This window comes from Podarcis cretensis (assembly GCF_951804945.1).
Source record: "Podarcis cretensis genome assembly, chromosome: 18".
NCBI classification, from domain to species: domain Eukaryota; kingdom Metazoa; phylum Chordata; class Lepidosauria; order Squamata; family Lacertidae; genus Podarcis; species Podarcis cretensis.
In genome coordinates this window covers 6,419,786-6,546,200 of record NC_137188.1, presented here as the reverse complement: position 1 = coordinate 6,546,200, position 126,415 = coordinate 6,419,786, and the positions used below count along the sequence as shown (strand labels likewise).

The 126,415-nt window shown below is 46.3% G+C and overlaps 7 protein-coding genes, 2 long non-coding RNA genes and 2 pseudogenes across 23 annotated transcripts in view; 6 read left to right on the top strand and 5 right to left on the bottom strand.

The window, feature by feature from the left end:
* Window positions 1–5,867, top strand: part of LOC307207172 (uncharacterized protein) — a 17,425-nt gene extending 11,558 nt beyond the window's left edge. The window contains exons 4-6 of the mRNA XM_079960937.1: window positions 1,018–1,199; window positions 3,051–3,109; window positions 5,451–5,867. Of these exons, the coding sequence (XP_079817063.1) occupies window positions 1,018–1,199; window positions 3,051–3,109; window positions 5,451–5,646 (437 nt within the window). The 3' untranslated portion in view covers window positions 5,647–5,867. The remainder of the gene's footprint in view (window positions 1–1,017; window positions 1,200–3,050; window positions 3,110–5,450) is intronic.
* Window positions 5,719–7,064, top strand: LOC307207352 (protein mago nashi homolog pseudogene; annotated as a pseudogene). The gene is made up of 2 exons: window positions 5,719–5,731; window positions 6,612–7,064. The product of its transcript is annotated as a protein mago nashi homolog pseudogene (transcript).
* A 4,278-nt stretch (window positions 7,065–11,342) lies between these two features.
* LOC307207351 (bone morphogenetic protein 4-like) lies at window positions 11,343–22,563 on the top strand (the record flags this gene model as incomplete). The annotated part of the gene is made up of 5 exons (XM_079961119.1): window positions 11,343–11,595; window positions 17,370–17,512; window positions 19,484–19,606; window positions 19,913–20,111; window positions 22,116–22,563. 5 exons carry the CDS (start codon window positions 11,343–11,345, stop codon window positions 22,520–22,522), a joined length of 1,125 nt encoding a protein of 374 aa, XP_079817245.1. The 3' UTR covers window positions 22,523–22,563.
* Window positions 22,564–32,288: 9,725 nt separating this feature from the next.
* On the bottom strand, window positions 32,289–36,471 carry LOC307207024 (potassium voltage-gated channel subfamily V member 2-like). Its single transcript, XM_079960672.1, has 2 exons — window positions 35,102–36,471; window positions 32,289–32,925 (listed from the first exon to the last, which is right to left on the bottom strand). The coding sequence occupies exons 1-2, from the start codon at window positions 36,350–36,352 to the stop codon at window positions 32,395–32,397; spliced, it is 1,782 nt and encodes a 593-aa protein (XP_079816798.1). The 5' UTR covers window positions 36,353–36,471; the 3' UTR covers window positions 32,289–32,394.
* A 3,504-nt stretch (window positions 36,472–39,975) lies between these two features.
* CD320 (CD320 molecule) lies at window positions 39,976–53,409 on the bottom strand. 2 transcript variants are annotated; one of them, XM_079960982.1, is made up of 5 exons: window positions 53,137–53,399; window positions 46,374–46,808; window positions 43,369–43,428; window positions 41,519–41,661; window positions 39,976–40,831 (listed from the first exon to the last, which is right to left on the bottom strand). In XM_079960982.1, the coding sequence occupies exons 1-4, from the start codon at window positions 53,189–53,191 to the stop codon at window positions 41,537–41,539; spliced, it is 675 nt and encodes a 224-aa protein (XP_079817108.1). In that variant the 5' UTR covers window positions 53,192–53,399; the 3' UTR covers window positions 39,976–40,831; window positions 41,519–41,536. The 2 variants fall into 2 exon arrangements, with proteins under 2 accessions (XP_079817108.1, XP_079817109.1); XM_079960983.1 differs by lacking the exon at window positions 43,369–43,428 and having other exon boundaries at window positions 53,137–53,409.
* A 4,868-nt stretch (window positions 53,410–58,277) lies between these two features.
* LOC307207131 (vomeronasal type-2 receptor 26-like) lies at window positions 58,278–121,284 on the top strand. 12 transcript variants are annotated; one of them, XR_013834571.1, is made up of 4 exons: window positions 69,749–69,847; window positions 71,272–71,394; window positions 80,686–80,833; window positions 120,047–121,268. XR_013834571.1 is itself a non-coding variant. In XM_079960887.1 (2 exons), the coding sequence occupies exons 1-2, from the start codon at window positions 87,658–87,660 to the stop codon at window positions 89,181–89,183; spliced, it is 975 nt and encodes a 324-aa protein (XP_079817013.1). In that variant the 5' UTR covers window positions 87,542–87,657; the 3' UTR covers window positions 89,184–89,368. The 12 variants fall into 12 exon arrangements, 1 of the variants encoding a protein (XP_079817013.1); XR_013834574.1 differs by lacking the exons at window positions 80,686–80,833; window positions 120,047–121,268 and adding exons at window positions 84,753–84,933; window positions 85,407–85,536; XR_013834568.1 differs by lacking the exons at window positions 69,749–69,847; window positions 71,272–71,394 and adding an exon at window positions 62,116–62,715 and having other exon boundaries at window positions 120,047–121,284.
* LOC307206980 (vomeronasal type-2 receptor 26-like) lies at window positions 62,385–71,276 on the bottom strand. Its single transcript, XM_079960545.1, has 5 exons — window positions 70,833–71,276; window positions 69,731–70,540; window positions 68,784–69,011; window positions 63,970–64,096; window positions 62,385–63,679 (listed from the first exon to the last, which is right to left on the bottom strand). Exons 1-5 carry the CDS (start codon window positions 71,166–71,168, stop codon window positions 62,781–62,783), a joined length of 2,400 nt encoding a protein of 799 aa, XP_079816671.1. The 5' UTR covers window positions 71,169–71,276; the 3' UTR covers window positions 62,385–62,780.
* Window positions 79,457–85,930, bottom strand: LOC307207266 (vomeronasal type-2 receptor 26-like; annotated as a pseudogene). Its single transcript, XR_013843964.1, has 4 exons — window positions 84,817–85,930; window positions 82,091–82,318; window positions 80,714–80,840; window positions 79,457–80,421 (listed from the first exon to the last, which is right to left on the bottom strand). The product of XR_013843964.1 is annotated as a vomeronasal type-2 receptor 26-like (transcript).
* On the bottom strand, window positions 87,747–98,002 carry LOC307207282. Its single transcript, XR_013834604.1, has 3 exons — window positions 97,744–98,002; window positions 96,094–97,192; window positions 87,747–87,761 (listed from the first exon to the last, which is right to left on the bottom strand). It is a non-coding gene; the product is annotated as an uncharacterized lncRNA (long non-coding RNA).
* Window positions 97,137–104,551, top strand: LOC307207260 (vomeronasal type-2 receptor 26-like; the record flags this gene model as incomplete). The annotated part of the gene is made up of 6 exons (XM_079961079.1): window positions 97,137–97,363; window positions 98,000–98,291; window positions 98,584–99,396; window positions 100,104–100,331; window positions 103,192–103,318; window positions 103,611–104,551. The coding sequence occupies 6 exons, from the start codon at window positions 97,137–97,139 to the stop codon at window positions 104,507–104,509; spliced, it is 2,586 nt and encodes an 861-aa protein (XP_079817205.1). The 3' UTR covers window positions 104,510–104,551.
* Window positions 121,285–122,892: 1,608 nt separating the features above from the next.
* LOC307207280 lies at window positions 122,893–123,949 on the top strand. The gene is made up of 2 exons (XR_013834602.1): window positions 122,893–122,984; window positions 123,506–123,949. It is a non-coding gene; the product is annotated as an uncharacterized lncRNA (long non-coding RNA).
* Window positions 123,950–126,415: the final 2,466 nt, after the last annotated feature.

Here is a 126,415-nt window from a genome sequence, read left to right as displayed (position 1 = left end):
ACAATAAAACATCAGTCACTAAAAGCTTCCCTAAACAGGGCTGCCTTCAGATGTCTTCTAAAAGTCAGATAGTTGTTTATTTCCTTGACATCTGCTGGGAGGGAGGTCCACAGGGCGGGTGCCACCACCGAGAAGGCCCTCTGCCTGGTTCCCTGTAACCTCACCTCTCACAGTGAGGGATGGAGGGGTGGAGATGGAGGTGATCCGGAAATGACAACTAATCCAAAATGCGGCAGCTAGACTGGTGAACGGGGGCGGCCGTGGAGACCATATAACACTGGTCCTGAAAGACCTACATTGGCTCCCAGTACGTTTCCGAGCACAATTCAGAGTGTTGGTGCTGACCTTTCAAGCCCTAAACAGCCCAGTATACCTGAAAGAGCATCTCCACCCCCATTGTTCAGCCCGGACACTGAGGTCCAGCTCCGAGGGCCTTCCGGCAGTTCCCTCACTGCGAGAAGCCAAGTTACAGGGAACCAGGCAGAGGGCCTTCTTGGTGGTGGCACCCACCCTGTGGAACGCCCTCCCACCAGATGTCAAAGAGAACAACAACTACCAGACTTTCAGAAGACATCTGAAGGCAGCCCGGTTTAGGGAAGCTTTTAAAGTTTGATGCATTACTGTACAGTGGTACCTCGGGTTAAGTACTTAATTCATTCCGGAGGTCCATTCTTAACCTGAAACTGTTCTTCACCTGAAGCACCACTTTAGCTAATGGGGCCTCCTGCTGCTGCTGCCACACCGCCGGAGCACGATTTCTGTTCTTATCCTGAAGCCAAGTTCTTAACCTGAAGCACTATTTCTGGGTTAGTGGAGTCTGTAACCTGAAGCGTATGTAACCTGAAGCATATGTAACCCGAGGTACCACTGTATTTTAATATTTTGTTGGAAGCCGCCCAGATGGGCGTGGCATAAATAATTAATTAATTATAATTATAATTATAATTATAATTATAATTATAATTATAATTATAATTATAATTATAATTATAATTTCCCTCTCGGATCTCTTTTCAGAGGGGCTTTTCTGCCTGCCAACGGATTTCGACTCTGTTCTGATGAAGACCCCAGACGGGCACACTGTGGTTCAGATCCTGGGGAGCTGCCGGCTGAGGGAGTCCTGTTACCGGGTCTCCCACATGGAATACTACTTTGAGGAGGTGCTCAACTCTGTGGGAGAAAAACTGGAGCTGATTAAGGTGCGAATGCTTCTTCTTCCTGCTTCCATTGCAAAGCCCATCCGCCCTGGCCAACCAACATGATAATGGAAAGCAAGTCTCCTCTTCTCTGGGCTAAGCCTATCCAACTCCATCAACCGTTCCTCATATGGCTTGCTTTCCGGACCCTTGATCATCTCGGTCACCAACCTCTGAACACGTTCCAGCTTGTCAATATCCTTCTTAAATTGTGGTGCCTAGAATTGGACACAGTATTCCAGGTGTGGCTTGACCAAGGCAAAAGAACAGCCCTTAAGATATTTGGAGATGGCTATCATATCTGTCATGGTCCGGTTCATGGGCGATCGAAGTCCCGGCTGGGGACGTCGGGACCAGGGGTAAGATGGCGGGGTAGGAGCAGGAACAGGGGTCCAGAAGCTAAGTTAGAAAGCCAAGAGTCCGAGGGTCAGAGAGCTGGGAGTCAAGAAGCCAAGGGTCCAAGGGTCAGGAAGCAAGGAGTCACGAAGTCAGGGTTGCGAGGATCAAGAAGCAAGGAGTCACAAAGTCAGGGGTCCGAGGATCAAGAAGCAAGGAGTCACAAAGTCAGGGGTCCGAGGATCAAGAAGCAAGGAGTCACAAAGTCAGGGGTCCGAGGATCAAGAAGCAAGGAGTCACAAAGTCAAGGGTCTGAGGACCTAGGAGCAAGGAGTCAAGGAGCCAAACGCAGCAAGGCAGAGAACGTGTTGCTGTGGCAAAGAGCCGAAGGGAAATGCTGACCTTATATCCCTTCCCGGCTCTTGCCACCAGGTGCTGTGAGTTACCAAGCGGCCTCACCTGTGCGGCTGCGCCTTGCCTCTCCAGAACAAGCTTAGGAAGGCCCCAATCCTGCAAAGTCCTACTGGTCACAGGGACTGGCTCCTGCAAGCACTCCTGACAATATCTCCTCTCAGTCTACTGTTTTCTAGGCTAAACATACCCAGATCCTTCAACCGTTCCTCATATGGCTTGCTTTCCAGACCCTTGATCATCTTGGTTGCCCTCCTCTGCACACCTTCCAACTTGTAAATATCCCTCTTAAACTGGACAGCCCAGAATAGAGCGGGATACTATTCCTTCCCTCAGTTTGGACGCCATGCTAGCCTAGAATTTCATTTGCCTTTTTTTCCTGCCGCATCTCACTGTTGGCTCACATTAAGCTCATGGTCGACTAAAACCCCTGGATCATTTCCGCACGTCTTGCTGTCAAGCCAGGTTCCCCCAGCCCCTCACATCCTATTATTGTGCCTCTGTTTATTTCTAAGGACCTTACATTTGTCCCTGTTGAAATTCATTTTGTTAGCCTGGGCCCAATCTCCCAATCCTTCTTTTTTAAAAGACATCTGAAAGCAGCCCTGTTGAGGGAAGTTTTAAATATTTAATGCTGTATTGTTTTTAACACTTGATTGGAAGCCATCCAGAGTGGCTGGGGAAACTCAGCCAGATGGGCGGGGTATAAATTATTATTATTATTATTATTATTATTATTATTATTATTATTATTATGTCAGCTTGTATCTGGATTTTATCTTCTGAGCTACCCCTCCCAGTTTCGTGTTATGCGCTCAGCTTTTAAGGACTCTCTTTTTCTGTGTGCTGTTTTCTGCAGCGATCAAACTCCGAAATAATAATTTCTCTGGGAATGATGTTTAGCAAAATGTGTCCTCCCCCCCCCCCCCGTGGTTTTCCTGTTGCAAAGACAAGCTGTGTTTTCCTTCTTCCATGGTGTGGGTGGGTGATCCTAGGTAGTGTATTTGTGAATGACACATATCCTTTTGAATTCCCACCACCCTGTCAAAGACAGTGGGAGACTGGCAAGTGATTTCCCCTTCTCCTTTTGTGTTTCAAATCTTCCAGGAAATTGATGTCGGAAGATGCTTAGGGCAATGTGACCCTCGAAGTCCCTGCCTGCTATGGTAAGCACAGCTGCCCCAAAGGTGTGAGCACAGGTGCTAGGTGCACATCCAAAAAAACACACATGACAATTGTATTTCTAAATGTAATGCCCACAAACTGCTCCAAGGGGAAGGTGTACAAGCACAGGAGATCACACACACACAATAGCAACACCTGAGAGCTGAATCCAAATAGATTGTTCCTGTTAATTTCTGTGGATTGGGCTCAGCGACAGACGGGGAGGGGGGGGGGAGGGAGGTTTCTAGAGGTGTAAAATGGATCATTCATTCAGTACACACCCACACACCCACCCCAATGCTGGGCTCATCCACACTTGCGCTGGCTGGGGATTATGAACTAGGGACCCCAACACTGGGAACCCCTCCAAACCTGTGCCAAAGGTTTATATATGATTATACGATACGATAATCTTTATTGTCGTTGTCCCATACAGAACAACGAAACTGGAAAATATCTACATCAGACATTCAAAAACCAACAAGCCTGCTATCCCAGCCTGGTTAGCCCCCTAAAAACTCTGATACCCAATAATTAAATACAATATACTCAAACAGAGACTACCTTACACTGCGTTTAAAACCAGAATCGCATTTGGACAGAAACTGTTTCTCAGGCGGCTAGTCCTAGTCTTTATAACCCTGTATCTTATTCCAGAAGGCAGAAGCTGAAAGAGATCATTATAAAGCACATAAAGTATATATAATTATAAAGTACATAATTAGATGTGCGCTAAACATGGTGAGACGTAAAGAAAAGAGAGAGGAAAAGAAAAAGAGAAACGGAACCCGTGTGGAAAGGAAAATAAAGGGGGGACGGACTCCCAAAACTGTATATACTTTGCAAGGTTTTAATTGTACCTCACCAGATCTTAACCTATTACAGTATTTGTAAGGATGAGTTCCAGATATCGTAGAATTATTTGTCCATGGCAACTCTTTGGTTATATGCAAGTTGTTCGTATGTTGTGAGTTGACAAAAGTCTTCAATCCAATTGAAGGGAGCTGCATTTTTTATTTTTCCAGTTCATCATTATCCGTCTTTTTGCTGTGGAAAGAGCACCCGTGCTTGCCCGGGATTATGAACTATGGCCCCCAACATTTAGGATCCCCCCTAAACCCGTGCCAAAGTTTTGCAGCCTTTTTGCAGCAAAACACACCCTCATATTTTTTTTTGGCAGTGTTCCGTAAGCCAAGTAATTGATACATGAAGCATAGGGTCCGTAGTTAACACCCCCCAAAATGCAGCAGTGTCCATATCACCTCAGACCTGTGTCAATGTTTTGCAGCGTGCTTTAGCACTGAATCGGAACAAGTGATAGGGTTTTCCATGGATTGCTGTTGAACACTGCTGAGGCTGCACAATTCTGAGAGAAAACCCTGTTGAATTCAGCGGGCCTTGTGAATATAAATTGCCATCATCCCTGCGCCCTATGCTAACAAGCTATGCTTCCTGGGATTCTTTGGGGGTACGATACTGCTTAAAAATGCACAGTGCAGAGTGGGGGCGCCACCACCAAGAAGGCCCTGTGCCTGGTTCCCTGTAACCTCACTTCTCGCAGGGAAGGAACTGCCAGAAGGCCCTTGGAGCTGGACCTCAGTGTCCAGGCTGGACAATGAGGGTGGAGATGCTCCTTCAGGTATAGTCATTTAAGGCTTTAAAGGTCAGCACCAACACTTTGAATTGTGCTCGGAAACGTACTGGGAGCCAATGTACAGCTCTTTCAGGACCAGTGCTATATGGTCTCGGCGGCCGCTCCCGGTCACCAGTCTAGCTGTCGCATTCTGGATTAGTTGTAGTTTCCGGTCACCTTCGAAGGCAGCCCCACGTAGAGCGCATGGCAGTAGTCCAAGCGGGAGATAACCAGAGCATGGACCACTTTGGTGAGACAGTCTGTGGGCAGGTAGGGTCTCAGCCTCTGTACCAGACAGAGCCAGCGAGTTGCACAGCAGGGATTGCAGTCTGGACTTGGTGTTTTGCACCAGTGGGAGCCTCTGGATCGGGCCCCATGTAGAGTTGTAGCCTTACAACACCTGGAAGGAGCCAGGCTGGTTTAACAGGACGCCCTAGCCTGAAGTTGGCTCTCATAGCCAACTGTGTGGTGTAGTGGTTAAGAGCGGTGGACTCGTAATCTGGTGAACTGGGTTCGCTTCCCCGCTCCTCCACATGCAGCTGCTGGGTGACCTTGGGCCAGTCACCCTTCTCTGAAGTCTCTCAGCCCCACTCACCTCACAGAGTGTTTGTTGTGGGGGAAGAAGGGAAAGGAGAATGTTAGCCGCTTTGAGACTCCTTAGGGTAGTGAAAAAGTGGGATATTAAATCCAAACTCTTCTTCTCAACACAGGAACCCTCAAAGCCAAGGCATGTGCATTGTCTGGCGCGAAGACATCTCCAGCTCCTGCATCCCTCACCAATACGAAACAAATACCTTCCGGAGCCGAAGAGGGGAGCTGCGCACCGTCTTTGCCATCCGAGCTTGCAAATGCGGGGTCTTAAAGGGTCTGGAACGGGCGCCCCCCGAAACACGAGGTTTAATTTAACAAGCCAAAGGGAGGAGGATTCCGCTTGCCAACGTCTCCCCCAGATGTAGTTTGTCAGGAGGTGGCGAATACATGAATAAATGGGGTTTTTTTGGGGGGGGGGGGGGAGTAGGTTTCAGTTATTTCAACCTTCAAGACTCAATAGTGCACCTGCTTATAAGCGGCTAGAATGATCATTGCACGTTTTGGGGAGAGGTTTAGATGGGGCCAAGTTTCCTGTTTGGGATATTGTCCTGCTGGGGAAACTAATAAGCTGGACCAAAGGAAAAAGGATGTTTTAGGACCTGTTTGGTCAACTTTATTTCCTCTCTAAGCAAGGAGGTACATGACCAAGGAAAACCCCCTCCCCTTGACCTATGATCAAATATGCCTGAAATAGTGACTCAGGGCATTTTAATACTTTAATAACGATCCTTTGGTATAACTGGCTCCATGTTTTGTACTCTTTAACCATTGTTGTTGTTGTTTAGTCGTTTAGTCGTGTCCGCCTCTTCGTGACCCCCTGGACCAGAGCACGCCAGGCACTCCTGTCTTCCACTGCCTCCCGCAGTTTGGTCAAACTCATGTTTGTAGCTTCGAGAACACTGTCCCACCATCTCGTCCTCTTTTGTCCCCTTCTCCTTCTGCCCTCCATCTTTCCCAACATCAGGGTCTTTTCCAGGGAGTCTTCTCTTCTCATGAGGTGGCCAAAGTCTTGGAGCCTCAGCTTCAGGATCTGTCCTTCCAGTGAGCACTCAGGGCTGATTTCCTTCAGAATGGAGAGGTTGGATCTTCTTGCAGTCCATGGGACTCTCAAGAGTCTCCTCCAGCACCAGAATTCAAAAGCATCCATTCTTTGGCGATCAGGCTTCTTTATGGTCCAGCTCTCACTTCCATACATCACTACTGGGAAAACCAGAGCTTTTACTATAATATGACTATATATGACTACAACAGACAAAGACAACAGGCAAAAGAATCCTAAGTACACAAAAGTGTGATGGAAGAGCTAAAGAGGATAATCGACGACAGTGAAATCACGAAAGAAGATGATGCCTTATGGTCGCATCCTGACAGAGTTGGCCAGCAGGAGCTTGAAATTGTAATTGGCGATGAACACATCTCTTTTACCGCATCAAAAATTGGTTCTCTTATTGATGTAAATCAGTCCAAGGACCCAGAAGGTATACAAGTGTTTTGCTATGTTGTCCAGGCCCTCAAGTATCTCGTCTTCAGTCTCATTGGATTACACTTCAAGATTAAGCCAATTTAAATTGTATGGATTTAAATTTGTACTGTCAAGTTTCTTTCGGCGGGGTCTCTTTCCATTCCTTATCTCTCATTGGTTTTATGTGTGTCAGATTTTTTTACAGAGTGAGTTTAATAAATGCTAAAAAGCCTTTTTTCCCTTTTAAAAACAAAAACATGCCAATGTTGCAAAGAGGGGTCATTTGATGATGTCGCAGCCGGGATACAGGACTGAACTCTGACTTAACTCAGAAGTGTTGAAAGTGTCCCATATTATTAGAGACAGGGTTACCATGCAATTAAAGCAGTTTCATGCCACTTCAAACGCACATGGCTTCCTCTCAGGAATGCTGGGAACTTTATGGTTTGTTACAAGGGCCGATGGTCATTTGACGATCCCTCTTTCTCTCCTAGAACTACAGTTCCCTGGGAAGAGCAATTGGTTGCAAAAACCACAACAGCTCAAGTGATAAAAGAGTGGCGCTGTGGGTTAAACCACAGAGCCTAGGGTTTGCCCATCAGAAGGTCGGCGGTTCGAATCCCCACAATGGGGTGAGCTCCCGTTGCTCAGTCCCAGCTCCTGCCAACCCAGCAGTTCAAAAGCATGTCAAAGTGCAAGTAGATAAATAGGTACTGCTCCGGCGGGAAGGTAAACGGCATTTCCGAGCGCTGCTCTGGTTCGCCAGAAGCGGCTTAGACATGCTGACCACATGACCCGGAAGCTGTACGCCAGCTGCCTCAGCCAATAAAGCGAGACGAGCGCCGCAACCCCAGAGTCGGTCACGACTGGACCTAATTGTCAGGTGTCCCTTTACCTTTACAGATGTGACCACAGAGTCTCTGCTTCCTTTTTGGGAGTAAAACATTGCTTCTGTTCTCATTCTTCCTTCCTCGTCATTCTCTGCACCTCTAGTCATAAAACCTCTGAGCACGCAGAGCCAGATATGGACACTACAATGTTCTCCATGAGAATAACATAAAATAATTATGAATTAGTTTGGAGGTGGTATTGAACACCAGTCAGATTAAATCAAATGAACAAGGAATGTTTGGTGTTATGTTGGGGGGGATGCCAGGAAACAGGGAATTATGTTCATATGTGGTGGGTGTGTAAATGTGTACATTTTTTCTGGCAAAGGGTGTTTAAGGAGATAACAGAAATCACTGGGTTAAAGCTGCCCAAAATTCCAGAGGTAGCGTTATTATCAATTTACGATGGGGTGGAAGGTCCGCAGGCTAAGAAGGAGTCACTCACAAATTTATTGACAGGTGCACAAATTATTATAGCCAGGAAGTGGAAGGGGCAAGCAGAATATAAAATGGAAGAATGATATAAAAAGGTGTGGGACACAGCTATTAATGATAAATTAACATGTGCCATTAAGGTAGGACGGGGAATATGCAGGAGAAAAGATTCTGAGGAGATATGGAAGGCATTTGTGGAATTTGTACTGTTAAAACGGAAAGGGGTCAAACCATCGCAAGAGGTGTTGAAATTTTGGGAGGTTGGATAGTTACAATGGAAAAGTCTCAGTGGTGGGGTGCACATTTTGATTCTTATTTATTTATGATGATTACTTTGTCAAAATGAAATAAAAAAATTTAAGAAAGAAAGAGAAAGAAACGGACGCTCCAGCAGGGAAGCCCTGTGGCTAAGCGGTACAATCCTCACTTTGCACAGGACCAGTCCACACCACAGTAAAAGCACATTTGCAACACTTGGAACAGCTGCAGTCCCCCCCGCCCCCGAAGAATCTTGGGAAATGTAGTTTACCCCTCCAAGCGCTGCTGTTCCAAGCACCCTCAACCAGACTACAGATTCTAAGAGAGTTATTTTAGATGCAGGCTGTATGGGATGTTAAGGGAGGGGCAGTACCTCTGGTGGGGGGCACACTTTGCTCCTTCTGGGATGGTTTATCCCCCCCCCCCCACTCTGCACCCAGTTCTAACCTGTGGCTCCTAGAAGCAAGAGCAGCCACACCCCGGAAACGGCTTTGACTGGCCAGCTGAACCAGGTGAGGGGAGCCGATGGGTCTCAAGCCCTCAGTGAGTTAGGGGCTTCTCCTGCATGCACAGACAGGCTCTGGCGGACAGAGCGGACGAGACCAAGCGTGGGTCCAAGCGTGGGTGCTGCAGAGGGAAGCGAGGCGCAGGTGGGGCTTGTCCACCTGGGAAGGGAGCCCATCTTCTTCTCGTTGTTGTTTAGTCGTGTCCGACTCTTCGTGACCCCCTGGACCAGAGCACGCCAGGCCCTCCTGTCTTCCACTGCCTCCCGCAGTTTGGTCAGACTCATGCTGGTAGCTTCGAGAACACTGTCCCACCATCTCGTCCTCTGCCGTCCCCTTCTCCTTGTGTTCTCCATCTTTGCCAACATCAGGGTCTTTTCCAGGGAGTCTTCTCTTCTCATGAGGTGGCCAAAGTCTTGGAGCCTCAGCTTCAGGATCTGTCCTTCCAGTGAGCACTCAGGGCTGATTTCCTTCCGAATGGAGAGGTTGGATCTTCTTGCAGTCCATGGGACTCTCAAGAGTCTCCTCCAGCACCAGAATTCAAAAGCATCCATTCTTCGGCGATCAGCCTTCTTTATGGTCCAGCTCTCACTTCCATACATCACTACTGGGAAAACCATAGCTTTAACCATACGGAGCCCATCTAGGAAAAGAAAAACTCTGATATGAAACCTCTGCTGTCTTGTGGTACATTTTTGGGAGATGAAAAGGCTCAGGAGTGCACCCTACACAAATCTGGAGCGGAGTCCCTAAGGCGGTTTGTATGACACCTTGTACCAGCAACTTCTGCAGCCAAGCTGGGGCCAAATGTCTTGCTCTGCTTTCCTTTGGTCCCCAACAGTGAGGCCGAGAAAGGGGGGTTCTTGTTGTTTGAGCACCCCAAGACCACCATGCACACTGCCTAGGCTTCCACCCCGGGGAGGCCACTGCTGTAAATGTATTTTAGATGCGCAGTTTGGATGCAGGGCTGGGATCAATTTCTGCCTGAAATGCTGGCGAGTCTCTGGACCTGGGTGGACACACAGCATCATTAGCCCTTGATTCTGGACCACAAGGACTAGGACGTCTGTGTGGCGAGGCTAGCTTCCTCTGCTCCTATAATAACGCAACAATTGTGGGAGTAATATTTTGCACATACAAAACTGTATTGCTCAGCCAAATGCAGGTTATAGGCAAAAAGCAGAAAAGGAAGAAAAGGAAAGCAGCGAGTGCACAATCTCAGAAGCATCTATATTTTTTTAAAAAATCCTTATAATACGTCAGGTGGTTCTTATCTCTTATCTCTGGGAGCGTCTCCACCCCCATCGTTCTGCCCGGACACTGAGGTCCAGCTCCGAGGGCTTTCTGGCGGTTCCCTCACTGCGAGAAGCAAAGCTACAGGGAACCAGGCACAGGGCCTTCTTGGTAGTGGCACCTGCCCTGTGGAACGCCCTCTCATCAGATGTCAAAGCGATAAACAACTACCTGACATTTAGAAGACATCTTAAGGCAGCCCTGTTCAGGGAAGTTTTTAATGTGTGATATTTTAGTGTATTTTTGGTCTCTGTGGAAGCCGCCCAGAGTGGCTGTGGAAACCCAGCCAGATGGGCGGGGTACAAATAAATTATTATTATTATTATTACTACTACTACTACTACTACTGTACTACTACTAAGCGTAAGGGTGGACTCCTGAGGTTTTCCTGAGTTGGGAGGTTTCCGCCGCAAACTCCGCTCCCTTGAGACATGGCTGGTTTGACCAAGCAAGACAGCAAATACCCGATTTTGTTGATGTTGCTGAGGGTGACAAGCAATTTTAAGTATCGATCCTTCAGCTTTTCATACAGCTTTACAGGATAAAGTAACAGTGTGTGGTGTTTTGATGGGATTGACAGCTGGGTTTCAAGCATACCCCTGTTTTCATTCTCTGTCCCTCTATGTGTCTCTGTGCATCTATATCCAAATGCATGACGTACGCTCTGTTTTGCGGGGAAATAAGGTTGCTTGGCTCCTCGTTTTTTTCTTGCTTGTGTATTAGCCTTCCCCCTCCTTCCTTCGTGCAGAAAGGCTGCCTTAATCCCTACCTTAATGGCCCCATTACACACCCGTTAGCCTCCCAGGGAGAGCAAACCCAGCCTTTGCCTACTGAATAAACTTTGGCAGCTGGTTTCCCTTCTGCTTCCTGCCAAGCCAGGTTCACCCTCCTCTTTTCTGGAAAGGGGTGTCAAAGGGAGAGAATCCACAACCCTCCCCAGAAAAGGCTTGTGTGTTCCTTCGCACCTTGTTAGCATCGCAATTAGCCCTTCCTGAGTGGCCCATTAGCAGGGGGGCCTAATCTATGGAGCTCATTGTGGGGCCAAGAAATGGGCAGCAGCCTTGGTTATAAGTGCAGCCTTGTAGGGGAGCCAGATGTAAGGAGAGGTTAGAGGGAGAGAAATCAGCTATGTTCCACCCCCAGCAACTGCTTCTGCTTCTCCTGGCATGGATGCCCACCTTGCCTTGCAGACCCTCGTCTCCTGCCCATCTGGAGGCGGGGGCCTCCGAGGGCACAAGAGCCCAGGCCCTCAAGAGGCTGCTGGAGGTCTTTGGCATTGGGGACCCCCCTCAATCTCCCCAGCACATCATCCGGCCTCCCCAATACATGGTGGACCTCTACAACACGGTGGCCGATGACGATGGAGTCACCAAAGACCCGGACATCTTGGAAGGCAATACAGTGCGCAGCTTTCTGGACAAAAGTAAGAGGGGGCATTGGCAAGAGGGGTGCCAGGGTCTCTGGGGCACAAGGCAGGCTTTCTTGGCGGGGTTTACAGGAGGGAGGTGATGGGCGGTTGTTGTTAGGGACCCCACCAAGGGCTGCAAACTGTCCCTCCCACCCAACCCCTAAAAGCAGTGCCTTTAGGATGGCTATCTAAAGCCCAGCGTGGGGAACCTTGCACCCTCTGGATGTCACCACCATCCGTGGGTCTGTTGGAGCTGATGGAAGCTGCAGCTGAGCAACATCTGGAAAAGCAAAGGTTCCCCACAGCTGGCCTAAAATCTGACACCTTTCCTTGTGATGAAGGCATTTGGCCTGTTTTATTTTATTTTATTTTATTTTTGCTTTTCAGGTTTATACATTCCATTAATTTTACAACCATTTTAACATTTCCAAACTCAACTCCCTCCCCCCTCTTTCTGCGGTTCCTTAAATTTATCTTTTCTGCATATCCAAATTAACTTAATTTGCCCATTTATTCATCTACTTTAAATATGTACTCTTATGAAACTGCAGGTTATTACAATAATCTTGCCAATGTCCTTATCTGTTTACAATTTATCTGTCAATATTCACTAACCAATTTCCATTCTTTTATAAAATTTTGTTGTCTTGATTTCTAATTCCTCCACTAAGTATTTCTGCTTCTTCCATAAGTTTTTGTATCCATTCTTCTTTTTCTGAAACTTCTGATTCTTTCCGTTTTTGGGTGAGTAACATTCTTGCCGCTGTAGTAGCATACATGAATAATTTTCTATATAGTTTAGGTAGTTCTGTCCCTGTTGGGTTTTGGGGTTTGATCTTCACACAAACCTCTACTTCAGTTTTTCTGAAGGACTCCAAAGCTTGCACACTGTTTTGTAAAAATTCAGCACAGGTGTGCAGATGGTGGTATTCTTATGCACAAAGCAGCACTGCCTTTCCTTGTTATTGTCAGTATCTTTATATTTTATCCAGATCAGGAAATGATTCCTTGGAGCCAGGATAGCTCACTTGGTTAGAGGGTGGCACTGATAAATGCCAAGATTGCAGATTTGATCCCCATATGGGAACGCTACATTTTCCTGCATCGCAAGGGACTTGGACCAGATCAGATCTTTCCAAACTTTTCACGTTGAGGACACGCTTTTTTAGATGTGCATCATTTTGCAGCACAGTAACCACAGTAAGGGACGCAGGTGGCGCTGTGGGTTAAAGCCTCAGCGCCTAGGGCTTGCCGATCGAAAGGTCGGCGGTTCGAATCCCTGCGGTGGGGTGCGCTCCCGCTGCTCGGTCCCAGCGCCTGCCAACCTAGCAGTTCGAAAGCACCTCCGGGTGCAAGTAGATAAATAGGGACCGCTTACCAGCGGGAAGGTAAACGGCGTTTCCGTGTGCGGCTCTGGCTCGCCAGAGCAGCGATGTCACGCTGGCCACGTGACCCGGAAGTGTCTCCGGACAGCGCTGGCCCCTGGCCTCTTGAGTGAGATGGGCGCACAACCCCAGAGTCTGTCAAGACTGGCCCGTACAGGCAGGGGTACCTTTACCTTTACCTTTAACTCAGTTTTACTAGTGAACCAGTGATTCACTTACAATTGCAAACATGCATTTTAGCTTGCAGAGGGGGAACTGTGAGTCAGTTGCAGCAAAAATAACAGCCTTCTGGCACATGTTATCTTTCCAAAATATTTCACATTTAACGCACCCTAAACGTATTGGGTTGTATCTACTCAGAGTCAACCTTTTAAAATTAATGGACCCAAGTAATTTGTATCTGTTAATTTCAGCAGGTCAGCTCTGACAGGGCTAACATCAGATGCAAGACATTTCCTCTTATTTTTAGGAGTGGGGGTGAGGTTAACGTCAAAATAAGTGTTGAAACTCACTCTTTTAAATGTCCACTTTCTGCACTCAAGTTATGTCCAGGTAACACAAAAAATAAACGTAGTTGTGTTGGCCCCATCAAATAAATTCCATATTGGGACATTTCTTTACCAGGTCATCAAAAAATGTTACATGACCAGCATGCAAGCTTTTGAGTCCCACAGAGCTCTTCCTCAGGCGAGGTGAAGAGTTCTGGAGAACATGAAAGCTTGCACACTATTCCTGTGTCAGCCTTTTCGTCAGCCTAATTTAGGAATTTTTATTTAATTTTAATTTTTTTTTACCAACAACCAAAACACAGTGAAACCCCCCCAGGCGGCTGATACATTGAGTATACATAATCAATAATAACATATTCAAATCAACCGTATGTACAATTCTACATACCTTAACACTTCTCCCTTCACAAGGTTTATTTAACTTTTAACATTTTAGTTGCCCCAAATTGTTCAAACCTGCCCAAATAATTCAATATCTTCTCAAACCAATCCTCCTCACTGACCTTAAACCATTTCATTTTATGTATCTTCTCAGTTAGATATTCTAAGATTATAATATTATTCAGTTTTTCCCTACATTGGTTCACCCCTAGCTCTTCTGCATTTTTCCAATTACTCACTATAACCTATCTGGCTGCAATTACCATCAAATTTACCCATTTACATTCTTCTTTTCTTTCTAACTCGGTGCTACCTCAGGCTAATAAGAACCATTAATTTAGATATTTCCACCTTCCTACCCACAATTCCCAATATTTCTATACCAATCTGTTCCCAGAATTCATTAACTAATGGACAATCCCACCAAAAATGACTAATTTAGGAATTGCCCTAACATGGAATTTTTTTTCCTCATGGGCCACTGCAAACCACCCTTTAACGTGGAATTTAGGAGGCAATGCATGGCTCTGTTAGGCGACCATGCATGTTTCTGTAGCACCTGGAAAGAAAGGAGATTTTCAACATTCAAGTGCTGGATTAAACCTACTCAATTTTCCTTGCAGAAATTTGGGCATATGCTGCTGCTGTGTGTGTGTGTGTTTTCTCCCCACAAGTGGCACTTTCTTTTTTTCTTTTTTCTTTAAATTAAATTTTATTAGTATTTTCCACACAACAACAACAACAACACGAAAGATATAAAAAAAAATACACAACACACAAAAATCAACATTCGAAAACTAAAAAAAGCAACAGCAACAACAACAAAACAACAACAAATCCATATCTTACAAGTTAATATTATAACCACTAAAACAACAACAAGACATTGACTTCCACCAATCCCACAGCACCTCCTTTATCTCTCATTGTGTCCTCCTGTTTTCCTGTTTTCTTTATCATCTCTATCCTAACATCTAGATATAAATCCTTCTTTCATATCCTTTCACTTCACAAGGTTATTCCAGACTTAGCCAGATTTCTGCCCTCGAACCTTGACTTTTGAGGTACCCATTTAGGCACTCCCATTCTTTTTCAACTTCACTTTTTGGTTTTTGTCTTATTACGTCTGTCAATTTGGCTAATTCTAAGTATTCAGAGAGCTTACATAGCCACTCTCCCCTAGTGGGTGACGGATTCCCTTTCCAGTACTTAGCCACCAGGATTCTTGCTGCAGACGTCGCGTATAAGAAAAAAATTCGTTTTGTCTTTTGGAATATTGTCATTTAAAATTCCTAAAAGGAATGCCTCTGGCCTTTTACTATATGATATTCTTAATATACTCTGGTTTCTCTTCAGATCGTATAAATCTTTCGTCTTTTTTCACAAGTGGCATTTTCAAGGCTTAAAGCAGGCTGGGTCCCAACCTCAAACACACAAAAGCACTGGCACAATGAACCCACCTGGCTTTTGTTGTTTGACCTGGGATCAGGACCCTCGATACACTTCCTTTGGGAAAATCCTTTCCGTCTTGACATTCACTAGGGCTAATTGGAGCAATCCTTCTTTCCGTGCCATCTGCAAAGCGTTAACCTGCGCTTCGGAATGGTGGGGGTTCAGGGGAGCTGAGTTCGAATCTCGACTGAGCCCTTGATGCATTTACCAGTTGCCCTTTATTCAGTTTCTCTCTCATAGAATCATAGAATCCTAGAGTTGGAAGAGACCACAAGGGCCATCGAGCCCAACCCCCTGCCAAGCACTCCTGACATATGGTTGTCAAGCCTCTGCTTAAAGACCTCCAAAGAAGGAGACTCCACCACACTCCTTGGCAGCAAATTCCACTGTCAAACAGCTCTTACTGTCAGGAAGTTCTTCCTAATGTTTAGGTGGAATCTTCTTTCTTGTAGTTTGGAGCCATTGCTCCGTGTCCGCTTCTCTGGAGCAGCAGAAAACAACCTTTCTCCCTCCTCTATGTGACATCCTTTTATATATTTGAACATGGCTATCATATCACCCCTTAACCTCCTCTTCTCCAGGCTAAACATGCCCAGCTCCCTTAGCCGTTCCTCATAAGGCATCATTTCCAGGCCTTTGACCATTTTGGTTGCCCTCCTCTGGACACGTTCCAGTTTGTCAGTGACCTTCTTGAACTGTGGTGCCCAGAACTGGACACAGTACTCCAGGTGAGGTCTGACCAGAGCAGAATACAGTGGCACTATTACTTCCCTTGATCTAGATGCTATACTCCTATTGATGCAGCCCAGAATTGCATTGGCTTTTTTAGCTGCCGCGTCACACTGTTGGCTCATGTCAAGTTTGTGGTCAACCAAGACTCCTAGATCCTTTTCACATGTACTGCTCTCAAGCCAGGTGTCCCCCATCTTGTATTTGTGCCTCTCATTTTTTTTGCCCAAGTGCAATACTTTACATTTCTCCCTGTTAAAATTCATCTTGTTTGTTTTCGCCCAGTTCTCTAATCTGTCAAGGTCGTTTTGAAGTGTGATCCTGTCCTCTGGGGTGTTAGCCACCCCTCCCAGCTTGGTGTCATCTGCAAATTTGATCAGGATGCCCTTGAGTCCATCATCCAAGTCGCTGATAAAGATGTTGAATAAGACCAGGCCCAAGACAGAACCCTGTGGCACCCCACTAGTCACTCTTCTCTCTCTCTCTCACCCACTGCTTCCCTTTTCTGGTTTTGAGCCCTGAAATCCTGCCTATGTGCTACACCGAGAGAAAGGTGGACTTCGCAGCTGAGCCGGGATCTGAACCCAGATCATCACGGCATCAGCAGGTTTGCGGGGTGACCTTAGCGGTTCCTGCTCAGCTAAGCCTCCGGTGGCTGCTATTTTATTTGCTGGAAAGCGCTGCAGAAAAAAAAGGGCTTTTCCAACATCTCTGTTTACCCCTGCTCTTTAGCACTGAATCTGAACAAATGGCAGTCGAGTGTGGATGAGCCTTGAGAGTGACAAAAGGACATTTTTCCCCCTCAAAAATTTTATTAGTTTTCACATTATAAACAAACAAACAAACACACAAAACAAACAAACAAACATCATAGCCTTATTGAAAATTACAGTTATTAACTTTGTTAAGTGACTTCCTCGCTTCCCCTTGGTTGAATTTCATTGCATGTCCTTTTAACGGTTTTCCAAATCCCAATTTTTATGACATTTAACTTAAACATTAACATCCTTAGATCTTCACCTTTTGGAATTAAACATATTAATTCATCACTTAACATAAATAAAATCCTAAGCCCATTAAGTATCTGCAAGCTGTTTCCAGTTAGTTTAACTTAGCAAATTTAACTAAATAATCCTTAAATTTATTCCACTCTTCCTGATACTCCTCCTCCTTCTGGTCGTGGACTCTTCCGGTTAGGTTGGCTAGCTCCGAAAAATCTATCATCTTCACCTGACATTCTTCTATTGTTGGTAATTCTTGGGTTTTCCACTTTTTAGCTAACAAAATACGACAAAAGGACATTTTTAATAACCTTCACTTCCTCCTTCTCCAGCTCACGGTGACCAGATGCGATTCCTCTTCATCCTGTCCAGCGTGGCAAAGAACGAGAGAGTCCTCACGGCTGAGCTACACCTCTTCAAGCTGCGGGCGAGGGCAGCCGATGGACCTCTTCCCAGAAGGCAGCACTTCTGCCAGGTAAATGGCCAAAGCCTTCCCCGAGAGCTCCGCTCTTTCCATGCCCAGAGGCACTCTTGACTTCTGAAGACCCAGTTGTCGGGAATCGCACTCCCCATAGAATTTGGGACAATAATGGTCAAGTCTTCCTTGTGCGCTGAACATTAGAAGTTTCCAAGTATCTAGTAAAACAAAAACCCTTCAAAATGTGCCCTCGTTAATTTTTGGCAGCGAACTTGGACAATATTCATGATTTTTCACAGTACCTTTGCGCTTGCTTAAAAGTTGTTTCCTATATTTTTACTCCTTGCTTCGTTTTCTGTTAATAGCTGAAGTTACTCGGCAGTCGAGCATAAACAGGAAACTTATTTCTGTTTTCCTGATTTACTGTTTCAGCACTTTCCGTCTTTAAATTCTGTTCTCTACAGTACCGCTGATATTCTTATTTGGTGTTTCGTTTTGGTTGAAGGACTTTTCTGGCAGAATTCAACATGGTACACTTAGCCCTTGAAATGAAAGGTCAAGTTGTCTGCTCTTTTAATAATCAACGCCTGTCAAGTGAGCAGATGCATTAATTGAAAAACATGGCGAAAACCAAAATTTTAAAATGTTTTTTTTTTTTAAAAAAAAAAAATCTCTTAGGCTGATTGGTTTGGCAGCCTAAGAGAAGTGGGGCTTTGGGTATCTATGGTCCAAAAAGCTTTGCAGAAAAATATTCCAGACATGTTTATTGATTATGATAAGGAGGAGTAGGCAGTCTGTTCTCCCATATAAAATAAAATAAAGTCTTCCTCGTGTGCAACGTATCACAGAATCATAGTTGGAAGGGACCATGCGGGTCATCTAGTCTGACCCCGCTGAAATGCAGGAAACTTTTGCCCAATGTGTGGGGCTCATGGCCCTGAGGCAGAGCCTCATGCTCTACTGAATGAGCTATCACCCACAGCCCTCCACTGCTTGCTTGTCTCCCCCCAAAAACCTGGTTTGAGTCTGGAAGCTTCCAACTGCAAGCAGTTGTTCCCTTACCTTTCTCGCCCTGATCTGGCCACAGTGATTCATGCGACGGTCACCTCCAGGCTTGATTATTGTAACTCGCTCTACGTGGGGCTGCCCTTGAAGCTGACCCAGAAACTCCAGCGGGTGCAGAATGCTGCAGCGAGACTCCTTACGGGGTTCTTGGCGCGGGATCACATTCATCCAGTGCATTACCAACTGCACTGGCTCCCGGTGGAGTACAGGGTCATGTTTAAGGTGCTGGTTTTGACCTTTAAAGCCCTATGCGGCATGGACCCACATACCTACAGGACCGCCTCTCTTGGTATACCCCATGGAGCACCTTAAGGTCCACAAATGACAACATTTTGGAGGTCCCAAGTCACAAGGAGGTTGGGTTGGTCTCAACTAGGGCCAGGGCCTTTTCAGTACTGGCCCCGACTTGGTGGAACGCTCTGTCACAAGAGATCAGGGCCCTGCGGGACTTGACATCTTTCCGCAGGGCCTGCAAGACAGAGCTGTTCTGCCTGGCCTTTGGTTTGGACTCCGTCTGACCCTTCTGTTTCCCTCCCCTTATGGTCTTGATCTATGGGCTACTTTTAAAATGCGGCTGCATTTTAACCTATATTTTAAATCGGTTCCCCTCCCCCTTACATTTTTACTGTGATTTTATAGGTGTTAGCCACCCTGAGCCCGGCTCTGACCGGGGAGGGCGGGGTATAAGTAAATTTTATTATTATTATTATTATTATTAAACAACTGTTGACATCCAAATCTTCTTTCCAAGCCCTGGGGGCTGCCGCCGCTGCCCCACAGAGCTTTGAAAGAAGTTGCAAATGATGTTTCCAGAGAGCATGTGCAGAATGCTTTTCCCCACTGCCGCACCTCGGGGTGGGATTTCCCGTGGGCTCGATTCGAAGGGACATTTACAAACTGGAGCACTCTGGGGTTGGTGTGAGCAAGACCTGGTTCCTTTGACTTACCTCTCCATCCTTTCAGGTGAGCATTTATCAGGTCCTTGACAAAGACAGCATGGATATCCCTGAAGGAAAGAAGCTACTGTCTGCTAAACTCCTTGCCCTGCAGGGAACGGGCTGGGAGGTCTTCGCCATCACGCAAGCGGTGAGTTTGTTTGTTTCTTTCTCTTTTTTTTTTACTGTTTTATTAAATTTGCTTAGTAACACAACATTATTATATGTATTCTATAAAACAAAGAATACAAGGGTTAGGGAGTGGTGCGACCGCATTGGGGGGTACTGTGTGCAGTTCTGGTCTCAAAAGTGGAGACTGTAGAGTTGGAAAAGAGTCCAGAAAAGGACAACCGAAATTATCTTCCCCTCTGCCACCGGGCGCGGCTTGGCTTCCTCTCTCTCGAGCCACACGGCTCTCTGCGTGCAAAACATTAACCGGTCTGACGTGACGTTGCAGGTCCGCTCCTGGATGGACGAGGAGAGCAGTAACCAGGGGCTGTTGGTCACTGTGCGGTCCCTCGGTGGAGCACCCCTAGACGATGGAGCCGTGCAGTTCGCGTCGGGCAGAGACCACCACGAGAGCAAAAGGCCCATGCTGGTTTTATTCACAGACGACGGGCGTCGAGGGGCCCTGTTGCCCAGCAACCCCTTCCTAGGTGAGTAAAGAAAGATGTGTTTTGTCTATCGGTGTGGCAGGATCAAAGACCTTGCTGTAATAAAAGGGGACATACAAGACTGTAGCATCTGTAGTGAACTTGGAATAATGCACCCCCCCCCAATTTTTTTTATTCATTTTATAACACAAATAAACAACACAAACAGAAAAACCAACAATACAAACACATTCTTGTCTTGTCCTTTCCCCCCTAAACATTGTTAGGTGGGCTTTCCCCAATCCCCCCATCTGATTTTCATTTTACCTCATCTTTAGCAGTTACATATATCGTAATTGCTAACCATTTTTTTGTTTATCGCACTTACTTTAAGCATAAAAATCTTCACATTTTATTCCTTACAGATAATACTATTTTAAAATACACTGTCTTCCACTTCTAACCCTACAGCCTATATCCCCTTCCAAAGCTATTCTAAGATTTAAATGTTAACATATTTTTTTTCAAATATTCCTTAAACTTCTTCCAATCTTCTTCCACCGTCTCTTCTCTCTGGTCTCGGGAGTCAGTTCAGCAAGTTCCATATAGTCCAAGGAATAATGGACTTTCATCGCCTAGTTTCCATCGTACGCTCATGTCCTCCACACCCCTTGACACTTGAAATATCCATTTTCAGGACACACCTTATTCCCGTGACTGTGATTTTTCAGCACCCTCCGAAGAGTGGCTCCGATGGTCAAGAAGGCAGTTTTCTGCATGTGTTGTAGAGATAAGGGAGGGGAAAGTGGGGTTCATCCACCTGGGAGGGTAGATCATCTGGAACAGCCTTTCTCAACCTGTGGGTCCCCAGATGTGGTTGGATTACAACTCCCATCATCCCTAGCTAGCAAGGCCAGAGGTCAGGGATGACGGGAGTTGTAGTCCAACAACATCTGGGGACCCACAGGTTGAGAACCGCTGATCTAGAAGGAAAAGTCCTAAATCTGTGCTGCAAGAAGGCTCAGTGTAAACCCTGGGCCTTCACAAATCCAGAGCAGAGTCCCTAAGACGGTTGTACAGCTCCTTCTGGCAATTTCTGCAGCCAAACTGGTGCCAAAAGTCTTGCTCTGCTTTCCTTTGGTCCACATCAGGGAGGCCGAAGGGAGGTCATTTTGATGTTTCACCTTCGGATGTGCACTCCATTGTCTCTCAAGACAACACTTTAAACTTTATTTTGCAATGTGGCACTTTTAAATGATTGCCCAGCAGCTCTGTGAGAGAGTGGCATCTAAATGTTTCCGGAAAGATAAGCAAACGTTGGTAATTTTCTCAACTGGCCGTTCATGGCTGTTCATGGAGGCACAGGTTAATTCTGGGTCCAGGGCAGCTGTCTCCCAGCTCCATCTGGTACGCCAGCTGAGACCCTCCCTGCCCGCAGACTGTCTCGCCAGAGTGGTGCATGCTCTGGTTATCTCCCGCTAGGGCTACTGCAATGCGCTCTACATGGGGCTACCTTTGAAGGTGACCCGGAAGCTACAATTAATCCAGAACGCAGTAGCTAGACTGGGGACTGGGGGCGGCCACTGAGACCACATAACACCAGTTTTGAAAGACCTACATTGGCTCCCAGGACGTTTCCGAGTACAATTCAAAGTGTCGGTGCTGACGTTTAAAGCCCTAAATGGCCTTGGCCTAGTATACCTGAAGGAGCGTCTCCATCCCCATTGTTCAGCCCAGACACTGAGGTCCAGCGCTGAGGGCCTTCTGGCAGTTCCCTCCCTGTGAAAAGGGAACCAGGCAGAGGGCCTTCTTGGTGGTGGCGCCCGCCCTGTGGAACGCCCTCCCATCAGATGTCAAGGAAATAAACAACTATCTGACTTTTAGAAGACATCTGAAGGCAGTCCTGTTTAGGGATGTTTTTAATGTTTGATGTTCTATTGTGCTTTTAATATTCTGTCGGGAGCCGCCCAGAGTGGCTGGGGAAACCCAGCCAGATGGGCGGGGTATGAATAAGAAATTATTGTTGTTATTATTACTACTACTCCGTTTTCGTTCTCTCCTGTTTAGAATTGTCCGATCAGAACGCGGCCCTTCCTGGACATCTGGCAGGCCCCAAATCCAACGGCACGCGGACCCCTCGCTCGGTGGACAACCAGCTGCCTTGCCAGAGGCTCCCGCTCTCGGTGGACTTTGAGGAAATCGGGTGGTCCGGCTGGATCATCTCCCCCCGGGGTTACAACGCCTACCATTGCAAAGGTTCCTGCCCCTTCCCGCTGGGGGAGAACATGAGGCCCACAAACCACGCCACCGTCCTCTCCATCATCAACGCCCTGAAGCTGAGCCAGGAAGTCAGCGGTCCCTGTTGCGTGCCGGACAAGCTGTTCTCCATCAACCTGCTATATTTCGACGACGACGAAAACGTGGTGCTCAAGCAGTACGACGACATGGTGGCGGGGAGCTGCGGCTGCCATTGAGCCACACGCCTCCGTCGTGTGGGAATGTTCAGGGAGGCAGGAGAGGATATGTTGTTTATTAATATCCTTCCTAACTTGGGCTAGCAGAGTTTTTGGGTTGTTGTTTAGTCGTTTAGTCGTGTCTGACTCTTCGTGACCTCCTGGACCAGAGCACGCCAGGCACTCCTGTCTTCCACTGTCTCCCGCAGTTGGGTCAAACTCAGGCTGGTAGCGTCGAGAATACTGTCCCACCATCTCGTCCTCTGTCGCCCCCTTCTCCTTGCGCCCTCCATCTTTCCCAACATCAGGGTCTTTTCCAGGGAGTCTTCTCTTCTCATGAGGTGGCCAAAGTCTTGGAGCCTCAGCTTCAGGATCTGTCCTTCCAGTGAGCACTCAGGGCTGATTTCCTTCCGAATGGAGAGGTTGGATCTTCTTGCAGTCCATGGGACTCTCAAGAGTCTCCTCCAGCACCAGAATTCAAAAGTATCCATTCTTCGGCGATCAGCCTTCTTTATGGTCCAGCTCTCACTTCCATACATCACTACTGGGAAAACCATAGCTTGAACTATACGGACCTTTGTTGGCAAGGTGATGTCTCTGTTTTTTAAGATGCTGTCTAGGTTTGTCATTGCTTTTCTCCCAAGGAGCAGGCGTCTTTTAATTTCGTGACTGCTGTCACAATCTGCAGTGATGATGGAGCCCAAGAAAGTAAAATCTCTCACTGCCTCCATTTCTTCCCCTTCTGTTTGTCAGGAGGTGATGGGACCAGTGGCCATGATCTTAGTTTTTTCCGATGCTGAGCTTCAGACCATATTTTGCGCTCTAGCAGAGTTTTACATTCGCCTTTTAAATGCACAGTGGATAGCTGGTTGCAGGCTTGTTTAAGCCTCTCAATACACTCATACCTCGGGTTACAGACACTTCAGACTGCGTTTTTTCAGATTACGGACTGCCGAAACCCGAAAGTACTGGAACGGGTTACTTCCGGCTTTTGGCAGCTGCGTATGCGCAGAAGCGCTAAATCGTGTTTTGTGCATGCGCTGAATTGCCAAATCGCAAACCGTGCATGCACAGATGTGCAGACACGGGTTGCGAACGCTGCGGGTTGTGAATGTGCATCCCGCACGGATCACGTTCACAACCTGAGCATCCATTATATTAGGTTCCTGGTAAGTTCCCTTATATCCCTCTTAAAAGAATAAACGCGCCACAATCTTGTGTAAAGTATACAAAAGAAGTTTACTCGCATCCTCAGTTCACAGTTGGATCCCTGAAGGCAGACTTAGTTACGTACATGTGGATCTACCCCATTGGGGTTTAATGCTGGCAGTCACTGGAGTTCTCACGAGGAAAGGAAGATGGAAAAGGAGGAATCAAAGAGAGGGGGTGTGCCTTGCCCTTTTGTTACCTGGGCAGGTAAAGCCACGCCCACCTCTAGTCACATGCAAAGGAAGTATGTCCCAGCCAGGAGGAAACAGGAAGTTCTTGACTGGCTGGACCAAACATTCCCCTGCACGGCCACTCTAGGAAAACAAGGAATGTCGTACTTGACTGCTCCTTATGTATCACATCCCTCATGTTGCTCAGCATGGGCGGTGTCTCACCATTGGTGGCCCCATTAGAAACGCCTGTTCTCCAGGCCTGATTTCGCCCCGTTGCCAACCCCTGCATGCAACCTCCATTCTCCCAGGCTTGTAGGGAAAGCCAGCATTCTGGAATTGAGGGTTGTGTATTCATAAACCTGCCATTGAATGGAATTTCCTTTTTTTGGGAGAGGTGAGGGAAAGCAAGGAAGGAGTGGGTGGGTATAAAGCAAAAAGAAGTTAGTTGGAAAACGTGGTCTCAGGCCAAAGGATCTTCTCAATACAGAATGTACTATACTGTAAATATCCAAAGTGTTAATATATAAATATATATGTTTGTGTGTGTGTATGTACAGATGTTGTTGTTTTCAGCTACGTCAGACTCAAAAGAGTAGACCAGCTGAAGCCAATGGAATTAAATGAGTCACACCCAGATGGGTCTGGGTCTAGAATCATAGAGCTGGAAGGGTCCCGTGGTCATCTAGTCTGACCCCGACACACGGGAATCTCTGCTAAAGAATCCTTGGCTGATGGCTAGCCAACCTCTGCTTGTTGACAACCGATGGAGGAGAGACCATCGTTTTCTGAGGGCCTACTCTGAGTAGGATTTAGTTGGATACAAATACTGGATGTTCCCTGTACAGAGACACTTGTAAATATTTGTAAAATATTTGTTATGGCTTTCATTATTATTTTGGCGTGTGCTGTGTTTCATGTGGTACTGTTTTCCTATTAAAGACCAAACCAGACTTTTTCTTCTTCCCTAAATAGTATTCTTGTCTTAAGTGGGGGTTGAGACAGGCGAGAAGGTGATTCACCAAGTTTTGTGAAACTGCAAAGGTAAATTAAGATCTAAATCCAAACTGAGGGGTAAGGTAAAGGTAAAGGGACCCCTGACCATTAGGTCCAGTCGTGACCGACTGGGGTTGCGGCGCTCATCTCGATTTATTGGCCGAGGGAGCTGGCGTACAGTTTGACTAAGCCGCTTCTGGCGAACCAGAACAGCGCACGGAAACGCCGTTTACCTTCCCGCTGGAGTGGTACCTATTTATCTACTTGCACTTGGTGCTTTCGAACTGCTAGGTTGGCAGGAGCAGGGACCGAGCAACGGGAGCTCACCCCGTCGTGGGGATTTGAACTGCCGACCTTCTGTTCAGCAAGTCCTAGGCTCTGTGGTTTAACCCACAGCGCCACCCGCGTCCCTAAACTGAGGGGTAGTGTATTGGCATTTCAACAGATGGTGTCCCGTGACTGATTTATGGTCAGCCCAGCCCTTTCGGTGAGCCCTATTTGCTCACTTAAATAAATTCAAACAGTGCAACAAACCAAAAAATACTAGAAACATAGAACTGTAAAGTTGGGTGGGGTCACCCCAGGTCATCTAGAATCATAGAATCATAGAGTTGGAAGAGACCACAAGGGCCATCGAGTCCAACCCCCTGCCAAGCAGGAAACACCATCAGAGCACTCCTGACATATGGTTGTCAAGCCTCTGCTTAAAGACCTCCAAAGAAGGAGACTCCACCACACTCCTTGGCAGCAAATTCCACTGTCGAACAGCTCTTACTGTCAGGAAGTTCTTCCTAATGTTTAGGTAGAATCTTCTTTCTTGTAGTTTGGAGCCATTGCTCCGTGTCCGCTTCTCTGGAGCAGCAGAAAACAACCTTTCTCCCTCCTCTATGTGACATCCTTTTATATATTTGAACATGGCTATCATATCACCCCTTAACCTCCTCTTCTCCAGGCTAAACATGCCCAGCTCCCTTAGCCGTTCCTCATAAGGCATCGTTTCCAGGCCTTTGACCATTTTGGTTGCCCTCCTCTGGACACGTTCCAGTTTGTCAGTGTCCTTCTTGAACTGTGGTGCCCAGAACTGGACACAGTACTCCAGGTGAGGTCTGACCAGAGCAGAATACAGTGGCACTATTACTTCCCTTGATCTAGATGCTATACTCCTATTGATGCAGCCCAGAATTGCATTGGCTTTTTTAGCTGCCGCGTCACACTCTTGGCTCATGTCAAGTTTGTGGTCAACCAAGACTCCTAGATCCTTTTCACATGTACTGCTCTCAAGCCAGGTGTCAACCATCTTGTATTTGTGCCTCTCATTTTTTAGTCCCCCTGCAATGCAGGAACCACAGCTAAAGAAACCCTGGCCGCCACCTTCTGAGAATGGCCAGAAAGTTCTGTGGAATCTCCTTTCTTGCAATTTGAACCCATTGCTTTGGGTCTGGTCCTCTGCAGCACAAGAGAACAAGCTTGCCCCCATCTTTCACGCAAAAGTCTTTTAGATATTAGAAGCTCTTTAGATATTAGAAGAGGGACGCGGGTGGCGCTGTGGGTTAAACCACAGAGTCTAGGACTTGCCGATCGGAAGGTCGGCGGTTCGAATCCCCGCGACGGGGTGAGCTCCTGTTGCTCAGTCCCTGCTCCTGCCAACCTAGCAGTTCAAAAGCACCTCAAAGTGCAAGTAGATAAATAGGTACCACTCCAGCGGGAAGGTAAACGGTGTTTCCATGCGCTGCTCTGGTTCGCCAGAAGTGGCTTAGTCCTGCTGTCCACATGACCCAGAAGCTGCTCCCTCGGCCAATAAAGTGAGATGAGCGCCGCAACCCCAGAGTCGGTCACGACTGGACCTAATGGTCAGGGGTCCCTTTACCTTTACCTAGATATTAGAAGATGGCTTTCTGTATCACCTCTTTTGTGATGTTTCCCATTTAGGCTATCATATTACTGCTGCTCAGAGGGGCTTTCAGTGCAATGAAAGCTGGACAGAAATCAAACCAGAACATTTGTGGGATTTCCACTTAAAAAATATTACGGGGCTTTATTATTATTATTATTATTTTAGTAACTTATTACCCATAGGTCTCCAAGCAGCTAGCGACACATTTTAAAAAATGAACACATTATACCATTAAAAGAATTCATTCCAAAAACTTTCCGTTAAGAAAAGCACCCATAGCAGCCACAGGAGAGCTGAAGAAGATTTTTACAACACAACCCCAGGCATGTCTACTCGGAAGTAAGTCCCTCTGGGTTCAGCAGGGCTTACTCCCATGTAAGCGCAGCTGCAATCATTTCAAGTGTATTGTTTTGGGAAACATTCTCCTGAAGAGGATCAACTCCATGCTTGCTTGCTTACTTGAAACCATTGAATTAAATGGGATTGCTTTCTGAGTAGACCTGCTTTAGGTAGCATTGCTCTAAGCATCTTAAATATAGCCAAAGCAGGGTTGATGTTGTCTTTGTAAACTGCTTTGTAGGGGCAGTGTAAAAATATTTTAAATAAAATAAAATATATAATAACGCAGGCAGATAAGCAGTGCTGTCAATCTTGCTCCACCCACACACAATGATTCTTTCTTCTTTAGCAAGAAGTTTCTGTATATGCACAGATTGCAAATGAAGCAAAGATTTTGCAGGCGCTATAAATAGTTGAAAATGGGATAGCATCATGAGCAGAAATTGCCATGGATGCAGGGGGGAAAAGGAAATCTGGAGGGACCCAATGTTCTGGCTTCTTATTCCACTCTTGGACTATAGCCCCTCAAAGACAGTACTGGGGAAGCTTCGCAGAACAAACTGAAGCAGAAAAAAGTGCAGTGTTCTTGTGACAAGACTACACTGCAGAATTCACCAGCAATAAGTGGTTCTGGTGGGCACAGAGTCCCAGCCAACAGTGCAATAAAGGTAAAGGTAAAGGGACCCCTGACCATTAGGTCCAGTCGTGGCCAACTCTGGGGTTGCGGCCCTCATCTCACTTTATTGGCCAAGGGAGCCGGCATACAGCTTCTGGGTCATGTGGCCAGCATGACTAAGCCGCTTCTGGCGAACCAGAGCAGCGCACGGAAACGCCGTTTACCTTCCCGCCGGAGTGGTACCTATTTATCTACTTGCACTTTGAGGTGCTTTCGAACTGCTAGGTTGGCAGGAGCTGGGACCGAGCAACAAGTGCTCACCCCGTCACGGGGTTTCGAACCGCTGACCTTCCAATCGGCAAGTCCTAGACTCTGTGGTTTAACCCACAGCACCACCCACATCCCTAACAGTGCAATAAGGTTTACCATATTTCAAACAGCGAGAATCCGGACAGAAAAGTTGTTGCACTTTGGCACTCCAACATGGGACTGCCATACGTTTGGATTTTCCCAGAAATTTGACCAATTTCCGCCAGGACGCTACTGCAGTATTCTGGATATATCCGGAAGATTCTGGGCGTATGACAACTTTAAATGAAACACTTGTCACACAACAATACAAGCTTAATTTAGAATAAATCTTTACGGCAGGAGCAGCAACAGAAAACAGTTAAAAAGAAGAGGGGAGGGAAAGGAGGGAAAAGGAACAATTTTAAGAGAGACATAAAAGATCCTGGAATTGAACCCAGAGGATGTGACTCCCCCCCCCCCCCGATTCTTCTCCTTCACCTGGGAATTAAAAGATCCTGGCAACCTCATCGTGGTCAGGCTCTCCGGCTCAGAAACCCTGACCTGTCGAGACATTTAATCATTAAATCCTAGATTAGCATGCTTGCTCCAGCTTGCTCCCTCTTTCAGCCGATGCAGACTTTAGCTTGCTGCTGCGAAAGTTCCAAAATGTTTGTATTATCGAGACCAATCACTTTCTAGTCTGTTTCAGTGGCTCTGTGGGATGCAGAAGGTGATCAGAGTTCCTTGCTGGTTTGCATTTAGCAGCGAGTCTAAGGTCGCACTGTGCGTATCGGGAAAAGTGCCATTTCCAGGAGTAACAATGTGCCTATTAAGTGACTAGGTGAAAGGGGGTCAGATGTGGGTTTTGGGGCTGGACGACCCCTGCAAGAGAGCATTGCCCAAGGGGTGAAATGCCACTATTTACATTTTAACTCCAGGGTTTCCCAAACTTGAGTCCCCAGCTTTTTGTGTGTGTACTACAATTCCCATCATGGGACGCGGGTGGCGCTGTGGGTTAAACCACAAGAGCCTAGGACTTGCCAATCAGAAGGTCAGCGGTTCGAATCCCCGTGACGGAGTGAGCTCCCGTTGCTCAGTCCCTGCTCCTGCCCACCTAGCAGTTCGAAAGCACGAATTGTAAGGTAAAGGTAAAGGGACCCCTGACCATTAGGTCCAGTCGTGGCCTACTCTGGGGTTGCGGCGCTCATCTCGCTTTATTGGCTGAAGGAGCCGGCGTACAGCTTCCGGGTCATGTGGCCAGCAGGACTAAGCCGCTTCTGGCGAACCAGAGCAGCGCACGGAAACGCCGTTTACCTTCCCGCCGGAGTGGTACCTATTTATCTACTTGCACTTTGACGTGGCAGGAGCAGGGACTGAGCAATGGGAGCTCACCCTGTCACGGGGATTCGAACCACCGACCTTCTGATCAGCAAGCCCTAGGCTCTGTGGTTTAACCCACAGCGCCACCCGCGTTCCTGCATTTTAAGTTAGAGCTTAATAATTATTTCACTATTAATATACTTCTTAATTGTATTTCACTATTAATATACTTCTTAAAAAAGGGATGCGGGTGGCGCTGTGGTCTAAACCACTGAGCCTAGGGCTTGCTGATCGGAAGGTTGGTGGTTTGAATCCCCGCGACGGGGTGAGCTCCCATGGCTCTGTCCCAGCTCCTACCCACCTAGCAGTTCGAAAGCATGTCAAAGTGCAAGTAGATAAATAGGTACCACTCTGGTTTTGCCAAAAGCAGTTTAGTCATGCTGGCCACATGACCCAGAAGCTGTCTGCAGACAAACGCCAGCTCCCTTGGCCAGTAAAGCGAGATGAGCGCCGCAACCCCAGAGTTGTCCGCGACTGGACCTAACAGTCTTGGGGTACCTTTACCTTTATGCTTCTTAATTGTATTTCAGTTCAACAATTACTTTGATAGATTACATATTTTCTTTTGTGCAAATGGCTTTAGATACCTATTAGGCCCACAAATTACCATATAGCATATATTCAACACACAAAAAAGTGAGAATTTGTTGTTGACAAAGGACAGCTGAACATATAAAGGGCCCCGTTGCCTTCAGTAGCTTAGGGCGACATCAAACCGAAATCTGGCCCTGAGCTCAGCCCATTCATTTTTCAATGAACTACAGGTCTCTGGGTCCGGCTGCCAACAGACAAACCATTCCTCCTTAGTTCCTTTTATCATCCAGCCACTTTGCTGTGGTTCAACCGCCATGGCTGACTTCCTCAGCGGAACAAGGCGTGCTGGCGATTTTTTGGATGACGACCCATGCACAAAATTTCCTGTGGCCTCTTTTTTTGGGGGTGGCTGTCTATAAGCATCTTGTGTCCGTTCTAAGTCCTGTTGGCAGAGACCCCATGCCAAGTGAAAGGTCTTTCATCCTTGATTTTATTTTTAGAAAGTTAAGAACCCACCCTAGACACCTCTCTTCTCCAGACCCGTTTACATATCCACCTTAAGTTGTTGCGATACTCTCTCTCAGCTTTATATCTAAGCTTCTACTCCCCAAGGACCTAAAAAAGTGAGAGTGGCTCAGGCAACATAATATGGAAAATTAGTACGTGCTCCCTCACTGTTTGTGATGGAATTATGCGTAACATATGGGTGCCTGCTGATGAGTTTGGAGGAATTATTTTCGGGTACCATGAGTGTATTTCATTGCAGAGGCAAAGCCAGGGCCACAAGCAAGCAAGCCCCTCATCTGCACTGCACATTTTAATTTTTAAATTTCTGATTTGTTTGCTTTTCTGATAAGCTTCCACATCAACAAAGCATAAATAAAAAAAGATGCAACAAAGAAAAACCTTTCAAAGATTTAACAAACAAAAAAATCAGAAAACATCCATTGACTTCCTGTCCTCTCTTTCCATGGTTCTTTTGTTTTGTTTTGTTTTTAAATAAGTTTTTATTAAGATTTTAAAGGTTACAGAAAAAAAAGGAAAAAAAAAAAACCAAGGAAGAAAAAAGATAAAAAAAAATACATATCATCAAAAAAAAGAAAAATAAGAAATAAGAAATAAAAAACAAGTCAAACCTTTAACTCACTTACTTACATTCACTTATTTCCTTGACTTCCTCACGCCTCCCATTTTTGTATTCTAATTCAATTAAATATTCCAGCAAATCCTTCCAACTTTGTTTTTATCCTAATAATTTATCTTAACATATTATAATTTTACCTTCTCTCTTTCACCAATTCATTTTTACTTAATCCTTTATATCCTTTCTGCTAAAACCACATAATTCCCCCCCCCCCAACATCTTTCTAACATTCCTTAATTTTACAATATTTCTGAAGATAAACTTTAAATTTCTTCCACTCTTCTTCCACCAACTCTTCTCCTTAGTCTCGGATTCTGCCAGTCATCTCAGCCAGTTCCATATAGTCCATCAGCTTCAGCTGCCATTCTTCCCGGGTGGGTAAATCTTGTATTTTCCAATACTTTGCGATGAGTATTCTTGCTTCTTTTGAACCCCTTTCTTCCTCGTGTTTTCTTAGTTCACCCCGTCTATCGCAACCGCTTTTATATACTTTATTTATTTCTTACCCTGCTGAAAATTTTACCATCCTGCTAGGTAAATTGTTTGCTTATAATACTTTCCCATATATTCTATAAATAGCACCCAGTCCTCTTTATATCTTTCATCATTTTGGTTTCTTATTCTAGAGGGCATCCCTGCGAACTCTGCATATTCTAACTGTTTAATATGCCAGTCTTCTTCGCTGGCACTTTATCTGTTTTCCATTTTTGCACTGATAATACGCGGCCGGCCGCTGTAGCATACAGAAACAAATTTCTCTCTTTATTGGAAACTTACGTTGTTAATAACCCCAGCAATAATGCTTCTGGGTTTTTAGCAAAATATTAAAACATTTTTAAAAATTCAGTATACAGTAAATCTTTTCCCAATAATTTTGAATTATTTGTGTTATTGGGTTTTTGTTTTTATTCTGATGGCATATGTTGTGATCTATTCTGTGAACCGCTCTGAGACCTCCGGGTATAGGGCAGTATATAAACTCAAAATATAAGAAGAAGAGTTTGGATTTGATATCCCGCTTTATCACTACCCTAAGGAGTCTCAAAGCGGCTAACATTCTCCTTTCCCTTCCTCCCCCACAACAAACACTCTGTGAGGTGAGTGGGGCTGAGAGACTTCAGAGAAGTGTGACTGGCCCAAGGGCACCCAGCAGGTGCAGGTGGAGGAGCAGGGAATCGAACCCTGTTCACCAGATTACGAGTCCACCGCTCTTAACCACTACACCACACTGGCTCTAATAATAATAAATAAATGTGGCCCTTTGCAAACGGAGCATACCCTCCTAAAAAGACCACAAAACCCTCTCTCCGCCTGCTTCTTCTACTGGCTCCCTCGCCTGGCTTGAGAGGGCGGCCGCGGCGATGGCTGAGGGGTGGGCCGCCCCGACGGCGGAGCGAGGTGGGTGTTGAGAGCCTCTGGGTGGGCATGGTGAGGCTGCGGTTGGGGAGCGAGGTGGTCTGAGCAGTGGATGGGAGAATGGAGCATTTGGGGGTGAGGGTGCCCCGGCTGGCGGGTGACGGGGTGCCCCTGATGGACGGGATGGTACCCGTGGCGGGCATGGGCCTGATGCGAAGCTTGCTGGCCAGGGATGATGTACTCAGCGCAGCAGCACTCGTTGAACTTCCTCCAGGCTCTGGCCCTGAGGTTGAGTTTCCGCGAGAGCTTGAGCGACAGGGTGGTCTCGTTCTCATGGGACTTCAGCTTGGCGTAGTAGTCGGAGAACTTGTTGTAGAGGATGGAGATGGGCATCCCGTTCAAGATGATGCCAAAGGAGATGCAGCCAAAGGCCACCATGCGCCCCAGAAATGTGTCCGGAACGGTGTCCCCATAGCCCACCGTAGAGAGGCTGACCTAGAGAGGAGGAAGAGAATGACACAGAACCGAAACAGGATTGGGCCTCGTTTGCAAGCAGTGAAGATGCCTGCCTGCCTTCTGGCTCATCGAGAGCATGCCAGAAAAGTCCCCAGATTTCTGCACTGCGAGATGGTACCCTTGGGGACGCAGGTGGTGCTGTCGGTTAAACCACAGCGCCTAGGACTTGCCAATCAGAAGGTCGGCGGTTCGAATCCCCGCAATGACGGGGTGAGCTCCCGTTGCTCGGTCCCTGCTCCTGCCAACCTAGCAGTTCGAAAGCACGTCAAAGTGCAAGTAGATAAATAGGTACCGCTCCGGCGGGAAGGTAAATGGTGTTTCCATGCGCTACTCTGGTTTGCCAGAAGCGGCTTAGTCCTGCTGGCCACAGGACCCAGAAGCTGTACGCCAGCTCCCTCGGCCAGTAAAGCGAGATGAGCGCCCCAACCCCAGAGTCGTTCGCGACTGGACCTAATGGTCAGGGGTCCCTTTACCTTTACCCTTGGGGATCCGTTCCAAGCCTGCAATTCTATGAGACAATGCACCCTAATCAGCTTGGCTTGTTCCCTGCCATCTCGTGCCCTAAGCACCCAGTGAGCTAAGCCTTTTTATGCCCACACCACTAGATAAAGGTAAAGGACCCCTGGGGTTGTGGCGCCCATCTGGCTTTCAGGCCAAGGGAGCCAGCAATTGTCCACAGATAGCTGTCCGGGTCATGTGGCTGGCATGACTAAACCGCTTCTGGCACAACGGGACACTGTGATGGAAACCAGAGCGCACAGAAACGCCATTTATCTTCCCGCCGCGCAGTGGTACCTATTTATCTACTTGCACTGGTGTGCTTTCGAACTGCTAGGTTGGCAGAAGCTGGGACAGAGCAATGGGAGCTCACCCTGTTTGTGGAGTCAAACTGCTGATCTTCTGATTGGCAAGCCCAACAGGCTCAGTGGTTTAGACCACAGCGCCACCTGCATCCCTAGCCATTTTTTGCTCAGCATTCCTTAAGCACCAAGCAGATCGCTGTGGTCTGCAGGAGGCAGGGGCATAGCATGCATTGCCCGTGCCCGGGGCAAGGCTGGGTGGGCTAATGGTCCGATTCCACACGATTAAATCAGGAGCAGGGGGAGCTGTGACGGGTGGGCAAGAGCTACTCATCCATCACCTGACTGACCCATGTCCAAGGTGACCCACAGGCTTAGGGTGTCAGGGACTGGTAGGATGCAGAGGAATGCTGGGAGGAACCAGCTGGGACCCAGCAAGGGAAGAAGTTTCAGAGCCCGGGGAGTGGGGGTAAGACAGCAATGCGTGGTCACAGAAGACTGTGAGAAGCTTTGGAAGCTGAAGGGGCAACAGGGCTTAGTGAGCTGGAAGAGTCTGTGACAGAGATAAGTGCAAAATCAGAGGCAGAAGCTGAAGCAGGGGAGGAGGGAGGCCAAGAAGTAGAGATGAGTCAACCTGGTGAAAAGACACAGGTCTCTCTCCCTCCTCCTTTGTGTCCCAGAACCAGCAGAGGGATGAAGTGAGAGGAGCAAAGACAGGTACGCAGGCACAGTCTCTGATTGCTTGGGGGGGGGAAACCCTGGAGAGGAGGAGACTGATGGCTGGGGGGGGGGGGGAGGCGGGGACCTTTAGCCTCTCCTTTAAATCAGAAGCAGTGAAGGTCCTGTGTGAGTTCCTGGAGGCGGTTGGAGGATGGATGGCGGCTAATAGATTGAGGTTGAATCCTGACAAGACAGAAGTACTATTTTTGGGGGACAGGGGGCGGGCAGGTGTGGGGGATTCCCTGGTCCTGAATGGGGTAACTGTGCCCCTGAAGGACCAGGTGCGCAGCCTGGGAATCATTTTGTCCATGGAGGCGCAGGTTAATTCTGTGTCCAGGGCGGCTGTCTACCAGCTCCATCTGGTACACAGGCTAAGACCCTACCTGCCTGTGGACTGTCTTGCCAGAGTGGCGCATACTCTAGTTATCTCCCGCTTGGACTACTGCAATGCGCTCTACATGGGGCTATCTTTGAAGCAGCACCCAGCAGGGTTAGACCCCGTTTCCCCCATCAGCTGACGCCACCCAGTGATTGGCAGCGGGGCGTAGTTTGGGGGAAACGGCCAAATCGGAACCCCCCGCAAAAATGGAGGTTCCCCCACCCGTGGAGCGGGTAACCAGAGGCACTGTACTCACCGCTGCCCACCACCAGGCGCTGGGAATGCTGGTGAAATTGGTGCCGGGGACGTCATGCTCCACGGAGTGCATCAGCGCCGAGAAGGTGAAGACGCCCATGGCGATAAAGAGGAGGAGGCAGCAGACCTGCTGGTAGCACTGGCGGATGGTGAAGCCGAAAGCCCGCAGGCCCGTGGAGTGGCGCGCCAGCTTGAGAATGCGGAAGATGCGCATGAGCTTAATGAGCTTGAGGACCTTCCCCAGCTTCCCGACGCTGCGCATCTTGTGCAACTCCTCGTGGTATTCCGTGTCTCCCTCGCCCAGGTTCTCGAAGAGGAGCTGGATGTAGAAAGGGAGGATGGAGACCAGGTCGATGGCGCTGAAGGCCGCCCGCAGGAACTGCTGGCAAGAGGAGGCGGAGATGAGTCTCATCAGGTACTCGAGGGTGAAGAAGATGGCGCAGACGGTCTCCACGCGCTCCATGCACTTCTTGCTGGTCTTGTGTTGCATCTCCTCCACCGTGCTGAGCGTCATACCCACGATGGAGACCAGCACGCAGACGCTGGACATGATGGCGATGATCTTGGCAGGGATGGAGGAGAACGGGTTCTCCACCAGGTTCCAGATGGCCTTCCGGAACGTGCCCAGGAACATGCCCTCAAAGTTCACCTCGCTCTCCAGCGGCTCCAGCTCCGCTTCCAGCTCCCGTTGGACCTTCAGGTATTCGGCCATCTCATCCTGCTTCTCCTCAAAGAGAATACGGCAGCACCTTTGGGCGTACTTCATGTGGACGCCCCAATACTCGATTTCCTCCACAAAGTTGGCCGGGCAGAGTTCCTGCATGATCCACATGACGCCACTGCGGTAGAAGTGGAAGACGTAGTGGAAGATGAGGGGGTCTCGGTCGAAGAAGTATTCGTTCCTCGGGACCGAGTAGTCGTCACAGAGCTGCAGCTTCTTCATGGGGTCGGTGGCGACGGCCAGCTGGCCGATCCTGGTGACGGGGTACCTGGCGGCCACTTTGCACGCGATCTGGAAGCATTTCCCGCCGACGTTGAGGTTCAGGAAGTAGCGGTTCCTCCGGGGAGGGATGCTCTGGCGTTCCTGGGCCCTGTCTGCTACGTTGTGCATCGACCCCCATTGCTTGACCAGCCTCTCCTGAGCGAAGGGGATGTAGACTTCCTCCTCTTCGGGAGTCAGGCAGCATTTCTTGTAGTCGCCGATTTTCAAGTTGGCCGAAAGGCTGGATCGCCTGTTTATGGGCTTCCTCATGGCTGTCGAGTGGTGCTTACAGATTGCGGTCTCCAGGCTGCTAGGAGAAGCCCAATTCCGGGGCTCCCTGGTCCTGCTCCCATTCAATGAGTGCTTGGGTCAAACGCCTCCTATCAGCTACTGTGTGTGCACAGTCTGGCTTAACCCCCTGAGCCTTCTCCAACCCCCCAGCTGCTTCTGCGACAGAGACGCTGGGTGTATCTGGAAGAAGCTATGCCCAAGCTTCTTAAAACGTTAATAAGCTTATGGGGTTAACCTTTCAAGTTAAGAAGCTATTTTTGGAAGCCGGGTCTTCCTTTGATTTATCAGACGTTCCCATCTCCCACGATGGGCACTCTATCCTTTAAGTGCTTTTGATCCTTGAAAAAACTTCCAGTACATAAAACCTGCCCCCCAACCTGTTGGACTTTAATGCCAGGTGTGGAGAACCTCTTGCTCTCTGCAAACTTTTTCAGCAGGGGGCCTGTCCACTGTCCCTCAGACCTTGTGCGGGGCCAGACTATATTTTGAAAAAAATAAATGAATGAATTCCTATGCCCCACAAATAACCCAGAGATGCATTTTAAATAAAAGCACATATTCTGCTCGTGTAAAAACACCAGGCAGGCGCCACAAATAACCCAGAGATGCATTTTAAATAAAAGGACACGTTCTACTCACGTAAAAACACGCGGATTCCCGGACCGTCCACAGGCTGGATTTAGAAGGTGATTGGGCTGGATCCGGCCCCCGGGCCTTGGTTTTTCTACCCATGCTCTAGATCAGCCTTTCTCAACCTGTGGGTCCCCAGATGTTGTTGAACTATGACTCCCCTCACCCCTAGCTAGCAAGGCCAGAGCTCAAAGATGATGGGAGTTGTAGTCCAACAACATCTTGGGGACCCACAGGTTGAGAACCGCTGCTCTAGAGGCAACTTATCCCTGGCCATCCGCCATGCTAGCTGGAGCTCACGGGAGTTGTATTTCAACAGCACAGAGGCTTCTGCTGCCTGCCATCAATCAATCAATCAATCAATCAATCAATCAATCAATCAATCAATACAGGAAGGGGCAGCAGTATGACAGCTCTCAGGTTTCAGGGTTCTGCCCAAGCAGTCACAATAGTTATGTGTGCGTGAACCAGCCCAAGCCACAAAAACTTTGGAGACCCTGATGTAAAATACGCAGGGATTTATGGTATGCAAAATGAACCACGGAACGAGAAGAAGGGAATAATAATAATAAATTATTATTATTATTATTATTATTATTATTAATTTATACCCCACCCATCTGGCTGAGTTTCCCCAGCCACTCTAGGCGGCTCCCAATCAAATGTTAACAACTGTACAGCATTAAATATTAAAAACTTCCCTGAACAGGGCTGCCTTCAGATGTCTTTTAAAGATAGGATAGCTGCTTATTTCCTTCACATCTGAAGGGCGGGTGCCACTACCGAGAAGGCCCTCTGCCTGGTTCCCTGTAACCTCACTTCTCGCAATGAGAGAACCGCCAGAAGGCCCTCAGCGCTGGATCTCAGTGTCCGGGCAGAATGATGGGGGTGGAGACGCTCTTTCAGGTATACTGGGCCGAGGCAGTTTACGGCTTTCAAGGTCAGCACCAACACTTTGAATTGTGCTCGGAAACGTACTGGGAGCCAATGCAGATCTCTCAGGACCAGTGTTATGTGGTCCCGGCGGCCACTCTCAGTCCCCAGTCTGGTTGCCGCATTCTGGATCAATTGCAGTTTCTGGGTCACCTTCAAAGGTAGCCCCACGTAGAGCGCATTGCAGTAGTCCAAGCGGGAGATAACCAGAGCATGCGCCACTCTGGCCAGACAGTCTGCGGGCAGATAGGGTCACATGGAGCTGGTAGACAGCTGCCCTGGACACAGAATTAACCTGCGCCTCCATGGACAGCTGTGAGTCCAAAATGACACCCAGGCTGCGCACCTGGTCCTTCAGGGGCACAGTTACCCCATTCAGGACCAGGGAATCCCCCACCCCCTGTCCCCCCAAAACAGTACTTCTGTCTTGTCAGGATTCATCTCAATCTGTTAGCCGCCATCCATCCTACAACCGCCTCCAGGCCTCACAGGGAAGTCATTGATTAATGTCTAAATGAATATTTTGATATGAATTATATCATCATATATGAGGTGAAGCTTAGAGGCTGGTCGAGGGGTTCCTGTTGCACTGCAGCAACAATCCATCCCTCATCTGTCTTAGTCTGCTCCCTCTTTTCAAGCAAAACTCCTCCCCTCATCATAGAAATAAGGGAAGAATTGCACGCTGAGGGGAAAGGTGTTTTGCATTATTTCCAAAATTACGCAGCAATCCCTCCCCCCACGCAATTCGGTCCTCACCTTATTATCATCAGACCCACATTTAAACAACAACTTTAAATTGCAGGGATTTAGTTTAGTTTTTGTAACCGTCAGCCCAATTAACGATAGCCCGATACTGGAAATCCTCACTGAAATCTGATTAAATAATATCTGGAATGTGGCATTCTCTCGGAACGCCTTAGTCGCCGCAGAAGGAACATCAGGGAGGGACACTTTTTTGGAGACTTGGTTTCCTTTCTTTTCCTTTATAAATGAGACGGAAGATAACTTGGATTCCACCTTCACAACACAAGAATCTCTGTGGATAGATCCCAGTCTCTCTTCTTCCTTCTTCTTCCCAGAACACCCTGCTAAAAACTCTGTTTTCCTGTCACCTTACACCCAGTTGGGACGCAGGTGGCGCTGTGGGTTAAAGCCTCAGCGCCTAGGACTTGCCGATCGAAAGGTCGGCGATTCAAATCCCTGCGGCGGGGTGCGCTCCCGCTGCTTGGTCCCAGCGCCTGCCAACCTAGCAGTTCAAAAGCACCTCCGGGTGCAAGTAGATAAATAGGGACCGCTTACCAGCGGGAAGGTAAACGGCGTTTCCGTGTGCGGCTCTGGCTCGCCAGAGCAGCGATGTCACGCTGGCCACGTGACCCGGAAGTGTCTCCGGACAGCGCTGGCCCCTGGCCTCTTAAGTGAGATGGGCGCACAACCCCAGAGTCTGTCAAGACTGGCCCGTACGGGCAGGGGTACCTTTACCTTTACCTTTACCTACACCCAGTTACCCTGACAGTGCCAGCACGTAGCCTGGCTAGAAGTTTGACCAAAACATCCTCAAAATGGATATTGTAGAATTGGAAAACACTGAGCAACATGATATTATATCTTTGTTTTGCTAAGTTGTTATGAAATTGTTAATGTTTTGCTCTGTTTTACGCAAAAAATAATAATATTGTCATTTCTTTGTTCTAAGCCATTTTGGGCATGATTTATTTGTGAGAAAGCAGCATACAATTAAACCGAATGATTGGGGGGGGGGAAGAATCTCTGTGGAGAGACTACCAGAAATAATAAATAATAATAATAATAATAATAATAATAATAATAATAATAATAATAATAATAATTTATTATTTATACCCCGCCCATCTGGCTGAGTTTCCCCAGCCACTGTATTCCTTGTGTACTTAATAATAAATCCCTGGGCAAGTTACTGCAGTTATACGTAGTTTAGCTCTTGTATTAAAGTGGAAAAAAAAAATGTATTGGCAAGGTGGGGAGAGAGAAATAAGAGAATAAAAGCCAAAACTCCCAAGTTATTTTTTCTCCAAAAAGTTTTGTTTTAATCTTTTACAAGTTTCCAGAGTTGATTCTGTGTCAAACGCTTAAGCAACGGAGTTGTTCCAGCTGGACATTTTAGAAGATCGTTTTGGGACATTTTAGGACAACCTATGGGGTTTTATCCCCAACAGCAAACTGGGCTCCCCCCTCTTTGGCCTGATTCTCACAAGAGACGGATGCAGCTATGGAGATTTGTGCAAGGGAAAACACTGTGCTTGCACGAGGCAAGGTGACTGGGATGATTAAAAAAACCGTTTTTGCCACACAAGGATGCTTGCTACGGGCAAAACTAGCATGGCAAAGGAATGTGCCATGGCGATTTTCTTCTGTTGCTTTTCACCACAATTGGTGGGAAAAGAGAAGCAGAGTGTACTGGGGGAAATGTAGGGAAAGGTTTTAGCCAAACGGCAAATTGCCCAGTATAGAGGAAAAACAACCTAAAACGGCAATTCAAATACACATTTGATGCAGTTTCCACCAAAGCCTACTGGATAATAATGCTGTTTTTATTAATGCGTGCCCCACATTTTCCAGTACCCTTTTGAGCCACTGTTCATAGCTGCAGTGGCTAAACTCAGCAGCTCTTTGCCATGGAAGATCAAGGAGCCAGAGAGCAGAAATAAATACGTTTTGAGATGACGAGGACCAGCGACAGGGAGGTCTCCCTTGAGAAAGCGATTGACCTTCTAACTCGGATGTGCACCTGAAGTTCTCGACTGAAGGCACCTGTTGAAAGGTGGCGGGAGCAGCAAGAGCAGCAACTAAAAGGTTGGCCGTTCTTCTCAGAGGATGTGTTGAATCAGACGCCACGCTTCTGAAGGCAGGCCAGCTCTGGAGATCATAAATGAAATTATTGGTAAGAGTCGGAATCCATGAAACACCAATCAATTGAGGGGAAATCTATCGTATTTTTTGCTCTATAGGACACACTTTCCCCCCTCCGAAAATGAAGGGGAAATGTGTGTGCGTCCTATGGAGTGAATGCAGGCTTTCACTGACCCCTCTCGCTCTCCAGGCTTCAGGCAGCTATCCGCAAGCCTTCGGAGCAGGAGTTCCCGCTGAGCTACGAAGGCTTGCGGATAGCAGCCTGTTCTGGGGGCTGGGGTCGGGAGAAGATCAGGCTTCCCCAGTCCCCAGCCCCGCAAGTCCCGGGAGCGACGGCGAGGTTGTGTGCAATCTCACTGCCGCTCCTGGACCTGTTTGGGGGGCTTTCCCCGGCCCAGCCCCGTGGCTATAAACAAAGCCGTGCGCAGCTTCTCCCAGCTGAAGAGGTTGTGCATGGCTAAAGAGGAAGCCAAGACAGCCAGCGGGATGGAAGAGTTGGAAGGCGCCACAAGGAATGCAAAAATCTGTTGCCTAACGTGGACTCAAACCTACAATCTGAGATTAAGAGTCTCATGCTCTACTGGCTGAGCTGGGAAGAGGGTTCTAGGAAGAAGCAGGTTTAATAAGGGCACTGGCCTGCAGGTGAAGATGGGGGGGGGGGGGAAATGAGTCAAATGCGTAACTCAGGTGTACCTCGAAGGAAGGAGTCTCTCAAGGCTGCTGTTTTGCAATCAGCTGCTCTGAACCATGATCCCACTTGAAGCTTGCCAGATGTCTCGCTTTCGCACGGCTCCAGGTAGAGGCAAAAACAGCAGCCACCACAACAGCCAGGAACGCTACGGAATGAAGGAGAGAGGGGGATAATAATAATAATTTATTATTTATACCCCACCCATCTGGGCGGCTTCCAATGGAATATTGAAATACAATAACCTATTAAACATTAAAAGCTTCCCTAAACAGGGCTGCCTTCAGACGTCTTCTAAAAATCTGGTAGTTGTTTTTCTCTTTGACATCTGGTGGGAGGGCGTTCCACAGGGCGGGTGCCACCACTGAGAAGGCCCTCTGCCTGGTTCCCTGTAACTTGGCTTCTCGTAGCGAGGGAACTGCCAGAAGGCCCTCAGCGCTGGACCTCAGCGTCCGGGCAGAACGATGGGGGTGGAGACGCTCCTTCAGGTATACTGGACCAAGGCCGTTTAGGGCTTTAAAGGTCAGCACCAACGATTTGAATTGTGCTCGGAAACGTGCTGGGAGCTTCAGCGCCAGGTGCAACTGCAGCAGTGGCCAACGACAGCTTTCCCCGGGTGGACCAACTGTCTCCCACCCCACCCCAGTTTTCTGTGTGTGGATGTGCACGGCATCAGTAAGGATGGGGCAAAGGAACCAGGTGTACCCCACTCCCTTTAACAGCTCCCCCCCCCACCAGAAAGGCAGCTGCATCACCATGGCCACGGTTTGGCTTGCTGTGCAGGAAAGATCATTGCGAATAAAATATTCAAATGGCTGTTCTCCCTGCCTGAAACAGGACACATGGTTTCCGCTCTGTGGGTGTGCATGCGGTACGTTTGCAAACGAGTGTCTGCATATGCAGGGTGCCAGCGATTTGGCCCCGAGAGGATTAGTCAATGATGGAGATGACAGAATATTTAGAATTAGCCAAATTGACAGATCTAATAAGAGAAAAACCAAAAAGCAAAGTGAAAAAGGAATGAGAGTGTCAAGCCAAGGTTCGAGGACAGAAATCTGGCTGAGTCTGGAATAACCTTGTGAAGTGAAAGGATAAGAAAGAGGGATTTATATCTGGATGCTAGGATAGAGATGATAAGGAAAACAGGAAGACACAATGAGAGGTAAAGGAGGTGCTGTGGGATTGGTGGAAATCAATGTTTGTTTTTCTTTTCAGTGTTTATCTTATTAACTTGTAAGATATGGATTATTATTATTTTTTGAATGTCGGTTTTTGTGTTTTGTTATTTTTTGTGTTGTTGTTATGTGGAAAATACTAATAAAATTTATAATTAAAAAATAATAATAATAAAAAATAAAATAAAAATGATGGAGATGACACCCACCCCGCCAAGTCAAAAATGGTTAGCCACCTTTGGGACAGAGCGGGCTGGGAAACCTACCGTATTTTTTCGTGTATAGGACTAGGTTTTTTTAACCAAAAAGTTAGGTTAAAAATAGGGGCTTGTTTTATACACGAGAAGCGCTGAGGGGTGTTTTCTTAATTTGGAGTCCCCCCAAAATAGGAGGGAGTCTTATACATGGGGGCGTCTTATACACGGAAAAATACGGTATTTGGCTCTGCAGGCCAAATATTGATCAGGATTGGTGAAAGTTGACAGGAGGGTGGGGCTGACGCTGCAGAGGTTCAATCCTGTTATTGGCTGCAGACAACAACCTGCAGGTGCGAGACTGGAATACGTGGTTTGGGGGAAATGGCCTGGTGGGCCACATCCGGCCGGCTTAGGTTTCAATAAGAAATGGCTCACTATTAAACACCAAGCAGATAGAAGAATGCTTTTGCCATTACGACTCACCGACGATGGAAAGAACCACCAAATCCGCAGGCATCGCATTTCCAGGGACAGGCACGCCATCTTAGAAAGGCAGGCAAGAAGGGGAAGAGGAAAAACACACCATATGCAGGTTAATTTTAAAAAAATAAGATTGAGTCTCATGTTGCAAGATGGGGTTTAAACGTGGGTTTCGAGACCCCAAAGAGGACCCTCCAACTTCTAAGCTTCTAATACAGTGGTACCTATTTATCTACTTGCACTTTGGCGTGCTTTTGAACTGCTAGGTTGGCAGGAGCAGGGACCGAGCAACGGGAGCTCACCCTGTTGCGGGATTTGAACCACCGACCTTCTGATCGGCAAGTCCTAGGCTCTGTGGTTTAACCCACAGTGCCACCCGCGTCCCCTTAACTATCTACCTGTTATGAAATAATAAATAATTTTGATCAAGCTAGAAAAACAATATATATATACATCTAGGTATTACCGAAATGTATACCTACCGTTTCACAAAAGGACTTTCAACTTTGTGCGCTCACTTACCAAAGATGCGCTGCGCCAGTGGTGGCGCTTGTCATTCACAACAGCGCCGTGCACGCAAAATTAACTCTTACATCAAAATATTATGTTACATATTGTAACTGCTATGCTATGCTTCATGTGGCAGTGGACACAGCGGCCCCTTTGACACATCTGATTTTCTCCTAAGTAGGTGCTAAACAATATTTATAAGTTTAAGTGTAATGATGTTGTATACTTAAGTATAAGTGTACAGTGGTACCTCGGGTTACATACGCTTCAGGTTACAGACTCCGCTAACCCAGAAATATTACCTCAGGTTAAGAACTTTGCTTCAGGATAAGAGCAGAAATCATGCTCCGGTGGCGCAGCGGCAGCAGGAGGCCCCATTAGCTAAAGTGGTGCTTCAGGTTAAGAACAGTTTCAGGTTAAGTGCGGACCTCCGGAATGAATTAAGTACTTAACCCGAGGTACCACTGTACAGTGGTGCCCCGCAAGACGAATGTCTCGCAAGATGGAAAACTCGCTAGACGAAAGAGTTTTCCGTTTTGGAGGTGCTTCGCAAAACGAATTTCCTATGGGCTTGCTTCGCAAGACGAAAATGTCTTGCGAGGTCCTGCAGGTTTTTTTCTCTTTTTTCCCCCTTTTTTCTAAACCGCTAAGCCGCTTATCTGCTAAGCCGCTAATAGCCGCTAATAGCGCTAATCCGCTAATCCGTCAATGGGCTTGCTTCGCAAGACGAAGAAACCGCTAGACGAAGAGAATCGCGGAACGGATTCTTTTCGTCTCGCGAGGCACCACTGTATTGTAAATAAATGAGCAAATAAAAAAGTTTGATTCTTCTTTCGTAAACAAGAGATAAGGCGTTAAGCGTTGTGTCTGACATAAACATAATAAAAGTTAATTTGGGGGCTAAACTAAAATTGGGGGCGCTGGGTGGATCTTTGCATCACGGCGGCGCATATGCTAAAGACAGCGCTGCCCACGCCCCTTTCCTTGAAACTCCAGGGAGAATTGTACCAGCAAAGAAGGTGTGGCGGTCATTCCCTTTTGGCAGAGGCAAGGCAGGGAGATAAATGGAAAGGGCTCCCGGGCAGCACAGGAGCACCACCACAGACAATAAAAGGTCTCATCAAAACTTGGCAGCGACAGCAGCAACAGCAATACCAGCATATTGCACCCAACACAAGCTGCAGTTTTATAGCACCTGTAAAACAAGGCTAAGCAGGGTCTGCAAGAGCATTTTGCAGCGTGGAGCGATTCGGGTTCAGGGTGCCGGCCAGCCACAACTTCTTCCAGGAGATTCCACTCCATTTCAAGCTTCGAAAAAAGCTGGTTTTGCATTGAAATCCATTTTCATATTTTAACTGTTTTAATGGGACGCGGGTGGCACGGTGGGTTAAACCACAGAGCCTAGGACTTGCCAATCAGAAGATCGGCGGTTCGAATCCCCACAATGACAGTGTGAGCTCCTGTTGCTCGGTCCCTGCTCCTGCCACATCAAAGTGCAAGTAGATAAATAGGTACCACTCCGGCGGGAAGGTAAGTGGTGTTTCCATGCACTGCTCTGGTTCGCCAGAAGCGGCTTAGTCCTTCTGGCCACATGACCCAGAAGCTGTACGCCGGCTCCCTCGGCCAATAAAGCAAGATGAGCGTTGCAATCCCAGAGTCGGCCACGACTGGACCTAATGGTCAGGGGTCCCTTTTTATGCTTTAATGCATTGCACCTTTTCCTTGGTTTTATGGTTCTATTTCTCTGCAAACCACTTTGCGGTTTATGGTTACAATCAAGCAGCGTACAGATTTTGTGAAATAAATAACACGCATAAATAAATTTCTGTGCAGGTGGGGAATAAAAGCCCTAGGAATCAAAAAGAAGTTGATGACACGTAGTGATAATAATCATTAGGAACTGTGAGCCTCAGAAATTCAGTGCATGGTCATGTACAGAGTGCACTGCCCTCACCAAACTTTACATTTAATAAGATGACTCCACAACACAATGGCGCTTCTTATTTAGGACACTTTTATGGTGCCAATACTAATATACAGTGGTAGCTTGGTACTCGAACGGCTTGGCTCCTGAACAAATCGGCTCCCGAACGCCGCAAACCCGGAAGTGAGTGTTCCAGTTTCCAAACGTTTTTTGGAAGCTGAACATCCGACACAGCTTCCGATTAAGAGCAGGAAGCTCCTGCAACCAATCAGAAGCCGCGCCTTGGTTTTCAAACGGTTTCAGGAGTTGAACGGACTCCTGGAACGGATTAAGTTCGAGAACCAAGGTACCACTGTACAGTGATATTTCCCCTACATTCCAAATACAGTAATTTGGGGTGGTGTTGGGGGAGTCAAGGACAACTTTCTATTTAAAAAACCCTTTTAACGTGAAGCAAGCAGAGGCAAAGGGGAGGAAGCAAAAGTATTCTGGGTCAGCTAAAGGAGGGGGTTACGGTAGAGATGGTTGCCAGGATACCTGTTTGCCCCCTAAAGCAGTCTGATGCACAACTTACCTGTCTGAGTGGCTGGTGGCGTTACCGAAACCGTTGGGAAGTCCAGAAGGCAGCCTCGTTCATCCCTCTCGTCCGGACAATCAGAATGGCCGTCACACACAAACGCCAGGGGGAAACACTCTGCCCCCGGTTCGCACTGAAACTCATCCTTCGGGCAGGCTGGCGAAGTCGTGTCTACCCGATGCCCGCAGGCGTCTAAGGATTCGTCGGAATTGTCTGGGCAATCGACGTGGCCGTCACAGATCCTCTCCAAGGGCAGGCAAGGGCCATCGCTGCCGCACCGCCTCCCGCGGGGTCCGCACGAGACGTTGGCGGCTCGACAGCCTCTCTCGTCGCTGCCGTCACTGCAGTCCCGCTTCTCGTCGCACCGCTGGCACAGCGGAACCTGCCCGCCGTCCTCGCACCAGAAACTCCCGAGGGTGCAAAGGAAACGTTCTGAATTGTGAAGGGAGAGACACACAAACAAACAAACACACAAGAGAGTCATTTGGGAGACCCAAAAGGATGGTCAAGAACATCGGAGCAACTCCAGCAGCTCAGCTATGAAAGAGGCAGGATTTAAAAAGGTAAAGGTCCATTAGGTCCAGTCGTGACCGACTCTGGGGTTGCGGCACTCATCTCGCTTTATTGGCCAAGGGAGCTGGCGTACAGCTTCCGGGTCATGTGGCCAGCAGGACTAAGCCGCTTCTGGCGAACCAGAGCAGTGCACGGAAACGCCGTTTACCTTCCTGCCGGAGCAGTACCCATTTATCTACTTGCACTTTGACGTGCTTTCGAACTGCTAGGTTGGCAGGAGCTGGGACTGAGCAATGGGAGCTCACCCTGTCGCGGGGATTCGAACTGCTGACCTTCTGATCGGCAAGCCCTAGGCTCTGTGGTTTAACCCACAGCACCACCCGCGTCCTTTAGGCAGGATTTACAAACACTCAAAAGCCTGCTTGAGATCACTTTATTTTTCTCAGCGCCTGCTAAGAACGTCCTTGTTTAGTTCAGCCGCTTAGAAAAGCTGGTGTGCATTTCAATCTGCTTCAGCTTTTTAAACTTCTTGTTATGTTTTAATATATTGTAAATCCTTTCCGTAACTGGACTGAGCTGGACCATAAAGAAGGCTGATCGCCGAAGAATTGATGCTTTTGAATTCTGGTGCTGGAGGAGACTCTTGAGAGTCCCATGGACTGCAAGAAGATCAAACCTCTCCATTCTGAAGGAAATCAGCCCTGAGTGCTCCCTGGAAGGACAGATCCTGGAGCTGAGGCTCCAAGACTTTGGCCACCTCATGAGAAGAGAAGACTCCCTGGAAAAGACCCTGATGTTGGGAAAGATGGAGGGCACAAGGAGAAGGGGACGACGGAGGACGAGATGGTGGGACAGTGTTCTTGAAGCTTTCAGCATGAGTTTGACCAAACTGCGGGAGGCAGTGGAAGACAGGAGGGCCTGGCGTGCTCTGGTCCAGGGGGTCACGAAGAGGCGGACACGACTAAACGACTCAACAACAACAACAACAAAATCCTTCCCGATCTTACATTTTTTGCAGTCCTTTAAAAAAAAACCCTATCAAGTGGCGTGAAAATTTTTGTGAATTAAATGAATAAATAAATGGGTAACACCAAGGTAATTTGAGGCGATTTACGACATATAAATGAACGTGCCTTGAAGCCGGCATAAAAGTGGGGGAAACACCCACACAAAGAAAAATAAAAAAGTAAAGGATGGCAATATTTCACCAAATCGAGGCGACAGATACCCAAAGGCCTGGTAAAAAAGAAATGTTTTGGCTTAAAGCCTCACTGGGGAGAGCGTTCCACAAATGGGGAGCCACCACTGAAAAGGCCCTGGGTCATGATAAAATAAAAGCACATAGAGGCTTTACTAATCATTTGGTGAGAAAGGCCCTATTCGAAGTTTGGGAAAGAAATAAAACAATAGTAACAGCCAAAGCACTCTGGTGACTATCGCCTATAGAGTCATCAACCATGCACAGAAATAATATGAAAGACAGTTGGCTAACAAATAGGGAACTCGTAGAACTGTTCTCATGTTGCCACTCTCTGGAACTCCTAATCACAGCTTATTTTTATGGGCGAAGAAAAAATATCACACGTTATTAGAACTGGACAAAAGTTTCAACCACAGTGGGGTGGGGGTGGTTTTTTTTCCTTTCTTTCTGGGTACAATTAGGATTATTTTTTCCCAGTGGCGTAGCGTGAGGGGTGCAGGGGGGGCCGGCCGCACCGGGCGCAACATCTGGGGGTTAGGGTTGGGGGCGCAAATCCATGGGTTACGGGGCGCAAATCCACGGGTTAGGGGGCGCAAATTACTTGCCTTGCCCCGGGTGCTGACAACCCACCCTACGCCACTGTTTTTTTCCAACGCCCATTGTTGGAATTTTCTTATCGAAACAGGATTTTAACAGAGGACTTTGGCTGCACATTTGTTCATAATAGGAGCAGCGGGGGGGGGGGTTTGGTTGAGCATAATAAAGGTTATATATTCAGTATCCCTAGGTGGGATTTTTATTGGAAATGGGTTTGAATAGAGGGCTTTAGCTGCGCAGAAATAAAAATAAGCTCTGAAATATCACAGGAATGAAGAAATAGCAAGGTTGTGGCTTAAGTGCCAAGTAGTTTTTTTTTTTTTTGGCAGGAAAAGAAATATCAGTAAATGATGCCAATGAACAGGGAAGGGTCAGGAGACCTAAAACAAGCAGTGGCCCACCCTTATCTATGTATGAATACACCGGGGGTTGGGATGGGGGTTGTCAGGTGGGCTGTACCCAGTAATCCCCAGTCAGAGTAGATTCCTGCATGGCAGGGGGTTGGACTAGATGTCCCTCGGGGTCCCTTCTAATTATTACAATTTCAGTTAAAATGGACCCGCTCTGAGCAGGTGTAACATAAGACCTAGCCTAAGGAGACGTAAGACCTGGGTTCAAATCTACACTCGGCTCCCCCCCCCCTTTCCCCCATTCTTCCTAACGTCTCAACAAATGAAACCGATTTGTAAAATAAAAATAAAAATGTGTAACGTGGAGAAAAAATACGAGAGAGAGACATTGCACATACCTTTTTAAATACATTTAAAAAAAAAAAAAATCCACACTTGGCCATGAAACTTGCTGAGTGACCTTGAGCCAAGTCACTCTTGCTAAGCCTAATCAGTCGTGCCAAAGAGCGGGGAGAAGAATCGTTTATTCGGCCTTGACCTCTCCCATGAGGGATAATTGCATTCATTAAATTAAAAAGACTGGCTGCAAGTTTGCTCAAACAGCATTTGAAGCACGCAGCTTCAACCCAAAGTCTCCCAGGATCTATAGCACCTCCGAAACGGGTGAACTACAATTCCCAGTACCTCGACAAAGGTGAACTACAGTTCCCAGGGTAATTTTTTTTTTGGGGGGGGGGGGGAAGCCATGTGCTATCAGATGTACGATGTGGATGTGCCCAATTACTGCCTGTATAGCTTGATGGTTAATGCTTAAGGATGCATCTAGCTTCAGTCCTACTATCGCTGAAATTAATGGAAAATATCAGCGTGTGCCTGTTTTCTTTGTCCATGGAGTTTTCTTGGCAGGGATACTGGAGTGGCTTCCCAGTTCCTGCTCCATGTGGATCACATTTGGTCAAAACTCTCCACTATGACCTGTCCATCTTGGGTGCCCTGCTCGGCATAGCTCATAGCTTCTCTGAGTTATTCAAGCCCCTTCGCCACGAAGGATAATATGGTCTGAAGCTCAACATTCAAAAAACCAAGATCATGGCTACTGGGCCCATCACCTCCTGGCAAATAGAAGGGGAAGAAATGAGGGCAGTGAGAGATTTTACTTTCTTGGGCTCCATGATCACAGCAGATGGTGACAGCAGTCACGAAATTAAAAGACGCCTCCTTCTTGGGAGAAAAGCAATGACAAACCTGGACAGCATCTTGAGAAGTAGAGACATCACCTTGCCGACAAAGGTCCGTATAGTTAAAGCTATGGTTTTCCCAGCAGTGATGTATGGAAGTGAGAGCTGGACCATAAAGAAGGCTGATCGCCGAAGAATGGATACTTTTGAATTCTGGTGCTGGAGGAGACTCTTGAGGGTCCCATGGACTGCAAGAAGATCAAACCTCTCCATTCTGAAGGAAATCAGCCCTGAGTGCTCACTGGAAGGACAGATCCTGAAGCTGAGGCTCCAATACTTTGGCCACCTCATGAGAAGAGAAGACTCCCTGGAGAAGACCCTGATGTTGGGAAAGATGGAGGGTGCAAGGGGACGCCAGAGGACGAGATGGTGGGACAGTGTTCTCGAAGCTTTCAGCATGAGTTTGACCAAACTGCGGGAGGCAGTGGAAGACAGGAGTGCCTGGCGTGCTCTGGTCCAGGGGGTCACGAAGAGTCGGACACGACTAAACAACAAATTCAAAAGACTGGCTGGAAGTTTCCTCAGACAAGATTTGAAGCATGCAGCTTCAACCCAGACTCCCAGGATCTATAGCATCTCTGAAACGGGTGAAGTACAATTCCCAGTACCTCAAACTACAGTTCCCAGGGTAATTTTTTTTTGGGGGGAAGCCATGTGCTATAAGATGTACGATGTGGATGTGCCCAATTACTGCCTGTATAGCTTAATGGTTAATGCCTTAGGGATGCATCTAGCTTCAGTTCTACTCTCGCTGAAATTAATGGAAAATACCGGCATGTGACCATTAAGTGCTCCTCTTGGTAGAACTTAAGTTGGCTAGGCCCATGAAGGTGGGAGTTCTGTCCTCCATTCATCCATGAAGCTGATTGGGGCGCATTTGGGCTTTACTAGCTTAAAGTTATTCAAAATGCTTTTGAATTCTGGTGCTGGAGGAGACTCTTGAGAGTCCCATGGACTGCAAGAAGATCAAGCCTATCCATTCTGAAGGAAATCAGCCCTGAGTGCTCACTGGAAGGACAGATCCTGAAGCTGAGGCTCCAAGACTTTGGCCACATCATGAAAAGAGAAGGCTCCCTGGAAAAGACCCAAAGGGGACGCGGGTGGCGCTGTGGGTAAAACCTCAGCGCCTAGGACTTGCCGATCGTATGGTCGGCGGTTCGAATCCCCGCGGCGGGGTGCACTCCCGTCGTTCGGTCCCAGCGCCTGCCAACCTAGCAGTTCGAAAGCATGTTAAAGTGCAAGTAGAAGAATAGGTACCACTCCAGCGGGAAGGTATATGGCGTTTCGATGTGCTGCGCTGGCTCGCCAGAAGCGGCTTAGTCATGCTGGCCACATGACCCGGAAGCTGTACGCCGGCTCCCTCGGCCAATAAAGCAAGATGAGCGCCACAACCCCAGAGTCGGCCACGACTGGACCTAATGGTCAGGGGTTCCTTTACCCTTTACCTAGTAGGCTGATCATAAATCACAGTGGGTGGCGCTGTGGGTAAAACCTCAGCGCCTAGGACTTGCCGATCGCATGGTCGGCGGTTCGAATCCCTGCGGCGGGGTGCGCTCCCGCTGCTCGGTCCCAGCGCCTGCCAACCTAGCAGTTCGAAAGCATGTTAAAGTGCAAGTAGAAGAATAGGTACCACTCCAGCGGGAAGGTAAATGGCGTTTCGATGTGCTGCGCTGGCTCGCCAGAAGCGGCTTAGTCATGCTGGCCACATGACCCGGAAGCTGTATGCCGGCTCCCTCGGCCAATAAAGCAAGATGACCGCCACAACCCCAGAGTCGGCCACAACTGGACCTAGTGGCCAGGGGTTCCTTTACCCTTTACCTAGTAGGCTGATCATAAATCACAGTGGGTGGCGCTGTGGGTAAAACCTCAGCGCCTAGGACTTGCCAATCGCATGGTCGGCGGTTCGAATCCCTGCGGCGGGGTGCGCTCCCGCTGCTCGGTCCCAGCGCCTGCCAACCTAGCAGTTCGAAAGCACCTCCGGGTGCAAGTAGATAAATAGGGACCGCTTACCAGCGGGAAGGTAAACGGCGTTTCCGTGTGCGGCTCTGGCTCGCCAGAGCAGCGATGTCACGCTGGCCACGTGACCCGGAAGTGTCTCCGGACAGCGCTGGCCCCTGGCCTCTTAAGTGAGATGGGCGCACAACCCCAGAGTCTGTCAAGACTGGCCCGTACGGGCAGGGGTACCTTTACCTTTACCTTTAGCTTAATAATAATAATAATAATAATAATAATTTATTTATATCCTGCCCTCCCCAGCCGAAGCCGGGCTCAGGGTGGCTAGTAACAATAAAATAATTAATAATAATAATAATAATAATTTATTTATATCCTGCCCTCCCCAGCCGAAGCCGGGCTCAGGGCGGCTAGTAACAATAAAATTAATAATAATAATAATAATAATAATAATAATAAGTGGCCAACCAGACAGGGTTGTTGTGAGGGGGTGGGAAACAAAAATGGGGCAAAAGCAGAAAAAGTTACCCCACCCATGGAGGTATAAACACATAACACGTGCCCCAAAATCCTAGCATTATAATTCCTGTGTATTAATAACAAACACGCTTTATTCTTGTTTATTTCTCTCCTCAGCCTGAAGGTGCAGGCCCCGTCTCCATGGCAACCCCAACGAGGCCCCGCCCACTTCCCCGCCGCAACCAATAAAAGGGCGGTGTCACAGGGGAGGGGCGGGCTCAAGCGAGCGTCCAATCGCCGCCTTTCCGAGAGCCGAGGAGCGCCTGGCCAATCGGCGCCGGCGGTGGAGGTGGGCGTGACCTGAGTGGAGCCCCCCCCCCACCACCACCACGTGCGCCGGCATTCCAGCCCAGAAAGGGGCTCCTCGCGCATGCGCGGGTGGTGCTCACCTGCGTCTATAGCGGCGGCTGTTAGGAGCAGCGAGAAGAGCAGCGCCCGCTCCATGCCGAGAGTGTCCTCTGCGTCTGCATTGGAGTCCGCCGGGGGGGGGAAAGAAATACCGCGTGGGGAGTGACGTCACCCAGGCGGGTCAGCTCGCCCCGCCTTCTCGCGCATGCGCACGGGGGCGGTGGACCCAGAGGGAGCGGCAAAAACTACATCTCCCGTCAGCCCCTTCGGGCATGGACAATGGCATGGGGAAATGGGAGTTGGCAGTGGAGCCGCTTCCGGGTTCATTGGCACGTGCTGTCGGATATTTATTTATTTGTTTTCGCATTCCATTTATTTTATTTTATTTTATTTTATTTTATTTTATTTTATTTTATTTTATTTTATTTTATTGCATGTATAGATTTGATCGAAATTTATATAAATTTATGATGAATCCCAAGCCGGAATTAAGATTGCCGGAAGAAATATCAACAGCCTCAGATATGCAGATGACACAACTTGGATGGCAGAAAGTGAGGAGGAATTAAAGAACCTTTTATTGAGGGTGAAAGAGGAGAGTGCAAAACATGGTCTGAAGCTCAACATCAAAAAAACGAAGATCATGGCCACTGGGCCCATCACCTCCTGGCAAATAGAAGGGGAAGAAATGGAGGCAGTGAGAGATTTTACTTTCTTGGGCTCCATGATCACTGCAGATGGTGACAGCAGTCACGAAATTAAAAGACGCCTGCTTCTTGGGAGAAGGGCAATGACAGGCCTAGACAGCATCTTGAGAAGTAGAGACATCACCTTGCCAACAAAGGTCCATATAGTTAAAGCTATGGTTTTCCCAGTAGTGATGTATGGAAGTGAGAGCTGGACCATAAAGAAGGCTGATCGCCAAAGAATTGATGCTTTTGAATTCTGGTGCTGGAGGAGACTCTTGAGAGTCCCATGGACTGCAAGAAGATCCAACCTCTCCATTCTGAAGGAAATCAGCCCTGAGTGCTCACTGGAAGGACAGATCCTGAAGCTGAGGCTCCAAGACTTTGGCCACCTCATGAGAAGAGAAGACTCCCTGGAAAAGACCCTGATGCTGGGAAAGATGGAGGGCACAAGGAGAAGGGGGCGACAGAGGACGAGATGGTTGGATAGTGTTTTCGAGGTTACCAGCATGAGTCTGACCAAGCTGCGGGGGGCAGTGGAGGACAGAAGTGCCTGGCGTGCTCTGGTCCAGGGGGTCACAAAGAGGCGGACACGACTAAACGACCAAACAACAAAATAAAAATATATAGAAATATAGAAATAGATTCCCTCCCCCTCTTTCTTTTTCCTTTCTCCTTCTGTCATGAGGCTGCATTTTAATCGTTTAAATGTTGTAGTGTTTTATTTTAATCTTGTTTTTAAGTTGTATTCATTCAACTCGTTTTTATTATTGGTTGTTTGCCGCCCTGAGCCTGACCTTGGCTGGGGAGGGCAGGGTATAAATAAAATTTATTATTATTATTATTATTATTAATTATTTGTTTGTTTTATTTATTTCACTAATTATTGCATTTATAACCGTACTTTTCCTGCAAGGAGCTCACGGCGGCGTGGATCAGGCATAGGCAAACTGTGGCCCTCCAGATGTTTTGGGACTACAATTCCCATCATCCCTGACCACTGGTCCTGTTAGCTAGGGATGATGGGAGTTGTAGTCCCAAACATCTGGAGGGCTGGAGTTTGCATATGCCTGGCGTGGATGGTTTATCTGCAAGCAGGTGAAGGAAAAGTGCAACCGGATGGTCGTCCTGCAGGTTTTGGGTTTTTAGATCACTCTCACGGCATTCCGAAATGGAACCAGGGGAAATATTGTTTTGTTTATTGGGTGTTGCATTCAACTTCAGACCCACTCAGAACCAGACTGACTGAAATGAATGGATATGACTCGACTTAAATGCCACTGGTTTCAGTTATTCCACTCCGGGACTGATTGAGTGAAAAAAACACTATGGAATAATCTTATGATCAAAGCCGCCTCTGTTTTTGTACTCAAGATCACTCTACCTGTTAAGTTAACCATTGTTTCCAACACAATAGCTGTATTATGATGTGAATTTCATAGGAAAAAATCCAATCTGACAGGAACAAAAGCAGTAAAAAAATAAAATACACACCCCAGAATACTTGGCTGAAGGTTACAAACCAGTCTCTGAAGCCCTGTAAATGATTACAAGAAATTCAGATTACGTTTATATGTCAAATAGGAGTGGCAGGTCCCAGTGAAACATGGCTTAATTGGTGGTATTAACAATCTTTCTTTTGTATTCTCTTTGTGGCAGGTCAGTTCCGTTGCAACATCTAATTCATTGTGTAGTCTCTTGAGAATGTATTTTATGTGAGGAACCCTTTAAATTAGACTTGGACTTAGACTTGGTACATTCCCCCCCCCCCTTTTTTTGTCATATTTTTTTCTTGTTGTTTAGCCGTTTAGTTGTGTCTGACTCTTCATGACCCCCTGGACCAGAGCACACCAGGCCTTCCTGTCTTCCACTGCCTCCTGCAGTGGGTCAAACTCATCCTCTGTCGTTCCCTTCTCCTTGTGCCCTCCATCTTTCCCAACATCAGGGTCTTCTCCAGGGAGTCTTCTCTTCTCGTGAGGTGGCCAAAGTCTTGGAGCCTCAGCTTCAGGATCTGTCCTTCCAGTGAGCACTCAGGGCTGATTTCCTTCAGAATGGAGAGGTTTGATATTGCAGTCCATGGGACTCTCAAGAGTCTCCTCCAGCACGAGAATTCAAAAGCATCCATTCTCCGGCCATCAGCCTTCTTTATAGTCCAGCTCTCACTTCCAAACAACTACCTGACATTCAGAAGAGATCTTAAGGCAGCCCTGTTCAGGGAAGTTTTTAACGTGTGATATTTTACTGTATTTTTGGTTTCTATGGAAGCCGCCCAGAGTGGCTGGGGAGGCCCAGCCAGATGGGCGGGGTATAAATAATAAATTATTATTAATATTATTATTACTACTGGGGAAACCATAGCTTTAACTATATGGACCTTTGTTGGCAAGGTGATGTCTCTGCTTTTGAAGATGCTGTCTAGGTTTGCCATCGCCTTTCTCCCAAATATTCAGGCGTCTTTTAATTTCATGACTGCTGTCACCATCTGCAGTGATCATGGAGCCCAAGAAAGTAAAATCTTTCACTGCCTCCATTTCTCCCCCTTCTATTTGCCAAGAGGTGATGGGACCAGTGGCCTTGATCTTTGTTTTTTGGATGTTGAGCTTCAGACCAATAGCTTAGGGGACTGAAAATCTGTGGCTCTGACCCCTCCCCATTTTAAAGGCCCCTTCCAGCTGAGGGGAGGGGGCGGCTTACTTCCTTGGCCTCCCCTCCCCCCCCCCGGGTTGAATTTGGTGGGGGGCCTGATGCCCTTGCTGGTCCATTGGGGGGCTTATAAATGTGACCCTCCCCCCATTCTGAAATCAGGGAGGTTGTAAGCGGAGAAAAGAATGGAGGACTTGAATGTTAGAAAAATGTGGGAATGAAGTTATATGGCTTTAGTACAAATGTTATAAGGAATTGAGTATAAATAGATTAATAGAGTATTAAAGGAAAAATAAGGTTAGAATATGTTAAGATAATTATAGGATGGAAAACAGGGAAGATGGAAAGGAATTGCTGAAACAATAGAAGTGGAATACAAAAAGGGAGGTGTGAGGAGGTCGTGGAAATAAGTGAATGAAAGATAAGATATTGAAATTGCTTGATGTGTTTCAAACTGTTTTTGTTTTGTTTTGTGAGTTTATTGTGTCAGTGTTATGTAGTGTTTTTGTATTGTATTGTATAGTTCTTTCTTTTTGTATTGTTCTTTTTTGTAGTGTTTAAATTGTTGGAAAAGTAATAAATATTATTTTTTAAAAAAGAGAAAAGAATGGAGGACGGACTTCGCCGGTGGCGCCCTGAATTTTGATCCTGTGTTTTGCTCGCCGACTCTTTGCACGTGTTGCAGACCTGCACGTCTGTAGATCAAACACGTGCAAGGTAGCGTATAGCGATCCCCTTCGTTTCCTCCTTTCCCCCATTCATAAAGTGCTTGACCAATCAACAAGCGCCCTTCCTGACAGCGCCCTCTTTCCTTTGGCGATCCGACGCGCGGGATCAGGAGAGGTTGCGAAACATCGCCCTCTAGCGACGACTGCGCTGGTACTGCAGCTGCCAAAGCAGGGAAGAGCGAAAGGGTTGCATTTGAGCGACCCTCGATTTAGTAGGAATCTTTAGAAATTCATAATAAATCATTCCAGGGACGGGTTTTGATCCTGCCAAGGTTGCTTATTCAGGGAAAAGGTGGCCATCCGAGGAGGGGCTTGGGGCTAAGCCTGGCATTGCCCTAATATCCAAAGCTTATGGTCACGTCCCCACCTGCCCTATTGCATAAGGGTTAAGCCCTCCATCCTGACTTTGGAGAGTCGGACACAAACCCATCCAGGAAACAATGTCCTCCTGGTCTCAGTGTACAGTGGTACTTCAGGTTACATACGCTTCAGGTTACAGACTCCGCTAACCCAGAAACAGTGCTTCAGGTTAAGAACTTTGCTTCAGGATAAGAACAGAAATCGGGCTTCGGTGAAGTGGCGGCAGCGGGAGGCCCCATTAGCTAAAGTGGTGCTTCAGGTTAAGAACAGACTCAGGTTAAGAATGGACCTCCAGAACGAATTACGTACTTAACCCGAGGTACCACTGTATTGGAATGCCTGGAAAGACAAAGGGGGGGGGGTACTTGACATGGTCTGGAAGGTCCGAGATGGCAGGTATTTCTCTTTATCTTACATTTTTGATTGACACGGCATCAGTTTTCACCCCAGTACCACACCTGTTCTATGCCATGTTCACGGCATGTGTGTGATGCTTCCAACAAGGTGTTGGGGGTAACCTGGAGAAACTTTTAAAAAGGAGGAGCCCCCATTGTTCGGGGCTTCTCTCTGCATCTTCTATGTTTTATTCGGGAGTCATTGTTATCAGAAAGTTTTTCTTGATGTTGGTTTGGAAGCTCCTTTCTTGTACCTTTACAATAATGTTCTAAATTTATATACATACAGTGGTACCTCGGGTTACAGACGCTTCAGGTTACAGACTCCACTAACCCAGAAATAGTACCTTGGGTTTAGAACGTTTCTTCAGGATGAGAACAGAAATCGTGCTCCGGCAGTGCAGCGGCAGCAGGAGGCCCCATTAGCTAAAGTGGTGCTTCAGGTTAAGAACAGTTTCAGGTTAAGAACGGACCTCCAGAACAAATTAAGTTCTTAACCCGAGGTACCACTGCATATATAAACCAATAGCAAAAGATTCAGATGACGTTAAAGAATGAGTTTATCAATCAGGTACCAATCAGAACAAAGTGAATGGTCATAAATAACGTCTCAACTGCGAAAAGAAGAATGGTTGGTGTAAACCCGAAACCAAGTTAATAATTGCATTTCAGTGGGTCTTCTGCTTTAGGTTTCATTCCAATCAAGGTGAAGACAACCCACACTACGCCACTGAAGAACACACACACACAAAAAGGGAACTTGTTAATTTAACATTTATTTCTATGAGGAGGAGTAATTCTGAGGGGTCAAACAAAGAAATAATAAAAAAAAGTGACAAAAAAGTTATTTTTATAATGACGAGTTTTGCGGCTCCCAGTTTTTTTTCCTTCGGAAACGGGTCCAAGTGGCTCTTTTTGTCGTAAATGTTGTCGACCCCTGCACTAGATTTAATGAACACTCATATCAGAGTGCCCTGTAAATGGATAGCCATAGTCTTTATATACTAACCTTTTATGCTCTTCCACATCCATTTAATGCTCTGAAACCCTTCTTTTAGCTTCTTTTAGACTTTTATATATACTTTGTGTTTTAATACTTTTTAGCTTTCCAAAACATTTTACAGATTGGAAATGACTGTACCCCACCCTACTGAATGCTGGTCTACCACCGTAATAAAGATTTGATTGATTGAAATGAAGTATCCTATAGTAATGCAGTGATTGGACACCAAAACAATATAATACAGGGTGATTCATAATGAAATATACAGTTTCCAGATCCTGTAAGACAGGCGCCGACACGGAAAACAGCTGCGAACCGTGAGGTAGATGTACTCATAAAGTGATGGAGGTGAGAGTGTGCGTGTCACGTGACTAGTCAGGCGAAATGGCTGTGTCTGCAGTGGAGAAGGCGTTTTGTGTTCGTGAACTGAGCAAAACGGAGTTTGTTGTGCAACGGCATTTGCAATTGTGATGTGTGTCGTGTGACAAAGGGTGCACACATAGAACACCTGTGATTGTTTCTAAAAAAAGTTAAACATTCCTCTATAATCTTGTTACAGATGACAAAAGATATTACATTCTTCTTTCTTGTAGTGTGTTGAAACTGTATACTTCATTATGAATCACCCTGTATAATATAATATAATATAATATAATATAATATAATATAATATAATATAATAAATATATCATACTTTTCCGTGTTTAAAACGAGGAAAATGGGATCCCTCCCATTTTCATAATATGGGATGTCTTATGCACGGAGGCATGTTCTACTACATGGTAAAATACAGTAATCTGTAATAGAATAATATAATGTAATATAATAGGTAAAGGTAAAGGGACCCCTGACCATTAGGTCCAGTCGTGGCCGACTCTGGGGTGGCGGTGCTCATCTCGCTGAATTGGCTGAGGGAACCAGCGTACAGCTTCCGGGTCATGTGGCTAGCATGGCTAAGCCACTTCTGGCGAACCAGAGCAGCGCACGGAAACGCCGTTTACCTTCCCGCTGGAGCAGTACCTATGTATCTATTTGCACTTTGACTTGCTTTTGAACTGCTAGGTTGGTAGGAGCAGGGACCGAGCAACGGGAGCTCACCCCGTCTTGGGGATTCAAACCGCCGACCTTCTGATCGGCAAGTCCTAGGCTCTGTGGTTTAACCCACAGCACCACCCGCGTCCCAATGTAATTATAATATAATATAATATAATATAATATAATATAATATAATATAATAATATACATTCCCCCAAATTAATATTTTATTACTAATTAATATTAGTAATAATAATTAAGTAAGTCAAGCCAGAGGCTCCTCCCAGCTTTGCCTTGCCCTGCCCAGTGGGAGTGACCCCTCCCCACTAAACCCCGCCCCGCCTCTCCCCGCTTTCCACTGCTGCCTTTCGTGACCCATTGCCTTCCCCAGCTCTACTCTCCCCACCTCCTTTCACAATGACTCTTCCAGATTGGCGTAGGCGGCCTGCCACTCCTGTGAGCGCCAGAGTTCCCTCTCCCTTCTCTTCCCGCTTGCCTCACCTGCCCCTAACCCTATTCCTTTTTTAAAAAAAATAATTTTTATTAAATTTCATATTTCCAAATTAAACACATCAAATCAATTAGTCCAAATTATAACAATACATATCATATAATCCAATTGTTTTCCAAATTGTAAATTTTTGTGGGGGGTACCCATGCTTCTTGATTGGCAGGAGTCCAATCCTCGAATATTTGTTCTGCTTCCATATTAAGAATGATGTTTCCAGTCTCTTCTTCTCAATACTTGTCATTACTCGTTTTCCTTTCCATTTTCCTCCGATATGCTCCGCAAGTGGGTTGAAAAAGACAGTCTTATTTGTATTTCTGTGTGGGCTTTGTGCTGCTCTCTCGTAAATCACTCTCCTCCAACAGTCCTTTCCGCTCGAGCAAGTAATCGCCATTTTTGTCGTTCCGATGAAATACAGTCTAGAAACTCGCTCTTTAGCTTTTCCGACCTGTTGCATCGTAAATTAGTCTTTTTGCAGGAGGGCTGCCCCTTCCAGTTCGCAATCTCCTTTAAAATAATATATCTTCGGCTCGCCCTCCCCAAGACCAACTCCAACAACACAGGTCTCTTATCAAGTTTCCATTCTTACTGCGTCACAAGAGAGAGCCCTTCTTCTTTCCAAATCCTTCACAGAGTAAAACCTTTAAGTTCATAATTATTCCCACACAATTCATTTTTAGTCCCTTTTGCAATTTATTTCTGTGACAGATCTTCAGAGGGAGGGTTATTAGTAATCACATAAAAAGGTAAAGGTAAAGGTACCCCTGCCCGTATGGGCCAGTCTTGACAGACTCTGGGGTTGTGCGCCCATCTCACTCAAGAGACCGAGGGCCAGCGCTGTCCGGAGACACTTCTGGGTCACGTGGCCAGCGTGACATCGCTGCTCTGGCCAGAGCCAGAGCCAGAGCCGCACACGGAAACGCCGTTTACCTTCCCGCTGGTAAGCGGTCCCTATTTATCTACTTGCACCCGGAGGTGCTTCCGAACTGCTAGGTTGGCAGGCGCTGGGACCGAGCAGCGGGAGCGCACCCCGCCGCAGGGATTCGAACCGCCGACCTTTCGATCGGCAAGCCCTAGGCGCTGAGGCTTTAACCCACAGCGCCACCTGCGTCCCTAAGTTCATAATTATTCCCACACAATTCATTTTTAGTCCCTTTTGCAATTTATTTCTGTGACAGATCTTCAGAGGGAGGGTTATTAGTAATCACATAGAGCAAAAGAAATAAAAAGTCATTTCCCCCCCTTAGTTCCGGCATTCCAGTCCACATACCATATTTGTAGTACTTTGATGTAATCTTCCTTCTCAGTCCGTCTCAGTCTTCTTCCTTTCAGTGGTAAAATTGTTAGCAGATAAAAACCTCCTGCCTCTCTTGAAGCATGTGCGTTATCTTTCCCAATTTTTTTCCTTTTAAGTAACGCAACTCGTTTCGCTCCTGGAAGCAGCTTCGGAGGAGTTCTGAGGCACGCCAAGGGTTGTGCACCTCCTTCTTCCGAACTCGGGGGTGATTTATGGCAACAGCAGGTGAAAACGGCAACTCTCCCCCCTGGAGAGATGAAGGGAGACTGATATACTCCCCATAATCAGCCTCTAATTACCTCGTGCGAGCTGGATAGATGTTAATATCCGCCATCTTCCAAGGCGCCCCCTAGCGGCCCCCCGCCCCTAACCCTATTCCTAACCCTGGTCAATGCAATAAAATTCATTGGATCCCAGTCACGGTTTGGCTAAGGTCAGTTGCTAGTCTTTGGAACAGGGAGCAGGGCTTACACAATACAGAAATTAAATCAACAGACTACGGAAGATGTCTTAAATGAATTTCTCAGTTTATTGATATACTAAAGCTTAGGAGAACGAAATGATGTGAAGTGAGCTTATGAATGATATCACATAAATGCGGGAAATGGAGCATAGAAAATTGAATACATAGAACTGGCATAACCAAACAGTATTGTGGAATATTAGAATTGATATGGTTAATAGGTAGTCATGACAAAGCAAACAGACTCAAAAACCTAACTCCTCTCCCTCCAGCCTATCTTGTTGTGAGATAAATATAAGTTCCCAAAACACAATTTTTAAAAAAGATAATAGTTTACAAACTAAGGGCAGTAGACCAGGACTCATTGTAGTCATGGGCAAAGCAAGGTAGCAAAACATTTCCTCCCATCTTATGGTTCATGTGAACAGGACTACACAAAACCTGGGCTAAGAAGGAACATAATCTCTTTCAGAGGTGGAGAAGGAGCAACATGGATGATCAGGTGTGTTTCCTTTAGGCACTTCTGTGCATTGGGAACATGGAATGTTTTAAGAATCAGATGTCCCCTTAATTTCTGGTTGTCAGGTGCTCCTTTGTATTCATATCAGGCCTCAGCACAATAATGTAGCACTTGGGAAGGAAGATGCAGCCCAGAAGCCCAGCACTGGAGGCCAACATAGAGAAGATCTGCACGGCCACCATGTACTTGCCCTTGGTGCTCAGGTAGGTGGGCACAAAAGACACCCAAACACTGCAGAAGACCAGCATGCTGAAGGTGATCAGCTTGGCTTCGTTGAAGGAGCCAGGCAGCTTCCTGGCTAGGAAAGCCACCGTGAAGCAGGTGGCAGCCAAGAAGCCCAGGTAGCCGAGGGCAACATAAAACATGGCCACAGACCCTTCGTTGCATTGCAGGATGATCTCTTCCACCTGGGAGCGCATGTCGGGCTCTGGGAATGGGGGAGAAGAGCCCAGCCAGATGGTGCAGATGAGAACTTGCCCCCCAGAACAGGAGATGACAATGGAGTTGGCCAGCCTCTTGCCCAGCCATCTCCTCAGCCTGTTCCCGGGCTTTGTGGCCAGGAAGGCCAGCACCACCGTGATGGTCTTTGCCAAGACAGAAGAAACAGCAACTGAGAAGATGATGCTGAAGGCCGTTTGTCGGAGAAGGCAGGTCTCTTTCCTTGGGCGCCCGATGAAGAGGAAGGAGGACCAAAAGGAAAGCAGGAGGGAGACGAGGAGGATGTAGGAGAGGTCCCGGTTGTTGGCTTTGACTATGGGAGTTTCCTTGTACTTAATGAAGATTCCCAACACAATGCCTGCTGTTAAGGACAAGAAGAGGGCAACGGAAGCTAAAAACATTCCTAAATATTCTTCATAAGCCAGGAAGGTGGTAATCTTGGGGACACATTGATCTCTGTCCTTGTTTGAATGGTGATCTTCTGAGCATTTGGTGCAATGTTCTGCATCTGGGGAAGAGAAAAAATGGCTGCAGCATCACTTACATCCCTAATGATCTATGCTCTATTACGTTTTGAGGAACTCTATTATGTTTTGAAGAAATCCTAGAGATTTCTTCCTTATGATCATTCCTTTCAACTCTCTTCCAGGATGTAATGAAGGCGATTTATCCTAAAGAAGTTGAGGAAGGAGCCCCTTTCCACAGTGTCTGCAGAATTCTCACAAAAAGTGTGTGAGACTGAATTTCTGCCCTGTGTTTACTCTCTCTAGAAATGCCTTCCCCCTTGGAGTCACCCACCTTCCTGGGCGGAGAAGGTCCCTTCTGCACACCGAGCACAAGCATAGCAGCAAATGGGCTTTCCTTCTAGAAACATCTTGGCATATCCAGGCTGACATCTTTCTGTACACCTGGAACGAGGCACAGCCTAACCAGAAAGACAAGAAGGTGCAAGAAAGAGGAACAGTTAGGTGTATTTGTGGGTATGTAATTCACTCATAGGGACGCGGGTGGCGCTGTGGGTTAAACCACAGAGCCTAGGACTTGCTGATCAGAAGGTCGGCGGTTTGAATCCCCACAACGGAACATGATTAGAGGGGACCGGTTGGTGGAAGGAATTCAGGTCGGAGCGAAACCATACAAACTTAAAGCTTTTGCAGATGACCTAGTTTTGACTCTGCAGGAGCCAGAATCTAGCACGAAAAGAGTGTTACAATTGATTCAAGACTCTGATCGGGTGGCGGGATTCAAATTAAACAAACAGAAAACTAAAGTGCTGGGGAAAAATTTGACAGATACAGAGTCAGAACGGTTTCAGAGAGAGACAGAACTAACTGTGGTTAAAAAAGTAAAGTACCTAGGGGTAAACATAACAGCAAAAAATCTGAGTCTTTTCAAGGATAATTATGAAAAATGTTGGTCAGAAATTAAGAGAGACTTAGAGAGTTGGACAAAATTGAAACTTTCTTTGTTAGGCCGAATTGCTACTATCAAGATGAATGTATTGCCAAAAATGTTGATTTTGTTTCAAACATTACAGATTGTGGACAAGATGGAGTGCTTCCGGAAGTGGCAGAGAGATATTTCTAAGTTTGTCTGGCAGGGCAAAAAGCCAAGAATCAAGTATAAGATATTAACTGATGCGAAAGAAAGAGGGGGCTTTGCCCTGCCAGACCTAAAGTTGTACTATGAGGCCGCAGCTTTCTGCTGGCTAAAAGATTGGCTACTTCTCGAGGACACTGATGTATTGGATCTGGAAGGTTTTAACAATGCTTTTGGTTGGCATGCATATTTATGGTATGACAAGGTTAAGATCAATAAGGCCTTTAAGAACCATATTGTTAGAAAAGCAGTGTTTAATGTCTGGACAAAATACAAAGACTTACTGGAAAATAAAACTCCAAGGTGGCTTTCACCGCTGGAAGCTAAGGCCCGAAAAAGACCCAATATGGAGGCCAAATGGCCAAAATATTGGGAAATATTAGAAAAAGATGGAGACAATTGGAAATTGCAGAGTTTGGAGAAAATTAAGGACAAAGTGCGAGACTGGTTACATTACGCTCAGATTAATGAAGTTTTTAAAAATGACAAAAAGTTAGGGTTCCGGGTGGAGAAATCGAAATTGGAAACAGAACTGTTAGAACCTAAGACTAAGATACTTTCAAGAATGTACAACCTGCTGTTAAAATGGAATACACAAGATGAAATGGTTAAATCGGCTATGATAAAGTGGGCACAGGACATTGGGCACAACATTATGTTTGAGGACTGGGAAAGGTTGTGGACCATTGGGTTGAACTTCACTGCATGTAATGCTTTGAAGGAAAATGTAATGAAAATGATATATAGATGGTACATGACCCCAGTTAAACTTGCCAAAATATACCATTTGTCTGATAACAAATGTTGGAAATGTAAAGAAAATGAAGGAACATTCTTTCACCTCTGGTGGACTTGCCCTAGAGTGAAGGCTTTCTGGGAAATGATATATAATGAGCTGAAAAAGGTATTTAAGTATACCTTCACTAAGAAACCAGAGGCCTTCCTTTTGGGTATTGTCGACCAGAAGGTGTTAAAGAAGGACTGAACATTTTTTATGTATGCAACAACAGCAGCAAGGATACTTATCGCTAAGCACTGGAAAACCCAAGATCTACCCACACTGGAAGAGTGGCAGATGCAGCTGATAGACTATATGGAACTAGCCGAGATGACTGGCAGAATCCGAGACCTGGGAGAAGAGAAGGTTGAAGAAGACTGGAAGAAATTTAAGATTTATTTTAAAAAGTATTGTAATTTGGTTGAATGTTAAGAAGGATGCTAGATCATAAATAATTGACCACCACTAAATTAGATGGAATTAGGATGATAAGTAGATCGAGGAAAATATAAATCATTTGGAGAACGATTAGATTATGTTTAAAAGAATGGGACCTAAGAATTTAAATAAGATGATAATTTGCTGGTTAAAATTTAAGACGATGTAAGTGGGAGCGGGAGATGTGAGGGAGTCCAAAGAGGTTTTGAAAATATGTGATGATATATGCTATATTGTTGATTATTTTTGCATTTGTATTTAAAAAATCTTAATAAACATTTATATATATATATATATATATATATATATATATATATATATATATAAATGAATCCCCACAACGGGGTGAGCTCCCGTTGCTCGGTCCCTGCTCTTGCCAACCTAGCAGTTCAAGAGCACGTCAAAAGTGCAAGTAGATAAATAGGTACCGCTCCGTCGGGAAGGTAAACGGCGTTTCCGTGCACTGCTCTGATTCACCAGTCATGCTGCCCACATGACCCAGAAGCTGTACGCCGGCTCCCTTGGCCAATAAAGCAAGATGAGCACCGCAACCCCAGAGTCGGCCACGACCGGACCTAATGGTCAGTGGTCCCATTAAAGGTAAAGGTAAAGGGACCCCTGACCATTAGGTCCAGTCGTGACTGACTCTGAGGATACGGCGCTCATCTTGCTTTATTGGCCAAGGGAGCCGACGTACAGCTTCCGGGTCATGTGGCCAGCAGGACTAAGCCGCTTCTGGCGAACCAGAGCAGCGCACGGAGACGCTGTTTACCTTCCCGTCGGAGCGGTACCTATTTATATACTTGCACTTTTACGTGCTTTCAAACTGCTAGGTTGGCAGGAGCAGGGACCGAGCAATGGGAGCTCACCCCATCTCGGGGATTCAAACCGCTGACTTTCTGATCAGCAAGTCCTAGGCTCTGTGGTTTAACCCACAGCGCCACCCGCGTCCCGTTAGCTTTACCTTAATTCACACATAGAGTGAATTCAAACAGATATCTGGACTGCAGCATTTGACCCCCTCATCAGGGTCCTTTCAACCCCCCGCTGACCATTGGGGCGACCAGAATATCTTGTTCTTCATAATTAGTTCAGGACAACTGAGGTTTGCGCCACAGAACTCTCTTTCCTCTTCTCCGTTTACCTGCTTCCCTGCTTAATAAATCTTAAAAGAAAATGGCAATGGAGTCTGAAACGTGATTTCCCCAAAGTTCAGGATTCTGATAAACTCTCAGTCACTAATTAAGACAAATTTAATATGACTTTTCCAAATATTGGTTTCCCTCACTCTGTTCTTGAGGCATGCAAGGTTTCCTCTTGTCGCTGATCTATTTCCCTACTTATTTCTAGTTCACATGCCATTCCTTAACATTAACCTTACTTTACAATAGGGGTATTTATTTAACTTCTCTTCCTTCAGCAACAGCTGTGCACTTCTCAATTCCTTTTTTTTTTTTAAATAGATTTTTATTAGGATTTTTTTAAGAAGGTTACAGAAAGAAAAGAAAAAATATAAGTAACAATCAAAAAAGAAAAAGAAAGAACAATACATATAAAACAAACATCATCCAAAAACAGAAAAGAGAAAAAAACACCAAATCAAACCTTTACATCACTTGCTTTCATTCACTTACTTCCTTGACCTCCTCACACCTCCCTTTTTTGTATTCTAGTTCAATTAGATATTTCAGCAAATCCTTTCCAGCTTAGTTTTTATCTTAATAATTTATCTTAATATATTGTAATTTTGCATTCTCTTCTTTCACCAATTCATTTTTACTTAATCCTTTATATCTTTTCTGCTAAAACCACATAATTTTATTCCAACATCTTTCTAACATTCCTTAATTTTACAATATTTCTGAAGATAAACTTTAAATTTTTTCCAATCTTCTTCCACCAACTCTTCTCCTTGGTCTCGGATTCTGCCAATAGTTTAAGATTTGCAACATCTATGTAATGGTTGTAAGGGGGTTACTTGTGCATAAGTTGCCTTCAGTTTTAGTAGTATTGCCTGGCCAACCATGCCTTGGCTGACAGCTCACACTCCGTGACCGGTCAGTCACTTGCAGAATCCGTCAGTGGGTGTTTCTTGAACCTCTTCCAGCATAAGAGCTGTTTGACGCCTAGTCTCCTCCTACTTTCCCTGCGCGTAACTCGTCTGCGCAAGTACGGGGAAGGCAGGGGCGTGTCAGCGCTCTCTCCACTAGTCTCTGGTGAAGGGTCTTGGAGAGCTGTCTCCACTTCCTCCATCTCCCCCTCTTCTCTACTGGTGTTACGCTGAATTCCTTCCCCCCTGCTGGTCCCCTCTCCAGCATCGCTCTGGAGCCCTGCCTCCGCTTCTCGCTCTGATGTCAGTTCCCTGACAATCTACAAGTGAGCTTACTCCACAAATTAAAAAATCCACTATAAATCAGTAATTATCATTTCTAAAATAAATTACTTTCCATCTTTCTGCATGTATGAAAGCCCAATAGTTCACTTTTACTAGGGGCTTTCCCTTTTCTTCTTATCTACGTAGTCCATTCGGTTAAAGATTCTGTCCAGAATTCTTAATTCTCAGTCTGGCTCGGAAATAGATGGTGTGTTTTCTAAGGACCTCTGGGCTCTATCCTTTCCTTGAGCACCCCAACTTCCCCTCCTATCTCAGCTGCTGTGGAAAGAAGGAGTGGTGGTTGCAGCTGTTATAAATGGTCAAGACACCATTGGTCAACCTGATATGGTCATTTTGCAGAGGTTGTTTAAGGAAAAACATAATAAGGATTTCCTGGCCTTTTCCCTCCCCGATTTACCCTACCTTATTGAATTTCTTGGGCCACTCAATGGCTTCTGGGTTAATGGTGAAATTTATGCCAGCAGACGTCTCTCTCCTTATATTCCCAATTTTCACAATGACACGAGACTTATTGGGAAACATCACCCAGTTCACAATATCAAACTCCGCTGGCAGCTCCCAGTTCTCATCCAAGCACAGGCTGCCTCTGGAAGTATTCAGACACCGGATTTCTGTTAAGAAAGGGTGAAGCTGGAATGGCAGGGGGAAACACTAGCATTAAGAAACTGGGAAGCCAAGATGGATATCTTAGTCCTACTCACTTCAACCTCTTCTGATTTGGGGCCTGCGTGTATCTCATGTAGACTGAAATTCCTATTCAGCCATTTTTATTACTACAGACCCTGCAAGTGCCCCAATTTTCCAGGGATGTCCCTGAATTAGAGACAGTTTTTCATTTGATCCTGGAATGTCCCACTTTTCCTTAGAATGTCCCTTTGTTCATTGGAGAAATGTTGGCGGATGTGGAGTTATCCAACCCGCAAGCCGTCCAGTTCTGTATCGGAAATTTTAATATGTTTAATATTTTAGTATGAATTTCTTTATTTTGGGAGCTGCCCAGAGTGCTGAGGCAACCCAAAAAGATGTGTGGGGTATAAACAGTGATATATTTCTAGCAAAAAAGGTGCCGAAACTCACCAGGAATACCTCCCGCTGCCAATGGCAACGGTACCCACCTGAAAGGTGCCAGAACTGAGTTTGAGTGAGTCCCAAGCCCCAGAAAAAAAGCCCTGGGTATCTACAGTAAGATTATCATTATGGAATGGGATGTCCCTATTTTTATCAGAGAAATGTTGGGCGGTATGCTACTAATACTAATACTAATAGTAACTATGATATTTTACAGGTATATCCCCAGTCAGGATCAGCATCTGTGTAGACTGCAGGTTGCAAAAGGGGGAAGAAAATACCTGCCACGGCTGTAGCCTTTGGGGTCCCCATTGCTCTCCTTCCTCCCCCATCAGCCTCTTCTGGGATCTAGATGAAAGTGAAGCATGCAAGGCCTGAGCCACAGCTTGAACATGGATGTAAGTGCCATAGCTGTCTTGGGACAGGGCACTGTCACACTCTTCTTGGGGCAATGGCTGCAGTTTCTCTTCCTCTCTGCATCTTACCCTGCCTTTCACGGACAACAGATGCTTTGAATATGAACACTGAAATGCTTGATTGAAATAATCCACAATACTGGTCTGCGATTTATAGTTGTCACCTTTGCTGCTCCTTATTCCAGTCTGAATTGCAAAGGACAGAGAACCATGGATGTACTGGAATAAAATTGGAGGGATGTGAAAGCCAGTTCTGATTTCTAGCAAAGTTGTTGTGATCCAGACTTTTGCCCCTATTTCCTTCTCATATAAAATGTTTATTGACAGGGGTAGAAGGATGCCCATTACATTGGTTACATAGTAAAAAAATACCCCAACTTGTCTCCATAGGAAAAAAGGTTCCCCAGGCCTGATAAATTGATCTGGATCATTTTCTGGTACTCTTTTTGATAAAGCAATGCAGATCCCTCTGCTGAGCATCAGAGGTTTCACAGCGCTCACAAATCCTTCTCCACTGTCATTGTCTGGAGTGAAGAGGCCAATCCACGTCCATCCAAAATGCAGGAGCAATTCAACAATCCCCTGGTACTCACTTTCCTCTTTGGGAGTCATCCGGTAGACAAAAGGGAACAGGGTTTTACCTTCGAGAACCTGGGTAGTGAAGCCATAACTGATCTAGCAAGGAAAGCAAAAGATCACCAATTTATTTTACTTTCATCATAACGGGTATTTAATCATATGAAATGACTGATATCTAAATCTCTGCTGGCTCAGGCTGATGGGAGTTTTAGTCTGAAACATCTGGAGGTGTCAAGTTGGTGAAGGCTCAGTTTTGAAGAAGGGATGTTGGATCCATAGCTCAGGATTTTCCCGTTTTGAAAAATATCCCCACTTGACCCCTCCAAAGAGAAAGCAGAATTTTACGCAGTCAAAATTCTCTGTGCTTCCATGCTCTCCCACTACTTACCTGTGGGATTTTGTAGATGCCTGACAAGGCTGAAATCACTCTTGAGATGAAAGTGTTGCCTCCTTCAAGAACAGCCAGCAGGTGATTCTGTTCTCCACAGTGATAATTGGGAATATTGCATCCACTGCCTGCAAGCAGCTCTAGCATGGCGTCCGAAGTTATCCTTGCATCGAAATAGTTCTCATAGATGTTGTAGCCCAGGGTGATGTTGGGTAACAGCCTGAGATCCTGGTTGATCTCTAGGATGGTGAACAGGAAAGACAACATGTGCCAGTAGAACCTAGCTGGCTCCCTGCAATAAATGAATTCTTTAAAGAGAGTGAAACTGGCATTCATATTAATGGGGTTGGGGACATTATATGATCCACAAAGATTAATATTTGTTTGTTTCTTTGTTTATCCATCCTTTTGCATTGACATCAAACCTTTTCCTGTCTAGCATAAAATAAAAATTTGGAAATCTCTGCTCCATAACTGGAGCTTTGATGCAAACAGCACATAGAGCTGTTCAACAGTGGAACAGACTCCCTCCGAAGGTGACCATGTGTCATGGATGCTTCAGGTGAGATTCCTCCGGGTCCCTTCCATCTCTACAGCTCTATGATTCTTTTCTACTATGGTTTTATGAGTAAGAAATGAAAGCGCCGCTCAAAAATTTTGATATACTGGGAAGTTGCTGCAAGGGCTGCTTTTCTTGCAGTGGTCTTTGGCTTCTTCCAAGGGGCTAGACTATAGGTAGATAAGAGACAATTTTATTGATGGAAGAGAAGCACCAAATACCTCAGTCCCCTTTTAGTTACATATGGGGCCTGGTGGCTTGCAGGTTTGACTGTGTGGTAAAATTATAATTTTGTCCATATTCTGGATCAGAATCTACACGAATGAGCACACCTCCCTTTACTAGAATCTTTTACTAGACACCCCTTCCCAGCTCCCAGCTCCTCCAACAGCAAGCCCAATGGTCAGGGCAGGGTAGTCCTGCAACACCAGCCCTTGGCTCCCCAGCCCTGAGAAAGGGGCTCTTTCCTTGATAAATAGGAACCATTAAAAGGACTGGAGGACCATGAAAACATCTGCATATAAGTACATACACTGCATATAAGTACATACACAGTCCTGGCGAAGGGTGTCTGAGAAAAGTTGTATGGCGTTTCCTCAACAAAGCGTTTTGGAGAGATGATCCCACTGATGAGAAAGTGTCCAGGCCAGTAGTAATTGCGAGCAGCCATTTCATCCCTGACCAGATTCAAGGGGCATTTCGCCTTGTGGTTCCCGCAGACTCCAAAGGGCATCATGAGCAGCAGAAGCAGCAACAGAAGGAGCAAGGATCTCATTCTGGCTCTGCCTCCTCCTCCTCTTACCTGCCAAGGAGGCAAAGCAGAAGAACCCAAAGACTCTTGCAAGGCCAGACTGGGTGGGCTTTCCCAATCTGGGTGGTTTTCAACTCTACCTTCAGAGCTCAGAAACACAAGGCAGGCACACCCCTCTTTCGCCACCTCTGCATCTTCACTCAGTCTGTCTCCAACACAGGAAATATTCTCGGCACCAACTTTTTCTTTCGCAGTCACAGCGCTATTAATATTGTCATGCTGCTGTTGCTTTCCGAGCCTCATGCAATCTACAGAAATATCTCCTGAGCTTTCACCAGATGAGATGACTATAATTTTGATTATTCCAAGTGGGATAAGTTTCATCACAATAACTTAATGGAGTCTTGAATGGCTCAAGCAGCAGGTGCAGAGCTGGAGAAAAACATGGTGCACAGAAGTCAAGGGGTGTGTTTGGAAGTTGGAACTTTGGCCTGAACTTTGCTCAAGACCACAAAGAAGGAGCTGGATCCGACCATGGACTCTCCTTCCTTGGACGTTTTGAAGCAGAGGTTGGATGGCTATCTGTTGGGATTCTTTTGCTGAGATTCCTGCATTACAGAGGGTTGGACTAGACGACCTTGGGGTCCCTTTCCAAGTCTCCCATTCTATGATTCATTGGGGAGTTTTAAGAAGAGGTGCGAGAGTCAGGTATGGACAACAGCCAGATGAAGAAGTTCTAGCGTCGTATCCCAAGCATCCAAACCCTTTTAAAATGTAGTTTTTTGGGGAGGGCAGAGGCTGTTATTGGGTAGTAGTTTTTTATTTTGATTATATATGTAATGGGATGTGGGGTTGCTTGTGCGTAAATCGCAAACTGCTCCAAGCTGAGTAGTTTGGTCAAACTTTTCCCCAGCTGGACAGCCCTTCCTCCGTGGCTGTCTCAATCACTGGCAGAATCCGTCAGTGGGCGTTTCCTGAACTTTTTCCAACATAAAAGCTCTTTGACACCAAGTCGACGCCTCGCCTCCCTGCGCGGAAGCCTTCTGCGCAGAGTGGGCGTCCCAAGCGGAGGCTCTGTGCTCTCCCCGCTGGTCTCGCTGGAACAGTCTCGAAGCCTTCCCTCCGAAGCTCCCTCCACCTCCCCTTTCTTCCTAGCGTAACGCCTTTCTCCTTCCCCAGCGGAAGTGAGCTCTCTCTCCCTACTGGGTCCTTCTCCTGCATCGCTGCTGCGCCTTACCTCCTCTCCTGTCTCCGATGGCAGTTCCCTGACATATATATTGTGGTTTTATATTTTGATTTTGCTCTCTGAACCACCCTGAGGCCTCCAGGCATAGTAAATAAATATGAAGGAATAAATGGAGAATGCTGAGAATCCTCAGTACTGTGAACGGGATACATGGTGGTGGGATCTTGCTTCCTGGAGGCTGCTAGAGACAGAGACTGGTGGAGCCTGCGATGGGAAGGGTTTTCTCAAGCCCACCCTCTGGCCACTTTGGGTGGGTCTGGGCTGCTTGATTCCTGAAGCTCTCTTCTGGTTCTCTCCCTGAAGGGAAGTAGCGCCTTGGTGGCTTCAAAGCCACTTCAAGCGAATTTCCACCCCATCTTTGAAAGGCTTCTCCAACAGAGGGAAGCTCTCTGGGGTTGGTTGAGCGGAGAAAGGTTGCTCTGAACTTTCGACTCTCCCTTCCCCTTTGACATGTTTGGGGAAGGTGAGCTTCTGTTGCACATGGAGCCAACTTGCTCCTCGTCTTTCAGCAGAAACTTCTCTACTTGTAAACAATTGAGTGTGCAGAAGCCAGGTGTGACAGAAAAGTTGGTTCCATAAGTATTTCTTTTTTACTTTTATCTGCTGCCAGCAAATGGTGAAAGAACGGCAGCCTCTTATTGGCTGAGTTTCCAGGAGGGAGAGTTTAAAAAGAGAGGCGTTGGAGGGAGACAGGGAGTTGGGCTGTTGAGGGTGGTGTGGTTGGTTGAGTGGAGCTGGTTGAGGAAGGAGGTTGGGAGTTAGATAGCGAGATAGGATCTGAGTCAGGTTGAAATACAACGAGTGTTGAGGAGGCAGAGATGGTTCTGGAGAGAACGTCCACTCCACTGTACAGTGAAGGACTGAGTGTAGTGTCTGAGTGTAGTGTCCTGCGGGAGTAATAGGACTAGATCTTCCTGGGAGACTGAGGGTGAGACAGAAGTAGGGGCTGAGGTCTACTTAGGTCTCAAACTCGTCTGGAGGGGAGAGACTCTGCTGAGGAAAGAAGAGACTTCCAAAACCCAGTGAAGGAAGGGTGTGTGTGGTGAACCCTTAAGACTAATGCTTTAAAAGAAAATATTATGAAAATGATCTATCGGTGGTACATGACCCCAGTCAAGCTTGCAAAAATTTACCACTTGCCTAACAATAAGTGTTGGAAATGTAATGAGACTGAAGGCACTTTTTACCACCTTTGGTGGACCTGCCCAAAGGTTAAAGCTTTCTGGGAAATGATCTATAATGAAATTAAGAAGGTCCTTAAGTGGACTTTTCCTAAGAAACCAGAGGCTTTTCTCTTGGGCATGGTTGGCCAATTGGTGTTAAAGAAGGACAGGATTTTCTTTATGTATGCCACTACAGCAGCAAGAATTCTACTGGCAAAGTATTGGAAGATGCAAGAACTACCTACTCTGGAAGAATGGCAAACAAAGGTGATCGACTTTATGGGACTGGCCGAGATGACGGGCAGAATCCGTGACCAGGGGAAAGAGACAGTGGAAGAGGACTGGAAGAAATTTAAAATATATCTTAAAAACAATTGTAAAACTGAGGAATGTTAAGATGTCAGGGGGTAAGAGGTAAAGAATTGCAGCAGTAATTAAAAAACTAAAGGAAACTTTATGAAAGGGAATTAAGACAATGGACCTAAGGGTTGCTAAAGAATCATTAAACAAGGATGCAGGGATGGGGAGGTATGGGGAAGTCAAAAGAAAGAAGGGTATGAAATGAGGAATTTAAAGTTACATGGGTTTAATTGTTATGTGCCTTGTTTGCTCTTTGTTTTTCTTCTGTTTGTTTTGTTGTATTTTTATTACTTGTGTGAAAAACCAATAAAAATTAATTTAAAAAAAAAGAAAAAAAAAGACTATTACTGAAAGTCCGTCCTGGGTTTGTTAAAGGGGTGGGTAACTGAAGGAAAAGAGGGACGCGGGTGGTGCTGTGGTCTAAACCACAGAGCCTAGGGCTTGCCTAGGTCGGTGGTTCGAATCCCCGCGACGGGGTGAGCTCTCGTTGCTCGGTTCCTGCTCCTGCCAACCTAGCAGTTTGAAAGCACGTCAAAGTGCAAGTAGATAAATAGGTACTTCTTCAGTGGGAAGGCAAATGGTGTTTCCGTGCACTGCTCTAGTTCACCAGAAGCGGCTTAGTCATGCTGGCCACATGACCCAGACAAAGGCTGGCTCCATTGGCCAAGCGAGATGAGTGCCGCAACCCCAGAGTCGTCCGCGAATGGACTTAACTGTTAGGGGTCCCTTTACACTTAACTGAAGGAAAGTACCGCCTTAGAAAGGAACCAAACAATAAAGCTGAAACCTGTGAAAATGAATTAAACTAGCGTATTATTGTTGAAGTATCCTAAGTTTCTCCACTTGTATTATACTACCTTGTTTTAAAATAAATATTTATTGTTATTTTAAAAACATCTGCTTGAGACTCCAGCTCACTGGTTATCCCCCACACCCAGGTCCCCTACAGAATACTCTGGGATAGTTAGCATTGGTTTTAAGCGTGGTTCAGTGAGGTGGGGGCAATAAATGTAAGAAAAAGCAGGCACATTGAGGCGCCAAGCTTGTTGCACCAGGCTAGCATTCTAGCAGTTTTATTATTCTTTATCCATTTATTTATTAATATTTACTTCTTATTTACTTACTCATTTCATCTCTTGCATAAAATCCACGTACCACAGGGTTAGGCCAATAACTCCCAAAGCGCTTTATGTAAAGATAAGGCATAAAAAAGTTTACAAACTTACTTCAGAACATACAAAAAGTTAAAATAATAAAACAAACTCAAATTACCTCAACTTCCTAAGAATCTGGGTGGATCCTTAATAAAAATATATTTTTAAAAACAATAAATTTAATAAAGTCTCCATAGAGATTACAAAACACCTTTCTTCTTATACAACTGGTAAAAATAAATACATAATTTTTTCTTGAGTCCGCACCTCTCCTTTCTCGATGTTTGTTTTTATTACTCCTTTTTATCAGATGTTTTAAAATATATATGCTTTTATTATGTAAGCCCTGATGTCGTATTTCAATAATCCTCTGCCTTTGACTTCATGCATGGATGTTAGTTTGACAGATAATATATCAATGGTCTCCATTCTTCCTTAAACAATCCATCTTTTTGTCCTCTTAGTTTAGCAGGTAATTTCACCATTTCACCAGTATATATATATATATATATATTTAAATAATATTTATTAAAATTTTCCAGAATAAAAAAGAAAGATAGAAAAAAAGAAAAGACAAATATAGTTTACACTTAGTTTCAGTAACATCTTTCCCGGACTTCCCCCCCCCCTCCCCCTCTTGTATTCCATTTCCCTTAAGTTAATTCCACAAATTCTTACCCCAAATTTTAAAACCTTATTTGTAATTTTAAATAACCCATTTATTCCAGATTAATTTATCTTATTTATCTTAATTAACCATTTCTCCTTATATTTTATATAATTCCCTAAAATCGACCCCATTTCCCTTCCACAAATTCCCCTATTTTCAAACAACAGACAAGAAAAAAGAAAAGAAAGAAAAAATATGTAATTTTACAGCCTTTGGATTCCAAATCTCTCTCTCCCCCCCCCCCCATTCCCCGGTTCCGATCCCCAAAGTTCATCCATTGTCTACTGCCAGCCTGGTGCATCCACGTCTATATCTCAGCTCCACTTTGCCGTCTTTTGATAGCTTTTAATTTCAGAAAGTCCAATCTCGGAGAAACTCTCAAAAAAAAATCATTGTTCTTCCATCCAGACCTCTATATTTAAGAGTCTAACTCAAATTCTGTTTCATGATCCTTTTAAAGTCTGGATGTTCCAAATGCTCCGGCTTCAAATTTGGTCCAGCTCTTATTCCTCAGGTTGCTTTTTCCTGTTCTGCTGCAGAAACCTTCTAATTCAGAAACTTCTTGTTCTCTACAGAGGCTTTTGTTATTCAGGAACATAACTTGCGTCAAGTCCCTTCCTTTCTTCAATAGATAAATCCATTGTCTCCTTTAGTATAGAAACCTCTGTAGACAAAATAATGCTTCGTTTTTGCAGCTTTCCCAAGAGATAACAGATCCTGCTCAAATTCATACTATTTTTCCACTTGCTGCTACTGTTGCAATGTCCCAGCTTCCCTCTAGAGGGAATATGGTAACTTAATTTCTTTCAAGATCAAACCCAAAAGTCAAATAACTTGTTGCCTTTATTTCCAATAATTTATGTCCAACTTGTAACAAATCTAACCAGCAAAGCCATCGTAACAAAGTTCTCTTTTATTTTCCTGCTTTGACAGCTATTTTGACAGCTGTCAAAGTTTCTGTGTCTCTTCACCAGTCTCTCATAGCGGATCGTTCCCGGTTCCCGGGGGGGTTGCACTTTAGTTCCCACAAATCAGTCTTCTCCTCCAGCACAATTATTGTAATTTCCCTTCGTGAAGTTAAATTTTTTTTCAGGTAAGCAAGTTCATCTCTCGATCTTAGTTGTCAAATCCTTGCGTTAAGCCATCTACAACGGGGGGCGGGGGGGTCGGACTTCCTTTTTACATCCCCCCGCTCGCTCCAAATTCATAGATCAAATTTCCCTTTTAAGTCCAATAAATTTACTCACGGGTTGTTCTTTTTAGTCCAAATCCGAAATTTCCAAAGAAGAAGTCATTGCTCTCCGCCGAATGGCATGCGGCTTCACTAGGCAGGGGAAGCAGTGGACTCATAGCACCCCCCCCCCCCGTCACCCGCTCCGCAGCCTTTAAAAAGGCTCCTTCGCGGGTCGGGGGGCGCAAACGGTGCCCGCCGAGTCACCAAGTCCATGGGCATCTCCGCCCATGGTTTTTGAGGGTCCCCGCGTCGCCGGCGCGGCAGGACCCGACCCCTACCCAGCAGACTCCCTCCGGAGCTCGGAGGGAGTCCGCCATTCGGCGATGGTGCCGACCACCATTTCACCAGTATATTCCCCCAGTTTCATAAGCCATTCCTCTTTGGTGGGGAACTCTTTCCATTTCTGTACATATAAAGTTCTAGCTGCTGTGGTTGCAGACATACATAAACTAGTCAGCTTTCTCTGGACCTTTATTTATTAATTATTAATTTTATATTGCGCCCTTCACTGGAATTCTACAGGTTGAATTGCTATAAGACTGAGAGCTTAGTGACCTTTCCACCAATTTGAAGTGTTGAAAGTTTAAGTAGGATGCAATCTTGGCTAATTAACCTATTCTAAATGCTTCATCAGTGGCTGTTCTGCCAATTATTTTCACTTCCCATCTGATCTTGGTTTTGCTCTATAAATGGGGACCTGAATGGGAGGAACCTGAGATGGAGGAGGAGTTGGCCTCTCGCTCTTCCTTCCTGACTGAGCATAAGATGCCTCCTCTGAAAAGGTTTGGCAGGCAGGGAATACAACTATCTGGCATTGTCTCATTGCTTCCCTCCAATGCTAAACTTGTTGCTGGCTCACTCGTAATCTGGTGATCCACTCAACATCAGTGCACAATGTGTCATATCCTGGACAACGCAATAAAATCCATTGTACTCCAGTCAAGGCTTTGCTAAGGTCAGCTGCTACTCTTTGGAACAGGGAGCCGAGCTTACACAATACAGAAATTAAACCAACAAACGACAGAAGAGAACTTAAATGAATTTCTCAATTTATTAATATACAAAGTTAAGGAGAATGGAATGATGTGAAGTGAACTTCTAAATGATACAGCATAGTTGTAGAAAATGGAGCACAGGTCTTTGAATATCTAGAAATGACATAACTAGAATGTATTGTTGAATATCAGAATTGATATGGGTAATAGATAGTTATAACAAAGCAAACAGACTAAAAAACCTAACTCCTGTTTCCCTCTAAACTATCTTGTTGTGAGATAAATATAAGTTCCCAAAACACAAAATTATTAAAAGATAATAGTTTACAAACTACGGGCAGTACACCAGGACTCATTGTAGTCATTGGCAAAGTAAGGAACCAAGAACTTTCATCCCATCTTACTGTTCATGTGAAAAGGACTACATAAAAGTTGGGCTAAGAATGAACATAATCTCTTTCAGAGGTGGAGAAGGAGCAACATGGATGATCAGGTGTGTTTCCTTTAGGCACTTCTGTGCATTGGGAACATGGAATGTTTTAAGAATCAGAGGTCCCCTTAATTTCTGGTTGTCAGGTGCTCCTTTGTATTCAGATCAGGCCTCAGCACAATAATGTAGCACTTGGGAAGGAAGATGCAGCCCAGAAGCCCAGCGCTGGAGGCCAACATAGAGAAGATCTACACGGCCACCATGTACTTGCCCTTGGTGCTCAGGTAGGTGGGCACAAAAGACACCCAAACACTGCAGAAGACCAGCATGCTGAAGGTGATCAGCTTGGCTTCGTTGAAGGAGCCAGGCAGCTTCCTGGCTAGGAAAGCCACCGTGAAGCAGGTGGCAGCCAAGAAGCCCAGGTAGCCGAGGGCAACGTAAAACATGGCCACAGACCCTTCGTTGCATTGCAGGATGATCTCTTCCAGCTGGGAGCGCATGCCTAACTCTGGGAATGGGGGAGAAGAGCCCAGCCAGATGGTGCAGATGAGAACTTGCCCTCCAGAACAGGAGATGACAATGGAGTTGGCCAGACTCTTGCCCAGCCATCTCCTCAGCCTGTTCCCAGGCTTTGTGGCCAGGAAGGCCAGCACCACCGTGATGGTCTTTGCCAAGACAGAAGAAACAGCAACTGAGAAGATGATGCTGAAGGCCATTTGTCGGAGAAGGCAGGTCTCTTTCCTTGGGCGCCCGATGAAGAGGAAGGAGGACCAAAAGGAAAGCAGGAGGGAGACGAGGAGGGTGTAGGAGAGGTCCCGGTTGTTGGCTTTGACAATGGGAGTTTCCTTGTATTTAATGAAGATTCCCAACACAATGCCTGCTGTTATAGAAAAGAAGAGGGCAACGGAAGCTAAAAACATTCCTAAATATTCTTCATAAGCCAGGAAGGTGGTAATCTTGGGGACACATTGATCTCTGTCCTTGTTTGAATACTGATCTTCTGAGCATTTGGTGCAATGTTCTGCATCTGGGGAAGAGAAAAAGAGTAGCTGCAGCATTACTCACATCCCTAATGATCTATGCTCTATTACGTTTTGAAAAACTCTATTATGTTTTGAAGAAATCCTAGAGATTTCTTCCTTATGATCATTCCTTTCAACTCTCTTCCAGGATGTAATGAAGGCGATTTATCCTAAAGAAATTGAGGAAGGAGCCCCATTCCACAGTGTCTGCAGAATTCTCACAAAAAGTGTGTGAGACTGAATTTCTGCCCTGTGTTTACTCTCTCCAGAAATACCTTCCCCCTTGGAGTCACCCACCTTCCGGGGCGGAGAAGGTCCCTTCCGCACACCGAGCACAAGCATAGCAGCAAATGGGCTTTCCTTCTAGAACCATCTTGGCATATCCAGGCTGACATCTTTCTGTACACCTGGAACGAGGCACAGCCTAATCAGAAAGACAAGAAGGTGCAAGAAAGAGAAACAGTTAGGAGTATTTGTGGGTATGTAATTCACTCATAGGGATGCGGGTGGCGCTGTGGGTTAAACCACAGATCCTAGGGCTTGCCGATCAGAAGGTCGGCGGTTTGAATCCCCATAACGGGGTGAGCTCCCGTTGCTCGGTCCCTGCTCCTGACAACCTAGCAGTTCAAAAGCACGTCAAAAGTGCAAGTAGGTAAATAGGTACCGTTCCAGCGGGAAGGTAAACGGCATTTCTGTACGCTGCTCTGATTCACCAGAAGTGGCTTAGCATGCTGCCCACATGACCCAGAAGCTGTACGCCGGCTCCCTCGGCCAATAAAGCGAGATGAACACCGCAACCCCAGAGTCGGCCACGACTGGACCTAATCGTCATGGGTCCCGCTACCTTTACCTTAATTCACACATAGGGTGAATTCAAACGGATCTCTGGACTGCAGCCTTTGACCCCTCATCAGGGTCCTTTCAACCCCCCACTGACCATTGGGGTGACCAGAATATCCTGTTCTTCATAATTAGTTCAGGACAACTGAGGTTTGCACCACAGAACTCTGTTTCCTCTTCTCCGTTTACCTGCTTTCCTGCTTAATAAATCTTCAAAGAAAATGGCAATGGAGTCTGAAATGTGATTTCCCCGAATTTCAGGATTCTGATTATCTCTCAACCACTAATTGAGACATATTTAACATGACTTTTCCAAATATTGGTTTCCCTCACTCTGTTCTTGAGGCATTCACAGTTTCCTCTTGTTGCTGATGTATTTCCCTAGTTATTTCTAGTTTATGTACCATTTCTTAACGTTAGCCTTATATTACAATAGGGGTTTTTAAAATCTTTTATCATCCTTCACCAACAGCTGTGCACTTCTCAATTCCTGCACATACAATAGTTTAACATTTGCAACATCTACAAGGGAGCTTACTCCACAAATTAAAAAATCCACAATAAATCAGTAATTATCATTTCTAAAATAAATTGCTTTCCATCTTTCTGCATGTATGAAAGCCCAATAGTTCACTTTTACTAGGGGCTTTCCCTTTTCTTCTTATCTATGTAGTCCATTCGGTTAAAGATTCGGTTAAAGAAGGAGTGGTGGTTGCAGCTGTTATTGATGGTTAAGACACCGTTGGTCAACCTGATATGGTCATTTTTCAGCGGTTGTTTAAGGAAAAACATACTAAGCATCTCCTAGCCTTCTCCCTTTGTGATTTACCCTACCTTATTGAATTTCTTGATCCACTCAATGGCTTCTGGGTTAATGGTGAACTTTATGCTAGCAGACGTCTCTCTCCTTATATTCCCAATTTTCAAAAGGTCACCCGACTTATTGGGAGACATTACCCAGTTCAATATACTGTAGTCCGCTGGCAGCTCCCAGTTCTCATCCAAGCACAGCCTGCCTCTGGAAGTATTCAGACACCGAATTTCTCTTAAGAAAGGGTGAAGCTGGAATGACAGGGGAAAGCAGCAGCATTAAGAAACCTGGAAGCCACGATGGATATCTCAGTTCTACTCCCACTGTTCCTTTTTCACTTTGGAAAAGTGGGACATTCTGGGATCAAATAAAAAAGAGCAAAAGGTGAAATTCATAGTGAACAACACTTTGACTGATAATTTTGATATAAACAAAGGCACTAGAGAGGGGTGCCCGTTGTCACCATTGATATTTATTACAGTCCTGGAGGTATTAACTAAGAATTTGAGAGAATTGTCATACGTGAGAGGGATAAAGATTGGAGTAAAGGAGTATAAATTAAAAGCCTTTGCAGATGATTTGCTCTTAACATTGGATGATCCACACACTAGCATAAAAAGAAGCGCTGGTGAAAATTGAGGAATTTGGGCAAATAGCAGGATTTAAGCTCAATAAAGGTAAAACTAAACTGTTAGTGAAGAATATGGTCACGGAAGAGATAGATGAATTGCAACGTAGATCAGAAATTATGGTTGCAAAAGGAAGTGAAATATCTTGGAATTTGGTTAATACCAAAAAATATTAATTTGTTTAATGATAATTATGAATCCACATGGAAGGAAATCAAGAGGGACTTGGAAATATGGAGCAGATTAAAGTTGTCATTTTCTGGTAGAATATCAGTGGTAAAAATGAATGTATTACCCAAGATGTTATTCCTGTTTTAAACAATTCCAGTGTTCAAAGGACAGGTGTATTTAAAGAGTGGCAAAAAGTAGTGTTGAGATTCATCTGGCAGGGGAAAAGCCAAGGATAAAATATAAATTGTTAATAGATTAAAAAAGAAAGAGTTGGATTCGCCATGCCAGATTTGAAACTCTATTATGAGGCGTCCTGTCTCTGTTGGTTAAAGGAATGGATAATGATGGAGAATACAGATATTTTAGATCTGGAAGGTTATGATAACAGATTTGGGTGGCATTCTTATCTTTGGTATGATAAAGTGAAAGTTCATAGAGGTTTCCTGAACCATGTGATTAGAAGGTCAATCTAAAAAAGAAATAAATAAAAACCTATTAGAAAGGAAAACATCATGGTGGATCTCACCTATTGAGGTACTGACAGTAAAAAAATTAAATACGGAGGGAAGGTGGGCCACATATAAAGGCACTTTGGTGGAAACCGAGAAAGGTTTTAAACTTAAACCATATGATCAAATTGAAGGTTTTTCTTACAGGGTGGCTGCAATATCATCAAGTTAATGACATATTCAGTGTGGATAAGAGGATAGTGGCAGGCAAAGATGATGGACTTTGCAGAACTGGCCAAACTAACCTGCAGGATTTGAGAACAGGCTGATCAAAAATTTCAAAGGGATTGGTGTAAATTTATTGTGTATTTGAATAATAATTGTAAAAATTTGAAGACACTAGCAGGATTGAAATAGATCCTACAATGTGGACAATGGAAGCTAAAGAACTAAATTGCGAGACAGGACTTGAAAGCGGAAAACCTGCTGAAGGGAAGTCATATGCTTGTGTAATGGGGTATGGGGTTGCTTGTGCGTAAAGCGCAAACTGCTCCGAGCTGAGTAGTTTGGACAAAACTTTCCCCCCAGGCTGCACAGTCAGTACACCATGACTGTCTCAATCACTGGAAGAATCCGTCAGTGGGCGTTTCCTGAATTTCTTCCAACATAAGAGTTCTTTCACACCCAATCGTCGTCTCCCTTCTCTGCGCGAAAGCTGTCTGCGCAGAGTGGGTCCTGTGCTCTCCCCGCTGGTTTCACTGGAAGAGTCCTGGAGCCTTCTCTCCGCAGCTCCCTCGGACTCCCCCTTCTCCCTGGTGTCACCTCTATCTCCTTCCCCAGCGGAAGCGTCCTCTCTCCCTCTGCTGGTTCCCTCTCCAGCAACATCATTAGGGAGCCTCAGGGCCACCCTTGGCTCCGATGGCAGTTCCCTGACAGCTTGGCAGAGCAAAACGTTTCTATGTTTGTTACTGTATTGCTGAAAATGTTGTTTAAGGAAGAAAATAATAAAAATATATTATTATTATTTTAAAAAGGAATGTCCCACTTTTCCTTAAAATGTCCCTATTTTCATTGGAGAAATGTTGGAGGATATATTCTTAATATAATAATTCTAATGTTTAATATTTTAGTATTAATTTCTTTATGTTGGGAGCTGCCCAGAGTGCTGAAGCAACCCAAAAAGATGTGTGGGGTATAAACAGTGATATATTTCTAGCAAAAAAGCTGCCGGAACTCACCATGAACACCTCCCTGTGTGAATCGCAATGGTACCCAACTGAGAGGTGCCAGAACTGAGTTCCAGCGAGTTCCCCCTGAAAAAAGCCCTGGCTATAAACATTAAGATTATCATTATGGAATGGGCCGTCTCTATTTTCAACAGAGAAATGTTGGGGGGGTCTGCTACTATAACTAATACTAACTATGACATTTTACAGGTCTATCCCCAGTCAAGATCAGCATCTGTGTGGACTGCAGTTTGCAAAAAGGGGAAAGAAATACCTGCCACGGCTGTAGCCTTTGGGGTCCCCATTGCTCTCCTTCCTCCCCCATCAGCCTCCTCTGGGATCTAGATGAAAGCGAAGCATGCAAGGCCTGAGCCACAGCTTGAACATGGATGTAAGTGCCATAGCTGTCATGAGACAGGACTATCTCACGCTCCTCTTGGGGCAATGGCTCCAGTTTCTCCTCCTCTCTGCATCTTACCCTGCCTTTCACGGACAACAGATGCTTTGAATATGAACACGGAAATGCTTCATCCATATAATCTGGAAGATTGGACTGCGATATATAGATGTCACCTTTGCTGCTCCTTATTCCGGTCTGAATTGCAAAGGACAGAGAACCATGGAGGTGCTGAAATAAATTTGGAGGGATGTAAAAGCCAATTCTGATTTCTAGCAAAGCTGTTGTGATCCACACTTTCACCCCTATGTCCTTCTCATACATATCGTGTATTGCCATGAGTATTATTATAACCAGTGCATTGGTTATATAGGAAACAAGTACCCCAACTTGTCTCCATAGGAAAAAAGGTTCCCCAGGCCTGATAAATTGATTCATATCATTTTCTGGTACTCTTTTTGATAAAGCAATGCAGATCCCTCTGCTGAGCATCAGAGGTTTCACAGCGCTCACAAATCTTTCTCCACTGTCATTGTCTGGAGTGAAGAGGCCAATCCACGTCCATCCAAAATGCAGGAGCAATTCAACAATCCCCTGGTACTGACTTTCCTCTTTGGGAGTCATCCGGTAGACAAAAGGGAACAGGGTTTTATCTTCGAGAACCTGGGCAGTGAAGCCATAACTGATCTAGCAAGGAAAGCAAAAGATCAGCAATTTATTTTACTTTCAGCATAACGGATATTTAATTATCTGAAATGACTGGTATCTAAATCTCTGCTGGCTGAGGCTGATGGGAGTTTTAGTCTGAAACATCTGGAGGTGTCAAGTTAGTGAAGGCTGAGTTTTGAAAAAGGGATGTTGAATCCATAGCTCAGGATTTCCCCATTTTTAAAAATATCCCCACTTGACCCCTCCAAAGAGAAAATAGAATTTTATGAAGTTGAAATTCTCTTTCCCTCCATGCTCTCCCACTACTTACCTGTGGGATTTTGTAGATGCCTGACATGCTGGAAATCTCTGCTGGAAATCATGCTCCAGATAGAAGTGAATCCACAACCTGATTGGCTTACAGTAGAATTCTGGAATTAGCCAATCATGTGCAGCCCATTGTGTAAATAATGTATATAAAGCAGATACCTTGAGGGGACTTTCATTCATTCCTCCTCACCACTATGAGCTGAATAAAGAGCATGAAATCACTTTGCGACTCTGAGTATATTTCACTATTGTACGTGCAGGAATTGAGAAGTGCACAGCTGTTGGTGAAGGATGAGAAGTTAAAAAAAGCAAACCCTATTGTAATATAAGGTTAATGTTAAGGAATGGCACATGAACTAGAAACAACTAGGGAAATAGATCAGCGACAAGAGGAAACCTCGCATGCCTCAAGAACAGAGTGAGGGAAACCAATATTTGGAAAGTCATATTAAATGTGTCTTAATTAGCGGTTGAGAGATTATCAGAATTCTGAAATTTGGGGAAATCACATTTCAGACTCCATTGCCATTTTCTTTGAAGATTTATTAAGCAGGGAAGCAGTGGGGGGTTGAAAGGACCCTGATGAGGGGTCAAAGGCTGTCAGGGAACTGCCATCGGAAGAGCAGGTGTTGGAAGGGCTCACGGAGGCTAGGAGAGACTTAGCAGCAGAGGAGGGAACCAGCAGGGGGAGAGAAAGAGCTCCGAGGGAAAGTGAGTCGGAGAGTTGGCTCAGGGATACTTCCAGCGAAAACAGTGGGGAGGTTTCAGGACCTCCTATAGGGACATCCACCCCTCGCTGGAAACTGTCGCGCCGAGAGTCCAGAAGACGCGTTTCCGTTAAGGAGCTTTTATGTTGGAAGAGATTCCGCAAACGCCCACTGTCGGATTCTGCCAGCGATTGAGGGAGCCATGCTTAAGGGGCTCCATTATAGACAGAGCTTTGCTAATCTGGCCAAACTCTGAGGGACTACGCTTTTACGCACAAGCAGCCCATCATCCCATCACAGCAATCTGACAGTCCCTGAAAGCCGCTTGTGCAAGGAGAGGCATCATGAGCAACCCAACCGGAGCCGGAGACGCAGGAGGAGCTGGAGCTGGTCCAAGCCTGGAAGAAAGGTACAGGGTGTTGGAAGTCCAGCTAGCGCTGCAGACAGCGAGGCTCGAGGAGAGGCGGGCTCAGGATGCAGAAAAGGGAAAAACCACCCCACTCTCAAGGAAGATGCCAGGATTGGTGCAGAAGTTTGGGGGGGATCCCAGGAACTATCAAGCCTTTAGGACAGAGATGCAATATGCCCTCAATCTGCAGTTTGATGACTTTCCAGATGAGGAATCGAGGGTAGCGTTTGTGATTGGCCATCTCGAAGGGGGGGCGAAAGACTGGGTGAGGCCCCTGATGGCAGCTAATAATGACGCCCTAAAGGACTTGAGGAAGTTTATTCGCGCCATGGATCTGATGTTTTCCAGCGAGATTGAGCAGGGAGTGGTGCGCAGACAGTTAATGGCGTGTAAACAGGGGAGCCGATCTGTCCGTGAGTACTGGACTGAGTTCACCATGTTGATCCATAAATTGGGATGGACCAAAAGGCTGCAGTCCAGAGATCTGTTTAAACTCACTCTATGAGTGCATTACATACCCACAAATACTCCTAACTCTTCCTATTTGTTGCACCTTCTTGTCTTTCTGGTTAGGCCGTGCCTCATTCCAGGTGTACAGAGAGATGTCGACCTGGTTATGCCAAGATGGTTCTGGAAGGAAAGCCCATTTGCTGCTATGCTTGTGCTCGGTGTGCGGAAGGGACCTTCTCCGCCCAGGAAGGTGGGTGACTCCAAGTGGGAAGGAATTTCTGGAGAGAGTAAACACAGGGCAGAAATCCAGTCTCACCCACTTTTTGTGAGATTTCTGCAGACATTGGGGAATGTGGATTCTTCCTCAACTTCCAACTTTATTACATCCAGGAAGGGAGTTGAAAGGAATGATCATAAGGAATAAATCTCTGGGGTTGAAAGTGGGCAGCTGTGAGAGGAATTCCCAAAAACATTCTTTTTTTTTATCCCAAGTCACACCAAAAAGGAAATCATTTTGACAGTTATAAAAAATAATGGACAGGTGATGCAAATCAGCCAATTTTTAATAGCAAAAGCACAATAAAAAATAAACAATACTTCATATGAAAATTATTACAATATAATCAATGGACTGTTTTGATCTCACTACTATGAACGTTGCATGGAAGCAATAGAAAACTGTTTGCAGTATTTAACATTCTTATTTCCTGAGGTCCACCACAGAGTTTTTCAATACGTAAAAGAGCATAGATTATTAGGGATGTAAGTGATGCTGGAGCCACTCTTTTTCCTCTTCCACAGATGCAGAACATTGCACCAAATGCTCAGAAGATCAGTATCCAAACAAGGACAGAGATCAATGTGTCCCCAAGATTACCACCTTCCTGACTTATGGAGAATATTTGGGAATGGTGTTAGCTTCCGTTGCCCTCTTCTTGTCCTTAACAGCAGGCATTGTGATGGTAATCTTCATTAAATACAAGGAAACTCCCATAGTCAAAGCCAACAACCGGGACCTCTCCTACATCCTTCTCGTCTCCCTCCTGCTTTCCTTTTGGTCCTCCTTCCTCTTCATCGGGCGCCCAAGGAAAGAGACCTGCCTTCTCCGACAAACGGCCTTCAGCATCATCTTCTCAGTTGCTGTTTCTTCTGTCTTGGCAAAGACCATCACGGTGGTGCTGGCCTTCCTGGCCACAAAGCCCGGGAACAGGCTGAGGAGATGGCTGGGCAAGAGTCTGGCCAACTCCATTGTCATCTCTTGTTCTGGGGGGCAAGTTCTCATCTGCACCATCTGGCTGGGCTCTTCTCCCCCATTCCCAGAGCCCGACATGCACTCCCAGGTGGAAGAGATCGTCCTGCAATGCAACGAAGGGTCCGTGGCCATGTTCTACGTTGCCCTCGGCTACCTGGGCTTCTTGGCTGCCACCTGCTTCACGGTGGCTTTTCTAGCCAGGAAGCTGCCTGGCTCCTTCAACGAAGCCAAGCTGATCACCTTCAGCATGCTGGTCTTCTGCAGTGTTTGGGTCTCTTTTGTGCCCACCTACCTGAGCACCAAGGGCAAGTACATGGTGGCCGTGCAGATCTTCTCTATGTTGGCCTCCAGTGCTGGGCTTCTGGGCTGCATCTTCCTTCCCAAGTGCTACATTATTGTGCTGAGGCCTGATCTGAACACAAAGGAGCAGCTGACAACCAGAAATTAAGGGGACATCTGATTCTTAAAATATTCCATGTTCCTGATGTCCATACGTGCCTAAAGGACACACAGCTACTCATCCATGTTGCTCCTTCACCACCTCTGAAAGAGATTATGTTCATTCTTAGCCCAACTTTTATGTAGTCCTGTTCACATGAACCATAAGATGGGAGGAAATGTTTTGCTACCTTGCTTTGCGTCCTGGTCTACTGCCCTTAGTTTGTAAACTACTAACTTTTAATAATATTGTGTTTTGGGAGCATATATTTATCTCCCAACAAGATAGTCTAGAGGGAGATAGGAGTTAGGTTTTTTAGTCTGTTAGCTTTGCTATTAACCATATCAATTCTCATATTCAGCAATACTTTCTAGTTATGTCATTGCTAGATATTCATATACCTGTGATCCATTTTCTACAGATATGCTGTATCATTCATAAGCTCACTTCACATCATTTTGTTCTCCTAAACTTTGTATATTAATAAATTGAGAAATTCATTTAAGTTCTCTTCTGTAGTTTGTTGTTTTAATTTCTGTATTGTGTAAGCTCTGCTTCCTGTTCCAAAGAGTAGCAACTGACCTTAGCCAAGCCTTGACTGGAGTCCAATGGATTTTATTGCCTTGTCCAGGATATGACACATTGTGCACTGATGTTGAGTGGATCACCAGATTACGAGTGAGCCAGCAACATGTTTAGCATTGGAGGGAAGCAATGAGACGAAGCCAGATAGTTGTATTCCCTGCCTGCCAAACCTTTTAAGAGGAGGCATCTCATGCTCAGTCAGGAAGGAAGAGCGAGAGACCTCCTCCTCCTCCATCTCAGGTTCCTCCCATTCAGGTCCCCATTAATAGAGCAAAACCAAGATCAGATGGGAAGTGAAAATAATTGGCAGAACAGCCACTGATGAAGCATTTAGATTCATTAGCTAAGATTGCATCCTACTTAGACTTTCATCTCTCCAGACTAGCGGAAAGCTTACTAAACACTTATTCTTATAGCAATTCAACCTGTAGCAATCCAATGAAGGCTCCTATATAAATTTAATAATTAAAGGTCCCGAGAAAGCTGACTGGGTTATTCATGTATGCAACCACAGCAGCTAGAACTTTATTTGCACAGAAGTCGAAAGAGGGAGGATTGGCTTATGAAACTGGGGGAATATGCTGAAAAGGTGAAATTACCTGCTAAACTAAGAGGACATGAGGATGAATCTTTTCAGGAAGAATGGAGACCATTGATATCTTATTTGTCAAACTATCATCCATACATGAAGTCAAAGGCAGGATTTGAAATATAAGCAGCGGATTACTGAAATACGACATTGGGGCTTTGATAATAAAAACATGTTTTTTAAAACATCTGATAAAAAGAAGTAATAAAAACAAACATAGAGGACTTCCGGAGGCGGCGCCATCGGCAATGGCGGATTCCCTCTAACTTAGAGGGAGAAAGCCCCACAGAAATCGGCTCCTACCACTACAGCGAAGCAGTGACCCTCTCGAAAACCGCAGGCAGGTGAAGCCTGCAACCGTGGGACTCGCCGGGCACCTTTTGCGCCCCCCCCCCCAATCGGCAAAGGAACCCTGCAAAGGGCTCCGGAGTGGGACCGGGTGTTTGGCGCAGTGCTGAGAGTCAATCGCTACTTCTGCGGAGCGAAGCTGCACAGCTGATGCCGGAGAGCGCTGTCCTCTTTCCTGTGACAATTCGACTCTAAACAAGCACCCGTGAGTAAAAACGGAAGATTTGGCTAAGAAAATTGATGAATTAGGCAACGAAGTGGGAATGTCTAAACAGGAAGTCCGCCTTTTGTAAATAGACTGAAGCAAAAGACTTTGCAAGCTTTAACCTGGAAAATTGATTCTAAGATTGAAATTTCCTGCATCTATAACCATCAAAACCTCCTTGACAGCAGGAGAAAAGGGGGGAAGAAATTTTGACTTCTTAATCCTGCAGAGAGAGTAAAAGAATATAAGTTTCCATCGTCCCAAACCTGGGGACGGGATGTCAGACAGAAATTGTTGGAGATGTCCATTAATTGAAAAGGGAACATCTTTGACAGATAGAAACAGAAGAGAAACAAAATAACTTCAATGCTGCTTTCTGCTTTTTTGTATTGTATTGTAAGGAAACAAAGTATTTGAAAATCGAAAGTGAATTTTCCTTTGTTGGATACATTTTAAAGATGGACGCTAAATAGAAACTGTGTCCCCTAGAGGGAGCTTGTCAGCTTGTTTGCTGCAATCTACAGGGAAGATATAACAGCTGTGAAAATCAGACCATGGGACCAGCTACTTGACCTTGAACAGAAATGAACAGGGAGGAAGTTTTACTCTCTGCCCTTGGCAAAATAAATGCTATGCTGCAGCAGTTGGATGAGAAAGTAACTTTGATGAATGAAAAGTTGGATTTTATGTCTGCTGCAGCTAGTAAACACGAACTAACAGGAAACGAAGATAAAGAAACCTACAACAACCAATCCAGGAAACTGGCTCAATAAGGCAAGTCCAAGGGCAGATGAAGATGGAAGAGGTGGTGATTGCACCTCAAAAATTACAGAGATTTAAAGTCCCGCATGACCAAAAGCTGCAACACTGGAAGATTGAATTTGGAGAGTGTCTGCAAGATTTTGGAGTTAAGGAAGTTCTTAGCTCTGGTGGGACTGTGAAACAAGTTGATAACTATTTCTGGAACAACTACCTTTTGGATTACAAAATTAACACAGGGGAGTGGGTTAATGGGGAATGGGACAATCTGAGGAAAGAAAATGGAGATTATTACTGTATGGAATTCCCTGGAGACTCACTCCCCAAGGAGAAAGGGAAGAAACTACGAAAGAATCCAACAAGGGACAAGGAAGTGTGCAAGTACAAACAGGAACAAGAAAATCTGCAGAGGGGGCATAGAAGAGACATGAGAGCCTCAGACATTAGAACACCAGATTGATGGACAGGATATAATGGTTAGAAAGGACTGACATAACCTGAAACCAGGAAGAAGGGACGTTGGATAAAACTAGAATGAGAATTTCTTTTTATATATCTTTTTATCTTTGGAATTAGTGTAATAATAATGAAATATAAGAATGTGCTGGAAAGGAATTAATTGGCTTTAGCAGAAAGGTTTGGTAAAATAAGAATATGCAAGAATGGACTGATATTAGACGAAAAATTGAAAATATAATATGTGAGGATAAATAATTAAGGGAAAATTAAGAGAGTAAGAATTTGCTGAACAAATTTTTAAATGAAATACAAAAACGGAAGGTATGAGAAAGTCATGAAAATAAGTTAATGAGTGGTAAGATATTAGAAAGAGGGATTTTTGTTTTCTTTTTTCTTTTTTCTACTTTTGATGTTAAATTCTGGTTTTTGTATTTTGTATTTTGTGTTTTTTTGTTTGTTTGTTTACTGTTTTGTAACTCTTTTTCTTGTTAAAAATTAATAAATATCAACAACAACAACTTTATTATTGCATTAGCCGTGTGGCCATAGCATAATATACATAGAAATAACTACATAAAATAGGGGGGGGGAGGTAAAGGTAGATATCGTCCAAGGCGAATACAAGGATAACAAAAGTGACAGGGGATTTAAAACATCGAGTGGCAGAGAATGCAAAAACAGGTTCGATTGTGCGGCATATCGACTACAGCTGTGGTGTTAAAGAAGGAGTTGGTGCCGCTTTCCTCTTCATCACACTAAGCAGGAAGTTAGCTGTCATCTCGGCAAACCAACAGTCAGAATCCTGCAGAAGAAGGGACACTATCCAGGGCTGGATTGGGAAATGAAGCTTGTTCACGAGAGGAATTAGAAACCGAGATCTTTCGTCTGTCCAGTTGGTACAGAAGATCATTACATGTTCCATAGTCTCCAGAGCCATGTCGTTGCAGGTGCATGTTCTATTTGCGATGGGAGCTCTGGAATAGCGACCCGACAAAACTGCTGTAGGAAAACAGTTGAGACGGGCACAGGTAAAGGCCCTTCGCTTAGCCTCCGAAGGAATTGTAAAGCAGTATAGAGGGATCCCTTCAGGGGGTGGAATAGCTAGGGCTAAGCCTGAACACGGCCCTCTTGCATGGGAAGCTGTGTTAGAGAAATCAAGTTGCTGTAGCTTCTTTTTGATTAGAGGTAGGGCCGCTGGGCTAATACACTCTAAGTTAAAAACAGTTTTACGGGTCAAATTGAGAAGAGAGCGGAGTTTGAGATTAATTGTAGTTTTCCAAGGAGAATTATGAATATCTCTTAGGATCAGGTTGGAGAAACCACCTCTAATTCGAGCATCCGATGCTAATAGGTGGGAGCTATAGGAAATGGCTCGACTCCATGCTCGTTTTTCAATTGAGGGCTGGGCGAACTCAAATCGTAGGGCTGCACCTGAGACACATCTCGGGACGCCGGAAAGAGATCTCAAAAACATGTGAAGTGGGCGATCCAAGTTGCCTGATATTGCTGTAGTCCATACTTCGCAGCCATATAATAGTTTGGGGACAACTTTAGCATTAAATATTTGAATTGCTGCTGGAAGGTGTTTGCCACCCTTCTGGTGGTAAAATTGGACAATGGCATTAGAGGTCGTGGTTGCAGCTTCCTCAAATCCTCTTAGGCGACTTTAACGCAAGAATAGGTCCCAATGACGATGCTATATTATCTCCCGCAGCACTCCTGGATAATCCCCTGCAGCCCCCCTGGGGAAACAGATGCTCTCTTGATCCCATAACAAATGCGTCGGGGAGGCTGATGGCCCAATTGGCCATTGAAAATGATCTCTGCATCGCAAATGGCAACGTTACTCCCTTGTCCTCGCAGCAGTTAACGTGCATTTCTTCCCGGGGAACCAGTGTTGTCGACTACATTCTATTGACGCCGGAGCTATTCTCAATCTCTACAAAAATGGAAGTGGCTGAATACTTTGGTGGCGACCACCTTCCATTGACTCTACTGTTAAACCTAATAGAGCCATTTTCAGTCCCCTCAAACTATAGTTCCACGGTACAAAGCTACCCTGTATACAAAACAAAGAAATGGACAAGCCTCAGTTCCTCTCTTGCTCTGGACATACAAAAATCATTTGATATGCCTGCAGTTCTCTCTGACTCAATTCTGCCCGCTGACCAATACCGGAAATTAATTGATGCTTTTTCAACAACTTTCATAACCACCACTTCGCCTACTCACCAACGCTTTTTCTCTGAATCACCGTGGTTTGACAAGGAATGTAAAGCCCTAAGAAGGCGAATTAGGAAAATGGTCAGAATCATCAAATTTTCCAACGACCCCCAAACCCGTGCAGAGCTTTTAGATACTAAAAGGGCATACAGAAACATGATTCATTGCAAGAAACAGCAACACATCTTTGAGGCTTGGTCCACTCTTCGTTCGGCTGTAGAGAGGCATGACTCCCGCTCCTTCTGGCACTTAGTTAGGCCTTCGGCACCATTCAATTCAGCTACCTTGATTTCCACTGACGAATGGATCGCCTACTTTTCAGCCAGTTTCGCTTCTCCAAATCATCTTACAGACCACCTTCAATCCCCGTTGGACCTTTGTTCCTGTTCTCTTAGTCCCACCTCCTCAGTAATCTTCACCTCAACCCGCATCTTCAACATCATAATGTCCATGCGAAGAAATAAGGCCCCCGGCCCAGATATGGTCCCGTTGGACCTTTTCCTGACTGATCCTCTTTGGTGGAGTGAACAGCTGACTCCTGTATTCACCGCTATCTCCTCCGCCTTAGACATCCCCGACTCCTGGAGAGAAGCTACAATAGTTCCGATTTTCAAAGGCGGCCAGCCAAACATCCCTAGGAACTATCGCCCCATCAGCTTATTATCTATTCCGGGGAAAATATTTGCCGCTGTTTTACTGGAAGAACTTCTTTCATGGGTCCATGAGAGGAACATTTTACCGCCAGAACAGATTGGCTTCCGAAAGTCAGCATCAACCATGGACCACTGTCTAACTCTTTATCACCTTGCCAGTAAATACACTGCACCAAGGCAAGGCCACCTGTTTGCCGCTTTCATGGACTTGGAGGCCACCTTTGATTCCATTCCTAGGCAGAGATTATGGTCCAAACTCGTCCATCTGGGAATTGATCCGCACCTCCTCTCCCTAATTATTTCCCTTTATTCAAACACCACAGCTCGTGTCCGAATTGGTCCCAACGGCTCCCTTACCGCTCCATTCCCAACGGCCAGGGGCGTCCGACAAGGTTGTCTCTTGGCCCCTTTACTGTTTAATCTCTATCTTCATGATGCTCTTTCCCCTTTGAAGCTAGCAACTAAGTATCCTCCTCATTTAGCAGGCCACCCCGTTGCTTCCCTTTTCTATGCAGATGATGCCGTCATCTTATCCAGAACAGCTGCGGACCTAGCAAATGCAGTTAATGCATTTATCGCCTATTGTAAGGTGGAAGCTCTTAATAAATATCATTTAAAAAAACATAGAGAAGGGCGGGTGGGGAGTCAAGAAGAAATTGTGTGGGGGTTTTTGTTTGTTTTTTTAAACTGTATACAAAGACAAGTGATTGGAATATCTGTGGAGACTTAATAATTTATTTTTAATCTAATAAAGAAAGCATCCACCCAGATTCTTAGGAAGTTGAGGTAATCTGATTCTGTTTTATTATTTTAACTTTTGGAATGTTCTAAAGTAAGACTGTAAACTTTGTTATGATCGCCCTGACTTATCTTGACGTAAAGCGCTCTAGGGGTGATTGGCCAAAATAGTGCATGGATTATATGAAAGATTAAATAATTAAGTAAGAAAGTAAATAAATATTAATAAATAAATTCATAAAGAATAATAAAGCTGCTAGAATGCTAGCCTGGCTTCTGCACAGACAATTTGTTTATGAGTAGCGATGTTTCTGCTCAAAGACGAGGAGCAAGTTGGCTCCATGTGCAACAGAAGCTCACCTTCCGCAGAACATGTCGAAGGGGAAGGGAGAGCCTAAGGCTCAGAGCAAACTTTCTCCCCTCCTCCAACCCCAGAGAGCTTCCCTCTGATGGAGAAGCCTTTCAAAGAGGGGGTGGAAATTCACTTGAAGTAGCTTCAAAACCACCAACATGCTACTTCCCTTCAGGGGGGGAACCAGAAGGGATCGGCAGGAATCAAATCCACCCAAAGTGGCCAACTAGAAGAAGAAGAAGAGTTTGGATTTCATATCCCGCTTTATCATTACCCTAAGGAGTCTCAAAGCGGCTAACAATCTCCTTTTCCTTCCTTCCCCACCACAAACACTCTGTGAGGTGAGTGGGGCTGAGAGACTTCAGAGAAGGGTGACTGGCCCAAGGTCACCCAGCAGCTGCAGGTGGAGGAGCGGGGAAGCGAACCCGGTTCACCAGATTACGAGTCCACCACTCTTAACAACTACACCACACTGGCTCTCTAAAGCATCCCTAACAGATAGCCATTCAACCTCTGCTTAAAAACCTCCAAGGAAGGAGCGTCCATGGTCGGATCCAGCTCCTTCTTTGGTGATCTTGAGCAAAGTTCAGGCCAAACTTCCAATTCCCCAAAACACCTTTTGACTTTTCTCCATCATGTTTTTCTCCAGCTCTGCACCTGCGGCCTGAGCCATTCAAGACTTCGGAAAGTTAATGTAATGTAATTTATTCCACTTGGAATAATCAAAATTATAGTCATCTCATCTTCTAAATGCTCAGGAGATATATCTGGAGATTGCATCAGCCTCAGAAAGAAGCATGACAATATTAATTGCGCTGTGACTGGGAAATAAAAAGTTACTGCCGAGAATCTTTCCTGTGCTGGAGACAGACTGAGTCAAGATGCAGAGCTGGTGAAAGAGGGGTGTGCCTGCCTTGTGCTTCCTAGCTCTGAAGGTAGAGTTGAAAACCACCCAGATTGGCAAAGCCCACCCAGTCTGGCCTTGCAAGAGTCTTTGGGTTCTTCTGCTTTGCCTCCTTGGCAGGTAAGAGGAGGAGGAGGCAGAGCCAGAATGAGATTCCTGCTCCTTCTGTTGCTGCTTCTGCTGCTCATTATGTCCTTTGGAGTCTGCGGGAACCACAAAGCGAAATGCCCCTTGAATCTGGTCAGGGATGAAACGGATGCTCGCAATTACTACCGGCCTGGACACTTTCTCATCAGTGGGATCATCTCTCCAAAACGCATTTATAAGGAAACTCCATACGTCTTTTCTCAGACACCCTTCGCCAGCACTGAAGAGTATGTACTTCACAGTTTCACGCTCCTTCTAGCAATTCCTATTTATCAAGGAAATAGCCCCTTTCTCAGGGCTGGGGAGCCAAGGGTTGATGTTGCAGGAGTACCCTGCCCTGGCCATTGGTCTTGCTGGCAGGCCTCATTTGTAACTAAAAGGGGACTGAGGTATTTGGTGCTTCCCCTCCTTCAATCAAATTGTCTCTTTTCTACCTATAGTCTAGCCCCTTGGAAGAAGCCAAAGACCAATGCAGGAAAAGCAGACTTTGCAGCAACTTCCCAGTATATCACAATTTTTGAGGGGCGCCTTCATTTCTTACTCATAAAACCATAGTAGAAAAGGATCATAGAGTTGTAGAGATGGAAGGGACCTGGAGGAATCTCACCTGAAGCATCCATGACACATGGTCACCTTCAGAGGGAGTCTGTTCCACTGATGAACAGCTCTGTGTGCTGCTTGCATCAAAGCTCCGGTCATGGAGCAGAGATCTCCAAATTTTTGTTCTATGCTAGACAGGAAAAGGTTTGATATTAATGTAAAAGGATAAATAAATACTAATCTTTGTGGATCATATAATGCTTCCTCCCTCCCATTCATATGAATATCAGTTTCACTCTTTTTAAATAATTCATTTATTGCAGGGACGGAGCTAGGTACTTCTGGCACGTGTTGTCTTTCCCGCTCACCATCCAAGAGATAAACCAGGATCTCAGGCTCTTACCCAACATCACCCTGGGCTACAGCCTCTATGAGAACTATTGCGATGCAAGGATGACTTCAGACGCCCTGCTAGAGCTGCTTGCAGGCAGTGGATGCAATATTCCTAATTATCACTGTGGAGAACAGAATCACCTGCTGGCTGTTCTTGAACAGGGTGATTCTTTCATTTCAACAGAGATTTCCAGCATGTCAGGCATCTACAAAATCCCACAGGTAAGTAGTGGGAGAGCATGGAGGGAAAGAGAATTTCAACTGCATAAAATTCTACTTTCTCTTTGGAGGAGTCAAGTGGGGATATTTTTAAAAATGGGGAAATCCTGAGCTATGGATCCAGCATCCCTTTTTCAAAACTGAGCCTTCACCAACTTGACACCTCCAGATGTTTCAGACTAAAACTCCCATCAGTCTCAGCTAGCAGAGATTTAGATATCAGGCCTTTCATATGATTAAATACCCGTTATGATGAAAGTAAAATAAATTGCTGATCTTTTGCTTTCCTTGCTAGATCAGTTATGGCTTCACTGCCCAGGTTCTCGAAGATAAAACCCTGTTCCCTTTTGTCTACCGGATGACTCCCAAAGAGGAAAGTCAGTACCAGGGGATTGTTGAATTGCTCCTGCATTTTGGATGGACGTGGATTGGCCTCTTCACTCCAGACAATGACAGTGGAGAAAGATTTGTGAGCGCTGTGAAACCTCTGATGCTCAGCAGAGGAATCTGTATTGCTTTCTCAAAAATTGTACCAGAAAATGATATAGATCAATCTATCAGGCCTGGGGAACCTTTTTTCCTATGGAGACAAGTTGGGGTATTTGTTTCCTATATAACCAATGCAATGGGCATCATAATACTCATGGCAATACATGAGTGCGTGGTAATACAAGAGGAGGAAATAGGGGCGAAAGTGTGGATCACAACAGCTTTGCTAGAAATCAGAATTGGCTGTCACATCCCTCCAAATTTATTCCAGCACCTCCATGGTTCTCTGTCCTTTGCAATTCAGACCGGAATAAGGAGCAGCAAAGGTGACAAATTGCAGACCAATCTTCTGGATTATTTGAATCAAGCATTTCCGTGTTCATATTCAAAGCATCTGTTGTCCGTGAAAGGCAGGGTAAGATGCAGAGAGGACGAGAAACTGGAGCCATTGCCCCAAGGGGGGCGTGAGAGAACCTTGTCTCTAGACAGCTATGGTACTTACATCAATGTTCAGGCTGTGGCTCAGGCCTTACATGCTTCGCTTTCATCTAGATCCCAAAGGAGGCTGATGGTGGAGGAAGGAGAGCTATGGGGACCCCAAAGGCTACAGCCGTGGCAGGTATTTCCTGCCCCTTTTTGCAAACTGCAATCCCCTCAGATACTGATCTTGACTGGGGATAGACCTGTAAAATATCATAGTTACTATTAGTACTAGTAATAGTAGCATACAGCCCGACATTTCTCTGATGAAAATAGAGACGTCCCATTCCATAACGATAATTTTACTGTTGATATCCAGAGCTTTTTAAAGGCGGAACTCATTGAAACTCAGTTTTGGCACCTCTCAGGTGGGTGCCATTGCCATTGTCAGAGGGAGATGTTAATGGTGCGTTCCCGCACCTTCTTTTCTAGAAAAAGAGCACTGTTTACACATCTTCTTCAGTTGTCTCAGCACTCTGGGCAGCTCCCAACATTAATACATTCATACTAAAATATTAAACATATTAAAAATTCCTGATATAGGATTAGGCGGCTTGTGGCTTGAAAAACTCCAAAGCCACCAACGTTTCTCCAATGAAATTAGGGACATTCTAAGGAAAAGTGGGAAATTCCAGGATCAAATGAAAAACTCTCTCTAGTTCAGGGACATCCCTGGAAAATTGGAGCACTTGCAGGTTCTGTAGTAATAGAATTGGCTGAATAGGAATTCCAGTCTACATGAGATACACGCAGCCCCAAATCATAAGAGGTCGAAGTGAGTAGGACTGAGATATCCATCTTGGCTTTCGGATTTCTTAACGCTGGTGTTTTCCCCTGCCATTTCAGCTTCAGCCTTTCTTAAGAGAAATCCGGTGTCTGAATACTTCCAGAGGCAGCCTGTGCTTGGATGAGAACTGGGAGCTACCAGCGGACTTCGATATTATGAACTGGGTGATGTCTCCCAATAAGTCTTGTGACCTTGTGAAAATTGGGAATATAAGGAGAGAGACGTCTGCTGGCATAAAGTTCACCGTTAAACCAGAAGCCATTGAGTGGAACAAGAAATTCAATAAGGTAGGGTAAATCACAGAGGGAAAAGGCCAGGAGATCCTTATTATGTTTTTCCTTAAACAACCGCTGAAAAATGACCATATCAGGTTGACCAATGGTGTCTTGACCGTCAGTAACAGCTGCAACCACAATTCCTACTTTCCACAGCAGCTGAGATAGGAGGGGAAGTTGGGGTGCTCAAAGAAAGGACAGAGGTCCTCAGAGAAGACACCATCTATTTCTGAGTCAGACTGAGAATTTAAAAATTCTGGACAGAATCTTCGACAGAAAGGACTACATAGATAAGAAGAAAAGGGATAGCCCCTAGTAAAAGTGAACTATTGGGCTTTCATACATGCAGAAGGATGGAAAGTAATTTATTTTAGAAATGATAATTACTGATTTATTGTGGATTTTTTAATTTGTGGAGTAAGCTCACTTGTAGATGTTGCAAATGTTTAACTATTGTATGTGTAGGAATTGAGAAGTACACAGCTGTTGTTGAAGGATGAGAAGTTAAAAAAACAAACCCTATTGTAATATAAGGTTAATGTCAAGTAATGGCACGTGAACTAGAAACAACTAGGGAAATAGATCAGCGACAAGAGGAAACCTTGCTTGCCTCAAGAACAGAGTGAGGATAACCAATATTTGGAAAAGTCATATTAAATGTGTCTTAATTAGTGGTTGAGAGATAATCAGAATCCTGAACTTCGGGGAAATCACATTTCAGACTTCATTGCCATTTTCTTTGAAGATTTATTAAGCAGGGAAGCAGGTAAACGGAGAAGAGGAAACAGAGTTCTGTGGTGCAAACCTCAGTTGTCCTGAACTAACTATGAAGAACAGGATATTCTGGTCACCCCAATGGTCAGTGGGGGGTTGAAAGGACCCTGATGAGGGGTCAAAGGCTGCAGTCCAGAGATCCGTTTGAATTCACTCTATGTGTGAATTAAGGTAAAGGTAACGGGACCCCTGACCATTAGGTCCAGTCGTGGCCAACTCTGGGGTTGCGGTGCTCATCTCGTTTTATTTATTTATTTATTTATTTTTAAAATATATTTATTAAGATTTTCTGTAGAAAAACAAACATACATAAAAAAGAATACATAGAAAAACCAATCAAAGACATAAATAAAACAATAAAAGAACAAAGGAAAAGAATCCGCTTTTTAACTTACTATCTTTATAACCTTCTTTCCTGACTTCCTCACATCTCCCTTTTCTGTGTTCCCCTTTACACGATCAAATTCAGCAATTCCTTGCCCTCTTTCAAATCTTATTTAATATTATACATTTCACCCTATTATGTCTTCATTTTCCCTTTCCTTTTAAATCCATTTATCACATATTCTTTATAGCTTAATCCCTTATATCGTTTATTCAGCTTCGACATAATATTACTCTGGTCTTGCCCTTTTTTTTCTTAAAACATTTTTGCATATTTCTTTTTACTATATCACTGATGCCATGTTATCTCCACATCCAACATCATTTTAACATTCAAACATTTTACAATGTTTTTGGAGGTAATCTTTAAACTTCTTCCAGTCCTCCTCCACCGACTCTTCTCCCAGGTCTCGGATTCTGCCAGTCATTTCTGCCAATTCCATATAGTCTATCACTTGCATCTGCCATTCTTCCAAGGTGGGTAAATCTTGTGTCTTCCAATGTTTTGCGATAAGTATTCTTGCTGCAGTTGTAAAGAGTGTTCTGTCTTTCTTTGGCACCGATTGGCCAACAATGCCCAAAAGGAAGGCCTCTGGTTTCTTAGGGAAGGTATATTTGAATACCTTTTTTAGTTCATTATATATCATTTCCCAGAAAGCCTTAACCCTTGGGCATGTCCACCAAAGGTGAAAGAATGTTCCCTCTGTTTTTTTACATTTCCAACATTTGTTGTCAGGCAAATGATAAATTTTTGCTAGCTTAACTGGGGTCATGTACCACCTATAGATCATTTTCATAATGTTCTCTCTTAAGGCATTACATGCCGTAAATTTCACACCGGTGGTCCACAACTTTTCCCAGTCAGCAAACATAATGCTATGACCAATGTCCTGTGCCCATTTAATCATAGCTGATTTAACTGTTTCATCCTGAGTGTTCCATTTCAACAGCAAGTTGTACATTCTTGAAAGAATCTTAGTTTTAGGTTCTAACAATTCAGTTTCTAATTTCGATTTTTCCACTTGGAAGACTATTTTTTTATCTATATTAAAGGCTTCTCTAATTTGATAATAGTGTAACCAATCTCACACTTTATCTTTTAATTTCTCAAAACTCTGCAATTTCAGTGTGTCTCCTTCTTGTTCTAATATCTCCCAATATTTCGGCCATTTGGCCTCCATATTGAGTTTTTTCAAACCATTAGCCTCCATAGGTGATAACCACCTTGGAGTCTTGTTTTCCAATAAGTCTTTATATCTTGTCCAGACATTAAACACAGCTTTCCTGACAATATGGTTTTTGAATGTTCTATTAGCTTTTACCTTGTCGTACCACAAGTATGCATGCCGCTCATCTCGTTTTATTGGCCAAGGGAGCCGGCGTACACTTTCTGGGTCATGTGGGCAGCATGCTAAGCCGCTTCTGGCGAACCAGAGCAGCGTACAGAAACGCCGTTTACCTTCCCGCTGGAACGGTACCTATTTATCTACTTGCACTTTTGACGTGCTTTCGAACTGCTAGGTTGGCAAGAGCAGGGACCGAGCAACGGGAGCTCATCCCGTCATGGGGATTCAAACCGCCAACCTTCTGATCGGCAAGCCCTAGGCTCTGTGGTTTAACCCACAGCGCCACCCGCATCCCTATGAGTGAATTGCATACCCACAAATACTCCTAACTGATCCTCTTTCTTGCACCTTCTTGTCTTTCTGGTTAGGCCGTGCCTCGTTCCAGGTGTACAGAAAGATGTCGACCTGGATATGCCAAGCTGGTTCTAGAAGGAAAGCCCATTTGCTGCTATGCTTGTGCTCGGTGTGCGGAAGGGACCTTCTCCACCCAGGAAGGTGGGTGACTCCAAAGGGGAAGGAATTCCTGGAGAGAGTAAACACAGGGCAGAAATTCAGTCTCACCCACTTTTTGTGAGAAGTCTGCAGACATTGTGGAATGGGGCTCCTTCCTCAATTTCTTTAGGATAAATCGCCTTCGTTACATCCTGGAAGAGAGTTGAAAGGAATGATCATAAGGAAGAAATCTCTAGGATTTCTTCAAAACATTATAGAGTTCTTCAAAACATAATAGAGCACAGATCATTAGGGATGTAAGTGATGCTGCAGCTACTCTTTTTCTCTTCCCCAGATGCAGAACATTGCACCAAATGCTCAGAAGATCAGTATCCAAACAAGGACAGAGATCAATGTGTCCCCAAGATTATCATCTTCCTGACTTATGAAGAATATTTGGGAATGGTGTTAGCTTCCGTTGCCCTCTTCTTATCTATAACAGCAGGCATTGTGTTGGGAATCTTCATTAAATACAACGAAACTCCCATAGTCAAAGCCAACAACCGGGACCTCTCCTACATCCTCCTCATCTCCCTCCTGCTTTCCTTTTGGTCCTCCTTCCTCTTCATCGGGCGCCCAAGGAAAGAGACCTGCCTTCTCCGACAAACGGCCTTCAGCATCATCTTCTCAGTTGCTGTTTCTTCTGTCTTGGCAAAGACCATCACGGTGGTGCTGGCCTTCCTGGCCACAAAGCCCGGGAACAGGGTGAGGAGATGGCTGGGCAAGAGTCTGGCCAACTCCATTGTCATCTCTTGTTCTGGGGGGCAAGTTCTCATCTGCACCATCTGGCTGGGCTCTTCTCCCCCATTCCCAGAGCCCGACATGCACTCCCAGGTGGAAGAGATCATCCTGCAATGCAACGAAGGGTCCGTGGCCATGTATTACGTTGCCCTCGGCTACCTGGGCTTCTTGGCTGCCACCTGCTTCACGGTGGCTTTCCTAGCCAGGAAGCTGCCTGGCTCCTTCAACGAAGCCAAGCTGATCACCTTCAGCATGCTGGTCTTCTGCAGTGTTTGGGTGTCTTTTGTGCCCACCTACCTGAGCACCAAGGGCAAGTACATGGTGGCCGTGCAGATCTTCTCTATGTTGGCCTCCAGTGCTGGGCTTCTGGGCTGCATCTTCCTTCCCAAGTGCTACATGATTGTGCTGAGGCCTGATCTGAACACAAAGGAGCACCTGACAACCAGAAATTAAGCGGACATCTGATTCTTAAAACATTCCATGTTCCTGATGTCCAGAAGTAACGTGCAGCGTAAACTAATAATGCAGTTTTAAATAATAAAAGCTTTACTAAAAGAAAAGAAAATTTCTCCAGACAGCTACATTTTGGACGCTGGCTCTGCCAGAATCATAATTGTAATGGTTCTAGGGGTTGCTTGTGCGTAAGCCGGTGCCAACACCTGGCTGGGTTGCCTGAGTGAACCTTTTCTGTCCGGACAGCCACTCATCCATGCCTGTCTCAATCGCTGGCAGAATCCGTCAGTGGGCGTTTCTTAAACTTCTTCCAGCAAAGAAGCTCTTTGACGCCTAGTCTCCTCCTACTCTCCCTGCTCGGAAGCCTTCTGCGCAAGGAGGGTGTAGGCAGCGGAGGACCCTTGCTCTCCCCGCTGGTCCCCGGCAAGGAGTCATGGGACCGCCTCGCCGATTCCCCCATCTGCCCCCCTTCTCCACTAGTGCTACGCTGATTCTCTTCCCCAGAAGCTGGGCTGCCTCTCCCCATCCCGGGACGCTCTCTGGAATCCCTCTGGAGCTTGCTCTCTCCCTCTGGCACTGATGGCAGTTCCCTGACAATAATGAACAGCCCTGACTGCTTTACCACACTCAGCAAATTGCCAATAGGCAAGGACAGCATTTGTCTTGCGGATGGGCGGCATTGCTCTATCTCAGGTATAGGTACATGTTATTTGCCATGCCTAGATGCAGAATTGAGGGATGTATTGTTTGTTGAAGAACTAGAATTTTCTTTATTGTCAATTTCATGCCTTATCAACGTTGGTTTTGAATTTATTTTTGAGGGTTGTGAACGTTTTATTAAGAAGCAGGGCAAGCTAGTTGCTTCTACAAAAATGGTGGATGGCTTGTACCCTTTACAGCATTCTCCGCCAAGTGATGGGGTCACAGAGAGACCTAAAGCTGGAAAAAATGATGTGTTAATAACTGAACTATGTCAGCAAAACTCTAATTGCCCACATAAAAACTGCATCCATTCCATCCCGCTGGTCCCCGGCAAGGAGTCATGGAGCCCCCTTGCCAATTCCCCCATCTGCCCCCCTTCTCCACTGGTGCTACGCTGATTCTCTTCCCCAGAAGCTGGGCTGCCTCTCCCCATCCCGGGACGCTCTCTGGAATCCCTCTGGAGCTTGCTCTCTCCCTCTGGCACTGATGGCAGTTCCCTGACATCCACCTCCTCCTCAGGACCCCCCCCCATCCCTGACGTGATTTTCCGATACACCCTCCTCTCTCTCCTCGGCCGACGATGCGGGGAATCCCCTGAAGGAGCTGTCATCATCTTCTGAGGATTCAAAACCAGCCTCCCATCCGCTCGGATCTCTTCCCTCTGGTTGAACCTCCCAATCTGATTCTTCTCCCTCGGACACCTCCTCTCCATCCTCGGAGGCAGGAAAACCCACAAAGTCCTCTTCGTCGTCTGTGGGTCCAAATTCTTCCTCCCAGAATCTAGCTAATGGTTTGGGCTTATCTGGGAACAAACTGTGGAATTCTTCCACCAGATACCCGTCAGTGATTGATTCAGCGGGGACCCACGTGTTTTCCAACCTAGGTTCCCCCTCCCAGGCTACCAAGTACTCTACCTGGCGACCTCACCACCTTGAATCGAGTATTTCCGTAGCTTCGTTACAGTGTTCCCTCTCCTCTACCCGTGGGTGGGTGGTAGCCCCTCCCTCCCGTCCCGGGAATTCCCGCCCCTCCCTGTAAGGTGAAAGTAGGGACCTATGGAACACCGAATGTATCTTCATGTTGTCAGGCAACTTGAGTTTAAATGCCACTGGGTTAACCTGCTGTATTACCTCAAAAGGCCCCAGCCGCCTCGGCTGCAACTTCTTGCACCCTCCCTTTAGGGGCAACCCTTGGGATGACAACCACACCTGGCCTCCCACCCGTATGGCCCCCCCTCCCGATGGTGCCTGTCCGCCTCCCTCTTGTAAACTTCCGTGGCCCGCTCCAAGTTCAACCTGAGTTGCTGGTGTAAGGCCTCCATTTCCTCCACAAATTGCTCAGCTGCAGGTACACTTCATCCTTCCTCCCCCCGCCCCGGGAAGGCCCTGGGGTGACACCCGTAATTGGCCATGAAAGGGCTCATTCATGTGGACACGTGTTCAGCGTTATTGTACACAAATTCAGCCAAAGCTAATTTCTCTACCCAGCCGTTCTGTCTCTCGCTGACATAGCAGCGTAGGCATTGCTGGAGTATACCGTTTGCTCTTTCGGCTTGTCTGTTGGTTTCTGGGTGCCTCGCCGTCAAGAAGCTCACCTCGACCTGTAGCAAACCCATGAGCTTCCTCCAGAACCGGGAAGTAAATTGTTTCCCGCGATCCAAGATTACTCTCAAAGGAGCCCCATGCAGTCTAAAAATGTGATCCACAAACAGCCTGGCTGTCTCCTCTGCTGTTGCTGCATGCGAGCAAGCTACGAAATGGCACATTTTAGTCAGTAGATCGACTACTACCATGACCGCTGTCTTTCCCCTTGACTTGGGCAGATCTGTCATAAAATCAATGGACACCACCTCCCAGGGCCTTTCCGGTGTAGGTAAGGGTTCCAGTAACCCCGCGGGGGCAGCCCTTTCCCCCTTAGCCCTCTGACATTGGTCACACCCTCGTACATATTCTCGTACGTCTTCCCTCACCTTTGGCCACCAGAACTGTCTGGTGACAAGTAGCATGGTCTTGTGCTGTCCAAAGTGCCCAGCTGTTGGGTTGTCGTGGAGTTGTCTAAGTACCTTCCCCCTCAAAGTCTCCCCCGGTACATACAGCGCCCCCTTATAGTACAGTAGCCCTTCCTTTTCCTCAAACCCTCCATTGTCTTCCTTACCGTCCCAGAGTTCCCTGATTTTTGTCTGAGCGAACTCATCGTCTCTGGTGAGCCCTGCCAGTTCTCGTTTCCCAACCAATGCTCCCACACACACACACCGGTCCTCGGGGAACACGTGCCTGGTCTCTGGTGGTCCCTCTCCTTCCATGTACTCCGGTTTCTGGGAGAGAGCATCTGCCCTTACGTTTTCCTCTCCCGGCACGTATCGGATCTCGAAGGAAAACTTGGCGAACTCCTGGGACCATCTGATCTGTCTCTGGTTGAGCACTCGTGCAGTCCGCCAGTATTCCAAGTTCTTGTGGTCAGTTCGGACCTGGATCTTGTGCCGTGCCCCTATCAATAGATGTCTCCATTGCCGAAATGCCGCATAGATCGCAAGCAGTTCTCGGTCATACACTGTGTAGTTTTGCTCTGACTTGCTCAGCTTCCTTGAGAAAAAGGCACATGGTCTCCAGTTCTGCTTGGCCCTGGGCTGCAAAAGGACCGCTCCAATGGCGCAGTCGGACGCGTCCGTCTCCAGTCTCATGGGCTTATCCGGATCCACGTGCAGGAGCTGCTCTTCCGAGGAGAACGCCTTCTTCAGTCTTTCAAAGGATTGCTGCACACCCTCTGTCCACGTGAACTTCTTCTTGCTACTAAGACAATCCGTTATGGGCGCTGTCAAGTGAGCGAAGTTCTTTATAAACTTCCTGTAGAAGTTGCTGAAGCCTAGGAACCTCTGCACATCCTTTCTGTTTTGGGGGGCTTTCGATTCCAGCACTGCCTTCACTTTGCCTGGGTCCATGGCTAGTCCTTTGTCTGACAACCTGTACCCCAGGAACTCGACCTCCCTGGCGTGGAATTGGCATTTTTCCAGCTTGACCCACAACTGATGCTTCTTCAATCTCTGTAGCACCTCCCTGACATCTCTGACGTGTTTCTTTTCATTGTCCGAATAGATTAAGACGTCATCCAAAAAGGCTACGCAATTCTTGTACAGCAGGGTCCCCAACACATGGTGCATGAAGGCTTGAAAGCAGGCAGACCCCGATTGTAATCCAAATGGCATGACTAAGTACTCAAAAGCCCCCGGGGGGTGAACATGGTCGTTTCCCATTCATCCCCCTCCCTTATCATAATCAGATTGTATGCTCCCCTGAGGTCTAGCTTGGTAAAAATCTTCCCCTGCCTCACACGTGTCAAAATATCATCAATCCTGGGCATTGGGAAAGTCACGGGTTCTGACACCAGGTTTAGGGCCCGGTAATCTACGACTAATCTGGGCTGATTAGTCTCTTTTTTGTCCACAAAGAACAGCGGACTGCCCCCCACCGCCTTTGATTCCCTTATGAAACCTCTCTTCAGGTTCTTGTCAATAAACTGCAACTCCTGCATCTCCCGGTCAGACATGGCATACAGCTTACCCACCGGTAACTGAGCCCCTGGAAGCAGGTTGATTTGGCAGTCAAAGGGCCTGTGGGGGGGCAGTCTATCTGCCTCCCTCTCGCTGAAGACCTCCTTCAAATCAGCATATTGTGGTGGCACCTCCCCTTTTTGCTCCAGGGTCAACCCAGCCACCCTGGCCACAGTCATTCTTGGTTCCTTCCCTCCCAGACAGTGTTCTAAGCAGTAAGCTGACCCAAAGGTGACCGACCGCTGATGCCATGACACCACTGGGTCATGTATTGCCAGCCAGCTCATTCCCAGTATTATTGGGGGTCCTGCCAGCGCGGCCATGTGAAAGGCAATGCTTTCCGTGTGCCTGGAGACCCTCATTCGCATTGGCGGTGTCTGGTGTGTCACTTCCCCTCCCAGGAGTTCCCTGCCATCGATGGTGGTCACCTGCAAAGGAAAATCTTGTGGTAACAGGTGGAGTTGGTGCTCCAGAGTGAAGTCTCTGCTGAAGAAATTACACGAGCTGCCATAATCTAGCAGTCCCTCCACTTTGACGGGGTGCGCATTTGGGAGTTCTAGCACCACCTCTATGGCTATAGCTGCCTTGGGGGGGTCAGGCTGGGGCACTTCTATTGGTCACTGGCCTGACTGCTGCCCCTGCTGGTTGGCAGCCAGGAGTTGTAGTTTCCCTGCACCGGCCCTTCCTCCCCCTTCTCGTCGTGGCCTGCAGCCCCCATCATGCCTTGCCAGGCTTTTCGTTGAGGGCAGACCTTTGCAAAATGTCCCGGTCGCTGACAGAGGAAACACTTCTTGGTAGTTTCCCACTCCTTCCCCTCCCTTTTCCGACCTTCACCAGCGTTTGAAACTTCGCGCGCTCTATCAATTTCCATCGGCTCCGCTGCCTGGGAAGGCTCCCTCGGCATCTCTGGAATGCGGTTGTCATGGAAACGTTCCGCCCTTATCTCCCGCTTCTCCTGAGCCCGCGCTTCCTGGCGTACACTGATCGCAAGCACAGTCTTTGTGAGTTCATCCATCGACCGCGGGCGGGGCGCTTGGGACAACTCGTCTTTCACTTCGGGGACAAACCCGCTTCAAGCAACATTTGCATTGGTTCAGAGTCCAGATCCCACCCAAGCTTGTGGACCAACATTGCAAAACGCGACCAGTAGTTTCTGACAGACAGGCTCCCCTGCTTGCACCCCATCAGCTCCCGTCGTGTCACGCTTTGCTCAACCTCGCTGGAGAACATCACGTCCATTCCCTGGTAGAATTTCTTAAGATCCTTCAATGCATCATTCTGCGTCGCCATTAGGGGCCTGATCCATTCACGTGCTCCATCCTGCAGATGTCCCACAATGTAAGCCACCCTCTCCCCGTCATCCGCAAAGTCATTTTTCTGCAATTCCAAAGCGTACTTAATTTCCGTTCGGAAAGCATTGTAGTCTTGGGGCTTTCCACCAAACTTGTGTACCAGCCCCGGTACCTTCCTTGCGATGGGGGTGGTTCTGACCTGTGTATTCTGAGCCCGTCTCTCCTCCAGCCGCGCAGACAGGGTAGCTACATGCGCCTCCAGGTCTCAGTTCCTCTCGACCAGACCTCACACCATGGCTTCTTGCTCTGTCTCTCCAGCCGGTCCTGTTTGGCTCATTGTGCTGCCTCTCTGGGGCTGCACACAAGCAACGTCAGGAACTGACGGATTGCTGTAATGGTTCTAGGGGTTGCTCATGCGTAAACCGGTGCAACACCTGGCTGGGTTGCCTGAGTGAACCTTTTCTGTCTGGACAGCCACTCACCCGTGGCTGTCTCAATCGCTGGCAGTATCCGTCAGTGGGCGTTTCTTAAACTTCTTCCAGCAAAGAAGCTCTTTGACGCCTAGTCTCCTCCTACTCTCCCTGCACGGAAGCCTTCTGCGCAAGGAGGGCGTAGGCAGCGGAGGACCCTTGCTCTCCCCGCTGGTCCCCGGCAAGGAGTCATGGGACCGCCTCGCCGATTCCCCCATCTGCCCCCCTTCTCCACTAGTGCTACACTGATTCTCTTCCCCAGAAGATGGGCTGCCTCTCCCCATCCCGGGACGCTCTCTGGAATCCCTCTGGAGCTTGCTCTCTCCCTCCGGCACTGATGGCAGTTCCCTGACAATAATGAACAGCCCTGACTGCTTTACCACACTCAGCAAATTGCCAAAAGGCAAGGACAGCATTTGTCTTGCGGATGGGCGGCATTGCTCTATCTCAGGTATAGGTACGTGTTATTTGCCATGCCTAGATGCAGAATTGAGGGATGTATTGTTTGTTGAAGAACTAGAATTTTCTTTATTGTCAATTTCATGCCTTATCAATGTTGGTTTTGAATTTATTTTTGAGGGTTGTGAACGTTTTATTAAGAAGCAGGGCAAGCTAGTTGCTTCTACAAAAATGGTGGATGGCTTGTACCCTTTACAGCATTCTCCGCCAAGTGATGGGGTCACAGAGAGACCTAAAGCTGGAAAAAATGATGTGTTAATAACTGAACTATGTCAGCAAAACTCTAATTGCCCACATAAAAACTGCATCCATTCTTTGCATAGAAAAATGGGGCATGCGAGTTTCAAATATCTAGAGAACATGCAAAAAATATGTAAAAATTTAAATGTTAACCAGTGCAGCACATACCTTGATTGTGCTATTTGCAAGCAAGCAAAATCAAAGTTGCAACCAATACCAGGTAGAAGTGATAGAATTTCTACACACGCTTTGCAACTTGTTCATTCTGACTTGTTCATTTTTCACTCGGCAATCTTTCTTCATGTACCCGAGCTTGCCACACCGATAGCATTTCTTTGCCAACATGGCACGATCCGTGGAGCGTTCTTCCGTCCCATCTCCTCCTGAGAATCAGGGTTTCTGGTTAGCTGGGCGACTCAGACTCCTCTGGTCTGCCTTCTCACTCAGCTTTTCCACGCGCTTTTCATATTCCTCCTGTAGACGGGTTGTTACATATGCCAATGATAAATCTTCTTGCCTCATGCTTTCAAGAGAGGCTATCACAATATTAAAGCTTGGTGGGAGACTGGATAGCAGGATATAGACTTGACCCAGGTCTGGAAATCTTTTACCTCTCCTTTGCAACTGGAGGAATAACATGCGCAAAGTCGGAAGGTGTGTGGTTAAACATCCACCTTCAGGTAGCACAGTTCTATACAGTCTCCTAGTTAATCCAATTATTGAACCGGCACTGTCAGACAGGTGTATCTGATGTAGATGATCCCAATATTCTTTGGCAGAGTCCAAATCTGCAATGTGCAGGACCTGTGGTTCCTCTAGAGCCAACAAAATGTGCGCTCTGGCTCTATCATCCTCTTCACGTTCCTGCTCAGAGGGCTATGGATTCAAACCAGTTTCCACACAGTGCCAAAGTGTGAGTGTCTGGAGGCGGTTGGAGGATGGATGGCGGCTAACAGATTGAGGTTGAATCCTGACAAGACAGAAGTACTGTTTCTGGGGGACAGGAGGCGGGCAGGTGTGGAGGATTCCCTGGTCCTGAATGGGGTAACTGTGCCCCTGAAGGACCAGGTGCGCAGCCTGGGAGTCATTTTGGACTCACAGCTGTCCATGGAGGCACAGGTCAATTCTGTATCCAGGGCAGCTGTTTACCAGCTCCATCTGGTACGTAGACTGAGACCCTATCTGCTTGCGGACTGTCTCGCCAGAGTGGTGCACGCTCTGGTTATCTCCCGCTTGGACTACTGCAATGCACTCTACGTGGGGCTACCTTTGAAGATGACTCGGAAACTACAACTAATCCAGAATGCGGCAGCTAGACTAGTGACTGGGAGCGGCCGCCGAGACCATATAACACCGGTCTTGAAAGACCTACATTGGCTCCCAGTACGTTTCCGAGCACAATTCAAAGTGTTGGTGCTGACCTTTAAAGCCCTAAATGGCCTCGGTCCAGTATACCTGAAGGAGCATCTCCACCCCCATCATTCTGCCTGGAAGTTGAGGTCCAGCGCTGAGGGCCTTCTGGCGGTTCCCTCATTGCGAGAAGCAAAGCTACAGGGAACCAGGCAGAGGGCCTTCTCGGTAGTGGCGCCCGCCCTGTGGAACGCCCTTCCAGCAGATGTCAAAGCGATAAACAACCACCTGACATTCAGAAGACATCTTAAGGCAGCCCTGTTCAGGGAAGTTTTTAACGTGTGATTTTACTGTATTTTTGGTTTTTATGGAAGCCGCCCAGAGTGGCTGGGAAGGCCCAGCCAGATGGGCGGGATATAAATAATAAATTATTATTATTATTATTATTATTATTATTATTATTATTATTATCACGTTTTAGAACCAGTTCAAGCTTGAGAGCCCAAGTCAGGTAGTTCTGACCATTCAGACGTTCCATCTGGGCAGTGTTGCCAAGATTAATAAACTGCGCAGGTTGCTGCCCTGATTCTCCAGCTTTAGCAATTCGCCATCGATCAAACACTGGGCCCATAACCTGACGAGCAGCATAAATTAATAATGCAGAGTTTTAAAGAATAAAAGCTTTACTGAGTTAAAATCAACTTCTTCATAAACAACATGGTTCCAAACAGTTTGACTCAGATTACATACAGACTCTGTTCACAACTGAAGCTCTCACATCTTACAGAGAGCACAAAAGAGAAACTGGCTACTAAGTTTTTCAGTCAGAGTGACTCCACAGTTAGCAGTTATGCCTGAATAACTTTAGTAAGCCCAAATGACTGCTTTGCTGCTTCCGCTCTCATGTGTCTTTGTCACATGACAAGAAGTGCCTAAAGGAAACACAGCTACTCATCCATGTTGCTCCTTCTCCACCTCTGAAAGAGATTCTGTTCCTTCTTAGCCCACGTTTTGTGTGGTCCTGTTGACGTGAACAGTAAGATGGGAGGAAATGTTTTGCTACCTTGCTCTGCCAACGACTACAATGAGTCCTGGTCTACTGCCCTTAGTTTGTAAAGTTTTATCTTTTAATCATTTTCTGTTTTGGGAAGTTATATTTATCTCACAACAAGATAGGCTGGAGGGAGGGAGGAGTTAGGTCTCTGAGTGTGATTCCTTTGTCCTAACTACCTATTAACCATATCAATTCTGATATTCAACAATACTTTCAATTATGTCATTGCTAGATATTCAAATACCTGTGCTCCATTTTCTACAGGTATGCTGCATCATTCAGAAGTTCACTTCACATCATTTCATTCTCCTAAACTTTGTATATTAATCAATAGAGAAAATCATTTAAATTATCTTCCGTAGTCTGCTGGTTTAATTTCTGTATTGTGTAAGCTCTGCTCCCTGTTCCAAAGAGTAGCAACTGACCTTAGCCAAGCCTTGACTGGAGACCAATGGATTTTATTGCATTGTCCAGGATATGACACGTTGTGCACTGATGTTGAGTGGATCACCAGATTACGAGTGAGCCAGCAACAAGTTTAGCATTGGAGGAAAGCAATGAGACGATGCCAGATAGTTGTATTCCCTGCCTGCCAAACCTTTTCAGAGGAGGCATCTTTTGTTCAGTCGGGAAGAAAGAGCGAGAGGCCTCCTCCTCCTCTATCTTAGGTTCCTCCCATTCAGGTCCCCATTTATAGAGCAAAACCAAGATCAGACGGGCAAGGGAAAATAATTTACAGATCAGCCACTGACAAAGCATTTATATTAATTAGCCAAGATTGCATCCTACTTAAACCTTCATCACTTCAAATTGGTGGAAACTCTCATTCTTATTACGATTCAATCTGTTGCAATCCAATGAAGGCTCCTATATAAATTTAATAATTAAAGGTCCCGAGAAGGCTGACTAGTTCATTTATGTATGCAACCGCAGCAGCTAGAATTTTATTTGCACAGAAGTGGAAAGGAGGATTCCCCACCAAGGAGGAATGGCTTATGAAACTGGTGGAATATACTGGTGAAATGGTGAAATAACCTGCTAAACTAAGAGGACAAAAAGATGGATTGTTTAAGGAAGAATGGAGACCATTGATATATTATCTGTCAAACTAACATCCATGCATGAAGTCAACGTCAGGATTTGAAATATAAGAAGAGGATTATTGAAATACGACTTGGATAATAAAAACATACGCTTTTTAAAACAGCTGATAAAAAGGAGTAAAAAAGAAAAAGAAAAAAAGATTAAAAAGAAGAGGCGAGCACCATTGTTATTCTTATATATCCTCAAAGACTTAGAGAATCGTTAAGGGGAAGGGGGAAATATTTTTATCATCAGTATGAAAAGGCTGGTGTGTGAGTGTCTGTAAGTAGTTACTGACCTCTGCTTGAACTTTTTTAGAGCATGAGACTCTTAATCTTAGGGTCAAGTGTTTGAGCCCCCATGCTGGGCAAAATGATTCCTGCAGTACAGCGGGTTGGACTAGATGACCCCTGGGTCCCTTCCAGGGCTACAATTCTATGAGCCTGATTAGCATATAAATGTAAACACAAATTGCCCCCCCCCTCCTTCCATGCACAGTATTTGAGGATTCAGATTACATTTCTTCCAAACACAATACAGTCAAACCTCGAAAGTCGAACGTAATCCGTTCCCGAATGCTGTTCAATTTACGAAAGGTTTGAGGCGTGACTTTGGATTGGCTCTTGCAATCGGAAGAGCCAACAGTGGAGTAATGGCAGATAAAGATGATGGACTTTTCGGAGCTAGCCGACCTGACCGGAAGAATCCGCGACCAGAAGGAGGAGGAGCATCAGGAAGAATGGAAGAAATTCAAAGACTATTTATCTAAATATACTAAGATAAATTAAATAGAAATACTTGCAAAGTAACAGTTAGGCTAAGGATCTGAATATGTGAAATTATGAAGTAAGATGTTTAAAGTTAAGATGAAAAGAGACAAAGATGTTAAGAGGATTAAGTAAATTTTATGAGATATTATTTTGGAAAACCGTTACAATGATACGTAATGAAATTCAGTCAAGGAAATTTGAGGAAGTCATTTAACTATGATATTAATACTGGACCAAGTTCAGTTATGATTCGTGTTTGTTTGTTTGTTTGCCTAAAAACTAATAAAAAATTGGGGGGGGGGGATAAATTGGTCCCCAGCCTCAGCCCTGCAGAGCTGTACAAGGGCAACCCTGAGGCTGGGGAGGAAGAGGAAGAGGAAGCCAGCCGGCCAGGCACCTTCTGGACCAGTTGTGAGCAAGGGGGCATACAGGCAGGGGGCTGCTGGGGGCAGGCTGTGCTTGCTGCCCCACTCGTCCTTATAGACCAGCCCTCCATGGCGCCAGGGCTGTAGGGCTTCCCTGGCAAGCGACTCAATGCGGGCAGGAGAGTTTGGCTACTGGGTTCCTGCCTGTCTCATTTTGGGCTGCTCTTATTACGTACTGCAGTTCTCACACTGGGCCAGCAGGGGGATACTGTAGATAGTTTTCACTCAGGTCCACATATGCAAATAAGGGATTGAAGGTGACGTTCAGTGATTGGATAGTTACAGAAAGTTGTTACTGTTGCTTTGTAGTTGAGCTCTACCCTTCAGTTGGCTGAACCCTTCAGTTCAGTTCTGTTCTGGCTTGTGAATAAACAAGAGCTGTTTGAAGAATCGCTGGGTCATTTGATATGTTCACCCACAACTTAACAGCTCGCATTCTCCTCTCTCCCCCCACCACCACTGCCACCGCTTCTGGGCTGGTTCCTCCATCCTGTCCGTGCCAACAGTCAGGCTCTGAGGCTGAGCCAAAGGAAGAGCCAGGCACCCCCCCCCCGGAGGAGGAAGGCAAAAGCTAGGAGGAGACCCCCAAAACTACATAGAATCATAGAATCATAAAATCCTAGAGTTGGAAGAGACCACAAGGGCCATCGAGTCCAACCCCCTGCCAAGCAGGAAACACCATCAGAGCACTCCTGACATATGGTTGTCAAGCCTCTGCTTAAAGACCTCCAAAGAAGGAGACTCCACCACACTCCTTGGCAGCAAATTCCACTGTCCAACAGCTCTTACTGTCAGGAAGTTCTTCCTAATGTTTAGGTGGAATCTTCTTTCTTGTAGTTTGGAACCATTGCTCCGTGTCCGCTTCTCTGGAGCAGCAGAAAACAACCTTTCTCCCTCCTCTATGTGACATCCTTTTATATATTTGAACATGGCTATCATATCCCCCCTTAACCTCCTCTTCTCCAGGCTAAACATGCCCAGCTCCCTTAGCTGTTCCTCATAAGGCATCGTTTCCAGGCCTTTGACCATTTTGGTTGCCCTCCTCTGGACACGTTCCAGTTTGTCAGTGTCCTTCTTGAACTGTGGTGCCCAGAACTGGACACAGTACTCCAGGTGAGGTCTGACCAGAGCAGAATACAGTGGCACTATTACTTCCCTTGATCTAGATGCTATACTCCTATTGATGCAACCCAGAATTGCATTGGCTTTTTTAGCTGCCGCGTCACACTGTTGGCTCATGTCATCTAGCAGCAGGCTCAGTCCCGACTGGGTAGGTGGCAGGGGCCTAAGCGGTGATTGGCAGAAGGGGAAGGGGGCATATCAACCGCAGGATGGAACTGTTGTTTCAGTTATGGGTGCCTTGAGTTTTCCTTGCAGGTGCCAAAAATCTCCCTGTCCAGCTCCCTCAGCAGCCTTTCCTCCCTGGATTCACTTTGGGACTCGGTGAATGAGGTACGTAGCAGACAGAGCAGGAGGGAAGCCCTGCTGAGCTGCACAAGGGCAGCCCTGAGGTTGAGGAGGAGGAGGAAGAAGAAGCCAGCCAGGCCACCTTCTAGTCCGGTTGTGAGCAAGGGGGCACAGGCTTTCCAACAATCTGATCTCGGACCTGGTGTGTAGAGATGAGATATTGTCTTTTGTCTTTTCCCGTTCCTCTGCTTTTTCCAAGGTCTTAAAGGTAAAGGGACCCCTGACCGTTAGGTCCAGTCTGGGGTTGCGGCGCTCATCTCGCTTTATTGGCCGAGGGAGCCAGTGTACAGCTTCCGGGTCATGTGGCCAGCATGACAAAGCCACTTCTGGCAAACCAGAGCAGCGCACGGAAACGCCGTTTACCTTCCCGCCGGAGCGGTACCTATTTATCTACTTGCACTTTGACGTGCTTTCGAACTGCTAGGTGGGCAGGAGCAGGGACCGAGCAGCGGGAGCTCACCCCGTCGCGGGGATTTGAACTGCCGGCCTTCTGATCGGCAAGTCCTAGGCTCTGTGGTTTAACCCACAGCGCCACCTGTGTCCTAGTCTTACTGGGCTATAAATAACGCCCCAACAGATGGCTGCTCCGCCATTCAAATTCCAGGTATTATTTTCTTCAGCCCGCAGAGAACAGTCACAAAGATAAACGCCTGCTAGATATCATTAGCAATCCTTCATTTTACCACATAAGTCTCTTGTCCATTCCAGTCCAAAGATATTTTCAATATTGTCTATTTCAACCTCAGTTGAAAGGGGAGGGTATATAAAAATTGTTGTGAAACTCTTTGTAGAACATAATAAGTGACTTAACATATTGCAAAGCAGTCAGGGGAAACCTGAACCAGCCACCTGGGTGGCTGCTAAATCAGGAGGGTGAAAACAAGCCTTATGTGTCGACAAGGGAGCAGCAGGCTGGGAAAATTTGGAACCAGAACAGAGTATTCCTGGGGTCTGCCCTTTCCCAGGACACTCCATTCCCAATGCTCATCTGCTTTTCCATTTCCCCACAATCCAGCAGACACAAAGCAACTCGCCATTCCATGGCTATTTGGCACATTCAGGGCTCCTTGGGTGCTGTAATGGTTGTAAGGGGTTACTTGTGCGTAAGTTGCCTTCAGTTTTGGTTAGATTGCCCGGCCACCCATGCTTTGGCTGACAGCTCACACTCCGTGGCCGGTCAGTCACTTGCAGAATCCGTCAGTGGGCGTTTCTTGAACCTCTTCCAGCATAAGAGCTGTTTGACGCCAAGTCTCCTCCTACTTTCCCTGCGCGGAACGCGTCTGCGCAAGTAAGGGGAAGGCAGAGGCGTGTCCACACTCTCCCCACTAGTCTCGGGTGAAGGGTCTTGGAGACCTCTCTCCGAATCCTCCATTTCCCTCCCTTCTCTACCGGTGTTACGCTGAATTCCTTCCCCCCTGCTGGTCCCCTCTCCTGCATCGCTGTGGAGCCTTGCCTCCACCTCTCGTTCTGATGTCAGTTCCCTGACAGGTGTGCAAGGTTTTTTTTTCTTAAGTTTTCCTTCTGCACTCTTCTGCTCGCAAGAGTGGCAGGCCGCCTACACCAATCCGGGCGAGTCATTGTGAAAGGAGGCGGGGAGAGTGGAGCTGGGGAAGGTAATAGGTTGCGAAAGGCGGCGGTGGAAAGAGAGGTGGGGCGGGATTTCGTGGGGAGTGGTCATGCTCATAGGGCGGCGCAAGGCAAAGCTGGGAGGAGCCTCTGGCTTGACTTATTTCATTATTCTTACTAATATGAATAAGTAATAAAGTATGAATTTGGGGGGAGGGGAATACATTACATTAGTGTCCAGTCACTGCATTACTATAGGATACTTCATTTCAATCAATCAAATCTTTATTACGGTAGTAGACCAGCATCAGGAGGGTGGGGTACAGTCATTTCCAATCTGTAAAACGTTTTGGAAAGCTTAAAAGTATTTAACACAAAGTATATATAAAAGTCTAAAAGAAGCTAAAAGAAGGGTTTAGGAGCATTAAACGGAAGAGCATAAAAGGTTTGTATATAAAGACTATGGCTATCAATTTACACAGCACTCTGATATGAATGTTCATTAAATCTAGTTCAATATTATTATTATTATTATTATTATTATTTAAATAATTTTTATTCATTTTTCAAACACATAATAAAAACAAAGCACACAACAGAAAGTCAAAACACAAAACAAAAACATACAAAACATTTAAACAAATGTAATTTCAAAATTGTATTTTCATACCCTTCTTTCCTTCGACTTCCCCATACCTCCCCATCCCTGCATCCTTGTTTTATGATTCTTTAGCAACCCTTTGGTCAATTTATCCTAATTCCCTTTCATTAAATTTCCTTTAATTTTTTAGTTACAGCTGTAATTCTCTGTTTCTTACCCCTTGACATCTTAGCATTCCTCAATTTTGCAACAGTTTTTAAGGTATATTTTACATTTCTTCCAGTCCTCTTCCACTGTCTCCTTCCCCTGGTCACGGATTCTGCCCGTCATCTCAGCCAGTCCCATAAAGTCCATCACCTTTGTTTGCCATCTAGTTCAATAATATTAATGAAAAGGTGTTGCGATGGAGGAGTGCAGGGAAAAGAAAACTCCTGGAGCTCCTTCTTTCTTGCTACGGAATTAAAAGATTTCTCTGCATTTTCTCCTTTTTTCCCTTGGGTGGTGTGTTCAGCGGTCACCCTCAGGGGAAACAGGGTCCCCCCCCTGGAGGAAATGGACTGATCGGAACCTGGCTGTGACATCGGCTCAGAATCCCAACCTCACTTTGCAGCTGAGGCCAACCCCTGCCTTGCCCAGCAGCCTTTGGGTGCCTTTTCTGCATCAGAATTGGAAAAAAAACCTGTGGCCTTAACAACATATTAGACACCGAAAAAGCAAAGCCTGAAGATTGAGGTCTGGGGAAATGGTGAGGGGACCAGCAGGAAACTGCTAAGGGAGTTTTGAGTCCTTTTATTCTGTTGCAGTTGCAGAGAAAGGAGGGTGGGGGGTTGGGGTCCGCCCCAGGTGTCATCACTGAGGGGGGTGGCAAAAGGACAAAAAGCCGAGTTTAAAATAAAAATAAAAATTGGGCTCACCAAACCTTTTAGTTGAGTCAAAAAACGCGGCTGGCACTGGGCGCCACACCGTGGGGGCTGGCACTTACCGGGGGGGGGGGCTGCAGAGTGCCTGATCCACGCATCTCTCCTGGGGGTGACATGGTGGCTTGGGCCCCTGCAGGCTGGGCGCTGCCTGAAACACCAGCGTGGGGCTTGCGTCTGCCCCCTGCCTCTCTCTCAGCCGCCCTACAGCTGAGGGGGAGAGGGCAGAGAGGCTCCAGGCAGCCCCCCCCCCGCCCACAGGACCCCCACTTTGAACCGGGTACCCGAACAGCTGGCTATGGGGCTATTCTGTTGTTTTAATGATGGGTGCCTTGAGAGCCAATGTGCTGTGCTTGCTGCCCCACTCGTCCTGATGGGCCAGCCCCCCGTGGCGCCAGGGCTGTAGGGCTTCCCTGGCTAGCGACTCAATGTGGGCAGGAGAGTTTGCTTTCTGGGTTCCTGCCTGTCTCATTTTGGGCTGCTCTCTTTCTCCTTTCTCCCCACCGTCAACTCTGGGGTCCTGTCTCTGCTAGCAGTCAGCCACCAAGGAGGACATTTTCCATGAAAAGGACGATGAAGGAAAAGGCGAGGAGGAGACCGCAAGACGGCTGGATCTCCTGAGCCCTGACTGGGTAGGTGGCCGTGGCCTAAGAGGTAATTGGCAGAAGGGGAGGAGGGCATATCAACCACAGAATGAAACTGTTGTTTCAGTTATGGGTGCCTTGAGTTTTAATGTTTGGTTGTGTTTTTTTAATTGCTGGTTTTTTGCATCTTTTCCTTGCAGGTTCCAAGTATGTCCCCGTTTTCCAGTGTTTCCTCCCTGTCCTCCTTGGGACTCCCTCAATGAGGCATGTAGCAGACAGAGCAGAAGAGAAGCCCTGCTGAGCTGGGCAACCCTGAGGCTGGGGAGGAGGAGGAAGCCGGCCGGTCAGGCCACCTTCTGGACGGTTGTGAGCAAGGGGGTAGACAGGCAGGGGGCTGCTAAGGGTATGCTTGCTGCCCCACTTGTCCTGATGGACCAGCCCCCCATGGCGCCAGGGCTGTAGGGCTTCCCTGGCTAGCGACTTAGTGTGGGTTCCTGTCTCATTTTGGGCTGCTCTCTTTCTCCTTTCTCCCTGCCACCACCACTGGGTCTCTGCCAGCAGTCAGCCGTCGAGGAGGACATTTTCCATGAAAAGGATGATGAAGGAAAAGGCGAGGAGGAGACCGCAAGACGGCTGGATCTCCTCAGTCCTGACTGGGTAGGTGGCCGTGGCCTAAGCGGTGATAGGCAGAAGGGGAGGGGGGCATATCAACCGCAGGATGAAACTGTTGTTTCAGTTATGGGTGCCTTGAGTTTTAATGTTTGGTTTGGTTTTTTAATTAGTTTTAATGTTTGGTTTGCTTTTTAATTGCTCGTTTTTTGCATCTTTCCTTGCAGGTTCCAAGTATGTCCCCGTTTTCTAGTGTTTCCTCCCTGTCCTCCTTGGGACTCCCTCAATGAGGCATGTAGCAGACAGAGCAGAAGAGAAGCCCTGCTGAGCTGGGCAACCCTGAGGCTGGGGAGGAGGAGGAAGCCGGCCGGTCAGGCCACCTTCTGGACGGTTGTGAGCAAGGGGGTAGACAGGCAGGGGGATGCTGGGGGCAGGCTGTGCTTGCTGCCCCACTTGTCCTGATGGACCAGCCCCCCATGGCGCCAGGGCTGTAGGGCTTCCCTGGCAAGCGACTCAATGTGGGTTCCTCTCTCATTTTGGGCTGCTCTCTTTCTCCCCTCTCCCCACCACCACCTCTGGGGTCCTGTCTCTGCCAGCAGTCAGCCTCTGAAGTGGCTATCAAGGAGGAAGAGCCACAAGAAGAATCAGGGAGCCCCCCAGAGGAGGACGGGGAAGACCAGGAGGACGGGGAGGCCCTTGATTTGCCGTGGCCCCCCACCTGGAGAACACCTGGAGGCAAGCGTAATCGAGGTAAGACGAAACATACACTCATTCATGACATATGAAAAGCTTCCCTGAACAGGGCTGCCTTCAGATGTCTTCTAAAAGTCAGATATCGACTCAATGCGGGCAGGAGAGTTTGGCTTCTGGGTTCCTGCCTGTCTCATTTTGGGCTGCTCTCTTTCTCCCCTCTCCCCCCCCCCCCCACCACTGCCACCACTTCTGGGCTGGTTCCTCCATCCTATCCGGGCCAACAGTCATCCTCTGAGGATGAAATATCCCATGACAAAGTGACAGAGGAGGAGGGAAGCCAGAGTGGCCAGAGAGATCCTTGTAGCGTCAGGCCAGGTTGCAGAGGGTTCTGGTTTGTCTGTCCCCTTTTCCCAGCGCTGCCGACAGGGCTTCTCCCTCTTCCTCCGCAGTTCCCCGAAATGGATATCGGCCCAGACAGTTCCCTGAGCTTAGACCACGATGCCAAAGAGAGCGACACCTTCTGGGACTCCGTAGACCTCAAGGAGGGACGTGGCAGACAGAGGAGGCAACCTGTAAAGAGCTGTTAACAGAAGAAGAAGATCAGTTAATGTTGAAAAAGTTTGAAGATATCAGAGATTTACTAACAGTTTGGTTACAATATTATCAATTAAAGGTAAAGGTAAAGGTACCCCTGCCCGTACGGGCCAGTCTTGACAGACTCTGGGGTTGTGCGCCCATCTCACTTAAGAGGCCAGGGGCCAGCGCTGTCCGGAGACACTTCTGGGTCACGTGGCCAGCGTGACATCGCTGCTCTGGCCAGAGCCAGAGCCGCACACGGAAACGCCGTTTACCTTCCCGCTGGTAAGCGGTCCCTATTTATCTACTTGCACCCTGAGGTGCTTTCGAACTGCTAGGTTGGCAGGCGCTGGGACCGAGCAGCGGGAGCGCACCCCGCCGCAGGGATTCGAACCGCCGACCTTTCGATCGGCAAGTCCTAGGCGCTGAGGCTTTAACCCACAGCGCCACCTGCGTCCCATATATTATCAATTAAATGATGTTAAAAAACCAGAAGCTTTTTTATTAGGAATGACAGGTGCTGAACTACCAAGAGATAAGAAAAGACTGTTTATGGATGTGGCAACAGAAGCATGGATGCTCCTAGCCCAGAGGTGGTTTTAGTATTATCAATTAAATGATGTTTTCAAACTTGATTAAGAAATATGTCTTAATACGGAGATATCAAAATTCGAAAGAGATCTGTTGGGAAATACGGTAATGTGAAATTGCTATCTGAAATGTATAAATTGATTTTAGAATGGTATACTAACGATGAAGAAGTTATATCTGTAATGATACACTGGGCAAGAGATTTTGGTTATAGTTTTCACAATGGGATTAGTTATGGAAGAAATTTACAGCTTGCTGTACGTTGAAGGAAAATTACATGAAAATGATGAATTGTTGGTACCCGGCAGCCAGTAAACTAGCAAAAATGTACAGAACAGGTTGAAACATGTGTTGGAAATGTAAGAAGGAAGGAAGGTACATTTTATTACATGTGGTGGACATGTGGGGTGGTAAAAGAATTCTGGGAAATGATATATAATGAAATGGAAAAAAAAATGTTTGAGATAACTTTTGTTAAAAAAACCAGAAGCTTTATTATTAGGGATGACAGGTGCTGAACTTGTTGTTGTTTAGTCGTTTAGTCGTGTCCGACTCTTCGTGACCCCTGGACCAGAGCACGCCAGGCACTCCTGTCTTCCACTGCCTCCCGCAGTTTGGTCAGACTCATGTTTGTGGCTTCGAAGACACTATCCAACCATCTCGTCCTCTGTTGTCCCCTTCTCCTTGTGCCCTCCATCTTTCCCAACATCAGGGTCTTTTCCAAGGAGTCTTTTCTTCTCATGAGGTGGCCAAAGTATTGGTGCCTCAGCTTCAGGATCTGTCCTTCCAGTGAGCCCTCAGGACTGATTTCTTTAAGAATGGAGAGATTTGATCTTCCTGCAGTCCATGGGACTCTCAAGAGTCTCCTCCAGCACCAGAATTCAAAAGCATCCATTCTTCGGCGATCAGCCTTCTTTATGGTCCAGCTCTCACTTCCATACATCACTACTGGGAAAACCATAGCTTTAACTATACGGACCTTTGTTGGCAAGGTGATGTCTCTACTTTTTAAGATGCTGTCCAGGTTTGTCATTGCTTTTCTCCCAAGAAGCAGGCGTCTTTTAATTTCATGGCTGCTGTCACCATCTGCAGTGATCATGGAGCCCAAGAAAGTAAAATCTCTCACTGCCTCCATTTCTTCTCCTTCTATTTGCCAGGAGGTGATGGGACCAGTGGCCATGATCTTCGTTTTTTGTTTGTTTGTTTTTTGTTTTGTTTGTTTTGTTTTTTGTGCTGAACTACCAAGAGATATGGAAGTGAGAGCTGGACCATAAAGAAGGCTGATCGCCGAAGAATTGATGCTTTTGGATTCTGGTGCTGGAGGAGACTCTTGAGAGTCCCATGGACTGCAAGAAGATCAAACCTCTCCATTCTGAAGGAAATCAGCCCTGAGTGCTCACTGGAAGGACAGATTGTGAAGCTGAGGCTCCAGTACTTTGGCCACCTCATGAGAAGAGAAGACTCCCTGGAGAAGACCCTGACGTTGGGAAAGATGGAGGGCACAAGGAGAAGGGGACAACAGAGGACGAGATGGTTGGATAGTGTTTTCGAGGTTACCAGCATGAGTCTGACCAAGCTGCGGGAGGCAGTGGAGGACAGGAGTGCCTGGTGTTCTCTGGTCCAGGGGGTCACGAAGAGTCGGACACGACTAAACGACTAAACAACAACAACACCAAGAGATAAGAAAAGAGTGTTTATGGATGTGGCGACAGCAGCATGGATGCTCCTGGCCCAGAGGTGGAAAGAAAACAGAGGACCGGCCAGAGAAAAAGGGCAGACCAAAGCAAAGCAATAAGGAAGATCATATTTTTACAAGGGACTGGAATGATTATTATTTTTTTAATATATAATTTTTAATTAATTTTTTTACCATATCATCTTCAATGGTAATTAAACATACTTTTACATCTTATTCAAATTTTTGACTTCCATCAATCCTGTGTGAACTGGAATGATTTTGTAACCTATTTGGGAGACCACAGTAAGCAGCTGAAAAAAGCAGCAGGTATCTAACCAACACTTGCAAAGCAATGTGAACTTTGGAAATTGTGGATATATACTAGATAGATTACAATGAAAGATGCAGGAATGATATCTATCTATCTATCTATCTATCTATCTATCTATCTATCTATCTATCTATCTATCTGAACCCAGGGAGGGAGGTTCGAAGGTTTGGGTAACCTTTTATCTTGTTTTTAATTGAATGGAATAATTGTTATGTATGCATATTGTGTAAAACCAAATATATACTGTTAAGAGTACATAACATACACACATACACACACACACACACACACACACACATGGGAAGAAACCCCTCACCCCCCAGCTTAGACTACGAAGCCTCTGGGGGCGTGCAGAGTGCAAATCCCGCCAGGGGCCCCTCTCTCTCCTGGGCTCACCTGGGGGCCCTGCCCCTGCCAGCCTCTCCGGCCTCTGAGGGCGTGCAGAGTGCAGATCCCCCCAGGGGCCCCTCTCTCTCCTGGGCTCACCTGGGGGCCGTGTCCCTGCCAGCCTCTCCGGCCTCTGAGGGCGTGCAGAGTGCAGATCCCCCCAGGGGCCCCTCTCTCTCCTGGGCTCACCTGGGGGCCCTGCCCCTGCCAGCCTCTCCGGCCTCTGAAGGCGTGCAGAGTGCATATCCCCCCAGGGGCCCCTCTCTCTCCTGGGCTCACCTGGGGACCCTGCCCCTGCCAGCCTCTCCGGCCTCTGAGGGCGTGCAGAGTGCAGATCCCCCCAGGGGCCCCTCTCTCTCCTGGGCTCACCTGGGGGCCGTGTCCCTGCCAGCCTCTCCGGCCTCTGAGGGCGTGCAGAGTGCAGATCCCCCCAGGGGCCTCTCTCTCTCCTGGGCTCACCTGGGGGCCGTGTCCCTGCCAGCCTCTCCGGCCTCTGAGGGCGTGCAGAGTGCAG

Coding starts and splice junctions, on each gene's coding strand:
- LOC307207024 (XM_079960672.1), bottom strand. CDS start 36,352: ATGAGGAAGCCCATAAACAGGCGATCCAGCCTTTCGGCCAACTTGAAA. Junction 32,926..35,101: donor GCGCCTGGTGGTGGGCAGCG/GTGAGTACAGTG, acceptor CCTCCTCTCTAG/GTCAGCCTCTCTACGGTGGG.
- CD320 (XM_079960982.1), bottom strand. CDS start 53,191: ATGGAGCGGGCGCTGCTCTTCTCGCTGCTCCTAACAGCCGCCGCTATA. Junction 46,809..53,136: donor AGCCGCCGCTATAGACGCAG/GTGAGCACCACC, acceptor TTCACAATTCAG/AACGTTTCCTTTGCACCCTC. Junction 43,429..46,373: donor GCCACCAGCCACTCAGACAG/GTAAGTTGTGCA, acceptor TGCCTTTCTAAG/ATGGCGTGCCTGTCCCTGGA.
- LOC307206980 (XM_079960545.1), bottom strand. CDS start 71,168: ATGAATGCCAGTTTCACTCTCTTTAAAGAATTCATTTATTGCAGGGAG. Junction 64,097..68,783: donor GGCCCAAGAAATTCAATAAG/GTAGGGTAAATC, acceptor CTTTCTGGTTAG/GCTGTGCCTCGTTCCAGGTG. Junction 63,680..63,969: donor GACCTTCTCCGCCCAGGAAG/GTGGGTGACTCC, acceptor TCTCTTCCCCAG/ATGCAGAACATTGCACCAAA.
- LOC307207131 (XM_079960887.1), top strand. CDS start 87,658: ATGGTTCTGGAAGGAAAGCCCATTTGCTGCTATGCTTGTGCTCGGTGT. Junction 87,734..88,284: donor GACCTTCTCCGCCCAGGAAG/GTGGGTGACTCC, acceptor CCTCTTCCACAG/ATGCAGAACATTGCACCAAA.